The 144179-nt window shown below is 40.6% G+C and overlaps 1 protein-coding gene and 1 long non-coding RNA gene across 4 annotated transcripts; one reads left to right on the top strand and one right to left on the bottom strand.

Annotated features, from left to right (window-relative positions):
* Window positions 1–38455: 38455 nt before the first annotated feature.
* Window positions 38456–39960, bottom strand: LOC122495408. The gene is made up of 2 exons (XR_006300438.1): window positions 39511–39960; window positions 38456–39219 (listed from the first exon to the last, which is right to left on the bottom strand). It is a non-coding gene; the product is annotated as an uncharacterized LOC122495408 (long non-coding RNA).
* A 40-nt stretch (window positions 39961–40000) lies between these two features.
* Window positions 40001–133871, top strand: RB1CC1 (RB1 inducible coiled-coil 1). 3 transcript variants are annotated; one of them, XM_043601067.1, is made up of 24 exons: window positions 40001–40418; window positions 64477–64591; window positions 65512–65633; window positions 66867–66993; window positions 67168–67338; window positions 73406–73608; window positions 74982–75408; window positions 80225–80395; window positions 90124–90308; window positions 90479–90665; window positions 90750–90831; window positions 91098–91159; window positions 93005–93108; window positions 93558–93684; window positions 93775–95675; window positions 112890–113055; window positions 116026–116134; window positions 116237–116477; window positions 123407–123461; window positions 124592–124639; window positions 126936–126994; window positions 129117–129244; window positions 131609–131679; window positions 132475–133871. In XM_043601067.1, the coding sequence occupies exons 3-24, from the start codon at window positions 65563–65565 to the stop codon at window positions 132550–132552; spliced, it is 4773 nt and encodes a 1590-aa protein (XP_043457002.1). In that variant the 5' UTR covers window positions 40001–40418; window positions 64477–64591; window positions 65512–65562; the 3' UTR covers window positions 132553–133871. The 3 variants fall into 3 exon arrangements, with proteins under 3 accessions (XP_043457002.1, XP_043457001.1, XP_043457003.1); XM_043601066.1 differs by having other exon boundaries at window positions 129117–129253; XM_043601068.1 differs by lacking the exons at window positions 112890–113055; window positions 116026–116134; window positions 116237–116477; ... (4 more) ...; window positions 131609–131679; window positions 132475–133871 and adding an exon at window positions 102940–103807.
* Window positions 133872–144179: the final 10308 nt, after the last annotated feature.

Raw genomic sequence — 144179 nt, 5'->3', positions numbered from 1 at the left:
ACAAAGAAATCGAGGTATATCACTAAAAAAAGCCATCAAACCACAAGAGAGCAAGAAAAGAAAGGAACAGAGAAGAACTACAAAAGCAACCACAAAATAAGCAACAAAATGACAATAAGTACATACTTAAAAATAATTCCTTTGAATGTAAATGGTATAAAAACTCCAATCAAAAGACAAAGGATAATGAAATGGATAAAAAAAAAAAGACTCACCTATAGGCTGCCTATAAGAGACTCATTTCAGACCTGAAGACACATGCAGATTGAGAATGAAGGGATGGGAAAAAATTAATCACAAAAATGGCAATGAAAGAAAACCGGGGTAGCAATGCTTACTGGACATAACAGGCTTGAAAACAAAAAGTGTAACAAGAGACAAAGAAGGACACTATATAATCACAAAGAGAACAATCTAACAAGAATACATAACTATTTTAAATATTTATGCACCCAACATGAGGCACCCAAATACATAAAAGCAGCTATTAACTAATATAAAGGAAATAATCAAGAGTAATATAATATAATATTCTACTATTATTAGTAGAGTACTTTTACACCCCACTTCCATCAATCATAGATCATCCAAACAGAAAATCAACAAAACAGTGACTTTGAGTGACACAGGGGACAACATGGATTTAACAGATGTATTCAGAACATTCCACCCTAAAACAGGGGAATACACATTCTTTTCAGGTGTACATGAAACATTCTCCAGAATAGATCACACATTAGGCCACAAAACAGGTCTCAACATATTCAAAACGATTAAAGTCGTATCATGCACCTTTTCTAACCATAATGCCATGACACTAGAAATCAACCATGAGGAAAACTATGGATAGAACATGGATAGGACAAATACCTAGATGTTAAATAACACACTATTAAACAATGAATCAGTCAACCAAGAAATCAAAAAGGAAGTAAAAAAATACAGGAAGAAAAATGAAAATGACAACACAATGCTCTCAAATTTTAGGGATACGGCAAAACCTGTTTTAGGGGGGAGATTTATATCAATACAGGCTTATCTCCAGAAGCAAAAAAAAAAAAAATCTCAAATATATAACCTAACCTTGCACCTAAAAGAGTTAGAAAAAGAAGAACAAAACCCCAAACCAGTAGAAAGGAAGAGATAATAAAGATTGGAGCAGAAATAAGTAAAATAGAAACTAAAACAAAACAAAACAATAGAATAGGTCAATGAAACCAGGATCTGGTTCTTTGAAAAGATTAACAAAATTAGTAAACCTTTAGCCAGATTTATCAAAAAACAATTAAAGAGAGAGAGAGAGAGGACTCAAAATCAGAAATGAAAGAGGAGAAATAACTGACAGCACAGAAACACAAAGGATTATAAAAGAAAATTACGAAAATTATATGCCAACAAATTAGACAACCTAGAAGAAATGGATACATTCTTAGAAACATATAACCTCCTAAAACTGAATCAGGAAGAAATAGAAAATTTGAATAGACCGATGACCAGTAAAAAAAATCAAATCAGTAACCAAAAAAGCTCACAGCAAACAAAAGTCCAGGATTGGACAGCTTCACAAGTGAATTCTACCAAGCATTTAAAGAAAAGATAGTACCTATTCTTCCGAAACTATTCCAAAGGATAGAAGAGGAAGGGAAGCTTCCAAATTCGTTCTAGGAGTTCGGCATTACCCTGATGCCAAACCCAAAGACACTTCCAAAAAGGAGACCTATAGGCCAGTATCTCTGATCAACCTAGATGCAAAAATCTTCAACAAAATACTAGCAAACCAAATCCAACAACACATTTTAAAAGAATCATTCACCACGATCCCGTGGGATTTCTTCCTGGGAGGCAAGAGTGGATCAGTATTTGCAAATCCATCAACAAGATACATGACATCGACAAGAGAAAAGATAAAAACCATATGATCATTTCAACAGACGCAAAAAAGCTTTTCACAAAGTACAACATCCGTCCACGTTAAAAACCCTCAACACAGTAGGTTTACAGGGAACATACCTCAGCATAATAAATACCATATATGAAAAACCCACAGGAAACACTATCCTCAATAGTGAAAAACTGAGGGCTTTTCCCCTAATATCAGAAACAAGGCAAGGATGTTCACTCTCACCACTTTTATTCAACACAGGACTGGAAGTTCTGACCACAGCAGTCAGACCACAAAAATAAGTAGAAGGCATCCAAATTGGTAAGGGTGAAGCAAAACTATTACTATTTGCTGGTGACATGATACTATACTTAGTATGTATACATGTATGTATATAGAAAGTCCTAAAGACTCCACCAAAAAACTACCAGAACTGATAAACGAATCCAGCGAAATTACAGGGTACAAAATAAATCTATAGAAATATTTTGCATTTCTATACACTAATAACAAAGTAGCAGAGAGAGAAATTAAGAAAACAATCCCATTTACAATTGCATCAAAAATAATAAAATACCTCGGAATGCACTTAACCAAGAAGGTGAAAGACCTGTACTCTGAAAACTATAAAACACCGATGAAAAACACTGAGATGACATACACCAAGCTCCCGGATTGGAAGAACAAACATTGTTGACATGTCCATGCTACCCAAAGCAACGTACACATTTGACGCAATCCCTATCCAAACACCAACCGCGTTTTTCACAGAACTAGAACAATCCAAAAATGTGTATGAAACCACAGAAGGCCCTGAGAGCCAAAGCAATCTTGAAGAAAGAAGAGTAGAGCTAGAGATACCAGAATTCCAGATTTCAAGTCACTACAAAGCTGCAGTGATCAAAATAATAGGGTGCTGGCACAAAAATAGACACACCGATCGATAAACCAGGATAGAAAGCCCAGAAACATACTTGTAATATTTGACAAAGGAGACAAGACTATGCGATGGGAAAAAGTCTCTTCAACAGATGGTGTTGGGAAGACTGGACAGCTACGTGCAAAAGAATGAAAGTGGACCACTTTCTTAACACCAGACACAGAAATCAACTCACAATGGACGAAGACCAGAGGGCGGAGTTAAGGTGGTGGAGAAGTAGGGGGACCGGGATTTTCCTTGTATCTCGTTCACAGCTGAACTGAGGTCAGATCCTTGGAACACCTCGATTCCAAGGAATCAATCTGTGGAGAGGCAGAAGGATCTCCATAGCTGGAGGGAGACAGCTTGGTGGGATCCAGTGCATGTATGTGAACTGGGGGAGATAGAAGGGGCATGGAGGGGAGGGAACCTCTTCTGTGCAGAGACCAAAGGGAGAGAGAGAGGGCTTTCTAATCGCGTTAGCACAAGAGGAAGACGTCTCTAGACCGGGAACCGGGGAAGAAGAAATACGCAGAGCGCCAGTTGCCATTTCGTGAACAGCCTTAGGTGATGAAACTTGGAGATGCAGAAGTGCGGGACTTTCTCAGGAGCAAGGCGGGAGCCGTAGGCACGCCCCTGGGAGGAAGGAGCCGGTCGGGGCGCTGGAGGGATCTCAGGGGCGCACGGGGAGAAAACAGTCCCCTTCCTCGAGTACTTCGGGAAGAGGGTTCATTGCCTCTCCGAGGGCAAAAGACCCTGCAGGTTTGAGCCAAAGGCCTCTTACCGGCAGGGCAGAGTGGCGCTACGCCAGAACAGGGTCTGCGCGCTGCAGGATCCTTTAGGACATTGGGTTTTGAACCCCAGCCCAACCGATCGCCTAGGAGGCCCCGGAGGCCGTGTGGCACGACACGCTCACCGCCCTCTCGATTCCGTGAGGGCGGCCTGAACAGCCGGTAGGAGGCATCCGGTCCTGGGGAGGAGAGTGGGGTGTCGCCCTTTTTCTCCCCGTCAACAACACGCGGGGCTTCGGAGAGCAGCACGGCGACCCCCAGTGGAGGCGGGACTTACACCAAACCCCGCCCCTCCGTGCCTGGCAACTGCTTCTGTACCCGGATGGGACTGACACTGACCCAACCAGAGGGGCCCTCCTCCAGACCAGCACAGCCACCTGTCCCAGGCACCAGCAGACAAACGTTTTGGGTTTTGTTTTTGTTTGCTTTCTTTTCTTTCCTTCTCTGTTCTTTTCTTTTTCTTTCTACCCTCATTTTCTTTTGGAATCAGGCTCATAGTTTCTGATTTGTTTTTGGTCAATTCTAAGTGTATATATCTTAGTGTGTGTGTGTGTGTATATATATATATATATACACATATATATGTGTATATATGGTCAATTCTAAGTGTATATATCTTAGTGTGTGTGTGTGTGTATATATATATACACACACACACACATATATATATACATATATATCTTAGTGTATATATACATGCATATACACTAATATATACTAATTAATTATATACGTAATATATAGAATAATTAATATATAATTAATTTATATATATACATAGTTTGATCAGGCATTTTTACTCTTCTTTTTCCACCTTTTCTCTCTCTTCTTCTTTATTTTCCTTTCTCTTTCTCTGGATTTAGCCTTATGGTTTTTTATTTTTTGGGTTTTTTTTTTTGATTCTCTGTTTGGTCTTCTTTTCACCCCTTTCATTTTTCTCTTTTTATGGGATCGGGTTCCCCCCCCCCCAGATTCCAATGCCGCCCTTTTTCTTTTTTTTCCCCCAGGTTCATTTCAACAAACAAATTAAAGCACACCCGTTTGAAGGTCCAAACAGTCTCCACTACAAGCGAGGAGGAGCTCTGCAGAGGACTAACCTGTGGGATAGAGCAGCCAAAACGCAACAACAGGGTGCATGCAGCCTGCACCAAAAACACTTGCTGAAGGGCCAGGCCCTGGGCCCTGTATGACCCCTTTTTAATATAGTAGTACTCGCAGGTGCAGGACACCTATCAAAACGGATTAAGACCCAGGAGGCATCTGGGTGGCTCAGTTGGTGGAGCATCCAACTCTTGATTTTGGCTCAGGTCACAATCTCACAGTTTGTGAGATTGAGCCCTGCGTTGGGCTCTGCGTTCACAGCTCAGAGCCTGCTTGGGATTTTCTCTCTCTCCCTCTCTTTGCCCCTCCCCAGCATGCATTCTCCAATCTCTCTCTCTCTCTCTCAAAATAAATAAGTAAATAAACTTAAAAAATAATTAAAAATATATATATACCACATAGTGAGAAATACATAATAAATATAACATAGTATATAAGTAAATTTAACCAGAAATAATATGAGGGGTCTGAGACCAAAAATATGTCATAGGGAAAAAAAAAAAAAACAATGAACTTAATTCAATTATTAAAAATTAAAAAAAATTTAGGTTGGTTCATAAAACAAGCCTCAATTAGCAAGATGAAAACAAAAAGAAATATTAAATCTGAATCAGGAATGTCGATGTATACAATAGGATGATGGCACTGTATCGATGTTTGTAGAGTCCTTCTAAAAAGTCTTTGTTTTTAGATATATTAAATGACGTTCAATTGACTCTCAAATGGGTTAGGAAAAACTGGAAAGAAAAGAAGGAAGGAAAGATGGAAAGAGAAAGAAAGAAAAGAAGAAAGAGAGAAGAGAGAGAGAGAAGGAAAGGGAGAAAGGAGTAAAGAAGGAAAGAAAAATAAGAAAAATGTGTGACATGGTAACTATTGGGGAATCTGGATAAAAGATATTTTTGTCTTTTATGTTTTGTATTCTTGTAAAAGATAAAAGATCTTTTCATCCTTGCCACTTTTTTATGTTTTAAACTATTTTTAATATATATAAATAAATATATATTAATATATAAACAGAAAATATTTATAAAATATAATATATAATATAAAATATAAATATATAATATTTATAAATTATAAAATATATCTTTAATATATATAAATAAATAATGCAGAAGAAGTAGATGGAGAGAAATAAATGAATTTGAAATTCATTCTTTAAAAGCATGCAAATGCCAAATATTAGTATAATGGGTTAAAAAATGTAGATATTTTCATCCCTTTTTTATAGATGGGAAATTTAACTTGGAAAGGCTAATCACTTACACAAAGTTAAGGCATGGGGAATATGGGATTCGGATCTTAACCCCACACTCCTTCTACGAAAACTCACTGCTTTCCATAACAGGTACATTCATCGAGTGGCTACTGTAAATATGGAATTATCCAGGTAATGATCCTAAGTCAGGGTTTAGTGGTAGAAACATGAATTGGGCAGCAATAACAACAACAACAACAACAAAACTACAATAAAACATTGGTAGATTTTATGAAGTGGCTGTTAAACACACAAGGATTGTCTGGATATGTAAAAATTCAGTTTTCCCCAATACTGGGCAGCCCTGCTGGGTGCTAGGTATCTTCAAGTCCTCTGTGTTTGTCTGCTGTTAAGAAGAAAACCACAGGTCCAAAATGGAGTCACTTATGCTTGGCCAAGTCACCAAATCAGGGCTTAATACCTTACTTTATTGTGGTTTCAACCTCTCCCAGAAATGTAGTCCTAAGTGGTCAGTCCAGAATTTTCTGGTCAGCACCAATAATAAGGTGCCGACCTGGGCACATGGGTCCTCTCCATCCCCCAAAGGAAGATGATGTAATCCACCTAATAAGGCCCTTTTCTCCCCCAAAGAAAGGTTACTTCATCTGAAATAATTTTTTTTTCTGTTTATGACTTTTTCGTCCTTCCTTTAAAACTTTGCCATTGTGTAGCCCTTTGAAATTCCCTTCTACTTGTTAGATGGGGTGCTGCCTGATTTATGCATCAATCAATGCCAATTTCTTTAAAATATACTCGGCTGAAATTTTGTTATTTAACACTACAAATCTTCAGACCAGCTCCTTGTAACTCTGTGCTTCCTTTTCCCAAATTTGAATGTCTCCCTTTTCTCACCTTCCCAAGCTTGTCCACTCTGTGTCTGAACCTATCCCTCTGGCAATTTTACATTTTGGTGAACCAGCTCTTGTCCACAACTGGGTTTTCAAAGTCCCTTCTAACAAAACAGATGAACATAGGGAAAGGGGGAAAAAGAGAGGGAAGCAAACCATAGGAGACTTTAACTACAGAGAACAAACTGAGGGTTGATGGAGGAGAGGTGGGGGGGGGGGATGGGTTACGTGGGTGACAGGTTAAGGAGGGCACTTGTGTTGAACACTGGGTGTTACATGTAAGTGATGAATCACTAAATTCTACTCCTGAAACCAATATTACACTATATGTTAATGAACTAGAATTTAAATTAAAATTTGAAAACAAAAAACCCACAAAGTCCTTTCTATACCTTTGCCTCTCTTCTGAGGATACCACCTCCCCCCGGCCCTCTCATCATTTCGTATCAGTGATGTCACTCCCATAAACTGCTTCCAGATCATTAACTGCTCTCGTGCTCAAGAAACACTCTTAAATCTCTAGCCACCCCATACTCCCAGTTACGACTGCCAACTATATATCTCCTGATTACTTCTCACCATCTATGGTATGTTTGGGAATTAGATAATACAATCTATATGAGATTCTTAGGATTGTGGCAGGCACATATTAATGACTTGATACTTACTAGCTATTGTTATTATTAATTTTAAACTTGGACTCAGTGTCTTTCTTTCCTAAGTCTTGCCATCGTTCTAAGTGGCTTTATTATAAAATGGACAATTCACCCATTTGCACGTTAGTCTTTGACACTCTGGCGGTGAACCATTCCATGGCCTTTATGTCCTCTCTATTGACCATATGTACACATGGCCTCACCTTGGAATTCTTGCACGTTGTAAATACTCCGTGTTCTGGCACCTTTCTAATCCAAGCCGATCGGAGATAGGGTTGGGGCATCATCTCCCTTATAGCATCAATCTCATTATGTCATCAACCAGTTAAAAGACCTTCAACAGCTCCCTTCATCAAATTCAGTGCCTTCAGTTTGTCGTAAGCTAACTTTACAATCCTGACTCAATTTACATCTTCTCCCACCTGCCTTTTATACTACATCCTCTACTATCAAAACTCTCAACTCCAATGATACCTTGTCCTTTTTCCCTTTCTAGCCTGGGAGTGTTGTAAATACTGACCCTCAGCCTGGGGAGAGGAGAGAGGCCCTTCCTTCCCTCTGGGCCAGATTTTCCAGTTTTGTCTTTCAATTTGGTAGAGTATTCCCAAAGTATGCCTTTCCAACCCCCCTCTCGGACTCCCATCTTCCTACCCTTTGTTATACCTCAAAGTCAGCATCCCTCCTGCTAACCACACAACTACCCAGTGCGTTGGTGCACCGTAGCCCTTACCCTGCTGAACTATCATTGTGCCTGATAGTTCATTTATCATTCCTTTTTAGAAGACTCAATTAGTTGAGGACAAGACCTGGCCTGACTGGATTTTGTTTTTACATTTCTAGTGCCTACTAATTCCTGGAGCACAGTAAATATTCTGACCCAATAACTATTCATTGAGGCAACGTATAAATCTAAACTATTCTAGCACAACACTGGACACCCTTTGCACAGAGTTTTATAAGGTAAGGTTGCCTCTGGGGATAAATCTGTACTCCATCTCCTCAGAGGTATTAGTAACTCCTACCCAAAGACCAACAAGCTCTTTTGTCTTTTACATTTAAATCAAAAGGCAAGAGGCGGGGCTTATGGTTAAATACCCCAAAGAGAATGTGAAGAAGATTATTAATTTACACTAACACTTCTACAGCATTTGTTTTCTTCTGCCTGTTGACAATCTACCGGGAAAAGGTGAGTGAAATTAGATTTTGCAAATGTTACTGAGATATTTTTTTTTCCAATTGCTTTGTATCTAAAATACTAAACAAAAAGTACTGAATTTATTTCTTGCCAGGCCAAAAAAAAAAAAAAAAAAGAAAGAAAAAAAAAGTGGGGGGGTGGGGGGGAGGGAAATTTGGTTTCTTGAACATTTGGTTTGCTATTAAATCAAAGAAATTTCAAAAAATGTATATAAAATTATTAAAAACATTGTTGCAGTTTATTCTATCCAACTGTGAATTAGATAATTTTCAAACAAAACTCTTTTTTTTTTATAAGTACTTTTGTCTTTTTTTTTTTTTTTAATTTTTTTTTTTTTAACGTTTATTTTTATTTTTGGGGCAGAGAGAAACAGAGCATGAATGGGGGAGGGGCAGAGAGAGGGAGACACAGAATCCGAAGCGGGCTCCAGGCCCCGAGCTGTCAGCACAGAGCCCCGATGCGGGGCTCGAACTCACGGATCGTGAGATCGTGACCTGAGCTGAAGTCGGCCGCTCAACCAACTGAGCCACCCAGGCGCCCCACAAAACTCTTTTTTGAATGTGAAAGCTAACTGGGCTTTCCATCAAAGCTTCTTCAAACCAAAACTTTTTCAAAGTAAAATTAACTTCTGCATGGTCTTTGTACAAACTTGAGGTAGAGCAAAACGACATTTTTCTTCCTTAGAGAAGAACAGCATTTAGCGGAAATTGTACAAATTTTCACGACTGAAATACATTTCCTGCGATTGGAATACACACTTTAGAAAGATCTGAAATTTCTTCAGGTGGCTTGGGTTCTCCTGGGCTGTGGGATTTCTCAGTCTTTCAAGACGTCTGCACGTACAGCCATAAGCCTAAACAGAAATGTTTGGGCTAGAAACTTCTTTGCAAATCAACCCTTAGAAGAGTTCTACGGAGAGGGATGATTCTAGAATAATAAGCTATTATTATTGTCGATCAAATGTGTCAAAAGCAGTTACTCTTAGAATCATTCTTAGCTTACTAACCGTTCCCCAGAGGAGTCTTTTCTGGTTTTATCTGAGGAATGATATATTCAATTGATCCTGAAACCGTTGGCTCACTAGAGTGTGTTAAGAAAGGCAGCGTGTTTATCTTGAGTATTATTATCTTTTGAAGTGGAATACAAATGTCTTCCATCAAATGACTGTGAGCACTGTTAGAGAAGTGCCTTTCAGGGAAGTGTGCCCTGTGAGCAAAGGGGACAAGCATTTACTGCTTTTCTGTTACAGCATTCCACTCCTTGTATTTGCGTCTACTTCTTTCCAAAAATGTACTTAACGGTCATGATCTATTTGCAGTTCTCTGAATCACTCATGGGACCTGTTTCCCTTTTCTGTCCCTGCCCCAAGCCTTACTGACCACATTTACTCCCCTCTTCTGCCCAGGTTGGACAAATGTTAACCAACTCAACTCCATCCTGGCAAACAGACCAACTCCATCCTGGCAAACAGACTGTCTCAGCCTAAATATCTCACCAGTGCTTCAGAGCAAGCAGCGCTTATCAGAGATTTCAGGCTCCCACTTTGCCCTATTTTCCCCATCTTACTGCTTGGATCATAGCTTCTAGAATGTCCTCTCACTCTCACTTTGATCAGCTATAATTTACAAAAAATAAGACACACCAACCTTCAGTGTATAATTTGATGCTGACAGATGTATTCAGTTGTGTATTTACCACCCAAATTATGATATAAAATATTTCCTTCGCTCCAGAAAGTTCCACTGGGTCACTTTGAAGTCAGTCTCCTGCTTCCATCTCTGGAACCTGCTGATCTGCTTTCTGTCACTATAGTTTGTCCATTTCTAGAATTTCGTTTAGGCGGAACCCTACGCTATGTAATCTTTGGTGTAGGGCCAGGAGTAGTGTGAGGGGAGTACTTCAGTGTTGGACTTCTCTCACTTAACATAATGCTTTGGAGATTTTTCCGCATTGTTGCCTGAATCTCTAGTGTGGTCCTTTGATATTAACACATCTATTGAATGGCCATACTGTAACTTACTTATCCACTCACCAATTGAAGGATATTGGGGCTGTTTCTAGGGTTTGATTTTTGTGAGTAAAGCTGCTTTGTGGATTTGCTGTACTGGTGTCATGTGAACATAGGAATTTATTTCTCATGGCTAAATACAAAAGAGTGGGCTACTAAGTCGTATGGAAGCATTTAATTTTATAAAAGACTACCAAACTTTTTCCAAAGTGGGTGTGCCATTTTACATTCCCAGCAGAAAAGTGTGAGAGTTACAGTAGCTTTGCATCTTTGCCAACTTCTTATATTGGAAGTCTTTTTAATTTGAGCATTTAGTTGGTATGGAGTGGTTTCTCATTACGACTTTAATTTTCATTTCCCTCGTTAAAAAACAAAAATCAACTGGGTAAATTTGAAGATCAAATTGGCTTCATTTAACAATTCATGAATTGGACAATATCCTGTGTAGCAAATAGAAAGGCACTCCAAAGACTTGTACAAAATGGAAGGCTTTCCTAGGCAGAAAGGGAACAAGAGAAAGAAAGAAAGGAAAGGCAGGGCTTTATAAGGTCACTAGTCCTGACCAGGCCATTCCAGACTGGCTGGTTATTAGGTTACTTTCCTTGAAGAGACCTATAGTCAGGTTAGGTATTAAATCTGTTTGCTGACATGGGGCTGAGCACGAGTGACTCTATTTTGGATCTGTTAGTTCTTTTTATAAGACCCCAATGATTAATAATTACGAGCATTTTTTCATGTGCTAATTTGTCAACTACTTTTTAGTGTCCTGTGCCTGATTGGGTTTCTCTTCCTGTTTCTTTTACTTGGGGTTTGTTGAGTTTCAAATATTCAGCCATTATTTCTTCAAGCATTTTGTCTGAACCCCCACCTACACCTTTGTGAGACACTAGTTACCTGTCATGTATTTTAGGACACATTATGTTGCTCTATTCATTTTTTTGCTTATTCATTTTTGAGAGACAGAGAGAGACAGAGCATGAGCAGGGAAGGGGCAGAGAGAGAGGGAGACACAGAATCCGAAGCAGGCTCCGGGCTCTGAGCTGTCGGCACAGAGCCGGATGCAGGGCTCCAACGCACGAGCCATGAGATCATGACCTGAGCCGAAGTCAGATGCTCAACCGACTGAGCCACCCAGGCGCCCCTGCTCTATTCATTTTCTTAAAAATCATTTCCCCTGCATTTTGAGTTTCAGTTTGGATATTTTCAATTGCTTTGTCTTCAATTTCTCAAGTCCTTTCAAGGGGTGTATTGTGATGCCTTATCTGCTGTTAATCCCGTCTACAGTTTTTTCGTCTCAGATATTACATTTCTCACCTCTACAAGTGTAATTTGGGTCTTTTTACAATTTCCGTTGTTCTTCATCACACGCGTGTTTTTCTCTAACCTTCTTGAGATATGAAGTACGTTTTTAGCAATGTTTTAGTGTCTTGTCTGCTGATTGTATTAGCTGTGTCATTTCTGCATCTGTGTCTTAATTTCTTTTCCCCTTGGCGTCGGGACATGGTGTAGTATCTGTCTGTACACCCGGCAATCCTACGATTAGATGCCAACATTGTCAGTTTCATGTTATTGGATGTTGGCTTTTGGTGTTCCTTTCAATACTTGTAGGTTTCAGTTCTAAGATGCAGGTAACTTACTTGAAATCCACTGGATTGTGTCGGAGGCTCACTTTTAAACTCTGTTAGGGCGGGCCTGAGGGCAAATTCAATCCCGTTTATCCATCTTGGTCAAAATGGAAATCCAATCAGAGCCTCTTTGATGGTACTTCTCTCAGACCCTCTCTGGGTGAAGGCACATGATAACTTGTAACATGACTTCTTCGCAAGCCAGACCATTCCACAACAAGACCTAGCCCCAAAGAGACAATCCTGAATGGTAGCTAAGAGTTTCTGGAATGATTGAGACCTGGTTTAAATTTTATTTCTGTTTCAGTGCAACCTGAGCTAGTTAATCTTTTTAGGCTTTGATTCATTTATCTGTAAAATAAAAGTAACAGTACAGTTGACCCTTGAACAACATAAGTTCAAACTGCATGGAGTCCACTTATACACAGAGTTTTTTTTTCAATACATTACTATGTATGTATTTTTAATGTTTGTTTTTGAAAGAGAGAGAGAGAGAGGCAGACTGTGAACAGGGGAGGGGCAGAGAAAGAGGGAGACACAGAATCCGAAGCAGGCTCCAGGCTCCGAGCTGTCAGCACAGAGCCTGACGCGGGGCCCGAACCCATGAATCATGAGATCATGATCTGAGCCAAAGTCGGATGCTTAACCGACTGAGCCACCCAGGGCCCCAACTTCCTTACGATTTTCTTAATGACGTTTTTTCTCTAGCCTACTTTATTGCAAGAATACAATATATAATATATATAATATACAAAATATGTGCTAATTGATGTTTTATGTTATCAGTAGGGCTTCCAGTCAACGGTAGGCTATTAGTAGTTAAGTTTTGAGGGAGTCAAAAGTTATATATGGATTTTCAACAGCACAGGGCACCCTGTGTTGTTCAAGGGTCAACTATAGTATCTTTCAGTGGTTGGGTAGATTAAGTAAAATAAGGAATACAGCATATTTGGGGTCATTATCATAATTTAAAGCCCCGGATTCCTTAAATATGTCAGGTATCAGGCAGGCTGTATTTCAGAGAAACTTAAAAGCAAACATGTAACTGTTACTAAGTATGCTAACTGTATAATGGATACTGATTAAACATCAAAAGATAAAGTACTCTGTCATAACACCCAATCTCACGGTTTAGATGGTGAACCAATGATTTGGAAATGGACTATGCACTGAAAATCTACGAAAAATAATGTGTAATTTGGGCTTTAATCTGCTAATTTATCTCCACTCTAGTGGTTTAGAAACATAAGTCACGCCATGTCGTAACAAGAAAGGATCTCAGAAAATATTTACAAACCATATATTCAACAAAGGACTAGAAGATATAAAGAACTTTCAAACCCTAAAATAAACAGAAAATCCAATTTGAAAATGACAAAAGACATAAAGAGACATTTCACCAGAGAGGATATACAGGTAGCAAATAGATACCTGAAAAGATGTTCAGCTCCATTAGCCACTAGAGAAATGCAAGTTGAAACCAAAACAAGATATTAGTTCACATCTATCAGGTTAAAAAAAATTTTTTTTTTTAAGGATGATGAAGATTTGGAGAAACCGGATAGGGCTATAACAATGGCAGCATCACTCTGAAAAACATTTTGGCAGTTTTTAAGAATCTGAACATGTAACGATCATGTGACCAAAAAGTGCACTCTGGGGCATTTATCCCAGAGAGATGAAAATGTATGTTTACACAAAAACTTGCTCATGAGTTTTTATAGCAATTTTATTGGCAATAGCCAAAAATTAGGATCAACCCAGATAACCTTCAATGGGTGAATGGCTAACTAAATGTATGCATGGAACATGCATACAATGAATGTTACCCAGCAACAGACAGGAATGATACTATTGATCTATGCAACAACCTAGGTGGATTGCTAGAGAATTGTGCCAGTGAAAGAAACCTACCCCAAAATATTATGTATTGCATGATTCCATTTATATAACACTCTTCAAATGACAACATTATAGAAACAAAGAACAGATTAGTGGTTGTCAGGAGTTAAGGAGAGGCTTTGAGTGAGAGGTAAGTGGGATGTCTACAAAAGGGCCGGAGGAAGGATCTTTGTGGTGACAGAAATGTTTTATATCTTGACTATGTGAACATTAGTATCCTGGTCGTGATTTTGTAAGGAAACACAAACAAACAAACAAAGTAAAAGTTAGAAAACACCAATGGGGAAATAAACACTCATACTTGCAGTAAAAGTCCAAATTCCATTTTGGAGGGCGTTTTGGTAACATCCTCTAAAAATAAAGATGATTATACTTTTCGCACAGTCATTCTAGCTCCGTGGCTGTACATGTGAAGTGACTGTGCCCAAGATTGTTGACTGTGAAATTGTTACTGGAAGCAATCCAAGTGTCTGTCAATGGGAGCCCGGTTGGATAAATTATCGGATATCTGCTCAGGGAATACTAGATAGTTCTAAAACAGAGAAACGGAAGGGGTCCATTTACTGACACAAAAAGATCTCCAAGCCATGAGGTGAAAAAAAAGAAAAAAAAAAAAAAAAAGCAACAGGCTTAAAAATGTTTTCAATATTCTTCTTTTTGTATAAAAAGGGGAATTTAAGACTATCAGGATTTATAGGAATATGCTAAAGAAACTCTGCCCACATCCACCAAAAATAGTAACACTGGGTAGGTGGTCACCTAAGTGTGTGTTTTAGAAGGTTGTTGGGAAGCAGATGGAGAGAAAACAGGCCTGGGAAAGATACTTTCACTGAATACTTTGTATCTCCTGATTTTTTCCAAATGTGCTGTATTACCTCTTCAGAAATGAAATTAAGATGAATACATCAACTTTATCTTGACCTGGTAGATTATTTGATGGATGTATTAAATTGCTAACATGAATAGACACGTATTGCATATCAAACATCCAATACAATTCCGTTAACATGTTTAGCACAAAGATCATTTAGAAACGCTCTTTCAAATATAGTAATCTTTTTAAAAACTAGAGTCATGCAGAAAATGTCTGTGATCATGTCTGGCCTGCGGGCATTATTTAACACATTTTCAGCAAGGTGATTTTTTTTTTCTAAACATGTATTTTTTTTTAAGTTTATTTATTTTGAAAGAGAGAGAGAGAGCATGCACACGAGTGAGGGAGAGGCGGAGAGAGAGGGAGAGAGAGAATCCCAAGCAGGCTTTGCACCATCAGCATGGAGGCCAATGCGGGGCTCAGTCTCACGAACCTGTGAGATCAAGACCTGAGCCGAAATCAAGAGTCAGATGCTTATCCAACGGAGCCACCCAGGCTCTCCCAGCAATGTGATTTTTATCACTGAAGTGCGTATGATTTTTATGACTGAAGAGAACACACATGAAGCCATATCATCACGTAATGTGCATTTTACGGATATTTTACTTTCCTTCACAGTCACGAGGTCCTCCTCTGACCCTTTTGGAGGAAACTCCAAGGTCCCTGCAAAGATCCATAGACAAGCAAATCAATGAGCCGTAAGTGGAAAATCTCAATAGTGTACAACCAAAACAAGGAGTTGTTTGAATTCAGCCCTTCTTGGTGTTCTAAGCATAATCATGAAAATCAAATTATAAGACATATGCTCTATATTCTAAGAGAAGCCCCAACACTTGAAGGTCTATACCCTCAAACATGCGGCTAACATTTAGTTCAAGGATGCCCAAAACCATAGGAAAAATATGTAACATGTATGAGCTCCTCCAAAAATGACTCTAGGTCAGCACCCTTCAGTAGGAAGGTAATGTTAACCACATTTGTAATTACGAGTTGTCCAGCAGCCGCATGAAAAAGCTAAAGTTAATTTTAATATATTTTAACACAATATATTCAAAATATTATTTCAATGTGTAGTTAATACGAAATAGTTTTGTCCAGATATGTTATAATCGTTCATGCCAACCTTTGAAAATCCACTGTTTTACCCTTGAAGTGCATCTCAATTCAGACCCTAGATTTTATTCAAATATCCGATCTATATCTAGATTTCAAAAATTTACAGTTGAAATAGTAAACTTGTATATCCAAGTTGTTCTACACAAACGTAGGGGCGCCTGGGTGGCTCAGTCGTTTAAGCATCCAACTCTTGGTTTCGGCTCAAGTCGTGATCTCGTGGTTTGTCAGTTTTTTGTCTCTCTCTCAAAATAAATAAATAAACTTAAAAATTGAAAAAAAAACTTAATAATTTTTCCATAACCTCATCTTCAAGCTAAAAATTTGTACCCTTTTACCAACCTCTCTTTATTTCCTCCCCCCACCCCAGTCACTGGCAACCCCTTTTCTATTCTGTCCCTATGAGTTTGAGTTTGACTATTTTATTTTATTTTATTTTATTTTATTTTATTTTATATTCCACAAAAAAGTGGTACCGTGCGGTATTTGTTTTTTCTCTGTCTTTTTATCTCACTTAGCATAATGCCCTCAAGATGCACCTATGTCGTCACAAATGACAGGATTTCCTTCTTTTTTATGGCTGAATAATATTCCGTTATATATGTACGACATTTTCTTTATCCACTCATTTGTCGATGGACACTTAGGTTGTTTCTTTGTCTTGGCAATTGTAAATAATGCTGCTATGGCCACGGTGGGGCATATCTTTTCTTCACTATGGAATTACCAAAGTAGATGGGATCTCAACATATCCTACATCCCTTTGCCTTTAGTAAGATTCATTTGTATATCTGTGTTGCACGAGAAGGGGAACTGGGGGGAGAGCAATCTTGTAGGACTGAACCTTTAACCCGTGGGATCTAACGCCCTTCTAGGCAGATAGTGTATAATTAATTGCGTTATACTGTAAGACCCCCCACTGCTGTCGCAGAATTTCTTGATGTGTAGACGACCATCGCACCTGGTGTGTGAGTGAAGCCGTGTTGCAGTAGGATGTCAAATGGACGAGACCCAGGAGTGGGTTTCCCTTCACACTTATCTTCTACTACGACTATGGTTCTGACGCTTACACTTGAACCTTTAATCCTGCTGTCAACCGTCTGGGGAGAGTGGGAGATGAGCATCGTCGTGAATGCCCGAGGGTTTCAACACGAGATACAAACGAGTGTCTCCACACCTTTTCTCTACTACATTCCCAACGACAGCAATTTGTCTCTGGAATTACCAATAGGGGTTGCAACACCATCATGTCAGGAAGGTAGGCCTTGCAGCGGAAGCTCCATACTGGAGCGCGACGGATAAACAAGCTCTGGCTTTGTTTCAAGAAAGAGAGGGTGAGGTCTCATAAAACTGCTCGAGGCGAAGCACCATAAAATCACCGGGACAGCAGTTGCCACTCAGTAAAGACTACTTTTTGGAAGGAGGAAGCAGAAAAGCAACCGTTTCTCGAGCTGGAATGAAACCAGCTTTAGGCGTGTCTCTGATTTGTGGACTCCCCATCATTAAACCTAGATACTCGTAAAGAATATTTGTGAATCTTCAATAACTCCACCCCCACCCCCCATTTTTGAACTAGATAAGACTAAGAAGAATTCTCTTGTTGTTAGGATCGATAATGATTCTCTTCCATTTATTGTTAAACACGTATAGAGACTAATGTGTGGCTAGGCATCGCCTTTGTATTCACTTAGAGGGTCCTGATGCGTGTGAAAAACTGAGAAGTGTTTGGGGTTTTTGTGAGATCTAATCCCGAAGAAGTATGTAACCAGATTTAAGTGAAACCAAGGTAAATCAGATGTGGCCAAAAGCACGAAATTCTGCCGTTAATATAATTCATAATCCATAACGCTATCAAGAAATCCTGAGAGGTCAAAATAAACAATTATTCTGTCCACCAGATTTACTTTGAAAGTCGTTCACTGCCAGGACATTGATTGAGGGTCTGCGCTATAGTATGTGACTCGGCCACTTGTCATGCAGGTTTAAAATTTTACTGCAGATGCAAAGAATCCCTGTGTATAATAACTAGATTAATGTGCATGAAGTGAAGTGAGGGTGCTAAGGTGGCTGGCAGACAATAGCTCAGTGACACTAATTTCTGTGAAAGTTCACTAAGCACATGAATTCGTGCTTTGGGGCTAAGTAATAAAGGAGGAGCAAAAACCGTTGAGGGAATGCGTGTTAGCAGGGAAATGAAAAGTGATTTATCAACTTATGGAAGGCGACGGTCCTTTGGAAGAAGACTGGCGTAAGCAAAGACAGTTGGAGAAGCTGGAAGACATGGCCGGAAAAACAAAAAAAACAAAAAAAAAAACCAAAAAAACCCTGAGGAAGTCCTCTAAAACTCTGGGTTCAAGACCTTGACGTAAAGAAACGTTTCATTGGCTTCATCCATTGGCTTGGGTGTGTCCAGGGGGGTTGTTGGGGAATAGAGGGTAAGCACAGCTGGATGGAGAGGGAGTTATATTGTATTTAATGGACATGGAAGTGTGTGTGAACATCTGACCTGAAGGAAAGCGTTAGAGTCAAGCTTTGTGGAGGCTTAGCTCCTTTCAAGGGAAGATTTTAGGCTTGTCCTCTCTGGTCATGAATCCTAGAACTGTCTCTTTTTTGGACTTACCTCTCTAAAAGAGCCCTAGGTTTAGTTCAGTTTTCCCCAACCCCGTCCCAAAGCAAAATGGCCCTCTGTGAACTTGAGGAAAGTTCTGTGACCTTCTATATGATATTAGAATACTGAAAGCAGGGGCGCCTGGGCGGCTCAGTGGGTTAAGCAACCAACTTCAGTTGAGGTTATCATCTCATAGTTCATGAGTTTGAGCCCCACGTCGAGCTCTCTGCTGTCAGTGCAAACAGAGCCTGCTTTGGATCCTCTGTCTCCTTCCGTCTCTGCCCCTGCCCGACTTGCGCACACACTCTTTCTCTCAAAAATAAAAATATACATTTAAAAAAAAATACTGAAAGCAATAGACTTCAAGTTTAATTGTGTTATCACAACCAGTTGGATAGGATTTTAGAAATCCTCTAACTTAGTCTCTCCCTACCAAATGGAAATTTAGGCAAAAAGGTTATGCTACATGCAGCAAAGGTAAGATTTGGAAATGAAAGATGTAAAATTCGTCTTTCTTGATTTTAAATCTGACTTTGTCTACTGAACTATGTTATCATACCTAATTTTGATGGAAGAAAAGGGATTCCCGGCTTTCTTGGAAGTGTAACACTTAGTTATTACTGATCTTATCGTGGCTGTGCTTCTAAAAAGTCCAAAGGGAGAGGTTTTTCTCTGTTGAATTAAAATTGGACAATTTAAAGGTGATTAAAGGTAATATGGGCTGTTATGAAACCAGGGATGAACTGTGATCTCATCAATTAGCAAGTATTCAGATAAAAATTTTGTGATTAACATGTCTGAACATGTTTGAAGGTTTCTAGCCCACAGCGACCCCTGGTGTTATTTTGAAAAATATGCAGTATGGTATACTCTCTCCTCTTTAAGACCATGTATTGCAATAATTCTTTGCATGAGTGGGCAAACTCTATAAAACAGTTCGTTCCCAGTAGTCGATGGAGTAAAGAGCAAATTTCTCCCTTGGAAATTAGATTCTGTGCGCTAAAAATACAAAAAAGCAACCTTATATTAGGTAATATCTGTACACATTATTTGAAAAATCTACAAGAAAACCTCTTGGGAATGAAATTCATTTTATCAAATCTCAACTAGCAAAGCAATTAATTGGAAAAACAAAAGTGATCATAGGAATTCAAACTTAACTATCCCTTAATGTAATAGAAGTCATTATCCAAAAAGATAAAAGATAAAAGATATCGTTCAAGCGTCTTAAAATCCATTATCACGCAGAATTAGGTGTTCTCCCAAGAATGGCAAATTTAAGAAATCGGTTGTCTAAATAATGAGAGAGAAATCTAGGTAACTCGTACCGTGCGCCATAACATTTACTTCTGACTTTGCTATTGGTAATGAGAACAAAGTTTTCACATCGCGTCTTCTTGGAACATGGCAGGATGAAAAAGGAGAGAAGGACAAAGAGAGAAAAAAGATAAGATGAAAGGAGGGAGAAAGAGAGAAGAAAGGAGGCAGGAAGGAAGAGGAGAGAAAACAATATATGTGAAGTGGACAGTTGCCTCCTGTGAGTTTGGGCTTAATGACCACTGAGTTCACTGGGCCTCTTGCAACGCCTAACATGCATTAGGTTGAACAGATGAAAGGTGTTGAAAGAAAACAAAATTATTCAATGACACTTGTTAGAGGACGGTAAATCAGACTTTATTCAGGGGGACTACTATGGTGGGCTTTGCAATAGGAGAGAGAGATCGGCCTCAACTCTGGATAGCAAAGGGGCAGGGTGGGGGTCAGCAGGTAAAAAATTACTAAGAAGAAACCTCAGGGATAGTGGGAGAGCCTAGCCAACCTGACCTGGCGGTATGCTTGCTGAAGGCAGGCCAGGGCAATCAGAGATCACTTGGGGCTGCTAGAGAATAAGGACCCCAGTCAGATAGGGAGGATGGTCAGATATTGAGGACGGGGACACTGGCTAAACCGATTCAGCAGGATTCTTGCTAAAACAGGACAACACAGAGACAAACATGGAAGCCTGAAAGTCGAGGTGTATTAAGGAAAAGGATTCAGAGGAGTCTGATTTAAGTTCGGTCAAGGAGAGAGACCCTTGGTCAAAGGGTCATCAGATATTGGCAATTTCATTAATCTATCGAAAGTTAACTGAGTAAAACTCTGCAGAATGTATAATGTAACATGTATAATGTCATCTCGCTCCATCAGCTAGCCCTGTAGGGAGACCATATACGTGGGAATTGTAACATTGTGTATTGCCAGAAAGTAGTATTCCACCCTGGAGGTAGTTCACGGAGCCCATGGAGAGATACAGCAGTTGTAAGGTGATGTGCGAGGCTTACGGCATAGCTATAAGGTCAAACATGCAAACAGGTCTATGGGTTTTTAAATTCGGATTGTAAGAACACTCCAGACCCCAAGAGGTTTCCCCTGGTTACTCAGATGATTGCTGAAACTCCGTATTAGAACACAGGGTTCTTACAAAAGTATAAGAGACGATATAAAATGCGAACATTTTTACTAACGTCTATGATTACCTTTTTCTTAAGAGCCTGAAATTGAAGGATGGGAGAGAGGAAAGAGGTGGTTAAGAAAAAAAATGGAAACAAAAGCTGGGGGCAATAAACACTAACTTTCTGGCAACCAATTTTCCTAAAAGCCAGGGTTATGAAAAAATATTACACCAAAAGCAAGCAAAAGGAGAGAACTGTCACTGGGTTAGACAGACCAAAGGGGCAAGTGAAGGGAGACAAAGTGTGGCCAAACCAACACGCCCAAAGGAGAAAGAGCAAAAAAAGCACTCACGTGTTCTAAATAGTATTTCCAGAAGATGGGTGATTCCTCAGAGATAGAAATCACAGCAATGTTTCTTCACTCCCTAGACCTTGGGCTATATGGAGCAACCTTATGATTGTGCGTACTTTATTCGTGACTTAATGTGGAATAAAGGGAAGGAAAGGGAAAAAAACACATTTCCACATAATAATCGTATGATTGTAAACTGTAGGGACAGATGGATATAGAAATATTCCATATGATGCAATACTACAAAGCATGTCCAGTATTTTCGCTGTAAGCATCTTTGCCCCAAGCACTTTTTCCACAGCCATTTTCGCCACACAACTAGCTGACCATGAGGCAATTTTGCTGTAGGACGTAAAATCACACAGAAAAGGACATTCGTTCAAAAGGACGTGGTGCAACGTGACAGATGAGTGACATTTAAAGAGACTGTCAAAAAATTGAAAACAGCATCTGAATACATCTAAAGTGTGTGTAGCTTCATGGAGTACTGTGCAAATCCCTGATTCATTTTGTGGATTGTATCTAAGCACTTGTCTCCAAAGCCTTTTGTTCGTGGTAGTGCCAACCTAAAACTGTCCGTGAGCGATAGTTAAGCAAGAGCGTTTATTTAGGATCAAAGAGTTGCGATTTGGGCACACAGATTTCGGTGGCAGTCCAAATAGTGTCCCACTAGGGAACAGAAGTCATGGGTTTTTAAAGCAAAAGGGAACACATATGTGTGTTATTTACAGAAGAATTTCTGATTGGTGTCGACAGCAGAAAAGTAATCTTGACTGAATATAACTGCTGGCTAAGGCTGTTACGAAGCAAAATGTCTTACTGTAGCAGGTTGCAGGTGTCCAGGCTGAATCCTTGGAATATTTGTGGTTTGGCCCAGTCCAAAATTTCATGGTGGCCCTGCCGGGGACGTACATCAGGCCCCTGTCCTTAATGTCCTGCCAGCTCCATTTTAAAACTCTTGTCATGCATGAGCCCATTTCATTTCTCACAGTATTAAACATTTTTTTCTTTTTTTTGCTTATCAATTCATCCCCTCATTCAGCATCACACTTTGTTCTTTTTTCACTAAAATCTCTTCCTTTATTAAGAGAGGTAGCCGTTTCCAAATACTAGGATGTGGGTTTGTAACTGAGCTCAGCCTTGCATTGTGAAAGCCTCCTACACTGTCATTTGTTCTTGGCATTTTGTCCCAGTCCATTGATAGATGTTCCCAAGTTCAGTGGGAAATGGGGGTTCAAAACTCTGCACCACTGTGAAGACATATATAAAAACGGGAGCACTGCGTCAATGGAGAAATGAAACCAAACTGTCAACCAGTTATCTTTTATCTTTTATAGAAAATTTGCCTTTTAGCCAATTATGCAGCAAAAATGTTCTTGGCAAAAACGAAAGAAAAAATGTTTGTGGGAAAGATGTCTATGGCAAAGAGGCTTACAGAGAAAGTACACGGAACATAAAGTTCATAAAGGTATTGAAAGAAATTCAATAAAATCTGTCTAGTGATGTATGTGTGTATGCATGCATATATATACTTCGAAAAACATCTGTAAGGAGATCGATATATATGTGACCTCTACCATCCCCCAGGTGATGTCTGATCACCCTGGCCTGCCTTCAGCAAGAATTCTGCTAGATCATTGTCAGTGTGTGCGTTTGTGTGTGTTTATAGATCTATAAAGTGGGAAAGGAGGCAAGTTCCCAGATAAGTTCAGAAAGGCAGAGTAAAAAGCACCCTAGAAGGTTTGTAGTTCCATGAAGTTTCGGAGGACAAAGAAATGACATTCAGTTGGGCAGACCCAGAAAAAAGAATTTTGAAAAACTGGTAGCCTGTTGACAGGTGGCCAGAGAAAATTCCAGGAAAAGCGGTGGCCTGAGCAAAGGCATAAACTAAAACAGGAAAGATTATATCTAGGGTGAATAACAGACAGAATTAATTGAGCACTTACCACAGGGTAGGTATCATCTCCAACTCTTTATAAGTGTTCTTTACACTATCCTGACAAAGTAGTGCTATGGTTTTCATTTTGCACAATCTTTTTTTAAAAAATTTTTTTTAACGTTTATTTATTTTTGAGAGACAGAGAGAGACAGAGCATGAGCGGGGAAGGGGCAGAGAGAGAGGGAGACACAGAATCGGAAGCAGGCTCCAGGCTGAGCTGTCAGCACAGGGCCACTCACGGACCACAAGATCAAGACCTGAGCCAAAGTTGGATGCTCAACCGACTGAGCCACCCAGGTGTCCCCTTTTTTTTTTTTTTTAAGAGAGAGCGTGCATGAGTCTGGGAGCCAGGGAGAGGGGCACAGAGAGAGAGAGAGAGAGAGAGAGAGAGAGAGAGAGAGAGAATCTTAAGCAGACGCCATGCTCAGCACAGAGCCTATCACGGGGCTGCGTCCCACGACCCTGGGATCATGATACAGTTTTCATTTTAGATTTGAAGAAACAGAGTCACAGAGACATAAGGTACTTGCTCAAGATCATCCAGCCAGTAGGAAGCATTTGTAGGCTCCAAAGCCAGCTTGAGTCCTTAGTCCGCCCACAATTCTCCCTCATGTAGGTCAGGATCTTCATTGGAAGGACCTAAAAGGCCACCTAAGGACACTTTAAAATAGAGTAGGCAGTAAGGCATTACTTGGGCCAGATGAGAAATCATGAGATTAAAAGGGAAAGGCCAGTTTCCTCATCTGCTGTCCAGTGCTGCGAGGTGAAGTTCATATAAAGTTCATATAAAGTTCGGCACTGTAGGAAGTTACAACTCTTCATGCCTCTCCCCACCACAGACAAGGCAAGCTAAACTCCAGGTGAGGGGAGGTGGGGGAGGGGGGGTGAGGTGACGTACCCTGCTCTCCTATCCACTGGGTAGCCTGTTGAATAATATTCTTATGCCTCCTAATCAGGATTAAATCTCTAAAAGGGAGGAACTGTCTCTTCCTTATTTTTATGATCCCTGGTAATGCCAACAAATAAACATTCAATATGAATATATGTGAACACATATTCATATGTCCTGGAGACCTGATCACAGCTTTCCTTTTAAAAATAGGAACTATCTCAAGCAAACACAGAAGTATAGATACCAAGGTAATGAATACCCAAGCTATCCATTACCCACCTCTAACACATCTTAACCTATGACTGTACGTCTTTCAGATTTTTTTTTATGTTTATTTATTTTGAGAGAGAGAAAGCATGCACAGCGTGTGTGCAAGCGGGGGAGGGGCAGAGAGAAAGAGAGAGAGAGAGAGAGAGAGAGAGAGAGAGAATTCCAAGCAGGCTCCATACTGTCAGCGCAGAGCCCCACTCGGGGCTGGATCTCATGACTGTGAGATCATGACCTGAGACAGTATCAAGACTCTCACCCTTAACTGACTGAGCCACCTGGGAATCCCGCATTTCAGAATTTTTAAAAAAGAAATAGTACATATATAACTAAAGCTCCCCGGGTCACCCTATCTTATTTCAATTCTCTCCTTGCCCTCCTGATTGTGGTATATTTCATTCCAGTGTGTGTGTCTGGATTTTGATTACCTGCATATTATTTTTTGTTTTACCTTTTGCCCCCACTCAACATTACCTTTAAAAACTTTCTTTTTTATCTTTTATTTTTTTGAAAAAAATTTAAATGTTTATTTTTGAGAGAGAGCATGAGGAGGGGAGGGGCAGCGAGAGAGAGAGGGAGACCCAGAATCCGAAGCAGGCTCCAGGCTCTGAGCCATCAGCACAGAGCCCGATGCGGGGCTGGAACTCACGAACCTTGAGATCATGACCTGAGCCGAAGTCAGACGCTCAACCGACAGAGCCAGCCAGGTGTCCCTATCTTTAAAAACTTTCAATCTTCCTTTCCTTTTATGAATAGATATCGTTCAAAAGGAGTATACAGTGAAAAGTGTCTTTCCCACAAAGTGCTGGAACATCCAGTTCCATTTCCTAGAAGCAACCAGCGTTTCCTGTTTCCTCTGTATTCTCTCAGAGATGTTCTATGCATATTAAGCAAATATATATATATATATATATGTCCCCCCCTTTTTTTACGTAAGTGCTAGCACACCGTTAAGCACCTGTTTTTTTTTTCATGCAGCATTGCATGTTACAAATAATTACATAAAATGTATAGAGATTCCTCACTGTTTTGTCCCAGATGCACTGGATGTATAAACCATCATTTACTTACCCTGTCCTCTGTTAATGAATAATCCATTTTTTACTACAGCAACTAATATTGTAGTGACTATTCTTGTTCACATGTCAGTTCCCACACACGAAGTAGGTCTATGGAATAGAGCTGACACTTCCATGGTGATGTTAATCATAATGGGTTGTCATTATTCTTCCTTAAAGAAGAAATAAGTGCCCATTTTCTCACACCCTTTCCAATACTGCATATTATCAAATGTCTTTATTTTTTACTTAAATACTACGTTTTTGAGGTATCACAGCGGAACACATGGCCACGGTTCATGCCATTGTATCTACTGAGTAGTATGCAGTTGTATAGATTGAATATACTGCAAGTTACACGTCCACACACCCACTGATGGACAATTACATTCTTCCCATGCACTTCCCATTTTTCACTTCATCCTTGTTAGAGTGCCTGGTTCACGATATTGCTTGAGTGAATGAACGAACTAATAAATCCATGAATAATGAGAAACCGATTGCAAAGCATACTAAACAAGTTGGTATGAACTGAGGGACTATAGCTTATATTCCCCACTATGAATCACAATGAAGGGAAGACGTAGACAAAGGTGAATACCCAGGAAAATCCAGACCCGGTCCTCTTGTCATTTTAAGACCTTGGAGGTAAATGAGAGGGGTTGGGGAAGAATAGCCTTCTACTGCTTTTAAACTCTGGACTTTTTCAGTTTTCATAATTGGCATTAATAGCCTCAGTCCCTGGTTAGTCAAGGAAACAACACACAGCGATGATCATTTTTCTAGCTTTCAATGTAAACAGTACGTCATTAGTCATCTTTTGAATTGCAGAGATACACCCAGCTGGTTAAGGGCCACCACACCCTGTCTATATTTACTGAGTCAAGAATAAATCTGGCTAGGTTGCTTTGTTAAAAGGACAAACCAATTATTTAAAGCTCAAGTCCATACATTCTGATTCCCCAGCTGATTTTCATATCACAACAAGGGCAGCTTCTGTGTGAGAACTTTATAACACTGATTAACTACAGATGGCAAGTTTCGGCATAGGACATTATTTAATATTTGGATATGTTGCATTTTGTGGCTGGGGCAAAGGAATACTTACTGTGCTTAATTTTACTGAGGCCACGCTAGGAAATTTGTGAGCCCAAGGCAAAAATGCCACACATACTTCCTCCTCATATTTAGCTTTCTGCCGTAGGGACAGAATTCACTTAAAAGAGGCCAGTCTAGGGGCGCCTGCGGGGCTCAGTCGGTTGAGCGTCTGACTTGGGCTCAGGTCATGATCTCATGATTTGTGAGTTCGAGCCCCATGTCGGGCCCTGTGCTGACAGCTCAGACCCTGGAACCTGCTGCGGACTCTGTGTCTCCCTCTCACTCTGCCCCTCCCCTGCTCGTGCTCTGTCTCTCAAAAATAAATAAACATTTTTTAAAAGTTACTAATTATATTATACAAGTGGTACGCCATTATATCGTTTGGTTTTGGGAGAGCAATAACCAGACCAAGACTGAGACTGTAGAAAAATCTGCCAATACACGTTTAAATAGAATTTGAGAAAAAGTTAAGCCTGAGCTTCAATTTCCTGCTATGTAAATGGCAGTTTTGTTGTGTCAGACTAAATAAGGTATATAGAAAGCACCTAGCCATGACACCTCACACATACTCTCTCAATTTCCTTTGCTACTTTCTCTTTCTCCTAAATCAACGGTGTATTTAGCACATTTGACACCTGGTATACATCATTCTTAGCACCTTCTTCCTCTGAATGAGAAAATTACTTTTATTAATCGCAAAATGAAAGATAATATGGGCCAGGTAAAAATGTAGACATTGAAAAATATGCCATTAAATTTTTTTTTTAATTTTTTTTTTCAACATTTATTTATTTTTGGGACAGAGAGAGACAGAGCATAGACGGGGGAGGGGCAGAGAGAGAGGGAGACACAGAATCGGAAACAGGCTCCAGGCTCCGAGCCATCAGCCCAGAGCCTGACGCGGGGCTCGAACTCATGGACCGCGAGATCGTGACCTGGCTGAAGTCGGACGCTTAACCGACTGTGCCACCCAGGCGCCCCCCATTAAATTTTTTTAAATGAAGGGCTGGTTGGTTCAGTCGGTTGAGCGTCCGACTCTTGATTTTGGCTCAGGTCATGATCTCGTGATTCGTGAGAACGAGCTCCACACTGGGCTGTGCTCAGAGTGTGGAGCTGGCTTGGGATTCTCTCTGCCTCTCTCTGCCCCTCCCCAACTTGTGCATGCTCTTTCTCTCTCTCTCTCTCTCTCTCAAATAAACTTAAAAAAATTTTAAATGAAATGTTAAAAGAAATTAGGATACAGAAAAGGAAAAAATGTAATACATTAATACTTTTCCTTATAAATTTTTTTATAAAGGAAAAAGATACAGAAATGCTTCAAAAAAAGTTTTTCAAGGTTTTAAGAATGATCTGCACACAGAATGACAGAATTTAAGTTACTCAACTTGTGTTTAGGCATCTTTACAGTCATGGTGCTATCATTGTATATTTTGAGTCTACTGTTTATAGGTAGGGTTTATATAGTACCATAGGAGTTGGAGACATGAATTAACTTCCCCACAGAATATCGTGTTTATTAAAAGGTAAGTAATAGGGGTACCTCGGTGGCTCAGTTGGTTAAGCAACCAACTCTTGATTTTGGCTCAGGTCATGATCTTGCGGTTCATGAGTTCGAGCCCTGTGTTGGGCTCTGTGCTGACCACTCAGAACCTGAGCCTGCTTCATATTCTGTGTATCCTTCTCTCTCTGCCCCTCCCCAGCTCTCACTCTGACTTTCTCTGCCTCAAAATAAATAAACATCAAAAAAAAAAAAAGATAAGTAATAAAATGTACTTACTTTTGAGGCTTACATATGTGGGTTATTAAATGTTAATAGAAACCACAGCATTTATTTAGAATTTACATTAGTGGTTCTCTGTCTTGGTGATTTTGTCTCTTGGGACATTTGGCAATGACCGGAGGCACTCTGGGTTATTACAACTGTGGGTAGGAGACTACTAACTGAAATCAGGTGGGTAGACACCAGGGATGCAGCTAAACATGGTAAGATGAACAGGACAGCCGTTTGGCCCCAAATGACAACAGACCGGGAAACCCTGACTTGGAGTAACAGTAGTTTTTAGAGAGCATTTTTTCACTGGCACCGTTAAGATTAATGGTACCTGGTGATGATAAAAGCAGACTGAATTGTTTGTTTGACGATTGTAGACAATGCACCACCTTATCACTGCCTGCACCCAGGGCTATCGATTACATTTCCATTAGATTTTCCTTCTAAAGGACTGCCACCTCAAGTGAGGGTTAAATCAGACTTCCAATTTTAAAGTAACTTTAGGGCACCTGGGTGGCTCAGTGGGTTAAGCATCTGACTTCTGCTCAGGTCATGATCTCAAGGTTCGGGAGTTCAAGCCATGCTTCGGGTGAACCCCATTTCTCTCTACCCTCGGTCACTTGTGCCCTCTATAAATACATACATACATACATACATACATACATACATACATAAAGTACTTTTAAATCACTTCAATGATGGTTAAATGAACCAAGCTTAGCAATAGGTGATTTATGGGGCTATTCTCTCTCTGCTATTTATCTCATTATATTTTTTTAAATATCATTTTAAAATGTTAAGAAACAGTTACACTGAAATATAATTCACATACCAAAGATTGACCATTTTAAAGTGTGCAATGTGGTGGCTTTCAGTATATTCATGTGATTGTATAACCACCACTATGTGATTTCAGAATATTTTCAACATTCCCAAAAGAAGCCTCATGCCCACCGGCAGCCATACCCTCTTCATCCCTTTCCGGGGCCCCTGACAACCACTCACGTACTTTCTGTCTAGGAACTGCCTATTCTGAACATTTTGTACAAGCAGAATCAGAGTACGTGGCTTTTTCTGACTAGATCCTTTGCTTAGTGTATTTCCACGGCTCACCCGTGTTGTACCACGATTCAGTGCTTCTTTCCTTTTGTTGCCAGATAATACTCCACTGCATGCATGGGCCATTTGGTGTATCCATTCATCAGTGGATATTTGGGATGCTTACATTCTTTTTTGGCCTTCAAGACTGCTGCTGTGAACATTTGTGACATTTTACTGGGAAAACAGGTTTTCAGCCGTCTTGGGTATATACCAAGGAGCAGAAATACTGGGTCATATGGTGATTCTATTTACTCTAAGGAATTGAAACTCTTCCATCATATATATTCTATCATATGAACACGCCTTTTGGTTATCCATCGATCAGTTGATAGACATTAGAGTGGTTTCCAACTGTTGTTATGAGTAATGTTTGAACATTTATGTGCAAGTTTCTGTGGAGACATATTTTTATTCCCCTAAGAGTGGAATTGGTGGGCTATCTAGTGCTCTGTTAACTCTTTTGAGGGACCATTAATCTGTTTTCAAAAGTGACTGCACTATTTTAGAATCCCACCAGTAATATATTAGTTCCAATTTCTCCACATCCTTGTTATTATGTCTTTGATTTCAGCCATCCTGAGGATGTGAAGTGGTATCTCATTGCGATTTTAATTTGCATTTCCATAATGACCGAGATTGAGCATCTTGCCATGTGCTTATTGGCTATTTGTATATCTTTAGAGATGCCTGTTCAGATCTTAAGCCCATTTGAAAAAAATGGGTCTTCTTATTGAGTTGTGAGAGTTCATTATATATTCCGGATACTTGTTCTTTATGTGATAGATAATTCACAAACACTTTCTTGCATTCTGTATCGTCTTTTCACTTTTTGGATGGTGTCCTTTGACGCACAAGTTTTTAAAACTTTCAGAAGTCCAATTTATCTAACATGCATGGGCATGTATCGACTGTGTTTTTGGTGTCATATCTAAGAAACTATTACCAAATCCAAGTTCACAAACATTTACTCCTATTGCTTTCTACTAAGAGTTTTATAGTTTTAGCTATTACATAGGTTTTCCGTCCAGTTTAATTTTTGTGCATGGTATGAAATGGGGGCCCCACTTTATTTTTTTTTACATGTGGGTATCCGGTTGCCCCGACGCCATTTGTTGAGAAAGCTATTCTTCCTCCATTGAAATGTCTTGGTACTCTCTTTGGAAACCAATTAACTTTAAATTTATAGCGGTTGATTTCTCGTGTTGAATCTGTGTATCAGTTGGAAAAGTATCACCATCTCCGTAAGTCTTGTGATTCACAAACATGGGATGTTTAATTTCTTTCAACATTTCAAAAAATGTTTTGCGATTTTCAGTGTACACGTCTTGAATTTCTTTGGCTAAATTCATTCCTACTATATTTTTAAAAGGATGCTATTTAAATGAAATTTTCTCAGGGCACCTGGGTGGCTCAGTGAGTTAAGCATTCGACTTTGGCTCGCGTCACGATCTCACAGCTTGTGAGTTCGAGCCCCGCGTCAGGCTCTGTGCTCACAGCTCAGAGCCTGGAGCCTGTTTCGGATTCTGTGTCTCCCTCTCTTTCTCTGCCCCTCCCCCGCTCGGTGCTTGGTCTCTGTCTCTGTCTCTCTCAAAAATAAGCATTAACAAATTAAAAAATAAATAAATGAAAACTTCTCAGTTTCATGTTTTCAAATGTTTATTGCCAGTACACAGAAATATAATAAAAATGTTTTCATGTGAAGAGTTAATACTACTGAGTTTCATGAAATAGGAAAACAACGTATGCCTTTAATCACTTAATACAGATTTTTTGCTTCTTTTGAATCTGTACTATCCACTGTGTTGAAGACATCCATACCGTAACTTCTTTTCAAAGGCTGGATGCTCAGCTTATTGTTTGGCGGTGTTGGATATTTTCAACCTTCTTGAAACAGGAACGTCAAGTAGTTCCCTGGAGCCTTAAATACGGACAGGAAAAGATAGGCATTTAACATAACCAACTCTCTTTCATCAGCTTCCAGTACCTCGGGGGTACAAGGCACGAAAGGGAGAAGGAAAGGAGACAAAAAACCTACAATATGAACGTAAATAACAAGCAAGGTATAAAATTAAGAAATATTTTGAAGTCATTCTTTTATTGTTAAATATAACTAGATGTTTGTACGAAAATGCACGAAAACACTTCATTAGTTTTAAGAACTGATGGGGTTGTAGTTTTCAAAAGGTGTGAACAGCCACTGTTAGCATTATTCTGCGACTGTACAAAATGTCCAAAGTGCAGTAAATTTTACATGCAGTTTTCATTCTAACCTGTAGAGTAGTGTGGGGAAGCTAAAACAGGTATTGTGAACACGGGGGAAATTGAAATCATGTGTATTAAGTGATCTTCTAAACCCAAATAAGATCTCAGGCTTTCCAATTTCTAAATGCAAACAAGCTTATGCTTCAGTTGTATAGGAACAATGTGCACAATTCCAAAACAAATTAAGGAACATTTAAGAATGACAAGTTCAAATCAATCCCTTGATAAGGGTACAAAGACTCAGAAAGTGTTGTGAATAGATTAGGATGTTTCTGATGAATTCATTGTCAGAGAGGGTGGTACAATGGATTTAAAGCAGGAGGAAGACTTAGTAGGATCAAAGGGATCTTTACAGATTTACTCTTCTGTTTCCCAAGGCTAAGTTTGCGTTAGAATTCCCTCTAGAGCTTAGTGAAAAAAGTAAGTCCTGGGCCTTGTCACTGTATAGTGTATTTGACACTTAGAGTGGATAATTTATTTTTAACACTCTACTCTTCTATGCAATAAAATTAGTTTCAGTAACAGTAATAATGGCCAGAAGAGACAGTTACAGTTTTTATTGAAATTTCATATGAATTCTATACCTGAAACTAATATTACACTGTATGTTAACTAGCTGGGATTTAAATATAAACTTGGGTAGAAAAAGAGATTTCATATGATCAAGGCAGTCAAACATTAAAAGTTAAAAAAATAGAGGACGCTGGTTGGTTCAGTCGGTTGAGAGTCTGACTCTTGATTTCAGCACAAATCATGATCCTGGGATGGAGACCCGTGTTGGGCTCTGCACTGATAGTGTGGAGCCTGCTTGGGATTCTCTCTCTCTCCCACAATAAATAAAAAGGGAAATGTAAGTAAAATAAACTTATTTTTTCCATAGAATTCATCTTTTCACCAGTGAAAGCACTGGCAACAGGTGTTTCCTGAAAATCCATCATGGAGTCAAGTCAAGTCTCCCATGCTGGCTTTGTAATTCTTAGAGCAGGCTTTGGATTGCTTTTTGGTATGCTGTCCACCACGTCTGATTCATTATGTCTCCCATCCCCTCTCCACAAACTTTTGACACCTTGTGTTCAAAAGAATGTTTCATCATTGTCTTTAGGAGTTTTTTTTCTAAGCTAGTGTTTTTGATATCTTGCGTAAACAGGTAACGAAGGGCAGTTGGGTAACAATGATGTGGTTTTGGAGCGGTGGTATGGGTCCAGAGCTGACAGCCAAGAATGAATTCTTGATACGTCTTTGGTGCAAAAATGTGATTTTATTAAAGCACGGGGGACAGGACCTATGGGCAAAAAGAGCTACACTGGGGTTGTCACAGGTGACTGGTTATAGACCTTCAGGTTGGGAAAGGGTTAGGGATAGCATAAGTCTCTAAGGAATTTTGGAAGAAAGGTTTCCAGGACCTTGAGGGGGGTATTGTTTAGGAAAAGGTCACTTATTACTGTCCAGTAAAACCTCAGTCATGGGACCCTTCAGATGTCTATTATCAGTGGGCCATAAGCTTGGAGTATGATTGCCAACATAGAGCTCGTGGGGGTAGAGATAAAAGAAGTTTCCAAAGGAATTTTTATATGTTCAAGTAGACTTATAGGATCCTGGGGGATGAGATAATGTTAAGCTAAGACTGCCTTTTGCCCTTAGCAAAGTCATGACTGAGGCAGCTGAGTCCCCACAGAAAGGTCACTCTGCCTGTTTTGAGGACTTGTCAATGGGCTGTAGGCAGTAAGGAAACTTCTCATTTGCCTTGGTTTCCGGTATCAAGAAGCTTGCAGGACCCTGTTCATTGTTAAATGCATCCAGATTTCAGAGATGTGAACATACCAAAAGGAGTGCACCTTGAAAAACAGTACAGTAGTTCTGTATTTTAACTTATTTTCCTTTGTCATTAAATATTTCCCTAAAATATAAAGCCTGCAATGCATTTCATTGTATGGATGTACCATGCTTTAGTCTGTGGTTCTGGGAAGAAAGTGATTTGGTCACTCTGGGAACATTACAAACATCCAGAGACATTTTTGGTTGGCATAACTGGGGGTGCCACTGGCATCTAGTGGGTAGAAGTTAAGAATGTTGTTAAATATCCTAAAATGTAGAAGACAGCCCTCTTATAACAAAAAATTACCTGGCCCAAAATGTGAATAGTGCTGAGATTCTGTGGCCTACTGCTAGACTTAAAATTTTAATTTTTCCCCCCTCTAGGAATGCAGGAAATTAAGGGACAGCATAATGTGGTGCTTAAGGCTACAGCCCGTCAAATTGGCGGGGCTCCTATACTGGCCGTAATAGTTTCTAGCTGAAGGACATTACCTAGAAGGAATTAGTTACTTAACCCCTCATTTCCCCATCTGTAAAAATGGAGAAAATGAATAGAAACTGGATAAGGCTATTAAGACAAATAGGTCTGCAACTAAAGCCCACATTTGTCATCTAAGATACACTCACTAGTGTTGCACCAACTTCAGTTAGGTTATTTATTTTTTTTGTAATAAACATAACCACAAACTTTACTATCCAGGGGTGTAGTCTACATAGGAAGTGCTGATGGAAAAATCAGGGGCAAAATATCTCAAGGTTTGAGGCCTGATGCCAACTCTAAGATCTTCCAAGCCATTGAAGGGTGGTAAAATCAATTTAGTGGGTCAAGATTAGCATTGGAACAAAAATAGAATAGAAAATATTGGAGTGAGTCGCAAGTATTATTTTCATAAAACATGGTTTCAGTGACAGAGGCCTGCATGTATGCACCAAGTCACAATGTTAAAATGTATTTCTTTAGGTTTATTTTGAAAAAGAAAGAGAGAGAGAGAGAGAGGGAGAGAGAGGGAGAATCCCAAGCAGGTCCTGCACTGTCAGCACAGAGCCTACCACAGGGCTCGAACTCAAGAACCCGTGAGATCATGACCTGAGCAGAAATCAAGAGTTGGATGCCCAACCAACTGAGCCATCCAGGCACCCGTATAATGTTTTAATTTTTTAAATTTGATTTTATTTCTTATTTTTTAAAATTTACATCCAAATTAGCAGATAGTGCCACAATGATTTCAGGAGTAGATTCCTTAATGCCCCTTACCCATTTAGCCCATCCCCCCTGCCACAACCCCTCCAGTAACCCTCAGTTCATTCTCCACATTTATGAGTCTCTTCTGTTTTGTCCCCCTCCGTTTCTGTATTATTTTTTTTCCCCTTCCCTTGTGTTCATCTGTTCTGTCTCTTAAAGTCCTCGTATGAGTGAAGTCATATGATTTTTGTATTTCTCTAATTTCACTTAGCATGATACCCTCTGGTTCCACCCACGTAGTTGCAAATGGCAAGATTTTTCTTTTTGATTGCCGAGTAATACTCCATTGTGTATATGTACCACATCTTCTTTATCTGTTCATCCATTGATGGACATTTGGGCTCTTTCCATACTTTGGCTATTGTTGATAGTGCAGCTATAAACATGGGGGGGGCATGTGTCCCTTCGAAACAGCACACCTGTATCCCGTGGATAAATGCCTAGCAGTGCAATTGCTGGGTCGTAGGGTAGTTCTGTTTTTAGTTTTTTGAGGAACCTTCATACTGTTTTCCAGAGTGACTGCACCAGCTTGCATTCCCATCTTTAAACATTTTTTTAATGTTTATTTATTTTTGAGAGAGACACAGAGTGTGAGCAGAGGTGGGGTAGAGAGAGAGGGAGACACAGAATCTGAAGCAGGCTCCAGGCTCTGAGCTGTCAGCCCAGAGCTCGACATGGGGCTCGAACTCACGAACTGCGAGATCATGACCTGAGCCGAAGTCGGACGTTGAATGGACAGGGCCACCCAGCCACCCCTAAAGACGTAATTTTTAATGTGAGTCATAATAAAGAAGTTTGAAAGGCACCACCTGAAGTCCAACTACCACTTGATGTTTGTGTCTCTCTGTCTCTGTATCTGTAGGACTGATAAGCTTCTGCTTTAGGACATTTCAGCTGTGTATTTGGACACTTGGTTGAAAAACTCTTCAAAATAATGAAAGACAAGAACTTAATGTGAAAAATGACTACAAATAGTTTGTGCCAATCTATTGGCTTAAATCTGTTGGGGGGCGCCTGGGTGGTTCAGTCGGTTAAGCGGCCGACGTCGGCTCAGGTCATGATCTCGCGGTCCGTGAGTTCGAGCCCCACGTCGGGCTCTGTGCTGACCGTTCAGAGCCTGGAGCCTGTTTCCGATTCTGTGTCTCCCTCTCTCTGACCCTCCCCCGTTCATGCTCTGTCTCTCTCTGTCTCAAAAAAAAAAAATAAATAAATAAACGTTAAAAAAAAAATTTAAATCTGTTGGGCAAGGAAGCAGGCTGGAAGTGTTGTATGTGTTGCAGCATTAGACACAGTGTTGTTCACTGGCCCATTACACTCATCACTAGCTTTGAAGACACACACTCATAAGTTAACTAGCATCATTATCATTAATAATACGTGAGGACCAACAAACCAGCTGAGTAGGGCAGCTTCCACATCTGTAAACACTACTAAGAATATTAACTTGACAATCACAGTGCCAGAGCCTCTAAGTAGTGCGTGACCGCGTTCTATACATCGTTAGCTATGATCTTAAAAACGAAAGCCAAAAACTTTTTTAAAAGGAGCTAAACTTTAAAAATGGTTAGCTCTAACCCATTCTTTGAAAAAAGCCAAATTACGTTAATCGCGGTTGCTGGCTATTTGAACATAACCTAAGAGAAAATGAGGGCAGTTATGCCAGGTTGAGAATTTGTAATTCCTGCAGAATAAAATCCCCAATCAGGCAGAGTTAACAAAATTCAGCAGTAAACTGCAACCTCCCCAGTATCCTGATGTATTCTGGGTAAGGAAATAGTGTCATTTAAACTTGTGACCACAGTGATGTCTGAATGGTCCCCTGCACAGGCTTTTGAGATATTTGAGGGCAGCAATTTTTCACAGTAACTCCTTAGTCAACCTTCAAGTATTTTATTAATTGCTAATTACGTGCCAATCTTTCTAGAAAGTTCTGGCAACTTAAAAATTAATAATTCATAGTTCCTAAACCTCAGGGTTTCATAGACTCAGAGGGGAGACAAGAATTTGTAGTTGTGTGGTATGGAGCAGAGGCAGTAGACGGAGAAGACGGAGAAGACGGAGAAGTTAGTGTGCCCAGAAGTTTGAAGCGGGCTGGTGTCCAAGCTGTTTGAAAAAATGAGTGAGAAATGAACAAGGAGGGAGGAACATTTCCTGGATGAGGAAGCTCACATGGGTAAAGGGGAAAAGGGCCAGGGGGTAAGCTGGAGAGATGGGTTGCTACAAAATGAAGAGGCTCTGTTGCTGCCTTAAAAAGCTTAAATTGTATCCAATTTGCAAAACAAAACCAGAGAGGCCGGCTAGGAAAGACACCTGACCAACTTGGTCCCGGATGGAGTAAATAACAGAGACCAGTTGAGGGGTGAGTCTAAGTACAAACTGAAGGCCCGAAAAAAAGCATAGGGCACCATCAACAAATGTTTGTGTGTATACCACATATTGGGGAAATAGTTCCCTCTATTAAAAAAGAACTTACCTTTCAGCATGTTAGATAGTGAAAGAATAATCTAGAGGAACTGCAGACATGTTAGGGAAGGATTCCCTGAGAAAGTGACCCTGAAATGGAGACCTGGAGGAAAAACAGGATTTTAAAGATTCGAACTGATTTGAAGTACTTAACGGTGTTTCTCTATAGACTCTGTGTAACCCCTACATACTCCTAAAGACAACCACTCTCTTTTGCCCTCACTATAAATCTATTAAAAGCCCCAGATGTTTATTAAATTAAGAAATAATCATGCAATGAGGACAAGATTAAGCCTCTCACCTCTTTTCCCACTGGGAATATTTGCATCATTTACATCGTTTTATAATTACTTGATAATCTGGAAGAGGACCAAATGAAAGGACAGAGATTTAAGAGCGAAGGGGGAGACACTGCAAAAGGGAAGCAAATTAAAGAGTGAATAATTAAAAAGAAGCGAGCTCTTGAGAAAGCTCAAAGAAAAGTATCAGCACTGTCCATTTCACGCAATAATTTGGAGGCCCCTATTAATCTGTTTGCATTTCGGCGAGAAAAGAGCAGCAGGTGGAAATGAGGCTATAGAGTGTGGACTTCTTATCCGTCAAGCAGCTTGGTAGGAAAGTAATGCTGCATGAGGAAGTTTTGTTGTTTCAATTTACCAAGGAACGGAGAATACAGAGGGTTTTCAACGTCCTCCTCCGGAGGAAAGAAGATGTAACCTGTTGAAACTTACTACTGTGGACATAAGCATCGGTAATTTGTAAGAGTATTGACTCCAGATGCCTGCATATACATAACAAGGCTAATATTATGTATCACTAAGAAACACCACTAAACGCATATAAACTTTTAACCTTTATATTCTGGAGCGGATGTAAAACCTTTAAGGCATAAACCAATCACTTCTGGTCCTTTCTTCCAAACTAGGACTAGGAGAAGATGAGGACTGAATTGTTTGCTTTCCAAAGAAAGAAGTCAGACAAATAACATTTAAAAACACTTTATTATTTATTTAAGAGATTATCACTGGCATAGTTCAGTGATGTTTTCACATTCCGGGCTGTAGTGTGTGGTATTTGGAGTGACGAGTGTCAGTGACAGCCAAGAGAAGTTCAAGCACCGGTATATTCTTTAGAGGCCTAATGTGTTTTGCTTAACCAATTTTTGGCCAAATCTTCCTCACCACCTAGTTTCTGTGTGCCCGTTACTATGCGGTGACTAATAAAATCAGCGTCTTTCTTCGGTCCTGCCAGTTCGTACCTCCTCCCGAGGCATAAGAACAATTTAACCTCTTAATTTTCACTTCTCAGCTCTATCTTGCTGGGTGTATAAAAAAAAAAAAAAATCCAGCTTAAAAAAAAAAATAAAAAAGAAACCAATAAAATAATTTGCCAGACAAGATTCTCTCGGGAATGTACAGCAATGTAAACTAAAACACAAAGTGGTTAAAAAAAAAAAAAAGGTAAGAAAACAAAAGCTCTTCTCAAATAAAACTTTCAGATACCGGGTAAGTGTGATGGAAACTTAAAAATCCCTCCTGCTTGCCAGTCGTCCAGTCCAATGTTTTGTTTTGTTTCAAATCAGTTTCCACCGTGATAAACGAAGGGTTGCAAACTCTGCTTCCTAACAGTGTTTGCTCCGTTTCGGTGCTCCTGAAAACGGTGGTAATGCTCATTTTTACGTAAACCCAACTCAAGGGCGCTCCGACAGCGACAGCACCTCTCCGCTTTCACTTGTACCAGACATGCCTCGATAGAACAGGAATTTAAAGAGTGTTACATAATCATTCTACGAGTAACTTCTGCTCACCACATTTTAACACCCAAAGCCTCGTAGTTTCGAGCCCTTGCTTGTGGCCGATCTTCCGCACACACTCAGGATCCCCCGGAAATCGTGTCCCCTCGGGAACTCACGCTAACCCACCTGAGAACCAACTCCGTTTACAAAGCTGAAACCTGGGGGTCGTGCCGCTTACACCTTCACCCCAATCGACCAAGCCTTAACTCCTTCTGGTCTCTCGGACATTTTCTTTGGCTTACCTGGTCCGAGAAAAATCGTGCCGCCCCGCACTCGAAGTTACCCGAGCCACTTATCAGCTGTTTCAAGTCCCGGCGGTGGGGGTGCGCTGGTGGCAATCTAGCCTGGCCGGGCCACAGCCAGGTACGTCATCCTCTTACAGATCTTGCCCGGTATGCGGACGGGCGACGAGGGCACACAACCTCCGTGGGCCCCGCTCCTCCGCGACAGGTGGAAAGAGATAAGCTGTTTGACCTGGGGCTAATCCAAAATTCGGCGGGGTCCGCCTCAGGCCAACTCGCGGTGGCGAGAAAGGTCAAAATCACCTTGGGGCAGTCCGCGGCCGCACCGCGGCTCGCACCGCCAAAGGGCGCCCCAGCTGCGCCCCCGGGTCAGGAGAGGACAGCAAAGTCGCAGGCCGGCCGACAGCGACTGAGGGCGGAGCCGCCCCCCTTTTCCCGGCGGCCTGCCGACTTCCGGACCTGCGCGCGCCTCTCTGCGCCGCCCCGGCCGCCCGGCGCGCCCCACCCCCCGCCCACCGTTTCCCGGCGTGCTCCGCGGAGGAAGGGACGGAGTCGACAATAACAAACCCAACCGCGGCGGTGTCCGCGGCCCTGCAGAGCCCTCGGCGCTGCCTTGGGGGGGTCTCCGTATCGCCCCGGCCCCTCGGCTCTGACCGGCCGCGGCCCCCTGCCCCCCGGCCCCTGACCCAGAGCCGAGGGGCCTGACAGCGTCCCCTCTCCGCCCCGACCCCTCCCTCCCGCCCGGAGCTCGGGGCCGCGACCGGCACCTGGGACGCCGGCGGTTGTGTCGGTTGGCGGTGCCCGATGGGCGGTTGGTAGCCGCCGCCGCGGACGAGGCGGCGGCGGAAGATGGTGCCAGGGGCTGCCGGCTCTGCTGCTGCCGCCGGTGGAGGAGGAGGTGCTGCCAGGTAAGTGCTGTCGCCGCCCGGGTCCCCTTCCCCCATCTGGCACCGCGGCCGCGCGGCGAGCCCGGACACGGTGGGCCGGGGACGCCGGGGTCCCCGCCGGGTCGAGCGCCGCCCGCGCGCAGGTGTGTGCGCCCGCGGGCCCGGCGCATCCGGCCGCGGCAGGTGTTGCCCTGCGGCTGCCTCCCCGGCGCGACAGCCCCGGTGGAGACACGCGGTCTGAGTCGAAGCCCCGCTGGGCTGCGGGAGGTGTGGGGCCGACTCGCCCGGTGCGGGCCTGCGTGCGGCTTCCTCGGCCGGGGCCGCCCGGGTCCCTCCCTGTGAACGCGTCCCCGGCCGGCCGCGGGCCGAGTTTTCGGGAGTGGCGGAGGGCGAGCGACGCCGACCCCACCGGGAAGCATCCTCGCTTGTGGTCACGGCTGGACTTAGCCCTAAGGCTGTCTGTGACTTGAGAACCCGGGGAGAGGAATTGGGCCGAGGCCGAACGCAGCACACAGCGGGAGGAACGCAGAGATACCTTTGTCCCGACCCCGGAGTGCGAGATCGGTATAAAGTTACTCTTAGGAATGACTCAGCCTCCGCCCGCCCCACTGATAGATTTGGGATGGGGTGTGTTTGCGGATTTCACAACTTCCTTAGTCGAAGCTGGAGAACAACAGGAGAAATGGCAGCTTCTGGGGGGGGGGGGGGGGAATGAATAGTTTCTTCCACCGCCTGGTGGATGTACTATGTTTATTGTTTATGGTTTCGTAATCTAGTCTTTTCCATCAGGAACTCTTTAAAGTGCGGTCATACCACGAAGTGCTGTGTGCCTGGATGTCAAGGAAGACTAATGTGCTCACTGTTGATAGAGTCTTGTTACTACAAGTCATTAAGCTAGATAACAATGTTTGCCTCGAGTTCACTGTACGTAGAGCGGTGATTTGGGCCCTATGAAAATATGCCTATTATTTTATTGTATAGTTTCTAGGTTTTTGGGTGCTGATGCTGCTTGTTGATCTGTCCGATGGGTCAGACAGAAGGTAAGCAACTTAGGAGGAGACGATTTTTAATTTACATCAACAAATCCGCTTAATGAAGAGTCACAGAATTATATTTCGATATTTGATACGAATTGGGTCTTTACCATTCCGAGATGATATTACTATGGGAAGCAGAAGTACCTTGAGGATTTTATTTGGGTTTTTTTTTGCTTTGTAAACAGACAGTTGTTAGGGGTGGGAAGATGTTTTTGCTTTTTCTGTATTTAGTGTTTTGTAGCAGCAGAGTGTGGCCTTAATGAACACATTTTCTCAGTAACATTCCTGTCTTTTTTTTTTTTTAATTTTAGTGTTTACATTGTGTTTAAAATCTAGAGTTTTATGAAAGAGATGCTTTATGTTGGTGTTTATGTTGATAAATGTCTGTTGATGGACATTAGATATGGACTCAGACCACTTTTGGCGCATAATTTTCTTTAGTCCATTTTGAATGTTTCATGATAGTCAAATTTAGGATTAATAATTGGCCTAGTTCTGATGGTGTTGGATGACAGGGAAGGCAGTGGAGCAGTACTCTTGTCTCAGAAAATTTTTCTGGCCCTTGCTAACACATACAAATTCAGAATGCATGACACATGGACTTTTAGCAAGTCAGATTCATAAGGTCCTAAAGGGCAGAGGACACAAGACCTTTGTTTTTGAAAAGCCACACTTCTGAACCTAAGTTTTTATCATGGAAGATTAAGAGGAGCTTTTCTTTGGCTTCTGATTTTGAGACTGTCTTTAAATTTTCATGCCTTCAGCAAATGTTTGAGCACCTGCTATATGCTGTCCTTTGCAGATGTGTGTAACTTATAAGTGTTTTTTTAAAAGGGGTATCTAGTAAAATGTTCTTATTTGGATAATACTATTCTCTAACCCCAATTAAGCCTTTTCTTTTGTAGTACAGATAATAGTGGCTCAAGAAACTGAAGTGAAAATCTAGCAGTGCCTTTCTACACACATTCATTCATGCAGTTATTTACTTACTACAGGTAGACCATTGGACCAGTAATTACAAGGCATACAGGAATGTGTAAGAAATTGTTCTTGCCTTATAATAGAAAATTGGAGTCATGTATAAAACTGATTGTAATATTGTAGCATTATTGGAAATTTGAAAGAAAAGTACTGAAGGAGATTTGGGTTTTTATGGAGTGTATCGATATTTTTAGAATCATGATCTGACATGGATAAGTCACTTCCCTTTTCTTTAAAAAGATGTCCTATCCACCTCAACAAATTTTGGCTTGGGACTGATCATGTACCTACTGTGTGCCAGGCACACTGGTGTAAAAGTACTGGGGACTTGGCAGTGAACAAACCAAACCAAATCCTTGTACTCATTCAAGAAAAATAAGGAGTAAGAGACGCATGCTGGGAGGGAAAACAAACAGGAGGAGAGGAGTGTCAGGATTGAGGGGTTGAAACTTTGGGTAAAGTGGCCAAGGAAGTCCTCACTGATTGTTAACTTTGAAATGAAGACCCAGGAGAAGCAAGGAAGCTAGCTGTGTGACTATCTGATCTGAGGCAAGAGCATTCTTGGCAGAAGGAATAGTAAATGCAAAGGCTGTGAGTGAGATACTTGGCATACAAAGAAAAAGTGAAAAGGTTACTGAGGGTGGACTGATAGGAATGAGGGGAGGGTACTCATGACTAGGAGAATGATGGTAGAGAGGGCTCTGTAGATAGTCAGGTTTTTTGGGTAACAGTAAGGAAGCTGTAAAGTGCCGTAATCTTGCATGTGCAAAGGCACGGAGGTTTGTTCCAGTAAACTCAGCAAGGCTAGTACAAGGCAACTTGTACCTAAATTCATGTATGTTTTCAGGAAATGTTAAACCCCTGCAACACAGTCTTAGCTCCTGTAACATGAACAATGAATTAGAAGAACTTTATGTGTAAGCTTTGTGTATAAGATTATAGGAAATGGTGAACTTTGAGAGATGTTGAAGAAGATAAATTGCAAATGCAGCCTGCTTTAAGATGCTGGAATAGACATAATGCTAGAGAAACAGATTGTAGGGTGCTGCATTAAAGATGTACTTACTGTTGTTGATAAAAGTATGTGAATTTTAATTATCACGTTTCTGGTTTGCTTATTATTGTGGCCCTAATAAACCTAATTTGCCTGTAAGTGGACCTCTGTTGTCTGTCTCCTGAGAGGATGGCATTTCTTTCCATCCCTCAATAAAGATGAGGTCCTTTTAAATTACTTTTTCCGAGTAGAGTACTTGAGTACTTTCCTGCATTGGTCAGTTTCGTCTTCCACAGCTGTTTAGTGAGTACCCTGAGGATTATGGAGGACACCCCACCCTCCCAATCACCCCCATGACTTTGCCCTCTTTTGAATTCTCGTATTTTATTAGCTTGTAATCGTGTTAAAGGATGAAAATAATTATGACTCATTTCCATTTTGTTGTTGTTGTTACTGGTTCGGGACTAAACACATCATTTTTTCCTGCATACTCTACACGTAATAATTGATCAGTAACTATCCAGACTATCTGTTGAAATGTTACTCGAATCAGTACCGTACTGCTAATATATCTATTGTTTTTTTAGGTGCTATTTTGCAAATTCCAGATGTGCACATCCTTTTCTTGAGATTGCTGTGTTTTTACATAGGCTTCCTAGAACAAAGCTAATTCAGTATTTACTGTATATAATTTTGATTGCATTTTCAAACTAAGTATTCTAAAACGAAGCATAGAATTATAACACTTTTGCTATAGACACAATTCTGCGAATGTTAAGAGTTTAGAAAACCTGAATTCACATGTACAGGGAGGGTCCCCACTTGGTACTGCCAGCCCTCAGAAATTAGACCAGGCGCAGCCCTGGATGTCATGGCTCAGCTGGTGACACTAATGCAGAAGCAACGGATGTGGCTTCCGTTCTTGGTATGATTTGGAGGCAAGACGGCTATTTTCTAGTAAACTTGACTTAAATTCATTTTAACGGTTTTTTTGAATTCCTGTTAAGCAGAAGCTGTCAAATGACATAGTATGTATAAGAAAACATGTTCAAACACAATAATACAAAATGAATTTACTTTTTGTGAATAAGACTAATTCAAAATGACAAAACTAATGATATTTTCTATAGGGACTTTTTTAAGACTAATAAGGTTTTCAAATTCAGATTATCAGTAAATCATGCATTTTTACATAATTTTTTATGAGTGGCAGGAGAGCAACATGTTGAATACATTTATGTGTATTGAGGGAAAGATTCCCACATATATTATTCAGTTCAAATAAGTTGTATAGCATTATGAAACACATACATTTTTTTCTCAACACATAGAAAAATCTGAAGGAATATGCCAGACTATTAAAAGTAGTCCTGTTGTCTTCATTCTGTTGGAGCTGTCTGAATTTGAAGTTGCGTATTTACTTGTAGATAAGGCATTCATTTAGGAGGCCTTGAACTTTTATGGAAAAGGTTCTTTTGGGGGGAACATGAGGAAAATGGCTGACCTACTCTTCTTTTTCTCTTTTTCTTTTCCTCTTGGCAGAGAAAGGGTAGGATCAGATGGAAATAATCTGATTTGGAGGGTTTGAAGTCCAGCTTTCAGTCCCTGGGTAACCCAGACATTCCGTTTGTGGTGAACGTTATTTTCACTGATGCAGCACCTAGTGGTCCCTCCTTGAGGTCAAATTGCAACCTGCAGAATTACAAGTCCGACAAAATTATTTCCGATTCTTGTTCTTTCTCTATGAAACTTTTGGGCCAGTGTGTATAGTTCATCCAAATTTTGTGAATTCTACCAGACCTGAAAGCAGTTTGTGGGTACTTGTAATCCCAGCACCTGGCACAGTCTTGGCTTATGTTGAGTGTTCAACAAATGCAGTGTGAATAATGATTGAATGTGTTCAGTTTGGGATGTCAGAAATTGAGGTTTTTTTTCCCCCCTTTGTTTTCCCCATAAGGAAGCTAATCCTAAATTTTGAAAAGTTGACAATAAACTGTAATGACTGACCTAATCATTATCGGTACTCTCTCAAAAGAGGAAATTGTAAATTAATCTCCAGCCGATAAATTGGATAGGTGGTGGTTTTCACGGGTATTGGAGATGCTTTTTTTTTTTTTTTTTTCTTTCTTCTGGACTTGAGAGTCTAGTTGTAACTCCTATGTATCTGGGAGTGAATTGAATGGAAGCATTTTTTAAGAAAAAGAACTATATCTCAAAGCAAAAAAAAAAAGAAAAATATATCAGCCCTTTAAGTCCTCTCATTTATAGCTGACTGTATCCCAGAAGGATCCAGGAAGAACAAATGTCCTTTTGTGATATGAGATTTTTTTTTCTCCGGTATAATTCTACTACCTTACGTAGGTCTGTAAATTCAGAGAGAAAAGAGTTCTTGTGGACCACCTGTGATTAGGGAATACGTCCCAGAAGTGCTATTAGAACCGTGTTTTGGGACCATACTTGGATGAGTAAAATTCAGATGAGCAGAAATTGGGGGAGTTTTATCTGGCAGGGTTATATAAAGTGAGAGAATAGAAGTTTCTTGTCGAGGAGTAGTTAGAGATATTTCTAGAAAGGTAAACTAAGGGCTTAATTATGACGTCTGTGAATACTGGAGTTATAATCGCCACCGTTTTTGCACTGTAATGGAGTCTGAGATACACTCTGTAGAAGGTATCATTTCAGCCCACGGATGGTAAACTGATCATATGGATTATCTGAGCCTCATTGCGAGAGATGGGATTCACATAGAGGTAAATCTGGCTTCAAAGTCTGACAGTTTAATATTAATCTAGCTTTAAGCCAGAGGTGGCAAATTCACACCCTTAAAGGGGCAGACAGATAATGAAATTCAGTGAAACCATACTGGGGGTACTGTACTGTGGTCACAGGAGAGAGAGCTGCAAAGAAACAAGCTACAGAGTGAGGTATGCCATTGATCTGTGACCTGCTGTAGGCAGCTGTGAGGTTCTAGGGAAGGTACTTGAAGGTACAGGAGGCATGCAGCCTGATGGCAGTGGTTGTGACTGGTGGGAGTGCTCAGGGAGGCTTGGGGTGGGAAGGCAGTGGGAAGAGTTTCTAGGCTCTAAAATAAGGGGTGTGTCCTTGGAAAATGAAGGGTTGGATTCTGAAGGAAAAACGGATAGGATTTAGATAGAAATAACTGAAGTTCTGAGCAGCAGGGGAAATATAAGGGCTTTTTTTGACAAAAGAAGTTAGGGAGTAAATAGTTGTAAAGGAAAAGCACTGAAATGAAATGTGGGCATGTCGGGTTTGCAGCAAACAATATGATTGCTAACGGCTGATATTTAGCATCAGCTGAGGGTTAGTCCTGTGCCCCGAGGCAGAGGTCTGGGTTAACCGGTAACTGATGATGTGTGTATTGCACTCCAGTTTGCATAACTCTTCCGTTTATGTGTAGATTCTTTACATTTTCACAACAACCCTGTGAGATAGGGAGTTTTTTTGTAATCAAACTAATTTAAGTTTGGGGGTGCCTGGCTGGCCCAGTTGGTGGAGCATGTAACTCTTGATCTTCGTGTTATGAGTTCGAGCCTCATATTGGGGGTAGAGCTTACTTAACACTAGAAACTCGAAAAAAACCAGTTGGTTTGATGAGGTTAGTCAGGGTCACACACAGTCGATCGAGGGAATAAGACTTAAAAATAGGCTTCTGAGGGCCACCTGGGTGGCTCAGTCTGTTAAGTGTCCGACTTCGGCTCAGGTTCGTGATCTCGCGGTTTGTGGGTTCAAGCCCCGCATCGGGCTCTGTGCTGTCAGCTCAGAGCCTGGAGCCTGCTTTGGATTCTCTGTCTTCCTCTGTCTCTCTGCTCCTGTCCCACTTGTACTCTGTCTCTCTATCTCTCTCAAAAATAAATAATAAAAACATTTAAAAACTTTTAAAAATAGCTTTTCTGGTTCCAAATCTCATGTTCTTTTCACAGTTCTGTTCTCCCTCTTACACGGACGTAAAGATAGCAGTTGGAGAACTAAATATGAATGACCAATTAGGGAAGATTGTGGAGTGGAGAGGCATATCTACACTGGGATAGCAAATTGGGGGCTAGAATGGGGACAGCAGATGGGGGTCATTGACTTGCTCTTTCAGTTGGACCAGCTCTTCTAGTGCAGCATACTCAAGTTTTTTATTTCTTTGTGGTGCATAAAATGTTGTCTTTTTTTCTTTTTCAAAATGGAAGTGTTTTTACGCCTGGTTATAAATGTGATTTTTAAGGACACCAAAGAAAGTGAAAGGCCCGCATCCAGAAATAGCCATTGTAAAAAGATCGATGTTAAGTTGTTCCAGAGTTTGTTTGTTTTTTAAGTTTTTATTTTAATTTCAGTTAGCATACAGTGTTACTAGTTTTAGGGGTCCACTGTAGTGATTCAACACTTCATGTATCATCCAGTGTTCATTACCGCAAGTGCACCCCTTAATCCCCATTTGGGCCCCCCCCCCAACTCTCTCCCCTCTGGTAACCATCAGTTTATTCTCTAAAGTTGAGTCAGTTTCTTGGTTTGCTTCTTTTTTCCCCTTTGCTCATTGGTTTTGTTTCTTAAATTCCACATATGAGTGAAATCATACAGTATTTGTCTTTCTCTGACTTATTTTCTCAGCATTGTACTCTCTAGCTCCATCCATGTCATTGCAAATGGCAGGATTTCATTCTTTTTCACGGCTGAATAATATTCTTGTGTGTGTGTGTGTGTGTGTGTGTGTGTGTGTGTGTACACCACATCGTCTTTATCCATTCATCATTGGACATTGACTTATGCTGTTTCCATAATTTGCCTATTGTAAATAATGCTGCTGTAAACAGAGGGATGCTTGTGTCCCTTGTGTTTTTATATTTTGGGGATAAATACCCAGTAGTGCAATTGCTGAATCATAGGATAGTTCTATTTTTAACTTTTGAGGAACCGCTCTGCTCTTTTCCATTGTGGCCACACCAGTTTGCATCCCTACCGACAGTGCAAGAGTGCTCCTTTTTCCCCACATGCTTGTCCACATTTGTTGTTCCTGAGTTTAGCCATTCTGACAGGTGGGAGGTAGTATCTCATTGTAGTCTTGATTTGCATTTCCCTGATGGTAAGTGGTGATGAGTATCTTTTCGCGAGTCTCTTGGCCATCTATATGTCTTTGGAGAAATGTCTGTTCGTGTCTTCTGCCCACATTTTAATTGGTGTTGAATTTTATAGTTCTTTATGTATTTTGGATATTAACCCTTTATCAGATATGTCATTTGCAAATATCTTCTATTCCGTAGGTTGCCTTTTAGTTCTGTTGGTTGTTACCTTCACCGTGCAGAAGCTTTTTATTTTGATATAGCCCAATAGTTTATTTTTGGTTTGGTTTTCTTTGCTTCAGGAGACATATCTAGAAAAAAAGTTGCTATAGGCCACACTTTTTCAATGTTTGTGTATACACGTACTCCGTCAGCATTAGTTAATACGATAAAAATAAAATCTGCCTACTGACTCACATGATACGTACTGTAACTAACTTTTCTTATTGGATAATAAATATATCAGTAATCAATATGTATAGAGCTAACGTTTTTAAATATCTAAATGATGTCACATAATATAGCTGCACCGTAATTTATTTGATCAATCATGATTGATAGTTTTCTGAATTTTCATTGTTAAAGATTTCATTGGATATATACCTTTGTACACTTGTCTTTTTGCTTTCAATATATTTCCAGCGCTAGAATTGCTGGTTTGTACATCTTAATACATAATTTATATTTTCGTATTGCCAGATTAAATCTTATAAGTTGTACCCATTTTCATTCTTGTCAAAACTGCCAGTGTGCTTGTTATAACAAGAGTCCACACTCTTCATTTTAGTCATTAGAAGTAACCTGAAAGGTAAAAACTGGTGGCATTTCAGATAGACTTTATTTTTCGGTATGTGTGGATAGCCGTTTGTCATAGTACTGTTGCTTACACAATGTTTCCTTTCCCCCAATTTGAAATTATAATGTTTATCTCTGTGTATATGAAGATGCATTTGAATCTGTTCTGTTCCATATGTTATCTATTATATGGGCCAGGCTCCTGGTTTTAATTACTGTTAGAGTATGTTTGACATGTTTTGATAAATGCTCTTTCCTTCAGGGTCTCTCTCTCCCCTCACCCCCCCCCCCCAATATATATATGTGTATGTATGTAAGTATATATAATAGGCACTTAGTAGTTATTTTCTCAATGGACAGAAACTAAAGACGTTGTTTAGGGAAAAGACCACATAATAACTTTAAGAAAATCTTGTGTCAATTACTGAGTTACTAACCTGTTGCTTTTAGTTTAACATTGCTTTGGGTTAGCTTTTGTCATACAAAGTATGACTTCATTTTATAAAAATTAAGTTTATACAGAAAACGAGCATTGTGCCAAATTTTAGAAAATCTTGACTATTTGGTGAAAAGTAGTACTGTGTTATGTACTGGGCTTAAATTTTATGTCATATAAAGTTAATTTCCTTTTTTTTAAAGTTTATTTTGAGAGAGAGAGCACGATGTGCACGTGAGCGCACACAGGGGAGGGGCAAAGAGAGGGAGAGAGAGAATCCCACGCAGGCTCCTCACTGTCAGTGCAGAGCCTGACATGGGGCTCGAACCCACAAATTGTGACATCGTGACCGGAACCTAAGTCAGGAGTCAGATGCTTAACCAACTGAGCCCCTCAGGTGCCCGCTCCTAAAGTAAAATTCTGTTTCAGCGACAGTTGACTTATATACTGGCACTTTACCATTGCTTGTAAGAGTTTAGTTCTGGATCGTTTAGATGTAATCCACTTAGAAATTTGGTAGATTTTATATGAGTTAAGGGACAATGTGCTTATGAGCAATCCCAACTTTGTAAGTTGATAAAAGGGTTAGATCTTTTTTATTTTAAATGTTTGTTTTTTATTTAGAGAATGAGCAAGGGAGGGGCAGAGAGAGAGAGAGGGAGAGAGAGAATCCCAAGCAGGCTCCTCTCTGTCAGCACAGAGCCTGATGCAGGGCTTGAGCTCATGAACCCATGAGATCATGACCTGAGCCGAAATGAAGAGTCAGTTACGACTGAGCCGTCCAGGCCACCCCAGCGTTAGCCGTTCTTAATGATTGATTTCTTCAAGGAAGTTAGTGAGTTGCTAAGCTTATCCTCTTTAACATTTTAGTAGATGTGGTCAAGGAGGCTAAATCATTGGTCAATTTCACATACCCTTTTTTGGGTATTTTTTGGAATGGCATCACCTTTATGTGGACTCTCGCCTATCTCATTCTTTTCTAGAACTTTTGCCTGCCTCTCTGTAGTGTTACATATTGCATTGCACTGTCACGTTCACTTTATGTAACTCAGCTCCTTGAAAGGAGAGCTGATGCTTCTTTTTTTTAATCTTTAGAGACTGGCTCACTAAGTAAGTTAGAAATGAGTTTAATGTACATTTGACTATCTGGCATTTTATAAAAACATGGAGGAATTAGCCAGTATACCCTTTTCAGTTTTTAGGTGAGGAAACAGATCTGGTGAAGGTTCTTAAGGTCACAGAAGGAAAAATGTGAATCTAGTATAAAACCCAGGTCTTTTTAACTTCTGTTCCAGTATTGTTTTAGGATGAATTCTGTTCATTTTCAAGATGACCAAAGATGTGCTTGATTACTAATGCCCCTTTTTGCTGAATGTGTTAACAATTACGTACCAAGGAGGAAATTCAGCTTTGGATATCTTATTTTGATTGCAAGAAAATAAGAATATGTACATTAGACACTCTTATAAATAAAATACTCCAGTGGATTCTCTTTGAGCCATTTTGTATTTCTGATTTCACGGTTTTGGTTCTTGCTCTAGTCCTTCTCCAGAGCCTTGGCCTCATTTATTGACTGTCCAGTGTCTAGTAGTTTAGGTAGTGAGTGTGTGGTTTTTTTTAAGTTTTTTATTTTTAAACATTTATTTATTTTCGAGAGCCACAGAGCACGAGTGGGGGAGGGGCAGAGAGAGGGAGACACAGAATCCAAAGCAGGCTCCAGGCTCTGAGCTGTCAGCACAGAGCCCGACGTGGGGCTCAAACTCATGAACTGCGATATCATGACCTGAGCCGAAGTCGGCTGCTTAACCGACTGAGCCACCCAGGTGCCCCTGAGTGTGTTATCTTGAAGAGCGATTTAAGGCATGGCCAACTTTTCTCTAGCCATTTACAATACGGTTTTGGGAATGTAAGACATTTGGCACGTGGGGAAAAATGTAGAGCAAGATGTTTATTTATGTTCTGGATACCAACACTATTATTCGATTAGTTAAAATTTCAAGTGTGGGTCTGGGGCGCCTGGGTGGCTCAGTCGGTTGAGTGTGCGACTTCGGCTCAGGTCATGATCTCGTGGTTTGTGAGTTCGAGCCCCATATCGGGCTCTGTGCTGACAGCTCGGAGCCTGGAGCCTGCTTTGGATTCTGTGTCCCACCCCCCACCCCACCCCCGCCACCCCTCCCCTCCTCGCACTTTCTCTCTCTCTCCCTGCCTCTCAAAAATAAATAAACGTTAAAAAAATTTCAAGTGTGGGTTTTAAGTGCCTAAGGAAGATTGTTGGCAGCCAGTAGATTGGTGGAGAATTTGTGACACAGGATGTTTATGACTTCATGGTTACAAAATGGATGCAGTGAGATGACATGAAGGACCAAGGCTTATTCATCTCTCATCAGGAGATGGGTTTCCGTGGTGTGGAGCTTCATGTCATGAGGCACAGAAAGGCAGTCTTGGGTTGTTTACTCCAAGGAGTGTAGAGAGTTGAGTAGATGTTAGGAAGCATTTTTAGTTGGGGAGAAGTAAAGTGACATTAAACTAAGACCTAAGATTATTTAGTTGGTTGTGTCCTCCAGGATGGATTTGAGATGAAATCTACCGGTTAGAAGGAGCTCAGTTAGGTTATTGTCAGAGCTCGGGCACGTAGGAGGAAGCACTGGATGGGAATAAGGGGAAGAAGGAAGTGCACAGACCAAGCAGTCTGGTCACACAGATGGCATCTTAATTATCTCGTGAACCCAAAGAGGTCAGTAGGAGCGACACTTCAGTAGAGGAAGTTCTGTTTAAGGTAGGGTTGATTATTATTATATTGTGTTTGGTTTTTAATTAAAGAGCCTTGGGATACCTTGGCTCTGAGGAAACGACCAAAAGCTAGTTGGTTGAGGTCTTTCTCAGTTAACTGTTTGATCTCTGTTCTGTTGGGTACTTCCTGCAAGGGGTATGCTAAGGGTACTTTTCCTCACGAGAGCTTATTCACTCAGTAGATGCCCTTGAGTACTCTCTGTTGTGTTTCAAGAGTGACTTCCTGTTCCTAGGTAACACTTTGGAGTATGTAATGTGCACTTGGCATTGTGCTAAATATTAAGCTCATTGCGTAGATAATTTACTTGTTTTCCACAAAGCTTTACGAGACAGGTATTGTTAACATTCCCATTTTACACATTAGCAGATGGAAATCCAGCTGTGTGGTGACAGGGGGCCCCTGGGTGGCTCAGTCGGTTAAGCGTCTGACTCTTGGTTTCAGCTCAGGCCACGGTCTGTGGTTTGTGGGATCGAGTTCTGTGTCAGGCTCTGTGCTGACAGTGCAGAGCCTGCTTGAGAGTCTCTCTCCTCCCCCTCCCCCCCCCCCCCCCGCCCCCCTTTGCTCCTCCCCTGCACTCGCATGGACACGTGCTCTCTCTCTCAAAATAAACATAAAAAAAAGAGAGAGAGATTCAATTTTGTCTGGTTCTCTAAATAGATAGTTTCAACCCTGTACATAAACTGTATCTTACAGACTCTTGCATAGGTGGGCACCTTGGGTATCATCAAGGTCAGATTTTTTTCTCATTGCAATGTTAGGTCCAGGGAAACTGTTAACTCAAAAGTAAATTTTATTTTTCATGTCTGTGGTGATTTTTGCTGAAGAATTAAGGCTGAGAGTAAGAAAGCTCTGCATATCCTTTATATTGTATATTGATTAGATGTTGATATAAAACAGAAGTTTGATTTTTATATTTCTGTATATACATGCTTACTTATAGGAAGTTGTGATTTTCATTGACTGAAATTATTGTTCACAAAGTCCATACATGTATACACGATTTGCATATCCTCATGTTCATGCACTAGCTGCAAATACGATCTGCTGAGATTTGATATGCTGGGTCCAGACTTATTTAACAAGTTGACAAGTCTCTTTGAGAAATTATGGGAAAGAAAATTTCTCAGCTCTGTTTTACCACAGTGAAAAGCTGCTTTTAGAAAGTGTTTCAACAACTCACTATCAACATGAGAAAATATGACCAATAGATGTGGGGGGGAGTTAAATTTTTGTCCAGCATGGATGGTGGGAAGTGTAGGACACAGAGTTTCTCACATGCACGTAGCCCTTTGTTAGGCACTGTTAGGGGTGAGGTTTCAGAGCAGACAAGGTTCTTTACAGCAGCCTTTTATAGGATGTGCTTGCTTTAGTGAATAAGTCCTAGCATTGCTCAAAAAAGCAAAAATGAAGCCATCCAACCAAAATACAGAAAAAACAGATTATTGAGCCACACTTTTAGCTGTATCATGTTTCTTCTTTTGTGGGGATGAGGAACATCTGAACTGCTCTGTAAATTTTATTCTTGTATGTTTACATTTACTTATTACAGAAATTAACACAAAAAGGCAGAGTATTGAGCCACACGTAAACATCATTTTGCGTCCATCATTTTGTGTCTGTAGTTATCTCATGGCCAGTCTTGTTTCAGTTACGGGCCACGCAGGCCCTCCCCTCTCCCCGCCATTTCCCCTTCTCTTACAATTTTAGTCTTATTAATTTTGAAGAACAGATATGCCCACAATAGCCCAGCAAGGAAAATGTTTTCTGTCCTTTTGAGATGAGAAAACTGAATCTTAGGGCGTGTACGTTACTTAACTCGCTCAGCTTGTAAATGGCAGAGTAAGAATTTAAATCAGGTGCGTTAAACTCTTCCTACATAAAAGTCCATTATTTTTCCCTCACTTTAGGTCACATGATAACCGGGAAGGTGAGGTATTCTGGCAGCAGCTAATTGTTTAACTAGATTTTTACTCATTCCAATACAGAGGTACTTATTTTTACTGTCTTGGTGTATTTTCTCTGTCATCATTTTTCCTTTATTCTTTTTGCGCATTGTAATTCTGTTGCATGTACTGTATTCGTTCAACATCGTAACCTTGTTAAATATTATTGTATATCCTATTTTACCATGTGAATAGTTGAGTAGGCAAGTATTTTTAAAAGTATTCACAAGTAATGAAGTGTTTTGTATATACTTCAACTATACCTCAGATTATTTCTGTAAGATGATTTTTACGATACAATTACTAGGTGAAGAGAAATGTGTGTTTATAAGACTTACCTACCTACTCCATGAACACCAATTGCTTTTCCAGCGAGATCATAATTATAGTAGATTCCCACCTGTAATGTGAACGTTGAATATGATTGTCAAAATGCTTGTGGTATTTTTTGTACTGTCTTATGGAAATCTGCAAACATATACAAAAGTAGCGAGAATATATGTTTGTTAAGTTTTTATTTTAATTCCAGTTGGCTACCGTACAGTCTTAGTGTGCAATATAGTGATCCAACACGTCCATCCGTCACCGGGCGCTGGTCATCACAGGTGCACTCCTTCATCCCCATCACCTATTTCACCCATCCCCCCACCTCTTCCCCTCTGGTAACCATCTGTTTGTTCTACGTAGAGAGAATATTATAGGGAATTTCTGAACTGTCCCATCTCATTTGCTTTAATAGTTACCGGCATTTTGCTGATCTTATCTGTCCTTCTGCCCAACTGACTTTTCCCTCTCTCTCCCGCTTCCTGACTTTGTTTTTGCTAGACTGTTTTAAAACATCTCAAATACTATTTTACATATTAAGTTTTCAGAATTCGTTATTTCATAACTGAAATGCCATTATCATCCTGCAAAGGAATGGGAATTCTTCAATATGATCTATACCTAATCCATCTTTAGATTTCTACACTTCAAAAATGTTTTTTTTTTTTGGGGCGCCTGGGTGGCGCAGTCGGTTGAGCGTCCGACTTCAGCCAGGTCACGATCTTGCGGTCCGTGAGTTCGAGCCCCACGTCAGGCTCTGGGCTGATGGCTCGGAGCCTGGAGCCTGTTTCCAATTCTGTGTCTCCCTCTCTCTCTGCCCCTCCCCCGTTCATGCTCTGTCTCTCTCTGTCCCTAAAATAAAGACGTTGAAAAAAAAAAAATTTAATAAAAAAAAAAAATGTTTTTTTGATAATAGTTTGATTCAGAATCCAAACACATCCACATGTTACATTTGATTATTATGCCTTTTACTTCTCTTTTAATAAGTAGTATTCTTCCTCTCTTTTTGAAGCCATTTGTTAATCTAGCTCATTGTTCTGTAGAATGTTTATTTCTCCGAATTTAGCTGATTGTTTTTCTTACAGTATTTTTCTTTTCTCTCTGTCCCCCATGTTACCTGTAAATTGGTAACCGTAGGTAGAGGTAGAGTCTAATAAATCTGGATTTGTGTTTTTCGGGGGAGGTGGGTGAGAATATTTTCTAGGTATACTTCCGGTTGAAACACCTAGAGACACGAGTCTAGCGTTGTGACAAGCGATGGGTGTGTTCGTGTTTGTCGGCTTAGTTTATCTGCCAGATTTCTTCTCCTTATTTTAGCGTGTCTTGATGTCTAGATCCATCATTTCATTGTCAAATTGTTATTTTCCATACTCTGTCTGTAGTAATAGCTTTTCTATAAAAGGTGTTTCTTTATCATTGGTCACCCTGAAGTATGATTTATGTAGGAAAGAGAGGATAAATGCTTAAATCCTTTCCATTTTTAGTTTCAGAATGAGTTGCTACTGTAAGTCACTGAGGATTTGTCCTTCCTTTTCTGTATCATTGTGAACGTGAACATTTATGGGCTTTATGCTAAGTGTTTATTCTTTTGATGCGCAAACTGCCCCATCTTAGTCATGGAAGCCCCTTCAGGCTGATTTCTTTGCCCTTTTGACATGGTCTTTCTTATTAGTATTTGATAGCTTCTTTGCTGTATGAACATGTCTGTGTTCTAGGCTTAGGTGTTAGTACATTTTCTACTTTAGACCTTTGGACTTCGCCAAAGGTTCCTTTTAGAAACTACAACATGGGCGTACGATGATTCTAGTCGACTCTAGAGTTAGAAGGTCCACCTCCACAAGACTGCTCTCACTTTGGATACTGGCCACCTGTTGGGTGGTGTCCAGGCCCGCCCTCACTTCAGGTCAGCTGACTACAAATTCGGGTCCCCACAACCACCTTCTGGCTCGAGAATTCCCCTAGAGTGGATCACAGACTTTGGGGAAAATGCTATACTATTTATGGTTTCATGTAGTGAAAGGATACAAATTAAAATGAAAAGCAGGCAAGGGAAGAGTACATAGAGCAGCGTGTGGAAGAGAGCGGAGCTCTGGTTGCCCTCCCCCATGGTCGGGGACAGCATTCCTTTCTCTTAGCCAGAGGGGGTGACACTACCTAGAGTAATGCTCACCCCGAGAGCTTACCTGGGCCTTTGGTGTCCAGAGTTTTTATTGGGCCCTATCACCTTTACAAGGCGGCTGACTTCACTCTCTGGCTCTTCCTGGAGGCCCAGCTAATGTCCTTTGGTCTCCATTTTTTCTGGAGACGGGAGCCGATACCGTGTGTCCTACCAGCCCTGTCGTAAATCCCGTCGTTAGACTCTTCTAAAACCTGCGGACAAAGACACTCCTATCAAGCAGGACATTCCAGAGACCTGCAGTTCCCCTCCTTGTAGCCAGGGTTCAAGGCCACACCTCTCTTTGGACAAGATTGATTCTTTACTACACAAGACAGTGTGGGCACTTCGTGCTCTAGGGTTGTCACTGCCTCTATTTCAGGGGGCTGTGCAGTGTGTGTTTTGTGCAAAGAGACATTTTTGGGTCGAACGTTTCTAAAGTCCTTTCTTTTTGTATTGTATTTCTTCCCTTAGATTAAAAATCTAGGGATCTTAGGCTGGAACTCTTGTTTGTTTGGTGGGTGAAGATCTCTTTTTGAGATTTGTATTTCTTTGATTACTGAAGAGGTTTCATGTATTTTTCTCACTGGTTAACTGTTTCAGTAACTTTCTCTTGCACTATTTATTGTGGATTTTTGCGGTTTTCTTACTAATTAATAGGAACTCCTTTAAAAAAAAACAACAAAGCCATTAACCCTTAAGCACTCGTTGTAACACTGTCCCACGCGCCAGTTTTGAGGAGAAAGATCACGTCCTTTGATACTCAAATGGTGAAGCAGGTAACGGAAAGATTCATCCTTTTTTTTGGACTTCACGCTTCCCCAAAGTCAGAAAATGAATGATCACTGTGACCTGCCCAGAGTCCTGTCATCTGTTAGAAAGCAAGCCAGGAAATTGGGCCTGTCTCCTGGAGGGCTTCCTGTTTGCTCCTGCTGCTGTCATTTCCATGCGGTGTTACCGTTGCACCCAGCGTGTCTCCCGAGAGGCTTCAGCTCTTGGCTGTTTGGTGCCTGGTGATAAGCCGGGGTGTGCAAGCTCTCGCTGAGCTGGCCGCGGTTGCTCAAGGCTTAGAGCAGAAGCCGCCAAACTTTTTCTGTAAAGGATCAGATAAGTATTTAGGCCTTGCTGGTGAAGAGGCAAGATCAAGGCTATTAAGTAGGTGTTTACATCACGAGAGAAAAAACTCCTGCCTTGCCCTGTCCCGTGTGTCCAGAATGGGCCATCCAGGGTGCTGGGCACGCTTTGTGTTCAGTTGCCATCGGTTGAAGCTTTTTTTTCTGGACACACGGGGGCCACCTGAGGGATAGGGGCCTGGCAGGCTGGGGGTAGAGGCCAGTCGGTAAGTTTTACTCTCTGTCCAGAGGCTCCCAGATCCTGAGGTGCCCTTCTTCCTGAAGGTGCGGCAGGAGGCCAGGTGACCTGGGGCTCCCGTTCCAGGACTGGTTTCACTCCTTGCCGCCAGCGGAAGCTGCAGAGTCCCTGACGTGGCGGTGGCCCCAGTGTGTACCCTGAGTAGCGAACACAGCACTGGGAGTGGAGGTGGGTCTTTGCAACTCCACCTGTCCCTTGGAACGGTGCCCCCACAGCCTGTGTGGGCTGCAGAGCAAAGGAGGTCACTGGCAGCATTTTCACTCGCCCGTGTTCTTCTTGGCTACCATGGACAGGTTCTTCTGTGTACATCCCTTTATCTGTGAAGTTTTCGGAGAAGCCCACCGTGCAAAGATGACCCACAGTATGGAAGAATTTCCAGTCTTTGCGGCGTGCAGGGAACCGTGTTATCTGTGTACCCAAGGGAATCTTGTTCTCCCATAACCTGGGTGCACACCAGTTCTTGGATGGTGACTTTTCATTTGAAAACGTTACCGTGTTAAATTTTGAAGTGTTCTGCCATCCCACCCCCCTTACTTAATTTTAGAATCTTTTTCTATTATCTTTAGGAAAATGAAGACTTTTTTTTAATGTTTATTTATTTTTGAGAGAGAGAGAATGTGAGCAGGGGGAGAGGCAGAGAGAGAGGGAGACACAGAATCCGAAGCAGGCTCCTGGCTCTGAGCTGTCCGCACAGAGCCCGACGTGGGCCTCAAACCCACTGACTGAGATCATGACCTGAGCCGAAGTCGGACGCATAACCTCCTGAGCCACCCAGGCACCCTTAGGAAAATGAAGACTTAAAACTGGTTGTAGAAAGTGATAGAATTGTTGAGTGTGTGAGGGGGGATGAGTATTGGGATTTGTAAAGGAACAATAAAATAGCAAGTCATGGGATGTGCTTCCTAGATGTTTTAGCAGCACGTTCATGTTCTCCTTTCCTTCAATCCATCCATCAATCGATGATCCCGCCATCGATTTGAACTCTGGTTGTTTTTGTTACGTGACTTTGAGAGATGAGTTAACTTTTTTTAGAATCCACAGTTTTGTTATTGAGTTGATGGGGATAACACCAACCCTTCTCACAGTAGAAATTGTGAGGATATGTAGCTGGTATAGGTCTTCAGTTCATGTTTCCAATCAGCGGTAGTTATTGCTAAGTCAACAATATCCGTATCATTAAAGAATAAAACATAGAAGAGTGCAAGCATATGTTTTGGAATTGTTTTTAAATATAAATAATTGCATTTTTGTAGCTATTCTTTTTGAAAGTAGATGGAGTTTGTGTAGATATAAAATTTTCATGTTGCCCAGTAGGATGTAGGCTTCATGAGAGTAGGCGATTTTATCGTATTGTTTGCTCTTTAACATCTGAAGCGAAGAAAATGCCTCGGGTATACTATATTCTCAGGTGAAATTTTTATTGAATTAATGTTGTAAACTGAGGTGGGTTCAGACTCTTGGATCTCATATTTATTAAGTTTCTACCTTTAGGCAAGTCGAGTAATCTCTGAATCTGTTTCCTCACCTTCAAAAGAAAACAGTAATAATATGGATATCTTCTGTTACGAAAACTAAGGGAAACGTTGCATATAAAACTACTGAGCATAATGGCTGGCATTTAACGAACCACTCAGTGTTAGTGATGCTTATTTTATGTGCCGTGTACTTAGGACGTATGAAGTGAATAAGGAAGATTTTGTGGTCATGGAAGCTGTTAGCCTGGGTTGTTTTGTTTTGCTGTTCCCTTTTTTATTTTATGTTTCTGGTTTTGTTTTCTTTTTAATTTCAATTTTAGTTTACTTGACACAGAGTGTTTTATTAGTTTCAGGTGTATCATGTAGTAATTCAACAATTCTACACATTACTCAGTGCTCATCATAAGGGAGCTCTTAATCCTTTACCTGTTTATTTCACCCGTCCCTCCGCCCTCTTCCCCTCTGGTAACCATCAGTTTCTTCTCATAAAAAGTCTGTTTTTTTGTTTGTTTATTTTTTTCCTTGTTCGCTTGTTTTGTTTCTTACATTCTATATATGAGCGAGATCATATGGTATTTGTCTTTCTCTGAATGACTTATTTCACTTATAAAGATACCCTCTAGAGCTATCTGTGTTGTTGCCTAGATCTATCTGTGTTGTTGCAAATGGCAGGATTTCACTCTTTTGTGACTGTGTGTGTGTGTGTGTGTGTGTACATCATCTTTATCCATTCATCTATGAGTGGGCACTCAGGCTGCTTTCATAACTTGGCTATTGTAAATAATGCTGCAGTAAACATAGGGGTGCACATATCTTTTCCAATTAGTCTTTTTATATTCTTTGGGTAAATACCCAGTAGTGGAATTACTGGATCATATGGTAGTTCTATTTTTACTTTTTTGAGGAGCCTCCATGCTGTTTTCCACAGTGGCTGTGCTAGTTTGCATTCCCACTAACTGCAGGAGGATTCCTTTTTCTCCACATCCTCGCCAGCACTTGTTGTTTCTTGTGTTGTTGATTTTAGCCATTCTGACAGGTATGAGGTAATATCTCATTGCGGTTTTGATTTGTGTTTCCCTGATGATGAGTGATGTGGAGCATCTTTTCATGTATCTGTTGGCCATCTTGTAGGTCTGGAGAAATACATGTTCATGTCTTTTTTTTTTTTTTTTTAATTGGATCATTTGGGGTTTTTTGGTGTTGAGTTATAGAAGTTCTTTATGTATTTTGGATATTTACCACTTGTCACACATGTCATTCACAAATATCTTCCCCTGTTCAGTAGCTCGTCTTAGTTTTCTTGACTATTTCTGTTGCCGTGCAGACACTGTTTATTTTGATGTAGTCCCAATAGTTTATTTTTGCTTTTGTTTCCCTTGCCTCAGGAGACATACCTAGAAATAAGTTGCTATAGTTGATGTCAGACAAATGGGTACCTGTGCTCTCTTCTAGGATTTTTAAGGTTTCAGGTCTCACATTTAGGTCTTAATCCAGTTTGAGTTTATTTTTGCGTATGGTGTGAAGAAAGTGGTCCAAGTTTCATTGTTTTGCATGTAGCTGTCCAGTTTCCCCAACACCGTTTGTTGAAGAGACTGTCTTTCCCACTGCATATTCTTGCCTCCTTTGTTGAAGATTAATTGATCATATAATTGTGGGTTTATTTCTGAGCTCTCTGTTTGGTTCTCTTGATCTGCGTGTCTCTTTTTGTGCCAGGACCATACTGTTTAGGTTACTGTAGCTTTGTAGCATATCTTGAAATCTGGGATTGTGATCCCTCCGGTTTTGTTCTTTTTTTCAGGGTTGCTTTGGCTATTTGGGGTCTTTTGTGGTTCCATACAAATTGCAGGATTGCCAGTAGGCTGACTTACCACTGGGGTGGTAAGACCATGGAGCAGTTATGATTCATTTTACTACTTAGATTTTTCTCTTATGCTTTCTAGCCTACATCCTGGGTGGTAGTTGGCAATAAATGAGGATTTAGAGAGTGAAGCCTCAGAAGGAGGCCTCTCGTCAAAGTCGCCAGTTCAAGGGCTTTAAATAATACGTAATGGAGGAAGACATTGGGTGTTCTATCAGGTAGGTCCGGAGGTGCTTCTCAAATGATTGTCATTGCCATCACTTAGGACTGTTAGAAATGAGCTAAATGACAAAAGACAAGTAGTGTTATCCAGTCTGCCTGTACAGTGGAGCAAAAGCATAGCCCAGGTCTGGGGCCACAGCAATCAAAACTCTCCTTGAAATCCTTGAAATCGTCTTACGTTATTCATGAATTATGCATATAGACTGATTCTCACATACGCTTTGTGTAGCTGTTTTTGTAAGCATTGTTAACGATTGTGCTTTTTAGGTTGAGCTGTTACTCAGGGTGAGCACCAGGTGAAGAGATTGGTGTTCCTTCAAAGGCACATAGTAGCTGCTGTATTTATCAGAGTTTCCCTTATTTACTGTAAGGATGACGGAATAGGAGAATGGCACTAGGACATCTTTACAGTAATTTCTAAAGCCTCTGATGAACTATGGGCAGTATTATACCTAGATCATGAAAAGAAAAAGATGGATGAAGTATTCCAGATTGAAGGAGATTAAATAGATTTAACGATTAAATACAGCATATTATCCCGAATTGGATCCTAGATTGAGGGGGAAGACTGGTATCATTGGGGCAATAATTTGAGTATGGACTGTGGATTAGATAAGAATATGGCATCTATGTTAAATTTCATGATTTGATGAGTGAACTCTGGTCATGTATGAGAAAATTCTTGCTGTTAGGATGTATGCATCCTGAAATATCTATGAAGAATGAGCCACTCTGTCTGCAGGTTACTCTTAGATAGTTCAGAAAAATACGTCTTGTGCGTATGTATTTATGTGTATATGTTTATTTGTATAAATACATGTGTATCTAGAGAGAGAGGTGGGGGAGGGAGGGAGGGGGGCAGGCATGGAGCATTAAGTGGCCCAAATGATAAAGCAAATGGAGCACAATGTACCGAGTTGGTAACATTGGGTAAAGGGTGCAAGGGAGTTTCTTGTACTATTTCTGTAACTTTTCACTGAGTGTGAAGTTATACCAAAACAAAAAAGGTAAACAATATTTAAAAGGAAACAACAGTAAAAACTTCGAATACTGTAGTGATTATGACAAACATTTTATATTTAGGCTCACAAATGTTGTGTCTTGTACTGTTTCACTCCACCTTCGCAGGACAGTCTTAATCTCATCCCCATGACCCTGTTTAAATGTAACCTACATAGAGCTCTACTTTGATTATCCACATCCAAAGTAGGTCCTTCTTGGTACCCACGCTCCTCTTTCGTTGCATTTATTGCAACTTATGTTTGCTTTCTTTGCGTTTAATTTCTTTTTCTCCTTCAAGATTGTGATCACCACCAGGGGAAAGATCTTGTCTGTTTTGTTCACAGAATACATAAACTCAGTAAGTGTTTGTTCTGTGTAGATGAATTAATGAATTAATGAATCATCTCTGGTACCGATATTCCTTCCATTTTAGTCACCGTACTTTTAGCTACCGAATCCTTCAGAAAACAAGAGAACTTCGTTTAACCTGTAAGATAAAGTGTACTCTTGGATTTGGGCGGGGGGGGGGGGGGGGAGGGTGGTGAGGTCCCACCCAAACCCTGGAGAGTTGGCAGAGGAGAAGGAGCCCAAGCAGGGGTACTAGGGTTGTTCATTGAATTCTTACTCCCCGCCGAGTGCTGTGCTAATATGTACTTTTTTCTCCCTTAATTCTCATAATATCCCTGTGATGTGGGGTGCTGTGTTTATTATCTTTTGCTGAGTATAAGAAACGTTTCAGTCCACACTTTCCGGGCATAAGTCAGCTGGGTCCTGTGTATGGAGGTCTGTCAGAAGATCGCAGTGAACGCGTCTGCCGGGGCCGGGGTCTCGTCTGAGGCTCAGCCAGCGAGGGATCCCGCTTCCAGGCTCAGTGGTGGTTGTCAGGGTCAGCTCCTCGCAGCCCGTCAGACCCAGAGCCTCAGCCTCTTCCCGAGGCTGACTTCAGTTTCTTGCCACACGGGCCCCTCCGTGGCAGCTCATTGCTTATCGGAGCTGGCAAGGGAGGGAGTCAGCGGGCACCGGGCAAGTTACAATCTTGAACAGCAGTCGTGTGACATCTCGTTAACCTTGCCGTATTTCATCGGCTGGACACAGACCATGGGCCCTGCCCACGCCTCGTAGAAGTGGGGTGTCACCAGGGTGTGGATTCCCCGGGGGTGTCACTGGGGTGTGGATTCCCGGGGGTGTCACCGGGGTGTGGATACCTGGGGGCGGAGGGGTGATTTTAGAGGCTGCCTGCCACAGGTCCCACTTTTCTTCATTTTATGAAACAATAAGTCCAGACCGCTTAAAAAAGTTGCCCAAGATCCTATACGAGTAACGGGGCCAAAATCACACCCCGAGGCGGTCAGGCTCCACAGCTGGGCTCTTTTTTACCATTATATTTTAAGAACTAAGAAATGGCTATAGAATTTGACAGTTTGGGAGAGTTCTTTAGAGACTTGTGTTTTAGGTCTTTTAATGGAGGGCTATGGGTCAAAATTACACTCTTGTGGTTTCAGTGAACGTGCAGGTAGGAAGGCAGACAGACTGAGTTTCAGGAGGGAATTTTTAAAGGAAGAGAACAATAACCATACGTTGTCATATACTGAATTATTTCTCTGTGATAATCCAGAAATTCTTCTTTTCCAGTTCACTGAGTTTAACCAGTAATGCCATTCAGTTGCCAATATCAAGCAAAGCAAACATAAGCCAGTTTTAATCTGCTTTTTAAGAAAAGTGGTAGTCCTTTTCATAGTGCCTGACGGTAAGTCACCGTTCCTAAATTCATAACTGTTTTTTATCTAGCGCATGTAAAATAATGATTTTACAAACGTTATTTTAAGGCTGGCTTCGTTTTTTCCTTCTTCCCTGATGATTTTCCTCCAAAAGAGCATAAAGAAAGATATATTCTGGCATCTAGGACTTGATTATCTTTCATCACTTTCATTAATTAGGTGGAATTTTACTCTACTTGTTAAAATGAAATGCTAGATCTTGAAATCTGTCCCTTCTAATAAATGAGGAAGTTTATTTTTTATGTGAGGTTTTGACTTGGACAGCTAGTTAGTGGCAGAGTTGTTTTGAATGTTCTCTTCTCCAGACCTGTGCACTTGCCACTGTTCAAGGAGATGATATAACTGTTAGGGTCACGGTTTCTCGTGGAGCATTTCTAACTCAGTGTGGAGGTGGAATTTAGATTAAGAGACAGCTGGTGGAAGGAGTTGGAACTAACTCATTTCCCCTAACTTGCAAGTAGTGGCTACTCTTACTTGCCTTTAGTGAGTTTAACCTTAAGACAGCTTTTTATTGTTCTAAGGAGCCAGCTGGGGAGGAACTTTCTGAGTTAGGAAGATCTTTGATCAAATGTTTAATTTTAATTCTTAATACAGAAAGGTACATGAGAACAGTGTGAAATGTACACATAATTTTTGTTCTAATTGCTGACCTCTTCCTTAAAGCTAATTTTTAAAATGTAGAACAGTTATGCATTTTATTAGTCTCACTACTGTTGATTTTTTGTAGCAGTGGGTTTGCCGAATTGTCTGGTTAACCATCTTAGATCTCAAAAACTTTGTTGTCGTCGTCGTCGTTGTGTGGTACAACTACACCATGTGTTATGGGAGGATATTTGTATTTGTTGTTGTGTTTGTAAAACTGACCGTTCTTCTTATCTGTTTCTGTTAGTAACCAGATCAGAGTGTGAGGTATAAGCTCACAGAATCCAGAGAAATCATCATGAAGTTATATGTATTTCTGGTTAACACTGGAACTACCCTGACATTTGACACTGAACTTACAGTGCAAACGTAAGCTGTATTTCATTCATTGTCATCAGTTTCGCATTTTGTATATGCAAAAAGTTAAAGTATTGATTTGGAGAAAACTTTTTTTGTTAAATAAGGGTAGCGATATCTGAAACCTTCGGTCTCCGCATATTACGTGTATAATTGCCATCCTTCCTCAAATGCTGAAGTTAAATTCATAAAATTATGCTTTGTTGCATTTGTGTGAATATATTATTCATGATAAACAGACTTACCCACAAACGAACCGATTTCTATCAAATAGAAGTTTTCATAGTTGATTGCTCGTCTTAAGTTTCCCAGGACACCACTAAGGAAATTACTGCTAGCTACATAAAGCAATATTGTCGGTCCCATGTATTTTGGTGGTTGATTTTTATTCCTTTGTATGAATAAAGTCAGTGGTATTTGTTTTGTTTGTTGTTGCGAGAATAAAATCAGTTTAATATTTTTAACCAATTTAGGAAGACTCCTACATCTTAATAACTCTCCAACTTTACGGGGAATTCAAATATTTGACTAATGAATGCCCTCCTATATTTGTGAAAGGTGGGGAGAGGTGTCGGGGGCAGCGAGGCTACGTTTTGGGGCCAAACAGCAAGAGAGGAAATAGTAACAACTATTCCTGCTTATATTTTGGCCCTAACAGCAAAGACTGGATAGCAGTACAGAATAAATAAATCTGACACGGAAGATATTATGAATAATTTGTGGAATTAATATTCTTAGTTTTAAAAGTGGAATTTGAATTTATTTTCTTTCTTAAAGTCCTAGTTTTTATAAAATACAATTTTACCTGTAAAGCAATGATTTTCTGAAAGATAGGGAAAGGAAGCAGTTTCTTGATTTATACTTCATGTAGTTTGTGTAATGTGATGTGGGGATTTTAACAGACATCTGTGTTCTGAGAATTTTAACAGACCTGATGCTAATTTGAGCATATTCCTTTGCTATGTTATATAAAGAGCACAGAAATAAATATGTCTACTGCCTGTATTTTATAGACTTACTTTTAGATGTACCACATGGTTGATTTATTCACCTAAGAGATCAGCCAGCTTATGGAGTCTAATTCCAGAAACAAGGTTATATTTTCTACTACTGTTTTGGGGAAAGTTTTGAGAGTGAAATTAATTCGTATCTATCAGGTATTTTCACACAGTGCCACTTCGATACTGAGGACTTTGTCCCTGGGAAATGTAAATAACTAGTATTTTTTGTGCCTCCCCCCGAAAGTGTGGCAGACCTCAAGCATGCCATTCACAGCAAATACAAGATTGCTATTCAGCATCAGGTGCTGGTGGTCAACGGAGGAGAATGCATGGCTGCGGACCGAAGAGTGTGCACCTACAGTGCTGGGACGGTACGTGTCGCGAGCCCTTGCACACAGACGCACGCGCTCCGGCTCCCCGCCCAGGGAGCTGGGAACTCGGCGTCCGGGAGTAAGGGGTGTCTGCCTCCTGTGTTGAGGGCAGTGCGCGCGGTCGGTATTTCACAGCGTTTCACCGGAGTTTCTTTGGCTGTCTTATTGCCACAGGACACAAATCCGATTTTTCTTTTTAACAAAGAGATGATCTTATGTGATCGTCCACCCGCTATTCCGAAAACGACCTTTTCGACAGAAAATGACATGGAAATAAAAGTTGAAGAATCTCTTATGATGCCTGCAGTTTTTCACACCGTTGCGTCAAGGACACAACTTGCGGTGGTAAGATAAAAATCATCATAGTTATTTTTTGTGATTATTGTCCTTCTTTACATCTAGTGTGGTTTAAGGTTAAAAGTGGGTTACTTAACAAAACGATGTCTTATTCGAATACTTGGTAATATTTTCACGAGGTTTCAGCTTATTTTAGGCATCGATGAATGTTCTAACAAATGGATAGTTCCTAAAAGCATTCCAATCTAAACAACACAGAGAACAAATGGGTGGTTGCCAGCGGGGACGGGTGTTGGGGGATGGGTGAGGAAGCCGGGGAGATGCAGCTTCCAGTTATGGAATGAATTAGTGGGAATATAAGGTACAGCATAAGGAACATGGTGATATTACCGTAGAAGTGGATGGTGACAGATGGTGGCTGTGCTTGCGGGGAGCACAGCCCAACGCGGAGAGTTGTACACCTGAAAGGAATGGAACCTCGTGTGTCAGCTATCCTCGCGTAGCTAGCAAAAACGCATTGTTAGACAAAACACAAAAATAACAACGTGAGGAGATGTTTTGCTGGTCGATATGTCTGGTTTTCAGATTCCTACATTGCTAGTCATTCGACATTTGCAAACAGTTACAAGATTTTAGAGTGGAAGAGCTGTTTTAACCATGATTTCTTCACTTCTTTCCTAAATGATGGTATGCAGGTGATGGTTTCTGAACACTGCTGTGATGAGTAAAGTTACCTGTGTTAGAGTAGACAGAAGCAAAGGGAGAGCTTACACAATTCTTTTTTTTTTTTTTTTTTAACGTTTATTTATTTTTGAGACAGAGAGAGACAGAGCATGAACAGGGGAGGGGCAGAGAGAGAGGGAGACACAGAATCCAAAACGGGCTCCAGGCTCTGAGCTGTCAGCACAGAGCCCGACGCGGGGCTCGAACTCACGGATCGTGAGATCGTGACCTGAGCTGAAGTCGGCCGCTCAACCGACTGAGCCACCCAGGCGCCCCAACACAATTCTTAAAAATGTGATTCTTTCTTCCATATCCGCATTTAGGTCCTGGAGGAGAACAAAGTCTCTTTACAATACATGCCTCTTACGTTGCTTCTGTAATTTCCGTGGGTCGTTGCACAGGCCTCTTTCGTTTTCCTTTTTGAATTGCCAGTACTTCGCTGTGATCCTGGCCCTAAACTGTCATCAGCAAGACACGTTTACTTTACTTTCCGACACGGAAAAATGTTATCTTTAGAACCACACAAGAGGATTTATCATTTATAAAAATAAACAGATTAACAAAATATCAAGTCTTAAACGTTTGCTTTTGTAAGTAAATCTCGGCCGTTTGTTTTAGTGTAGCATATACATTTGTGAAAACTACCCCATTTTTCACATAGGATACAACATAAAAAGAGAATAACTTCCTATTTCTGGGACATACTTGATAAGCATCAGTCTAGAAATGTTTTTGAGAAGGCAAAGTTGCTTTAAAAGAACAAATTGTGTAAACTGAATTTCTGTAAGAGTCCTTTAGATTTGTTCTATGATTAACTCAAAAGAGCAAGAATATTGGTATACAAATAAACTAATAAAACTTTAGCCTACACATTTAAAAAGTAACGTTTTTTGATTTGGATGAAAAATATAATACTAAGAAAAATGTACAAAAATCAAAGGATCATCAAAGAGGACATGTAGCTTTTAAGTGAGAGACAAGTCAAAAAGAATAAGTAAAACTAGATTGAATGAAGGCATGATATTAAAATGCATTATATTAAAACAATTTAAATAAATAGAAGATGAAGTGCGGATTGATCTAGAAATAAACAGTCCTAGCAGTATCTAGTGATGCAAGTTGACATGTTAAAAACTACTGAAGGTTCTTCCAGGCAAGGATCAACACAGAAATAGGAGGGGGGGGGCATAAAGAGTAGCAGTGATTGAATAATAACTTCATTAATCTAGCAAAAATCTAGAAACGATGTAATACAAGCAATACTAAGCATAAAGTAATGAGAGTAATACAATCCAGTATACCGCTTGTTAATTAATTTAGCCAACTTTCTTTTTGTAGAAAGATACATGTACAAGAAAATTTTAATGGCAGTATTTATATATGACAAAGTGGATATCAAAACATTAAACAGAAAAAAGTGAAATTTATAATAAATTATGAGAGGGGCGTCTGGGTGGCTCAGTCAGCTAAACCTGACTTCGCTCAGGTCATGATCTCGTGGTTTGTGAGTTTGAGCCCCGTGTTGGGCTCTGTGCTGACAGCTCGGAGCCTGGAGCCTGCTTCGGATTCTGTGTCTCCTTCTCTCTGTCTGCCCCACCCCCGCTCATGCTCGCGTGCGCGCTCGCTCGCTCTCTCTCTCTCTCTCTCTCTCTCAAAAATAAAGCAACATTAAAAAAAATTTTTTTTTTAATTTATGAGACAGGTAAGTCAGATCTGTCTTGGCCTGTCAACACGGCTAAATGCTAATAATTTCAGGAAAACTTAATAAAATATAATGATGTATAAAATGTAATGACATGTTCATACTAGAATTATTTCCTATAGCCAAATGGTAGAAACAACCCAACTGTCCACCAGTGGATGAAGAAACAGAATGTGGTATATCCATACAATGGGATATTATTTAGCTTTGTCTGGAAGGAAATTCTGATATTAACCATAATACGGAGGAACCTCGAGGGATAGATATGCTAAGTGAAATAAGCCAAACTCAAAGGACAGATATTTATACCATCCCAATTACACAAGGTACCTAGAAGCGTCAGATTCATAGAGACAGAAAATAGAATAGTTACCCAAGGCTGGGGGGTGAGGGAGGGTTGAGTTAATTGTTCATTGGCTGCAGTTTCATTCTGGGATGATGAAAAACTTCTGGAGATGGATAGTGGTCATGGTTGCGTGGCAGTGTGAATGACTTAATGCTACTGAATCATTCACTTAAAAATGTGTTAAAACAGTAAGCTTCATGTGTGTTTATAATAATTAAACAGTAAATTAAATATTTTAATGTCGCTCTCAAAATCAGAAAGCTCTTATGGGCTACATTTAGTTTTTGTATCCCAAAAATCCGGAATGTATTTATTTTTTCTTACAGATAAAACCAGAAGAGTATCAAAAGAATAATACATTTTAGTAGCAAAGAGGATATATTATTGCGATGCACGGGTGGTTCAGTATTTGGAAATTTATTAATTAATTGCCTCAGTCATTAATACAGGAGAAAGCAGAGAGTTGTGTTAAATTGTCCAGATGAGACATGTTAAAATTCAGCAGCTATTCCTTTTTTTTTTTTTTTTTTTAATTAAGTAAGCTCCACACCCAATGTAAGGCTTGAACTTATGATCCTGAGATCAAGTTACACGCTCTGCTGACTGAGCCAGCCAGGCACCCCCAGCAGCTATTCCTAACAAGTAAACTAGCTCTAGAAGGAAACAAAATAAATAAAATACAGAATTGGCCAAATATAGAAAATAATCCGCTTTCAAATCAGCAGAACATTAGAGCCATTTTTGCATAAATCGCCATCCGTCTATTCAGTATTCTTTTGGAACTGAGAAATGTACTGAAATAAGAAAATGAAAATGAAGTGGTAAAATTAATGGAAGAAAGTGAAAAACATCCATTTTAGTTGATGATACGGTTGTATATTTGGAATGTTCGAGAGGATTTAATAAAACTCTATCAAGAATTTTGATAAGGTGGCTTGGATATGTGATAAATATATAAACATTCACATTTCTCGGTACTGGGCCCTGCTTTGGAATAGAAATGGAAAATACATTGTAGTCTCAGTAGCAAGAAAAAATACATAACATGCTATTTAAGAACATAAAGTATAAATCAATGAAAAGACATACTGTTCCTAATATTTCCAATCATAACGTTAATATATTCATGCACTTAATGAATTGCACTCAGAGTTGCCACGATGAAGCATTTTTGCTTTGGAGAGTGAGGAGGAGCTCTTGAGTTTTTTTGTTCAGTTTGTTTTAAATAAAGTGGCCTTTAAGTTTATGGGGAAGGTTCAGTGTCCAGGAATATCTAGGAAAGTTAAGAGAAATAGGCAGGTAGAGGAAATAACGTCTTTCTCAGATTTTAAAACACACTTCAGAGCTACCGTAACCCAAACCATGAATATGTCCGTGCATTTTAAAAGGAAGTAGAGGTGCTACAACCATGACAGGAGTGTGATCTTTTAGATTCACCTTGCCAGAGTTGAAATTTGGTCACCCCAATTGTGGTGTGACCTTGGACTCAGATACCTTCATTAGTAAAATTAATAATAGGTTTTTGTTTACTGAGTTATGTACATATTAGAAAATGCACAAATTATGGGGCGGCTGGCTGGCCCAGTCGGCTAAGTGTCCAACTTCAGCTCAGGTCATGATCTCGCGGTCTGTGGGTTCGAGCCCCGCGTCAGGCTCTGTGCTGACAGCTCAGAGCCTAGAGCCTGCTTCCGATTCTGTGTCTCCCTCGCTCGCTCTCTGCCCCTCCCCCGCTCATGCTCTGTCTCACTCTCAAAAATAAACATTAAAAATTAAAAAAAAAAGTACAAATTATCGCACATTCATTTTTAGCACATTTTCACAAAGTGAAATTTTAAAATATGGTGTCACCCCAAGAAGTCCTCCTCCATGCTTTCTCCCAGTCATTATCGCTTTTCCATAAAATCAACCAATATCCTGACTTTAAAACCATAGATTGCTTTGCTTCTTTTAGAACCTTAAATAAATGGAATTATAGTTTGTTTTCTATTGTGTCTGGCCTCCTTCATTCATCTTATGTTCCTGATGAGATTCGTTCACGTAATTGCATGCGTTAATGGTTTGTATTCATTGCTGAGCAGTTTTCCATTGTTCAGATATGCCACGGCTTATTTATCTATAGATACTGTTTCAGGTTTTAGACTGTTGGGGCTCAGGCTGCTGTGAATATCTTTGCACGTTGTTTGCTAACGTGCTGCTAGCGTTTGAAGTGATTGTACCCACCATCGAATGTTCTGCTTGCTCAACAAACTCACTATACTTGGTTTTCTCGGTGCTTTTAATTTTAGTCGTTCTGATGGGTGGGAGGCCATTGTAATTTAATTTGTATTTGTTTGATAATTAATAAGGATGAGCAGGTTTCCATATGTTTATGAGACTCTTCATACCCGTTTTGTGAAGTTATTCTTCTAATTTCTTACTCGTTATTGGGTTGCTAATTTTTATGTAATTAATTTAGAGTGGACTTTATATCATCTTTATGTAAGCTGTGTATTTAAATGCTGAAAATATCTTCTGCCACTCTGTTGCTTGCCTTTTGCCTTTTCATTCAACTAATGGCGTGTCGTGATGAATTAAAATTCTTTGTTTAATGTCCACTTTGTCAATACTTTTGCTCTTGGGTCTTATTTAAGGAACATGTGCTTATCTCAGAGATACGAAGGCAGCAGCCAGGGTAGAGGTGCTGGTGTGTGTCTGCTATGCTGTCTTCCACGAGCGCTCCTTTTTAGAAAAACGTCTGTTACATTTGGATCTGTAGTCACCCATAATTGATTTTGATATTGTAGTAAAAATGGAAAATTCACTTTATGAATCAAGCACTGTACCTTTTAAATTTTAATAATGTGTATTGATCTCCTCATACCTTTATGAGATGTAAAGAAACTACTATTCACACCTATATGAGTATATAAAGATACTTCATCTTATTGAATGCTAAATGGATTGCGTTGTATAGACGCACATAATTTCTTGGTAGATAGACAGTGAGGTGGGTTCTATTTCATTTGATAGTTGAAATAAAGAACCTTTTAGTGTTTTTTTGTTCATTTCTTTAAGCTTTTATAGGGTAAGTTTCTACAAGATGAATCACTGCCTGACGATAGATGCCATTTTACTTTTAATAGTTATCTTTGAATTGTCCTCTGCAGATGCTCCACCAACATATAGTCCCAGCGGCGTTTCTTCCTCCTTTCTGTCGCAACAACAAACCGTAGTAATAAGATAAACTAAAACATTGCCTTGTCATGCTTTGTTTAAAATATATTTACACTGCATACATGCATACAGGTAAACATACATATGCAAACATTACCTTCTTTTACTGTGTTTCTTCCTTTTCGATACAGGAAATGTATGAAGTTGCCAAGAAACTTTGCTCTTTCTGTGAGGGTCTGGTCCATGATGAACACCTTCAACACCAAGGCTGGGCTGCAATCATGGCCAATCTGGAGGACTGTTCAAATTCTTACCAAAAGCTACTTTTCAAGTTTGAAAGTATTTATTCAAATTATCTGCAATCCATAGAAGACATCAAGTTAAAACTTACTCAGTATGTTTGCCATTAAAATGGATAAAACGTTTGGTTAAAGTACCTTCTCAGTTGTTTTAGTAACTGATTTCATTTCTGATAATTGCTTGTATAATAATTGTTCATTTTTTGAGACTTTTCTGATGACTTTTACGGATTCTGAAATTTTAAAATTATGGTCAATTTTATTCACCACCTGTTTTATGGATCTCCCACATTTCTTTTTCTTACCTTGTTTTCTTTATGTAAAGGGCTTAAGATACTTTGGAAATCATTTACAAACCCAAGAATCTTTGCCTCCTCCTTGCCCTGCTACCAACTTTACACTAAAGGCAAAATGTAAACCTAACACATCTAATGGAAACGGAAAAGTTTTCAAACATTTGGCAATCAAGGAAAATTTTGTTTTCGTCTTTAAATACTGCCATATGATGTAGGCTTGCTGAGATGGAAAGAAGCCATTGTGTTCTAGCTGGCGTTTAGGTGGTTTTCTGGTTCTTTGCATATAAGCACATCTGATAGCTAGTGGTTGTTTTGGAAAAGGGCTATAATGAATATAAAAACATAGCAATAATTCAGCATGAGTGTAGCCTCTATGTTGTGTGTGTTTGCTTTCAATTTTCTACATTCATTTTTTCATTTGTTTTTACATTTTTTGTTAACTTTGAATTGAATTGGAGAGAAGTAACATCTTCCTAATTCAAATGAACCTTATTAATTCAGATTTTTTATTTTGAGGTATGAATTAGATTTTGGCTTTGCCAATAGGACAGATCTCGGGAAGGAAGGGAGTGATTACTTAAGACTAGAAAGTCTTTAAGAGTTTGTTTATATGACAGCCTTTTCAACCGACTGTTGTTTGGAAAGTTCTCTTAGATACATTAGTTTCATGTAAGAGCTTAAAGCATTTCGCAGATGTTTTTACAGCAATCAATTCATCATCACTTCATCTTTCCCATAGCTTTCGACAGCATACATCTACCTGTCTATAGGGTGTAATGAACGTGAGAGTTACCTTAGTCTTTTTTAGGACTGTTAATTTTATCCTGTGCTTTCAGCTCATCAAAAAATACTTGATTGCCTGAAGGGACTGTTGTGGTAAATCATTTTTGTAAATTTGATTTTTTTTTATGTCTCAAGGTTTGATGAACACCAACTGTTCACTTGTTAAGTATAAGCTGGCCACCTTTACTCGAGAGTGGTATTTTAATGTGTTCGTGTGTTAGTTAACCTCTAAGTAGGTTTCTTTTAAAGAACATAGACTATGTATTTATAATGTAAAAAATAGATGGTAGTATTTATGTGTGTAACAATTAAATGCTATTTCTTTGGAAATGCTAGTCTCTGACTGGAGCAGTCCCATTATTTTACTGACAGATCTTTTGTATTTTAAGTTTAGGAACTGCGGTTTCAGTCATGGCCAAGATTCCGCTGTTGGAGTGCCTAACCAGACATAGTTACAGGGAATGTTTGGGAAGACTGGATTCTTTGCCTGAACATGAAGGCTCAGAAAAGGCTGAAATGAAAACCTCCACTGAACTGGTGCTCTCTCCTGATATGCCTAGAACAACTAACCCGTCTTTGTTAACCTCATTTCCCAAGTCAGTGGAACACGTAGCCCCAGATACCGCAGATGCTGAAAGTGGAAAAGAAATGAGGGAATCTTGTCAAAGTACTGTCCCGCAGGATGAAACCTCAGTAGATGCTAAAGACGGTGATCTGCCTTTTTTTAATGTTTCTTTGTTAGACTGGATAAATGTTCAAGATAGACCTAATGATGTGGAATCATTGGTCAGGAAATGCTTTGATTCCATGAGCAGAGTAAGTCATGTTAATTTGATATTTCTTGTGTCATTTCAACTATTTGAAGTTACATTATTTATACTAAATATTTTATATGATGGGCCAATGGTATTATAAGTAGAAATAATGAGCCTTGGCGTGAGACTTCAAGGATTCACCCTTGGATAAATCAAGGATAAATCAAGTCTTTTCACTTGTAACCTTATTTATGAATGTACAGTAGATTTGTGATGACTATTCGAGGTCAGAGATGTAAAATCTGTCCTGAAGTTCAGAGCCTTGAAGTGTCTACTCAAATGGTGAAGGTTTCGGTGGTAACAAGTTTGCAATATTTTTTTTCTGACCTTGTAATATTACTTAGATGTTTTAATATCTCCTATTCTTTCATTTGTTCCTACAGCTGGGCTCTTACTTCTGCTAGGTAAAACTTGAACAGTCTTAATGTCTTCATTCTTATGCCTTAAGTACTGAGCTCTCTGTAAATATAAGTAGATAGGTAAATGGTAATATTTGGCCACCTCTAGCCTATCGTATTTCTTAATTTAATAATGGATCAGATATTCACATTTATAAATGCTATAGAACTTTCAAGGTTTTTTTGGAAAATGTGAAAGATACAATATTTGATTTTTATAGTTAAACTTTTTTTAGGAGGGAGAATGATTTACATTCAGTGAAATATGCAAATTCTTGAGTGGTTAGGCCACAGAGTAATACCACCCCAAAGAAGACACTGAACGTTTTCATCTCCCTGAAAACCTTGTGTATGTCTTTCCAATCACCATCCCCCCTTGAGGGAGGTCTTTCTGACTTCTAAAAGAAACTTTAAATACTATATCTGCCTGAAATATTTTGAAATTCAAAATTTAGACGTTGTGTTCTTGGTTGTATTTCATAATTATAATGAGCTTGTATTTTGGATTAAGTCCTCCCCCAAATATACTTACAAAGACTCTGCAGCATGGGGAATAAATATCTTTTAAAATGTGATCCATAAGCTGATGGAAAATCTTTGAAGTCAGAAAGGAAGTTGATGGGGCACGTGTTTCAGTAATACAGAAATAATGAAATACTATTTTGAAGTCCGCTATTGTCTAAAGATAACGAGCACAGTAGTTAACCATGTTTACAAGGGAGCTCCATTGGAAAAGAGATTTGATCTTTGAACATTGAGAAAGGCAGTGCCTCGTCTGGGTTGCCTGGAAAATAGCACATTTCCTTTCAAAATGGAAAACCTAAAAAAAAATAAATTCTAGGTTTCTTCTTAATTCTTTAACTGTCTACTTCCTTGATGACATCTTTTAAAGGAGGGATTTATTTTTGGCCATTTATTATTTGTTAACAAAGAAAGCTTCAATTAAGACATTTGCCAGGGCATGGGAATATATAATATATGATGTAAAGATTATTGACTAAAAGGAGTGAAAACTAGGGTTCCTGTTTAAAATGTTGACATTTTAGTAGTCTGAAAATTCCAATCTATGATTGTGGAAAGGCAAGCACATGATTGTAATTAGGTGATTGAGATATCTATATATTCAAAAGGATTTGAAATTGGCTTTGTGTTTGCGTGGTTAAATGAAGTCCAGCACAGCCATGTAAGTTTTACTCATGTTACAAAACAAGGGGAAATAAACAACGATCCTTTCCTGGCTTAATGAAAATCCACAAGAGTTTATAGCTACCGAAACCAGAAGTTAGCTAGAGTAATATCACTGGGGTGTCACATTATTGACCTGAATTAATGTTTACTTTCATAGTACATACCAACAATATCTGAAGTCTTTGTGGTACTTAACATGGCCATTATATTGTAAAAACAGAGTATAAATTTTTATCTGTTTATAGTTACTTGTTATGAAACGAGTTAACATAGCTTAAAATACTGCCTGTAATACAGCACTCTTTTAGTTGAGCATGCCCATTAGATTTAAAAAAATTTCTTCAAAAGCAGTGAAAACCTATTTTGAAGAATTTGTTTATATATATCTGCCTGTATTTTACACAGTGTGGGATGTTGTATTGGGATATACTGCATAATAAATTGCACTTGCCATGGTGTTTTTTATAAGGTTAATATTTTTCGTGGTAGTTTTGTGTATTTATTCTTAATACTACTAGTGGGATTCTAAAGACATATTGAACGGAGTGTAGGACTTCTCTCGAGTCACAGGGTGCCTTCCTTTGATCTCACATTTGTTACGTAGTTGCCCAAAACAGCTAACTAACCTGTTTGATTCTGATAGTAGTACTTTTTGCCAGTGAACTTTAAAATGTGCCAAGATTTGATGTTCCTCTTCTCAAAGCAAGTTCTGTTCGAAGCCTTCCTTTCTACATACCGATCCCAGTTTCAGCAGCATTTGTAACATGTATCTCCAACTGGCAAAATCAAGTGTCTTCTTTCAGGAAACAAGTCAAGATGTAGGCGTCACGGAACTAGCCTAAGATTGGACATCAGAAGGGTTTAAATCCTGGCACTGCCTTTATGGATTGCCCCTGCCCATCTATATGGCATTGGAATCCTGTTTTATAATACTTGGGGGATTCTCACAACCTACCTTTTCCCCTCACGTACCAAGAAAAATTTCGAGTCGTTTCTGCGTTTTTGTGTACTCGCATATTTTCTTAGGTCGTAGTGTGTTCATACTAGAACGAATCTTGGATATTCTAGTTCAGGTTATACCACAAAAGGCAAACGTTCATACACCTGATGATGAATAGTTGGAAACATGCACATTTAGCTCATTTCTAAGCTGTTCAGAATAATACCAGTGTAATTTGTTGACTTTTGGTTGAGTGTTTCATTCATGATTCTTGTGATCTTATTGGAATATTGTTTATGCAATGGGCATGCATTTAGAGGTGGGATGGAAAGAATGGTGAGGATGAGAAAATTTTATTTTCTTCTCTTCTAAGACAACAATAATGTTAGTCTTTGTAGATGTCGGTGGAAGAGTCCGAGAGGGACAAATAGTGTAAGACTGTGTTCGGTTGCTGAAAATTTGCTAAATAATTATTAGTGGGATTCTGTGGTTTAAGATACTATTTTAAAAAATTGCTCCAGAGACTCTATTTGGAGTTTTTATTTTTTATTACGTGTGGAAAAATGGAATAAACCATTAAGTAGAGTAAGATTTTAGGAAGTCAGGTTACATAGCCTGTGCTCACGTGATTCACAAAATGCTCTTCCATATTAATATTGTCAGTGTAGTTGCATCGTACTTTCAATGAATTAGGAAATACAGAACTATCAGAATCAGGAGCTCTGGTTTGGGGGTTGTTTTTTCTTCTTTAAATCATCGCTGTCTGAAGTCTGTGTAGTTGCAATTTTGTACAGGCTAAAAATTTGAATCTATTTTAATCCTTTCTTTAGCTCTTTATCGTCTTAATGATTTGTAGCTAGTCTTTGGTTTGTACAATATCTTGGGTCAGAAACGAATACAGATTAGACTCAGTTACCATGAAATTAAGAAAAGCGAGAAAATGTTAATGTACGCACAAGTTTTCATTAATAGGCAGATGGCTGCCTGTATTTAAGTAGTGCCTCTGTTAACTTTTTTGTAGTGTTACAAATGCAGCCTCTTATAAATTACACTGGATTATTGATAATAACAATAAAATAGCTGAGTTTTAACTGCTTTTGTATGTCCTCTCTGTACCAAACACTGTACGTTAAATAATTTATGGTCCCTTTGATTGTAGAGATTAGGGAAGGCATCATGAAGGAGGCAATATTTGACTAGGACAGAGATGGGCTTTTCAACAGCTAGGCAGGATAATCAGTATGAACAGAGATCAGAGCTAGAGAAACACAGGGCTTGTCTGGATGTAATGAGCAATTCAGTTTGAAAAGAGGATAGGCCTGGAAGGATTTACTCATACCCGGCCAATCACTGAAGCCTTCATTGTGTGCTATGTTTTTTGGATGTCATCGTGGGCAGAGGGAAGCCATTTGGGTATTTCAACAGGAGACAACTATAATTAGAAATAGAAGATACTGTGGTTGATACTCACACGGAGATATTATTAGGAAGGTGTCAGAAACAGGCTGAAAATGTATGAGAACGATCAGGCGTTACAAAAGGGTTGGGAGCTTCATAGAAATTATGCTTCATTCTGAAATCACACAAGACAGAGTAAAAATGGGCTAAGTACGAAGTCCTGGATCATCTGTGTTTATGGAATGAGAAAACAGGAGCCAGAGAAGGGAACCGTGGAAGAACCAGTGAGGTGATGCCCGAAAGCTTCCGGAGTTCCGGAGACGACATGTGAAAACCACTGCCAGTGTATTCTTTCAAGGGAAGGGGAAGGACGTAGAGAGAAATTTGTTAGGTTTCATGAATTCCAGAAAATTTGTGGAAGAGTAAGAAAGTTGGGTTGATCAAGCAGATTTCTTTAGGAGATAGAGGCTGAAAATAAAGATATCTGTAGGAGGGAATTAAGTTTGAAGATGTTGATACATTTTGAGGGAAATCGTGTTTTTAACTCTGCTTTATCTTACAAGACCATGAAAATAACATTTACGGTGTGACACTGAGGACTGATGACATCGAGGCATTGATTGGAAGGTAGAATGCCAGGAATTCTGCCTTCCAATTCCAATTTCCAGTATACTTCCTGGAATTCCTAATTGTGTATTCCAGTATAATCAGTAATTTTTTATTAACATAATTATCTTGCTCTCAGTTTTGTGAAAGTATAACTTAGATTCCCGTGCATTTTCTTTTCTGTATTTTTCAATTTTTTTTCCTCTGAAGCTGTGTATCAGAATAGTGAGAAATGTATTTTAAAGTATTTGCTGGAAACTTCACTCATGTCTTTTGTTGTTGTTCAGCTTGATCCAAGGATTATTCGACCATTTATAGCAGAATGCCGTCAAACTATTGCCAAACTTGATAATCAGAATATGAAAGCCATTAAAGGACTTGAAGACCGGCTCTATGCCCTGGACCAGATGATCGCTAGCTGCAGCCGACTGGTGAATGAACAGAAGGAACTCGCTCAGGTGCCCATTCCAAACTTCTCTCGGGAAAAGCTCTTTGTAGTTTCTCTACCAGTATTTTATGTGCGATATCAGTTTGCTGTGCACCGTCATTTCACCTCATCCTTCACTGTTAAGGAAGATGGCGTGTTCTTAATGTTCAGGTTTGATAAAATAAAGCAAGCCGAGACCACTTCAGGTAGTAACTGAAAGATAAACCGTGAAGATGTTGTGTACGGCTGGGGAAAAAGCGTATGTGGAAGGAACATGATAAAACAGCCCTTGTACTAAACATCTGAGTACTTCCTGCTCCCCCTCAAAAGACTACAAAAGAATAAATGAGATTTCTTTCCTTTTTCTTTTCTCTTTTTTTAATGTTTGTTTATTTTTGAGAGAGAGCAAAAGACAGAGTGCGAGCAGGGGAGGGGCAGAGAGAGGGAGACACAGAATCCGAAGAAGGCTCCAGGCTCTGAGCTGTCAGTGCAGAGCCCTGTGTGGGGCTCGAACCCACCAGCCGTGAGATCACGACCTGAGTTGAAGTTGGACACTTAACTGACTGAGCCACCAAGATGCCCCAGAATAAATGAGATTTGTAAAGGTACAGGAGGAAAATATGACATCTTGCAGGTTACGAATACTTAGGTTTTTAGGTCAAATTTAATGCAGTGTTCTAAGAATTCTGTTGTCAAGTTAGGTTAAAGTGATGGAATTGAAAGAGTGGTTAGCCTAGACATATCCTGCCACTCTAGTGACCCACCCTCGAAAGTACTCTGACAAAAGAGTTGACTTGTATAATCTTGATTCTAACACACACTTTTCTAGTTTAACTTTCCTCTGCCAATATTTTCCCTCCAAATGTGTTCTTACATTAGAACATACAAATCATTTTAAGTGGGTACTGATGTTTTTTGCTTCACCTGCATGGCATTATACGCAGTATGTTGTAGGTAGATAAAACATGTATATCCTTGCTTTATTCTTTTTAAATAAAGTTTAAAATACTTACTTGCATTTTTATAGTTTCTTAATTGAATTCATCTGTAATTCACAGACTCTCCTTTTTTTGTTTGATTGTGTATCCAGCCACCGTGTGAACTGGATCCCTTTATGTTGTGCATTTACACTGATTGAATCCTAGTACGCTGCTGAGTAGAATGTGATAATGGTGTCCTTGTTTAATTTCTGATCTACAGGAAGGGTTATTTCACAATTATAATGTTTCTAGTAGTTTATTTTTTCTCTTTGTCCTAATAGAAACCTTTTATCCAATTAAGAAAGTTAATAGCTTCTAATCTTGAACCATCCTTGGATTCTTGGAATAAACTCAACATGGTCATAATATGTTGTCTTTTTTAACATTTTGGTAAACTGAATTATATTTGTGTGTGTGTGTGTGTGTGTGTGTGTGTGTGTGTGTGTGTGTATTTATAGACAGAGCGAGAATGTGCACAAAGGAGGGGCAGAGAGAGGAGTGGGGAGAGAATCCCAAGTAGGCTCCGTGCTATCTTTGCTGACTTGGGGCACGATCTCAGGAACCTTGAGATCATGACCTGAGCCAAAATCAAGTCAGACACTTAACTGATTGAGTCACCCAGGCTCCCCTGTATGTATTTTTCATTTGGTATGTATTTGTCAAGTTTGGGCATCAAGGTTTTGATGGCCTCCAAATAAGTTGAGAAATTTCTTAATTGGAACATTTAGTCCATTTATTTATTTATTTATTTTTAAACAGTTCTTAAATTTTTTTCATGTTTATTTTGAGAAAGAGAACACAGTCAGGGGAAGGGCAGACATGGAGGGAGAGAGAAAACCCCAGGGAAGCTCCACACTGTCAGCGCAGAGCCCGAGGCAGGGCTTGATCCCATGAACTGTGAGATCGTGACCTGTGCCAAAATCAAGAGTTGGACGCTTAACTGAGCCACCCAGGTGCTCCTAGTTCATTTATTTAATGAAATTACTGAATATTTGTTTTTAAATCTACCATTTCCAGGGGCGCCTGGGTGGCGCAGTCGGTTAAGCGTCCGACTTCAGCCAGGTCACGATCTCGCGGTCCGGGAGTTCGAGCCCCGCGTCGGGCTCTGGGCTGATGGCTCAGAGCCTGGAGGCTGCTTCCGATTCTGTGTCTCCCTCTCTCTCTGCCCCTCCCCCGTTCATGCTCTGTCTCTCTCTGTCCCAAAAATAAATAAAAAACGTTGAAAAAAAATTTTTTTTTAAATAAAAAAAAAATAAATCTACCATTTCCAATTTTTCTTCTTTTTTTTCCTTCAATTATGTCTTTGTGCTTTTGCCCTTTGGATTATTTTTATCATTTAAAAGTTTTTGTTTTTAAGTATTTAGTATTCTGTCTTCCAGATTAGCTTTTTTCCTTTTAAGTAACACACGCATCCTTGTAAGTTTCATATGCATTAGAATATCCTGTAGTATCCTTTATTAGCATATTTAGTTTTTGTCATTTGAAAATCTCGTTAAATCACCTTTATTTCTGAAAGGTGTTTTCTCCTGATACGGAGTCTAGGCTGTCGACAATTTGTTTTTCGCACATTGCCTTTGGTTTGGTTGTTAACAGTTTTACAATAATATGACAGGATGTGGTTTTCTTTGTATTTCTGCTGCTTTGGGTTGGGCATATAGTACTACGGGAAGCTGTGGCTTACTGACATGTCTTTTGGTAAAATTCCCAATCAGTTTCTCTTCAAATTTTGCCTTTGCCTCACTCTTTCCCTTTTCCTTCATTGGTTCCAGTTACACACGAATTAGACCTTTCATCTCATTCTTTGCATTTATTCTTATTTCCTGTATTTCCCATTTGTTATATCTATCTGTGCTTTATTCTGGATGTTTCCTTTTGACCTAACAATTGGGATTAATTTTTTTCCCCACTGAATAGCTGTTATTACGTCCATTTATTGATTTTTAGTTTTTGTTTGTTTTTTAGCTCTGCAATTTCAGTTTGGTTCTTTTGTTTATATAGTTTCAAATTATCTACCAAGATATTCTGTCTCATCCATCATCTCTTTGATCAAATTAACCATATAGTAATTTAAAAGTCTGTATCTGAGCTCCATGCTTGTGCCTATGTTTCTGTGGATGTTTTTGTTGTTTCTTGTAATTAATGTGGTCTTGCCTTTGCATGTGCCATTAGGCATTATTTTTGATAAGAAAAGCCAAGGAAGCATGAAGCTTCTTCTAGAGAGAATTTGTGTGCGTGTTGAAAGGGCAGTTACAATCTTAGATCATCTTAATCCAGTTTCAGGGATTTAGGTGATAGAAGTTGGTCTTCCAGTCCTTGTGTTAGCCAGTCTGCTTTTGTAGACTCGAATTCCATAGGATATAGCTTTGGGGGTACTAGGACAAAGTGTGTTCCATCATCCTTTTTGTTGGCTGGCACTGATCTCCAGTTTTTTATTTCATAGCTCCGTGAGAATGTCAGAAGGATTGCTTGTCTTTAAAAAAAATTTTTTTTAATGTTTATTCATTTTTGAGACACAGAGACAGAGCACGAGCAGGGAAGGGGCAGAGAGAGGGAGACACAGAATCTTAAGCAGGCTCCAGGCCTTGAGCTGTCAGCATAGAGCCCGACGTGGGGCTTGAATTCATGACCTGAACCGAAGTTGGAAGCTCAACCGACTGAGCCACCCAGGCGCCCCAGGATTGCTTGTCTTTTTATTCTTAGTTTTGGACTCTCTTCAGGAATCAACACTTGTCTCTAGGCAAAGCATTCCTTAGTTGCCTAACTGGCCTCTCTCGGTTTCCTCCTCCTCCTTAGATCCTGGCCCTTCTCCTTCACTGCTTTCTTAGGTCTCTAGTAACTAATGCCACAGGAAGCTTGGTCTGCATTACCATTAAATTACAATTTATCACTACTTGAGACAGCTCTGAATTCCTGAAATTTTGCTGTTTCTCCGATGTCATTCTTTTTCACTTTAACCCTTGATAGAGTGAATCAAACAATTTAGTTAACCAACCAGACTTCTCTTGATGATTCTTCAGGTTCTTTCCAGTTTTTCAGGTTACAAACACTGTTTTAATATCCTAGCACTTCTCTGTCTTAACATGCATGTTCTAGTATTTCTTTAGAGACAGCCTCCAGTAATGGAATTGTTGGACTAGGGTGTTTGTGCATTTTAAATATTAATTAGTAATGTTATACTCTCCATAAAGGAAAAATCAATCAACACTCCCAGTAATTAATGAGAAGAGCTGTTTCCCTTATATCAGTGTTTCCCATCTATTTCCTCAATTTGGTTGGTTGCCAGTTTTTTATCCTAATGTTTTTCTGTAAGAATTTATTATATATGTAGTCTGGGTAATTCTTTGTCTATTGTAAATAATACAGATAACTGTCTTTCTCTTTGTTGATAGTGTTATAAAAATTGTTACACAGAAATTTTAAATTCCGCTGTAGTCAGATGTATTAGTCATTTTTCATATTTAATTTTATGAACTCATCATTCCTTTAATGAGCCACCTTTGGGGGTGCCTGGGTGGCCCAGTTGGTTAAATATCTGACTTTGGCTCAGGTCATGGTCTCACAGTTCATGAGTTCTGTCAGCACAGTGCCCACTTTGCATCCTCTGTCCTTCTCCCTGTCTCCCTGTCTCAAAAATAAATAAACATTTAAAAAAAAGTTTGAATCTCCACATTTCTTTATAGCTATTTCCCTAATTGAATAAACCAGGGCTTCCAGTTTTCTTAGATTATCTATTTCCTCTCTTTGCTTCCTTCAAATCTCTTGGTGTGTGTAGGGGTGTGTGTGTGTGTGTGTGTGTGTGTGTGTGTGTGTGTGTGTAATACTGTTTCTACAATCAGGCAGCTACAAGGAATGGTTTTACATATGGTTGTGTTTTTTTTTTTTTTTAAATCTTGCTGATGTTATTCTCAGATCTGCATTGGATTCAGCAAATGGACTTGTGTCATACAAGGATATGTCATTTTTCTGGAAGTGTAGTTGCCGTGATGAAAGGCTAATGGTACTTTTTTATTTTCTTTAAAAAATGGAAGAAGGAGGGGAGCCTAGGTGGCTCAGTTGGTTGGGCATTGTTGGACTTCTGTGCAGGTCGTGATCTCACAGCTCGTGAGTTCGAGCCAGTTCAGAGCCTGGAGCCTGCTTCGGATTCTGTGTCTCCCTCTCTCTCTGTCCCTCCCCCACTCACACTCTGTCTCCCTCTGTCTCTCAAAAATAAACATTAAAAAAACATTTTTTTTTAATGGAAGAAGGATTTCCTTTAGATTTGATCCTTTTTTGTTTGCTTTCCAGACCTGACCCTTAAACTTTCTTGAACCCAGACTGAAATAAAATTTAGTGGACATGTCCTATACTGTTCCTGTGAAAATTTGAAAATTAATTTTTGATGTCCTGTGGTGATAGAAGTACCCTGTCCAACCATCTTCTTTCCCCCTCATGTATCTGCAGCTTTTGCTAATATTTTAAGCTGTAGTAGCTTATAGAATTTAGCTTTTAGAACATTTTATCCTAACTAGCGATAATATTCCTACTTTAAAAAAATGTTTTTCTTTGATTTTGATACCTGAAACATTTTAGTCCTTTTTTGACATTGAGGGGCAATTAAATTCTCATTTAATTATTCCTCAGTGAAATTTTTTGATGTTCCTACATACTTTTTAACATTAAGTGTGTTACATACATATTCAGAACAAAACTGTAAAATAGATGCAAATCAAGTCCCTAAGATTGATGGATGTCAGCTGGGCTTGCCTGAGTGAAGCCCTGAGAGAAATTGACTTTAATAAGATAATTCTCAGTGCACTCATGAGAGACGGGAGATAACCTGTGGAGGTTGGGTGATATGTGCGCATTGGAGCAACTTTTCACTCCTCTATTTTTATGTATTTGACTGTCACGGGATTCAGAGTCAAGGGTTTTAACTGAGACATCACTTCCACAGGCCAGCTTTCTCTGATTTTGCAGTCTTGATCCGATTTATTTTCTCTTCGCATGTTGTTCTTAGCCTATGTCATAATCATATTTAAGTGATGGTGTGTGTTTTTTAAAAAGCACTTTCTTCTTGAAGAATATAAGCTCCACACCAGCAGGACTGTAGTCTGTCTTTCTCATTGCCCTGTTCACAGTGCCTTGTCACTGTTCCTGACCCATAGTAGGTGGGTGATCAATACTTCTAGAATCAGAATTTGGGTTAGCATAGTCTTAAGTTTGTGAAATGTTAGAATTCTCTTTAATCTGGTCTGGGATCTTTCACATTTTATTTATAGATGTCTCATCTGTCAGTTTTGTTACAGCTAATATATTTTTTTCCCATTGCACCTATTTTCTTTGCTTATCAGTATTTTGTTGAGAATGTGGTTGGTGAAAGTAGATACATTCAGATTAATTGATTTGAGGAATTGATTTTAAATCTTGTGGAAACACCATTTTGTGTAGCTCATTTTATCTACATAGCAGTTCAATCTTCTAAGCACTCTTGAAGAGAAAGGAAAAGAAATGATAGAAGGAGATTTATTGTCTACATATCTTATACGAAAAAGATCAGTTCAGGAAGCTTTAAGCAAGTAATTTTTTTAAAACCACAACACTTCCGGTGATGTTTATGGACCCTTCTATCTGGTCTGACAGAGAAACTTCACCAGGTCTGTGAACACTGGAGCCCTGAAAATTTATTCAGTATGTATTATTTCTTTAGCCATCTTCTTATCCTTAAGATTATCAGCAAACTAAGAAACTAACAGGGGCGGCACCCGGGCAGCTCAGTGGGTTAAGCACCTGACTCTTGATTTCGGTCAGGTCGTGATCTCATTATTTTGTGAGTTCAAGTCCTGCGTCAGGCTCTACATGCTGACAGCAGGGAGCCTGCTTGGGACTCTCTGTCTCCCTGTCTCTCTGCCCCTTCCCTGCTCACACTCTGTCTGTCTGTCTGTCTGTCTGTCTGTCTGTCTCTCTCTCTCTCTCTCAAAAATAAATAAATAACAAGGAATCGTCTTCCTAAATGAAAAGTTCACAGAATACATCTTGAGGGCAGTCGTAAATACTGTAGTAAACTAGCAAGTAGTTATATTTCTTTAGAACGTTGTCATGATTATTTAATTCTTATTAGATAATCTAGTGAAATTCAGAATTATGATATAGTTTAAGTTCTGCTTTCTATCTTCGCTCAGTCACCTATGTAATTTTCTTTTAAACATATATGCGTCATGTAGCTATCAATCCTTATTTACACACAAAAAATTAATACTACATGGCATCAGAGATTATTCTGGTTTTTTTATTTACTTTTTTTAAATTTAAGCATAGTTGACATGCAATACTCTATTAGTTTTAGGTCTACAATGTAGTGACTGAACACTTCTGTACATTACTTAGTGCTTACCGTCATTAAGTGTAATCACCATCTGTCACCATACGACATTACGACAGTATTGTTGACTCTCTTCCCTATGCTGTACTTTTCGTTCCTGTGACTTATTTTAAGAAGCTTGTACCTCGTAAGGATTTTTCTACTTAGTCTATTATACTAAGGATGGTGTAACAAATTTATTTTATTGAAAACGGATTTACATTTTTTCTTGCAACATTTGCATATATGTGCTCCCGCTGTCAGGAAGTTCTTTATTGATAGTCTAGAATTTAGTTTGGGGGATGGATGATGTAATTTACTTGGGTTCAGTAAAGAGTAGTTGAAAACTTACTAAGATTTTAACACAGTTGATGAAAGCGCAGTAAGTTATTTTTAAATTCGGAAAAATATAGTCACAGTTGAGCATATAGCATATTGCAACGGAAGTAAGATACACAATTACTGTTGAAATTGTCTTATTTTCAGATATTAAACCATTTTGACTTTATTTTAACGCACATCATTTAAATTCAAATGTGTTCTTGAAATTTAGAAAGACATGAAACAGAAAGGAGAGTGAGAACTACCAAAAGTTGGAAGACATACTGTCGCCAGCCATATTGTTCCTAGAAGGATAATTATTTACAGCAGCAAGGATGGGAGTAGGATGGATGTGCAAATCCCGAAACTTGTATAGCACCTTAATTATTTAGAGAAGGAAAAAGAACCTACAGATACAATAAAGATACTTAGTAATAACATCATCAAGATGTCTTTGGACCTTTTTTAAGTGTTTGCTGTTAGGTTTTGGTTAAAGTTTTGTACACACAACTACCTTTTTTTTTTTTTTTTTTAAACATTTTTTTGTTGTTTTTTGAGAGAGAGAGAGAGAGGGATAGAGAGAGGGAGACAGAGGATCCAAAGAAGGCTCGGCACTCGAGCCCACGAACCATGAGATTATGACCTGACCCGAGCTGAAATCAAGAGTCAGACTCTTAACCTACTGAGTTACCCAGGCACCCCACAACTACCTTGTTTTAAATATGGCATATCTGTCTGAATTAATTTGTAGCCTAAACACAACCCCTACTTAACAAAATGATGCATATACCTATGAAAACAACTGAGTAAGGATAGCCAAGAAAAAGTACGGGAGTTATTTTTCTTACCAAATAATAAATCGCATTGTAAAATTACACACTTAAGGGGCTCCTGGGTGGCTCAGTTGGTTAAGCGTCCAACTTCAGCTCAGGTCATGATGTCGTGGTTTGTGAGTTCGAGCTCCGTGTTGGGCTCTGTGCTGACAGCTTGGAGCCTGGAGCCTGCTCTGGATTCTGTCTCTCCCTCTCTCTCCGCCCCTCCCCTGCTCGGGCTCTGTCTCTCTGTCTATCAATAATAAATAAACATTAAAAAACTTTGTTTAATTACACATTTAAGTTATTGTTCTAACAATATTTGCACTCATCTATCTACCTGTCTATGTATCTATATATCTATCTGTATAGTAGAACAAAATATAGTCCAGAAATACTGGAGAGAGGAATGACTTTTCAATAAAAAGTGCAGTCAATTGATTGTTACTCATTTGGGGAAATGTACAAAATACTATTGAGTATCATAGAGGTTAGATTAAGTCAGTTATTTCATGGCTTAAAATCAGTGCCCATGTTTTATGTAATGTCATGCTCTGACTGACCCATGATGGCGTAGGAGTCTAGACACATAAGTTCCAGTTGTAATTTGACTGTGTCCTTGGACAAATCACTCTTCCCAGTGGGTTTTTGTTGTTGTTTTTTTTAATCCCCTAGCGTGAAAATGGAGTAGAATTAGATGAGCAGAGAGTTCTTAAAAACAATCTCTTTTTATGAACACACCTACATTCAGTAAGGTAGATTTTTAAAATCTTGTTTAAGGGTTGGCTGAGCTCCAACTCTTGATTTCGGGTCAGGTCATGATCTCCTGTTTGTAAGTCCGTGCTGTCAGCACAGAGCCTGCTTGGGATTTCCTCGCTCGCTCTCTGCCCCTCCCATGTGGGTGCGTGCTCGCTCTCGCTGTCTCTCTCCCTCCTTCAGAATAAATGAACTTTAAAATTTTTTTTTTTCAACGTTTATTTATTTTTGGGACAGAGAGAGACAGAGCATGAACGGGGGAGGGGCAGAGAGAGAGGGAGACACAGAATCGGAAACAGGCTCCAGGCTCTGAGCCATCAGCCCAGAGCCCGACGCGGGGCTCGAACTCCCGGACCGCGAGATCGTGACCTGGCTGAAGTCGGACGCTTAACCGACCGCGCCACCCAGGCGCCCCCAGAATAAATGAACTTTAAAAAAAAAATCATGTTTGAAAGTAGAACAGTTCATGTTTAACAAAGATTTTCCTCTTAAATGAATGTTGATGTCTTTCATGAAAGAAAGTTAATATCCTTTTCAATATTTTCTCTCAAAGGGATTTTTAGCTAATCAGATGAGAGCTGAAAACTTGAAGGATGCATCTGTATTACCTGATTTGTGCCTGAGTCACGCAAATCAGTTGATGATTATGTTGCAAAATCATAGAAAACTGTTGGATATTAAACAGAAGTGTACCACTGCCAAACAGGAGCTAGCAAATAACCTACATGTCAGACTGAAGTAAGTGACTCTGTTCCATCGAATCTAGGGTGGCTAGCGTTGATTTTTAAAATTTCTACCACATAATGGAGTCATTGTCTCTTAGCATTACATTGAAATATTTGCTTGGTTGATAAACTTGGGATTAGATCATTTTTATAGAGTTTGTGTGTCTCAATTTCATTCTATAGGTGGTGTTGCTTTGTGATGCTTCATGCTGATCAAGACGGAGAGAAATTGCAAGCTTTGCTCCGCCTCGTAATAGAACTGTTAGAAAGAGTCAAAATTGTTGAAGCTCTTAGTACAGTTCCTCAGATGTACTGCTTAGCTGTTGTTGAGGTTGTAAGGAGAAAAATGTTCATTAAACACTACAGGGAGGTACGCAAGTTGAATTCTGTTCTCGTTGTGTATGAGCCTTAACGAATTGGTGCGTGATACTAACATCAGCTTTCCTCCTCTTAGTGGGCTGGTGCTTTGGTCAAAGATGGAAAGCGATTATACGAAGCTGAAAAGTCAAAAAGGGAATCCTTTGGGAAATTATTTAGTAAGTGTTCTTCACTAATAGATTTATTTGTGATGAAAAATGCTGTTTCTGTTTTGTAGATATGAATGTATTATTATGTAGCATGTATGTGATATTAATTACAGTCAGATCTGGGGGAACATTGCTTTTAAGGTCTGTAGAGTTGAATCCATTGTTAAAATTTAAATATGAAGAATTGTCCATTTGTTTTTTTAAAAACCAGAGGGTTTTTTTCCCCCCAAAATAGAAAGTTATAAAATAACCATGTTGTTCCTTTCTTTACACAGGGAAGTCCTTTTTAAGAAATCGTCTGTTTAAGGGATTGGACTCCTGGCCCCCGTCCTTTTGTGTATGTATTTTCTTTTTTCTTTTTCTTTTTAATTTATTTTTTAATGTTTGTTTATTTTTGAGAGAGAGAGAGTGAGCTCGAGTGTGAGCGGGGATGAGGCAGAGAGAGAGGGAGACACAGAATCCCAAGCAGGCTCCAGGCTCTGAGCTGTCAGCACAGAGCCCGACGCGGGGCTCAAACTCACGAACCATGAGGTCATGCATGACCTGAGCTGAAGTCGGACGCTTAACTGACAGAGCCACCCAGGCACCCGTTGTGTGTATATTTTCTAACCGTGACTATATTTTGTATGTGTTCAAACCTTTATTTCAGAAGGAGGGAGATTTTCAGAAACATGTAGAATTCTTTTTTATCAACGTAAAAACAGTTTTGGTTTTAAAAGCCAGTTGTCGTTTAACTCTAAGATACATTCATAGTTTTCAGTCAAGGGTTTTCATAACACAGGAGGATAAGCCATACTATACTGTTAAGCTGCTGATTGGTAGGAACAGACTTGCTTGTTATTTTGCCCGTGTCCTTCCCCCTCCTCTTTCTCTCTCCCCTCCTTTTTCTCCCCTTCCCGGCCCCTTCTTGTCCTTCTGTCCTCTCCCCTTTTCATTCTCTTCACCACCACTGCTAACCACCACCACCTCCATCCTATTTTATTCATGTGTTTACAGATCAGAAGAGGGTAGCTAGCTCTTGAGGTGGTCTTCATTGAACCCATGAGAAATACATTTGTGTTGTGAAACCAGGATTACCGGGGATCGATCATTTTATTTCATGAAAAAAATGATTCCGCAGGTCAAAGAAGTTCGGGAAATGCTGTAGGTTTTTTTGTTGGTCTTCAGATACACTGCTTAGCTGTTAACCATGTTTGCATACTGCAGGATTTCTTAGGGCTTTAACTATGTAATTTCGAATATCTAAGAATAAGCGATGTAATGGGGTTCTTTTATGAAGAACTCTTTAATGAAGAACATCTTGACATTTCTAAATCTGGTTAGGTAATGAATCCAACAGTTGGAGTTACTTTAACAGTTGTATTTCTCGGGGGAGCCTGGGGGGCCCGGTCGGCTAAGCATCGGACTCTCTGTTCCATTCAGGTTGTGATCTCACCGTTCCGTGAGTTCCAGCCCCACACCTGGCTCCACACTGACAGTATGGAGCCTCTTGGGATTCTCTGTCTCCTTCTCTCTCTCTGCCCCTCCCCCACACACGCTGCCTGCCTCTCTCTCTCTCTCTCTCTCTCTCTCTCTCTCTCTCTAAGTATTTCTTGCCAACATCATAAAGAAATGATGTTATAAATCTAATTTGTTTTTAAAGAAGCTGAAATCGGCTAAGAGTTTATATTTGAAAATGTAATGGAAAAAAGATCCAGTGAAAGGCAAGCAAGGCAGTGTTACTTAGGAGAAAACTTTTCACAGCACAGCAACAAGGCATGCTAGTAAGTGATAGGCATAGAAATGGGGCCAGGGCTAGAGAGATCTTCATGGTGAGGCTGTAAGTCAAAGAAAACTTCGGGAACAGCCTATGTGCTAGTGACGCAGATGTGTTCCTTTAATGTTGACAGGCTGCTACCCCATTTTTAAAAAGCTGACGACAGAAAGGAACTGTCCCGACAGTTAATCACCAACAGCTTATGGTTCCCAGTTATTTGAGACTCAGAAAATAGTATACCGTGTTGTCATTGAATAGTCCCTTGTTTTTATTTTGTTTTATTCTATTCCTTAAATGTTAGTAGGGGCTTTGTAGCACGTTTGCTTCTTCGTCATATTGGAATTAATGACAGTAAAAAAGCATTTGTGAATTTGTCCTCTTATGTCTTTTGGTCATTTTTGAGTTGATTTGTTTTGTTTTGTGTAGACACAGAAGCCTCGAAAGTTTGACTGTGAACTTCCAGATATTTCATTAAAAGATCTACAGTTTCTGCAATCATTTTGTCCTTCAGAAGTTCAGCCATTCCTCAGGTAAATGTCATTAGTGTTTTTGACTTGGGTTATCCCCTTACAATGTTTTCCTTATTTTGGAGCTGTGGAAAGTAGCACCAGTAGTCTTAGGAGATGCCCGAATATAGAAATGCGTTATGATAGACTGGCTTCCCTGTGCTGCTTTAGGAAATTTCTAGGGAATATGCAAATGATCAGAAAATGAAGATAAAGTGGAAGGAAATTAATGCCTTACATGCAATTAATTTTTTTTCTAGTAATTAATTACTCTGACTTTTTGTATACTGTGGGGGATTTCTAATTCATCACTGTAACGATTATGCCTCAGGCCCCTGCAGCTGTTGCTGGGATTGATTTGAAGAGGATGTTGACACTGTAGTTATTTTGGACATAGTTTGACATGTTTGCGTGTAGGTATCCATCTTGTCATTGCAGAATCAGAACTCTAATTTAATTGCATTCTGTTTCAGGGTTCCCTTACTTTGTGATTTTGAGCCTCTACACCAGCATGTACTTGCGCTACACAATTTGGTAAAAGCAGCACAAAGTTTGGATGAAATGTCACAGACCATTACAGATCTACTGAGTGAACAAAAGGCAAATTAAGTTCTTACAAGTGGTTTGCTTCACTGGTATTACGTGTTTTTGTTGCTGCAGCTCTGTAAAGCCTGTCCCTCTCTCTTCCAGGCATCCATGAGTCAGGTATCCCCACAGTCGGCTTCCTCACCAAGGATAGAAAGTACAGCAGGAATCGCAACTACTACCTCACCCAGAACTCCTCCTCCGCTCGCCGTTCAGGATCCCTTGTGTCCTGCGGTGTGTCCCTTAGAAGAACTATCTCCAGATAGCATCGATGCACATACCTTTGATTTTGAAACTATCCCTCATCCAAACATAGAACAGACTATTCATCAAGTTTCATTGGACTTAGATTCGTTGGCAGAGAGTCCTGAATCGGATTTTATGTCTGCTGTGAATGAGTTTGTAATAGAAGAAAATTTGTCATCTCCTAATCCTATAAGTGATCCACAGAGTCCAGAAATGATGGTGGAATCGCTTTATTCATCAGTCATCAATGCAATAGACAGTAGACGGATGCAGGATACAAACGTATGTGGGAAAGAGGATTTAGGAGATCATGCTTCTCTAAATGTCCAGTTGGAAAAGTGCCGACTTGTTGCCCAAGACTCACATTTCAGTATACAGACCATCAAGAAAGACCTTTGCCACTTCAGAACATTTGTCCAGAAAGGACAGTGTGACTTCTCAAATTCTTTAAAATGTACAGCATTAGAAATAAGAAACGTTATTGAAAAGGTAAGATATTCTCTGGAAATGACACTAAATGAAAAACATCAAAAAGAACTGCAGTCTTTAAAAAGTGAGTATGAAGACAGACTTGCTGCACTCAGAAAGGAGGGTGAGGAAAACGAAAACAAAATTAAAAAGCTGAAAGGAGACTTGGCGTGCCTCGAGGAGGTTTTACAAAACAAAGATAACGAATTTGCTCTGGTTAAACATGAAAAAGAAGCCGTCATCTGCCTGCAAAATGAGAAGGATCAGAAGTTGCTGGAGATGGAAAGTCTCATGCGCACGCAGAGCTGCGAGATCGACGAGCTGAAACACTCGCGGGAGACCGTTCTGGAAGACCTGCAGAAGCTCCACGTGGAAAACGATGAGAAGATTCAGTTGTTGCGGACGGAGCTCCAGGGCTTAGAGCAGCGTCACCTCAAGGAGCTCGAGGACGCTCTGCACGCCAGGCACATGCAGGAGGTCGAGAAGGCTAAGACCGACCACGGGGCGTCTTTGGAGAAATTGAAGAAGGAGAATCAGCACAGAATCGACCAGATCCAGGAGTCTCATGCCGCCGCTATCCAGGAGAAAGAACAACAGCTCCAGGAATTAAAACTCAAAGTTTCCGATCTGTCGGACGTGAGATGTAAATTAGAGGTTGAACTTGCATTGAAGGAAGCAGAAACCGATGAAATAAAAATTTTGCTGGAAGAAAGCAGAGCCCAGCAGAAGGAGACCTTAAAATCTCTCCTTGAACAAGAGACGGAAAATTTGAGAACAGAGATAAGTAAACTCAACCAAAAGATTCAGGATAATAACGAAAGCTACCAGGTGGGCTTGGCAGAACTAAGAACTTTAATGACCATTGAAAAAGATCAGTGCATTTCAGAGTTAATTAGTAGACACGAAGAAGAATCTGACCTGCTGAAAGCTGAATTAAACCAAGTAACATCCTTGCACCACCAAGCATTTGAAGTGGAAAAAAACCTGAAAGAAGAAATAGCTGAACTGCAGAGTAAACTGGATGCGGAATTGAGTGCTCTTGAAAAGCAAAAAGAGGAAAAACTCACCCAGCAGGAAGAGAAGTATGAAGCTATTATCCAGAAACTTGAGAAGGACAAAGAGAAATTTGTCATGAGCCAGGAACAAGACAGAGAACGGTTAATTCAGAAGCTTAATTGTGAGAAAGAAGAAGCTATTCAGACTGCCCTAAAGGAGTTTAAATTGGAGAGAGAAGCTGTTGAGAAAGAGTTATTAGAAAAAGTTAAACATCTTGAGAATCAAATAGCAAAAAGGTAAGAATTACTTTAGGCTGTAATTATAGAATGAAAATATTGGCGAGTCAAATTTTAATTGTGTGTGTAATCACAGTACCTTGATTTACTTACGTATCTTAGGTAAATAAAGTAACAGGTATTTTTATAAAATAAAAACTTTTGTAGTCAGTGTTTCTTAGAAACATTTAAAAAATAACACTACCTAAGTCCATTAGTGGCTTTTTAAAATGGATTAGTATCTTGATGAGGCCCCTGGGTGGATCAGTCGGTTAAGCATCCAACTCTTGATTTCGGCTCAAGTCCTGATCTTAGGATTTGTAGGGCTCCTTGCTCACAGTGTGGAGCCTGCTTGGGATTCTCGCTCGCTCACTCGCTCACTCTCTGTGCCCCTCCCCCATGAGCACGTGTGTGTGTGTGTGTGTGTGTGTGTGTGTGCACTCTCTCAAATTAAATAAACTTAAAAAAAATAGAAAAAAATAATAAAAATAAAATGGATTAGCACTTGGACTTCCAGAGGATGATTTTTTTTTTCAAATTTCAAGTGTTTTCAAGGACTTCCTTTTTAATTCATTAAATTCCCTTTGGTTTATGTGAAGTCTTTTTTTCTAATTTCTTCCAGTTGAAAATTACTGTTTTCTCTTCTTTTTAAATTGTGAATGTGTGGGGCACCTGGGTGGCTCAGTCAGTTAAGCATCCCAACTCTTGATTTCGGCTCAGGTTGTGATCTCATGGTTTGTGGGATCGAGCCCTGCATCAGGCTCTGCACTGGCAGTGCGGAACCTGCCTGGGATTCTCTCACCTCTCTCTTTGCCCCTTCCCCTGCTCGCTTGTGCTCTCTCGCTCTCTCTCAAAATAAATAAATAAAGTAAATAAACCATTTTAAGAAGTTGAGTATGTATGAAAGATAACACCTTCCTCTGAGCAGCGCTTAGTAAAGGCTAAATTCTAAATTGGGGCCAGTTTCATTGTTATTTTCTTGATATTAAAGTTCATACTAAAGTTCAGTTATTCCCTCTGCGGTTCAAAAGATAATGTTTTTAAATTCCAGGTTTTATACAGTGGGGGTTGTTTTTTGGGGGCTTTGGGTTTTTTGCATTTTTAATATTGTTCCTGTCTGATGTTACCGCCTTTTGACCAGAGAAAGTAGTCTTCAGTTATTTCTGCTCTTTAAATGCCACTGAGGGGTTTTATGGCCTAATAAAGAATTTCTGGAGCATTATCCACGAGCTCTATCACTAATTCTTCCAAGTGAATATATTTATAGGTTTGTATGCCTGATATGTTTTAACCTGTTTCTTGCCTAATCACTTTTACAGTCTCTTGTGATTGACTTTCTGCTGTGTAATATGCATATATTGACCTACAGCTCAACTTCCCCTTCTGTTTTGTTTTTTTTGTTTTTTTTTGTTTTTGTTTTTTTTTTTATTAAAAAAAATTTTTTTTTTTCAACGTTTATTTATTTTTGGGACAGAGAGAAACAGAGCATGAACGGGGGAGGGGCAGAGAGAGAGGGAGGCACAGAATCGGAAACAGGCTCCAGGCTCTGAGCCATCAGCCCAGAGCCCGACGCGGGGCTCGAACTCACGGACCGTGAGATCGTGACCTGGCTGAAGTCGGACGCTCAACCGACTGCGCCACCCAGGCGCCCCTCCCCTTCTGTTTTGAAAACAGAAACTCTTTATGTATTCTGGGGGGATTGGAGGGTTTAATCCAGGAATCAGGGCCTGCACGAACATTTACGGGGCTAGAGGAGCTAAGGTCAAGGGAATGGCTTCTAAAAACAAGGAAAGCTCTGGTGAAAGAAAACAGATGCTGAAATGCCCACCAAAGCTGATAGCTCTTCGGGGCTCACTGGAAAGCTGCCGTGGCGACCCGGAATCTCTTCCAAGCTCCAGTGATGCAGCTCAGTCTGTAGCGCAAAATGGGCCGCTCTCACTCACTTGCCAGGAAGCTCCTGTGGAATTTCATCTTGGGTACACCCACCTCTGGAGAGTAAGCCTGGACTGCCTTTCTCCTTTGCAGATCTTGTGCGTGTGCACTCTCTCTCAAAATAAATAAACTTCTTTAAAAAATAGGAAAAAATAATAATAGAATGGATTAGCATCTTGGATTTCCAGAGAAGGATTGTTTTGCAAATTTCAAGTGTTTTCAAGGACTTCTTCCTTTTTTAATTCATTGATTTCCTTCTTTTGGTTTATTTGAAGTTTTTTTCCTAACTTCTCTTCACTGGCAAACTTGCAGTCAGAAGGGGATTCTCGGAAGTGTAGCCTCTCTGCAGTACAGTGCGGATGAGGTTCTAGAAGAGGAGGGAGAGCAGTGGCAGAATGATGACAGTCCAGCACTGTATACGCCTCATCTCCAACTCAGGGGAGCCTTCCTGTCTCTACCCATGTTGATTCCAAATAAAGACACTTAAAATGTCAGGTTTCTGTGGGACATGATTCCGCTTATGTCCCTCACATCACCTCCGATAGCCTCACCCTCTTCAACACGTGAGACTCATTCTGTCATTTTAGCCGTCCTGGAGCTCTTCATGTTTCTCTCTGCACAGACCTAATCTCTCTTTGATATTCTGTAGGTTAAATACTGAAATACAGGGTTAACTACAATTGTCACAACATTTATTCCATACTAAAATAGTGAGAGAAGGGGAATAAAGATAAAAAAAAATTGATCCAATATGTAGAGGTTTAATTATGGTAGTCTTTATTTCTCTAATTAGTCTTGCGACTCTAGTAGGTATTTGTAGCTTCCTTCTGTTCCGCACTCCATTTTCTACCTCAGACGTTACCTCCACTGATTTCACTTCTTGGCCCGAAGAGACTGCCGTTGATGGTTCCTCCTGTAACGCGGTTCATGTAGGTGCTCGTTTGTTTCTCAATGGACACAGCAGTGCCAAGAGACACCCTAGGAAAGCTTCTGACTTTCAGGCATCTTCCTCTGCCCTTACAGTGTAGGAGCAGCTGTTTCCCGTTGATAAGTTCAGTCGTATCGATACATAACGCAGCTTCTTTCTTTGTGTGTTGATGCCGTGCTGCGATGAGCCCTAGGTGTCCGTGTGGTGGTTTAAGCTTCCAGTTCACGGGGGCCCCGGTTCTGTCTCTTGGCAAAGGAATTCTTTTGCAGGGCACTAAACCGGCATGGTCCAGAGTTGTAGGGAAGGGAAGCAAAATGTTTGCTCTTGGCTCATTGAAATACTAGTTATTCTAGTTTTCATCCCTGGTTGTCCAGCCTGTGTGTTCTGTGGGAGGATTCGTTTCACAAAGTAGTCTGTGGTTCAGGGCACGCACTGCATCCTTCAGCCTGGCCATTCAGAATGCCGCCCATCTGGTATCCTAACTGAGCTTTCAGTGCAGTGATCCACAGTTGTATCAACCCAGCTGTTTTAAGGGTTGGCCTATGTGGTAAGATAAGTGACTTCCATGGGCTACAGGCCATGGCTACATATGTTTCGCTGTAAAATGAAATTCCTTGTTCAGAAGCAATTCTGGTAGAATATCATGGCAGTGAATAAGTCCTTTTGTCTGTTCCAGAATGGTGGGTATGTTCCGAGATACTGCGGGCATGGAAGGTCATTCCATTTGGAGAGTAATAAACTGTCCTTGTGAAGACAGATTACTGTCCTTTTTCTGACGGAAACAGTCCCGTGTGATCAGCCCGCCACCAGGTAGCTGGCTGGTCTCCCAAATGAGCACTGCCATATCGGGGGCTTGCCGCTGCTTACTAGACACACAGAAATCCGTGTTACTGAGCCCATATGTAACCTCACTTCCTGCCTCTGTGGATAGTTGTCCGTGAACCTTTTGAATAGGACTGATTGATAACTCACAGAATGCTCACCTTGCCCGTCTGAGAATTAAGAGGTTCCTCACAGCGGGACATAATATACTCAGAACCTAATCTCCTCATACTTACATATCCTGCACATTTAAGAGAGTGTGATCCGTATTTCTTTTCCAGAAATCTTCCCACCAGCTTTCAGTCTAGTTTCTCCCGAGTCCCTCACTATCCAGCCGAGCCTTTGACCAGTCTCCACGAAGCAGCGTAAATCTGTACCCCTGGCCATGTCTCCTCCCAACTGACTTCGGGTACACTGTTTGACATGTTGCCGCTGGGAACTTTCCCTTCTCTCCTCTTCTTCGGAGCCACTCCTCAGTGGGGCTCTGTACCTCAACCGGACCTTTGAATCGTGGCAGCGCATTTTGCAGAACCCTGATGAAGCCAGGCCTGCCAGAGCGGTGAGGGGGAGAGAGGCAGTGTAGCGGGAGAAGGCACCTTGGGAACCTGAGCCTCTTACTTGTGCACGCCACACCTGTCTTCTGAAAGAAGACTGCTGTGTATACCCAGCCTGTGGTTTCAAGTATTCGCTTCACGACGGTCAGCTCGGGTCACCCAGTAGCTTGGGGGACCGTGGCCAGTCTGTCAATCTGTACGGCCCCAGTAGCAAGCCGCAGTCACTTTACAACAGGGAGCCGGTCGTGCGCTTCACAGTTCTAAGGGTCTCAGCTGTGATTTCTCCCGTCGGCCTCGCCAAAAGCTCTATGCGGTGTTCATCTCTGCTGCCGACACGTGAGGCGTCTCCTGGCCAATGTGGCCCGAGGGGCCGAGCGACTTGCTCGTCGCTCTGGGCCTTCTACCGACCAGGGAGCCTCACAGGTTCTCCCGTACATGAGTCGGAGCGGCACACCCAGGTGCACCGTAGCGTCTTGCCTGCAGGATTCCGAGATGCTCACCTGGCAGCACCTTGGCCCTTCACCTCAGAGGGGGTGGCTCACGTGATCAGACCACCGGGCGCTTAGAAGTTTCGCCGTGCCAACAAGCAGCTGAATTCTCACCTGCTGCTCTATCGCTCATCTTCTGGCACACGTGTGCCTTGCCCTGGTCGCCCAGGTGGTTGCCGCTTTTGCCTGCTTGGCCCAAGGAGCATAAATGCCACAACTGTGTCGGATTGGTGTGATCTGTTTTTTTTTTTTCTTCTTTTTCCCCACCTCTCAGATTAGTGTGATATCTTGAGGAATCGCCAGAAGACCAATATCCCTGCCAGCGTGGTTTTAACAGAGGACTAGAGAATTGGTATAACCCAGACACGATAAGACATTGGAAGCGTTATTGCTGTTGCTGTAGGTGAAATCTGACGGACCCTTGCGGTCTATGCTAGGGATTGACAGACTGGCCTGTGGGAATCCAGCTTACCTCTTGTTTTTGTAAACGCAGCTGTATCGGAATACACAGATACCCGTTCCTTGACCTGTTTGTTGCCTGTGGTTGCTTTTGGCGTAGTTGAGTAGGTGTGACGGGTCATCCGGCGAAAATGTTCACCCGTCCCTTTAAAGGAGTTTGTCAGCCCCGGTGTCTACTTAGAGCTACGAAGAGGGAAGAAATCACTAAGTCAGTAGCTCCGTGTCAGGTAGTGGTAGCCTTGCTGATTTGCCACAGCAGAGAGGGCACGTGTGGAATAACTGTTTTCTTGGAGCCGCTGCCTGATCAAATTGACGAGAATCCATTGTTTTTGTGTGTTTTCTACAGGACACGTACTTAAGTTGAATAAGAATGTGGTAGAAATCTCCCTTATATCATGGGAAGCGAGAGGCGGTTTTAGGGATTTGACTTGGCTTTTCACCATGATACGTCTCCATTCCGTAAATAAGGGAACCAACAGGGTATCTCCAACAGTTGCTTTTGTGTCTGTTCCCCTATAAATTGTGGATGTAAGGGACCCAGTGGGTCCAAGCTCCGTGTATCACCTGGCTGTCCGGAATCTCCTGGTGGACCGCAGTGACATTCGAGCCCCTTCAGAGCCAGCATTCATTAGTCCCTCCAGAGTTGGTTAATTACTTACCCAGAGTACACAGTCAGCCTGACAAGTGGGCACAGGTCCCTATGCTAAAGACTATAAAAGAGACCATATTATCAAACTTTGGCATTGTAGTTGGTGACTGACTCAGGTCTCGGGATTGGGTGAGGGGTAGTGCTTCTCTGTATTTTAATTAGCTCTGAGCAGCAGATACTGAGTTGTAAAAAAACAAAACCAAACAAAACAGGCTTTTGAAGTTTTAATCCTTGATCATCCCATTCTGTCTTAGCCCTGCGGACAGCCAGCACCAGAGTCTTTCTGGGCCAGACCTTCTAATTGCTGCTCCAGCACTGCTGTCTGTAACAGCCCCACATCGTGTGTCTGGTTAAGTGCCGCTGATCGGCCTCCACCCCTCCAGAGTCTTGTCATTCCCGTTAAGGTCATTGATTTTCAGCGATTTCGCCTCACTCTGCTCTCCCTGTCCTGCGGAGTACCGCTACAGAGCCTTTTGAAGTCGAATTTCCCAAAGCTTTGGCGAAGGGTGTATTCTCTGGACCTTCCCGGGGTACAAATAATAAATCTCTTCCACGGTGCCTGTCACCATCATTCTTTGGGTGTCCTCCTCAAGACGAAATTTGTTCTTTAAAAACCATTTTCTAAGATGAAAATCAGTGAGAAGAGTGCCATTGTGTTTATACGTTTGTAGATCTCCTTAATGTTTGGCTTAATGGAGTCTCCTGTTTCTGCGTCCAATCTGTTGCGGTGTCTTTTGATTAATGGGTGATAAAAATTCAACCTTTCACTTACATGTAACTGGGAAAGAGGTATATTTCAAGAGCTTGTTCAGATGCTTGTGAATATTTCTTTGATACTAAATAAAAATCCAACAAATGATGATTTCTTAAACATTGGTTTCAGTATGGAATATTAAACTGTCAAGTGGATTTTTTTCCTACTGTTACTTGCTAATATCTGTTGAACGATCTGTCTTGCACTTGGAGTGGATGTTTTACTCGTGCATGATTTTGTAGCACAACGAATTGGTCATTTGAAAACCACTGGTTCCCGGAGTTAAACGGATCTTGTAAATACTGACATGTTTTATTGACAGAAAAATCAGATGTTAATATACCTACCAATTTTATGAAAAAGATCTTAGGTGCTAGGAAGCTCTCAAATTTACAGTGGCAGATATAAGTTTTCTAAGGTTTGGGGCACGGGGCGGGGGTGTTGTTTTACATTTTCTCTATGCCCAACATGGGGCTTGAACTCATGACCCCAAGATTAAGAGTTAACATCTGACGGAGCCAGCCAAGTGCCCCAAATCTTCTAAAATTTTAATTTATTCTTAAAGAGTGACATTTTACCACTGGTAAATTCTGTCAGGTGTTCATTGAAGTAACACACTCATGTGGGTCATTTTTGAAAAAAAAAAAGTCTGTTGGGAAACTCAAATTTAAATAACAAAGATTGTCATTTTTCAAATAGAAATCGTATAGGATGAAAACAGCCAAATTCACACAGCCAGAACAGTCATACAAGAACTGTTCCGTGAGACAGACACGCTTCTGGAAGCGGCAGAAGGGCTTTATATGTTCTCCTTTTGTCACACCTGACACTAAAAAGTGCATACTCAGTGGTCAGATTTCGATAGTGACAATTTTTACCACATTATGGATGTTCCAAAATCAACCTGCCTTTTTCTTTATCGCTTCGACTGCCTTGATGGAAAGGAAACAGTGACTAAAAGTACAGTTTGGCACTGTTGTCTTTAATTTATGCTAAGGGGTCAGCGATCTTATCTACAGATGACAGCAAAGTATAAGAGACATGTCATTTTAGTATTGTGAAAATAGCTGTGCTCTTACTGATCCCTTGAAAGTGTTCTGGTCACCTCAGGGTTCCGGGGATCACACTTTGAGAATCGTTGATAAAGGGACTGGTTGGCACCATTGTAACCCTTCGATAAGGTTTCTGTCCATGCTACTCACCTGGCAAGAGGCAAGTGAGACCATATAAATGACTGGGTGTGGCTGCGTTGCAGTAAAACTTGAGTTACACCAACAGGCAAAAGCCGCACCTGGCCTACCCGCCTTTGTGTGCCTGCCTGTAGTCTAGAATATCTCCTCTCCGCATCGCATTCTCTTGTAGTGTTGGCCATTAGGTCCAGGTGTCAGGCAGGCAGTGAAGTAAACTGTTAACATTGAATGTAGAGTCTCTGATTATTGTAGCCGTACAGATAACTGTGGCCTCAGTTATCCCTATGTTTGCCTTTCCCCTTCAGACTCCTATCGGATGTATTCCCATACATGTTCCCTATGTTGCTACCAAAATAAATGGAAACTTTGCAGTTGGACTTCCTCCTTGGTTAGATTTTCAACTCGCCTGGGATCTGGAGATTTGAAAGTAGAGATGGGTCTGGAAGTAATTAAATAGTAGGGGAGCCGGTTGAGAGGGGTCAGCCTGTTGAGATGGGACCCTGGGGCAAGGGGACACTAATCTTTAGATGAGGGAACAGAGGCTGCTGCTGCTGGCCAAAACGCCTGGGTGGGGTTCGGTGGGGACAGCTATGGCGTCTCTAAAACCTTTAGCCACCTGAGCCAGACAGCTATAGGTGTCAGCTGTTAGGCCCTGGAATGCCCTATTCTCCCAGAGTTCGTGTCCCGCTGGCAGTGAGGTCACGACTGCCTGCAGATCAGAGCATCAATTCCAGATTCCTGTCTTTATGCTCTTTTCCCCCAAGGATCATATTTGTGTCTGTTAGGGTTGAGTCTAGAAAACAGAATCTCTTAAATACTCCAGGATTAAAGGGTTATATATTAAAATGAGAACTTCTGTGAATTTGGGGAGACCTAAGGGAGGGACGGGGTAAGGGAGGTGCTGCTGAAGACCTGGAAATCTGGATTCAAAGCCATCAGAAGCACCAAAAATGGGTGGCTCGTCAGGAAATGGCTACAGGGTCACCTGGGTGGCTCAGCCGACTAAGCATCTGACTGTTGATCTCAGCTCCGGGATCGAGCCCCACATCGGGCTCTGCACTGACAGCACAGAGACTGTTAGGTCCTCTCTTCCCGCCCCACCCCCACCCCTCCCCTTGCTTGCTCTTTCTCTCAAAAATAAATAAACATTAAAAAAAAAAAAAAAAGGAAATGGCTACAGTTCCTTGGAGACTTCCACACCAGTTGCCTAGTGGGGCACCAGTGCAGGCATTTCACTTGGAAAACCCTTTGGAATCTTACGTAGCACCCATATCTAGCCATAGCCACCTCTGGAGAGTGACAGACTCTTTCTCGTCTATCATTGGCAAACTTGAACTCAGAACTTAACTGGGAAGGAGTTTCTGGACGGTGCAGTTCTAGGCTTCTCTGTCACGCAGAAAAAACATTTGAAAAAAAAATAAGTAGGGGCGACTCAGTCGGTTAAAGCCCCCGACCCTCAGTGTGGGCTCAGGTCATGATCTCACGGTTTGTGAGATTGATCCCGGCGTCGGGCTCCGTGCTGACAGCGCAGTGCCTGCTCAGGATTCTCCCTCTGCCTCTCCCCTACTCACACACTCTCTCGCTCGCTCTCGCTCTCTCCGCCCACCGCCCCTGTCTCTGACCCCCCCCCCCCAATGAATAAACTTTTAAAAGAAAGGAAATCGGTGAGAAGAAATGATGCTGAGGCGATGACCTAGCCCAGCACACCTCCTTGCTTTCCACCACTAGGTTGGTTGCACATGTGCCAGAGGCATCGTGGAGGGACCGTGGGAAGCAGCAGCAAGACACAAGGATATTGGTTGTATCCGTAATGTAACTCCCACAAGTCAGTAAGGAAAAGGCAAGCCGTTAGGCAAATGGGCAGAGGATAAAAACAGCCAGATCAGTGAAGAAATACAAATGGCTCACATGCGAATAGCTTTTCAGTCTACATGGGATTAAGGAAATGCAAAATTAAAATAAGATGCATTCCTTCCTGTGTAACTGGGGAAAATTAATAGTATACCTTATTTGTAAGGGGAAAGGGCTTTCTCATACACCTGTGTACACAGGAAGTGCAAAGAGTGTGTGTGTGTGTGTGTGTGTGTGTGTGTGTGTGTGTGGCGTTTGCATATGTTGGCATATGCATGTGTTGACATATGTTTGCATGTTTTTGTGCCAGGACCATAGTGTCTTGATGACTACAGCTTTGTGATATAGCTTGAAATCCAGAATTGTGATGCCTCCAGTTTTATTTTTCTTTTTCAGGATTGCTTTGGCTATGTAGGGTCTTTTGTGGTTTCATACAAACTTTAGGATTGTTTGATCTAGCTCTGTGAAGAATGCTGGTGGTATTTTGATGGGGATTGCATGAAATGTATAGATTGTTTTGGGTAACATTTTAACAATATTAATACGTGTTCTGTAGTTTTCAGACTACACATCTTTAACCTCTTTAGTTTATTCCTAGGTATCTTAACTGTTTTTGGTGCAGTTGTAAATGGGATTGATTCCTTGATTTCCTTTTCTACTGCTCTTTCTTTTTCTACTATTATTGGTGCATAGAAATGCAACAGATTTCTGCACATTGATTTTTGTACCCTGCAACTTCGCTGAGTTCATGTATTCTAGCAATTGTTTGGTGGAGCCTTTCAGGTTTTCTACGTAGAATATCACGCAGCTTCAAATAGTGGAAGTTGGACTTCCTCCTCGCTGATTTGTCTTCCCTTTATTTCTTCTTGAGGTCTGATTGCTGTGGCTAAGAATCCCATCCTGTGTTAAATAGTAATGGTGAGAGTGGGCATCCTTGTCTTGTTCCTGACCGTAGGGGAAAAGCTCTCAGTTTTTCCCCACTGAGGATGGTATTAGCTGTGGGTCTTTGATATATGGCCTTTATGATGTTGAGGTGTATTCCTTCTGTTCCTGCTTTGTTGAGGTTTCTGTCAAGAATGGATACTGTGTTTTGTCCAGTGCTCTTCATCTGTTGGTGGGATCATATGGCTCTTATCCTTTCCTCTATTAACGTGGTATATCACATTGAGTTGCGAATATTGAACCAGACCTGTGGCCCAGAAAGGAATCCCACTTGATCATGGCGAATAATTCTTTTAATTTGCTGTTGAATTCAGTTTCTGCTATCTTGTTGAGAATTTTTGCATCCGGGTTCATCACGAATATTGGCCTGTAATTCTGCTTGTCAGTGGGGTTTTTGTCTGGTTTTGAAATCAAGGCAATGCTGGCTTCATAGAATGAGTGTGGAAGCTTTTTTTGGAAGAGTTTGAGAATAAGTATTAACTCTTCTTTAAATGTGTGGTAGAATTCCTCTGGGAAGCCATCTGGCCTAGGACTCTTGTTTGTTGGGAGATTTTTGATGACCGATTCAATTTCTTCGCTGGTTATGGGTCTGTTCAAATTTTCTGTTTCTTCCTGTTTGAGTTTTGGAAATGTGTGAGTGCTTAGGAATGTGTCCATTTCTTCCGGGTTGTCCAGTTTGTTGGCATATAATTTTCCATAGTATTCTCTTATAATTGTTGGTATTTCTGTGGTGTTTGTGATCTCTCCTCTTTCACTTGTGATTTTATCTGTTTGGGTCATTCTCTTTTTTGGTAGGTCTTGCTAAGATTTCATCAGAGAACCAGGTCTTAGTTTTGTTGATCTGTTCTACTGGTTTTTTTTTGTTTGTTCCTGTAGCCTTTATTTCTGCTCTAATCATTATTTCCCTTCTGCTGGCTTTAGGTTTTGTTTGCTATTCCTTTTCTAGCTCCTTTGGTTAATTTGTATATCCTGCTTCATGAGCTAGGCCTGAATTGCAATACACTTTCACCTTACGACTGCTTTAGCTGTATCCCAAAGGGTTTGGACTGTTGTGTTTTCATATTCGTTTGCTTCTATGTCTTTTTTATTTCTTCTTTAATTTCCTGGTTAACCCATTCATTCTTTAGTAGGATGTTCTTTAACCTCCATGTATTTGAGGGCTTTCCAAACTTTTTTTTTTTTTTAATTTTTTTTTTCAACGTTTATTTATTTTTGGGACAGAGAGAGACAGAGCATGAACAGGGGAGGGCCAGAGAGAGAGGGAGACCCAGAATCGGAAACAGGCTCCAGGCTCTGAGCCATCAGCCCAGAGCCCGACGCGGGGCTCGAACTCCCGGACCGCGAGATCGTGACCTGGCTGAAGTCGGACGCTTAACCGACTGCGCCACCCAGGCGCCCCTTTCCAAACTTTTTCTTGTGGTTGACCTCAAGTTTCATCATGTTATGGTCTGAAAATATGTATGGTATGATCTCAATTTTTTGTACCTGTCAGGGGCTGATTTGTGACCCAGTATGTGATCTGTTCGGGAGAATGTTCCATGTGCACTCAAGAAGAATGTGTATTTTGCTGCTTTAGGATGAAATGTTCTGAGGGGTACCTGGGTGGCTCTGTCAGTTAAGGGTCTAACTTCAGCTCAGGTCATGATCTCGTGGTTCGTGAGTTCAAGCCCCGCCTCAGGCCCCATGCTGGCAGTGCAGAGCCTGCTTGGGATTCTCTCTCCTTCTGTCTCTCTTCCCCTCTCCCACTTGCATGTGTTCTCTCTCTCTCTCTCAAAATAAATAAATAAACTTTAAAAAAAAAAGGATGAAATGTTCTGAATATATGTGTTAAGTCCATCCAGCCCAGTGTGTCATTCAAAGCCACTGTTTCTTTCTTGACATTCTACCTAAATGATCTGTCAGTTGCTGTAAGTGGATTGTTAACGTCCCCTACTATTGTTGTATTATTACCATTGACTTTATGTTTGTTATTAATTGATTTATGTATTTGGGTGCTTTCGAGTTGGGAGCATAAATATTTACAGTTAGATCTTCCTGATGGACAGACCCCTTAATTATGATATAATGCCCTTCTTCATCGCTTGTTGCTGGCTCTGTTTTAAAATATAGTGTGTTTGGGGCTCCTGGGTGGTTCAGTCGGTTGAGCGTCCGACTTCAGCTCAGGTCATGATCTCACAGTCTGTGAGTTCGAGCCCCGCATCGAGCTCTGTGCTGACAGCTCAGAACCTGGAGCCTGCTTCGGATTCTGTGTCTCCCTCTCTCTCTGCCCCTCCCCGGCTCATGCTCTGTCTCTCTCTCTGTCAAAAATAAATAAACATTAAAATATAGTGTGTTTGATAGGAGTATAGCTACTTAGACTTTCTTTTGACATCTGTTAGCATGATAGATGGTTCTCCACCCCCTCACTTTGAATCTGCAGATATCTTTAGGTCTAAAATGAGTCTCTTGTCGGCAGCATGTAGTTGGGTCTTGGGGTTTTTTTTAATCCATTCTGATACCCTGTGTCTTTTGATTGGAACATTTAGTTCATTTGCATTCAGAGTGATTATTGAAAGCTGTGAATTTAGTGCCATTGTGTTACCTGTAGAGTTGATATTTCTGGTGATGTTCTCTGGTCCTGTCTAGTCCTTGTTACTTTTGGTCTTTTTGTTTTGTTCTATTTTTTTCTCCTCTCAAGGAGTCCCCCTTAAAATTTCTTGCAGGGCTAGTTTAGTGGTCATGTACTCCTTCAGTTTTTGTCTGGGAAATTCTTTAACTCTCCCTCTATTCTGAATGACAGCCTTGCTGGCTAAAGAATTCTTGGCTGCATGTTTTCTGCATTCAGCACGTTGACAGTTTCCTGACGCTCCCTTCTGACCTGCCAAGTTTCACTGGACAGGTCTGCTGCTAACCTCATGGATCTACCCTTGTAAGTAAGTGAAGGGCCTTTTGTTCAGAAATCTTCTTTATTTCTGTATCTTGCACATTTCACTACAATATGTCATGGTGGTGACCTGTGTTTGTTGATTTTGAGGGGAGTTCTCTGTGCCTCTTCGACTTGAATGCCTATTTCCTTCCCCATGTTAGGGAATTTTCAGCTAAAACTTTGTTCAAATAAACCTTCTGCCCCTTTTTCCCACTCTTCTTCTGGGACTCCTATGATACAGATAATCTTTGTTTTATGGAGTCACTCAGTTCTCTAAATCTCCCCTCATGATCTAGTAGGGTTTTTTCCTTCATTATTTCCCATGATTTTATCTTCTATGTTACCTATTCTTTCCTCTGCTTCTTCAGTCCTCATTGTGACTGACCAGTCAGTTTTGTATCTCAGTGATAGCATTTTTTTATTTCAGCCTGACTAGTTAGGTCTTTGATCTCTGCAGCAAGGTTTTCTTGGGTGTCTTCTATACTTTTTTCAAGCCCAGCTGGTAGTCTTATGACTGCTATTTTAAATTCTTGTTCAGATATATCGCTTATATCTGTTATGAGCACGTCTCTGGTTTTGATTTCTTCTTGACCTTTCTTTTAGGGAGAATTCCTCCATCTTGTCATTTGGGCTGCATGTCTGTCTTCTGTGTGTTTCAAAAGCTTGTCATGTTTTCTGCACCTGAGCGTAATGCCGTATTAAAAAGGGGGAATGCACTGTCCCCAGCCTGGCACTTGAGGAAGAGTTTCTGGCGTATGCCGTGTGCACTCTGCTGTTGAGTTTTGGCTGCTCATTCCCACTGGTCAGTCCTGTGCAGAGCTCCTCCTTGCTTGTCCTGGGGCGGGTTTGGACTTTTAAATAGGTATGCTTTGATTTGTTTGTTAAAATAAGCCTGGGAAAAAAAAATGAAAAAAAAGTAACCCAACAAACAAAAAACCATGAGCCTGATTCCAAAAGAACAAAAGAAGAAACAAACAAAACACAACCCAGTAAGCCTGGTCCTGTTTCCCCCAGAACTGCAGGTGTTGTTTCCAAGCGCTGGATTTTCGGAACACTTTGTGCGCGCGGAGTGCTCTCTGTGCTGGTCTTCTGCAGGAGAGGCCCTGTGCCCTGGCTCCGAGTCAGTCCTGCCCAAGTAAACACGCGGCTGCCAGGCACAGGGGGGCAGGGTTTGGTGTAAGTGGCCCGTCCTCCATTATGGGCCACCGGGCTGCTCTCTGAAGTCCTGCAGTGTTGTCGTTGTGGGGGGGGGGGGGGGGGGGGGGGGGGGAACAGCACCGCCACAGTCTCTCGTCCCAGACGGGGCAATCTCACACCCCTTGCTGTTGAGGGCAGGGAGCTGGGATTCAAGACTCAAATCTTCAAGGACCTGACACCACACTGCCCCGCCCCCCATCCTCCAGAGTAGAGCCTCTCCACGCTGTGTCTGATGCCCTTCGTCGCAGAAAAACAGTCCCACTGCCTGCGCAGTGCACAGAATCTGTGGTGTGGCACCTCCAAAGGCAGCAGTAAAGCTATATGCCCTCTGGGTGCACCTCTGTCCCCCGCCAATGGAAGGCCTTTCGCTGGCACCTGTAGGGTCTCTGGTCCTTGGGGAGGCCATACACCGACTTCCGGAAGTACTTCCGCAAGGGGAACGTTCTCTCCCGGCGCGAGCGCCCTGGGGATCCCTGCACCGCTCCGGGCCGGCTCCCTCCTCCCTCCTCCCTCCTCCCTCCTCCCTCCTCCCTCCTCCCTCCTCCCTCCTCCCTCCTCCCTCCTCCCTCCTCCCTCCTCCCTCCTCCCTCCTCCCTCCTCCCTCCTCCCTCCTCCCTCCTCCCTCCTCCCTCCTCCCTCCTCCCTCCTCCCCAGGAGCCCATGCGAGCCAGAGCTCGGCTCTGGAGAGAGTCACACGGTTCCAGAATCCTTTCTCATGCTGAAACCTTCCCTCCTTTGTACTTTGTTACTGTGTTCCAGTGTTCTGACCGATATCCTCACAGCAGCCTTTTACAAACCTAAATCTGTATTTTATCATTTTCTCTCTAGATAAAATTTTTTAATGACTTTACATTGTACTTCTAATAAAATCCACAACGTTTGGGGCCGTTGGGTGTCCAACTTCAGCTCAGGTCGTGATCTCGAATTTCATGAGTTCGAGACCCCCGTGGGGCTCTGTGCTGCCGGCTCAGAGCCTGGAGCTGCTTCGGATTCTGTGTCTGCCTCTCTCTCTGCCCCTCCCCAGCTCGTGCTCTTTTTCTCTCTCTCAAAAAAAAAAAAAAAAAATTAAAAAAGTAAAACGACATTTTATTAGACAAGCACTGTTGAAGACAAGCTAATATGTAAACTCTGCATATACCTAATTTTAATCCTTAACACTTGGTATGTTGAGTCCACATTTATATTGTTTTCCCCGTAATCCTTTGTTTTACATAGCCTGTCAGGTTTCTTTCTGTGCTACAGTTTTTACCTTCCGTACCCCTTTGTCGTCTAGCCCTAAAGGAAAACTTTGAAAACAAATCTTTTACCTTATCCCTTTTTACTGTATTACGGATTAAGTGTTTCCCCAGTTGAAGCCTTTCTGTAAACTAAGGAGTGTCAGACTTTGTTAGAAATATTATGTCTCTAACTTCATACTTCATGTTTGCTCATTTAAAACCGTCTCTTAGGAGAAAATGGGGACCAAGTTCATATGAATTACTAGATTTTATCAGTAAATTTGGAAGTATGACTAAAAGAATCACAGTGAACAGTTTTTTGTGTGATTAGCAACTGCTGTAGTATTAATTGTATAACAATTTTATAGATTATTAAATTACATCAGGAATAAGTAAGAGCCAACAATTTCAATATCCACATTGGTTGTAAAATGCCTTCTCATTCCAGAAACATTAAAGTGTCATTTGAAACTGTGTAAATGTACATTTAAAGCAATGAGTTGATTTGGTCACTAAAATAGTGTGGGAATATTTGCTAAGACGGCAGCCTTTTTCCTGGGGTTTAACATATTTGTAACTCCTTAGGTGGGATTAATTACCTACTTCATGGGCAAAGTTTTTTGATGTACAAGATTATTAGGTTGAAGACAGACAAAATTCACTTCTGTATCAGAAGTTCCAGTGCTTACTAACTTGTGTTTGTGCTTTTTCTCTTTGCCTTTCCTCTTCTGTTCTCTCGGGTGCTTTGTCAGCAACCCTTCAGGGGTTAGCTAATTTCGAGGGAAATGAGTATGAATTATGAATACGTGGATTTACTGTGAACATTTAAGCTCGCCTTTAGTTTTGTGTTATTTATTCATTAGCTAACAAAATGAACCAAAGCCTGTTTTAAAAATTTAAGGTCTTTTCAACGGACGTGATCTTCACGTATGGGTTTCTTTTTTCTTTCTCTTTTTTTTTCTTTTTTTTTTTTTTTATCTCTGTGTCACGTACGTTACAGTTGTGGGAATAGCAGAACTGAAATTGGAAACGGAGTTGAGAGGCATATTGATGTTTATATTGAGAACATTCCCACTTACCGGTAGAGGCAGGTTATCCTGAATTTATCACATATGATTATCATAGTCGTTCAGCCATGTTGGTGTCAGCATCTGGCACTTTCCCCTCTTACTTGCTTCCAGTTGGTAGATTAAAAGGGCGGAGGGTTACCCAGAAATATCTCCTAATTATCGTTAGGTTTAAGGAAGATACGTAGCCTTTCTGATGTCAGCGAGTTGTGGCATTTGATATATTCATGATTATGTGTTATTTTGGGGAAAAAGTTTAATACTTCATTTAATTTTCAAGTCTCGCCACTGAATCTACCAGAGAAGATTCTTCAAGCCTAGTCGCTGAACTTCAAGAAAAACTTCAGGAAGAAAAAGCAAAGTTTCTAGAACAACTTGAAGAGCAAGAGAAAAGAAAGAATGAAGAAATGCAGAATGTTCGAACATCTCTGATTGCTGAACAACAGGTGTGTTCCCCAGCCCTCATTACATTTACTCTAGGTCTAAAGAAGCTAAATATAAATTAACGAATATAATTTTTTTGTGCAGCTGAGGGTGCCTCATATCTTAGATGTGATTTTTCCAGCTTTGACCTTGGTAATATTTCTTCAATATCCTCATGATAAAAGCATTTTCAATTCCGATTAGTTTTAAGTGCTTATACGACTTCATATAGAATGATTGAATTTTCCCCCTGAGCTCTAAAATTTTATTATTCTAAATTACATGCTAATCGGTACAGACTTCTTACACTTCCCTCATTCTTATCCACATGACAGGCCGGTGGTAGATAATGGCGGGCCGTTGAACTTTGACGATTCACTTGTTAGTACTGATGACTACTGAGAGTGTAAAGCTCGTGAAAGACGCAGGGGCCAGACCGCTAAGAAGTAGGGGGCCTGGTGAAGGAGCTTGTACTTCACCGCAGGCCTGGATGACGACGAGCAATTGGAGAGGAAATCAAGGGACCACAGTTTGATTTGTACTTAATAGGGATCGCCCGCTGGGGCAGGGAGAAAGAGGGGAGAACTGCCAGACACGGGCACCGGGGGGGGGGGGGCGGGCAGTGGGCATCTGCAGTGACAGCTCGGGCCGGCGAGAAGAGTGACCTGGTTTTCCTACCCCGAGGGATGCGTTTCTGAAACGGTGACACATGGTATGTAGTTGGTACCCACATTCGTTCGATATATGTGGGTCTTTTCCCTTTTCTGAGATGGTATGATTACCTTCATGTCTTTTTAGAATTCAAGAAAGTCCAGTAGTTCAGAACCTGTAGTCACTTTCCATTTTAAGTTTTAAGGCCTGGGGAAAGAAAGGAGAGAGCCTGAAAAGAAGGAAGGAGAGTAACTAGAAAAAGAAAGAGGGCGGCTTTATGGAAGCCAATGAAATTTTAAGTGTTCGCGAGGTAGCGACCAGTTTTAAGTAAGAATTACCAAGGAAGAGATCATGAATGATGTCTCTGTTTTTAAAAATCTGAGGTTGTACATTTCCTTGTATGATTCATTCGACATGAACTCTGACTCTCTTGCTGTCTTTCTCTGTGTGCTCCTTTATGAGCGACACATAATTTTAGATTGCCCGAATTAGGTAGGGGATGAATTAACTGACAGAAATGTGTGTGCTATTATAAATATTTGTTGATTCTTTTTACATAAATAACACATAGAGAGGTGGCTTAACAAAAGACATCATAAGTGTCCCTTTTGAGGCATCTTCACGTATGCTTTCTGGCTTAACTCAGTGTTTAATGAATTCACTAATTTTGATCTAAAAATGCCATATCCTTACTCTGTCTCCCAGTTTTTAGCGTTATTGGCAGTATGCATTAATCGGAGGATCCTGACTCTTAATTTTGGAATTGGAAATGCTGGGCAGATGGGAAGAGGCCTTTGCCGTCCATCTATGGCTCTTAAGTTTTTAATGTTTATTTGTTTTTGAGAGACAGAGACAGAGTGTGAGTGGGGGAGGCAGAGAGAGAGAGGAAGACACAGAATCTGAAGCAGGCTCCAGGCTCCGAGCTGTCAGCACAGAGCCCGATGCAGGGCTCAAACTCACAAGCCGTGAGATCATGACCTGAGCCGAAGTCGGACGCTCAACTGACTGAGCCACCAGGGTGCCCCTGTGGCTCTTAAGTTTAAAGAAGATCTTTTTTAAATTTTTTTTTTTCAACGTTTATTTATTTTTGGGAGAGAGAGAGACAGAGCATGAACGGGGGAGGGGGAGGGGCAGAGAGAGAGGGAGACACAGAATCGGAAACAGGCTCCAGGCTCTGAGCCATCAGGCCAGAGCCCGACGCGGGGCTCGAACTCACGGACCGTGAGATAGTGACCTGGCTGAAGTCGGACGCTTAACCGACTGCGCCACCCAGGCGCCCCTAAAGAAGATCTTAATGGAGATTTTGCAAATGAAATTGTCGACCATTTGGTCATCTTTATAAAAGAAACTACAGTGAGAATTGCCACAGGGACTTTCGCGATCTGTGCAGGCACTTCAGTACATGGGCTTCATAGTAGGAAGGGGTTTTGGTTTTTTTCTAGTTGTTTTTTTTGAAAGAGAGTAGGTGTGTGTGCCTGGGAGAGGGGCAAAGGGAGAAAGAATCTTAAGCAGACTTATTGCCCAGCTTGGAGCCTGATGTGGGGCTCGATCTCATGACTGTGAGATCATGACCTGAGCTGAAATCAAGAGTCAGACACTTAACCGACTGAATCACCCAGGCGCCCCGAAAAGTTTTTATAAAAGTCGAGGAGGAACAAGTCTAGTTATTATAAGCCAGATGTCCAGATAAAGAGATGGGATGATGTCATCTCTGTGAAACATTACTGTGGTAGTCAAGATTTAGCTAAAAAAAAAAGGAATATTCAAGAAGCAGGAAGATTATTAAAGAAGAAAAAGGGAGTGTATAACAACACTCGTTACCTCGTTTTCTTTCTTTCCCCCCAAATTTAAAATCATCTCTTCATGCTAAATTTCCTCTGACGATAAATAGGTAGACTGTCTGTAATGAGAAAACAGAATTCATTTTAAAGGTATTAAATTGGAACGTATCTTAATGTGGAACCAGGACAGTGCAGTGACACTGTATTTACGACAGTGTAGCATTCTTATTTAAAAATAAACATCATTTGTGGGGCGCCTGGGTGGCTCAGTTCGGTTAAGCATCTGATTCTTGGTTTCCGCTTAGGTCACGATCTCACGGATTTGTGGTTTGAGCCCCACATCAGGCTCTGCGCTGACAGTGCAGAGCCCGCTTGGGATTCTCTGTCTCCGACCCTTTCTGCCCCTCAAACAAACCAACAAACCAAACATACATCATTTGTGAGCTGCACCGTATCTTCTCCACATACAGATGCACCACGCAAAAATATTGGCTAGTTTATTCAGCCCTGGCTGCTGTGTACGTGCAGATAATTTAAGTAGTTGTCATTTTCTTGTTCCAGACCAACTTTAACACTGTTTTAACAAGAGAGAAAATGAGAAAAGAAAACATAATCAACGATCTTAATGATAAGCTGAAAAGTACAATGCAACAGCAAGAGCGAGATAAAGGTAAGTGACATTTTGTCGTGTATTTTCAACGCCTTTTAAGATTAAAACAGTCACATGAAATGTTTATAATGTGTGATTTCACCTTGGGGGGGGGCCCTCCAGATCTGATAGAGTCGCTGTCTGAAGATCGAGCTCGATTGCTTGAGGAAAAGAAAAAACTGGAGGAAGAAGTCAGCAAGCTGCGCGGCGGCAGTTTTGTTCCCTCGCCCTACGTAGCCGCGGCCCCGGAACTTTACGGAGCATGCGCACCGGAACTGCCCGGCGAGCCAGAGAGGTCAGGCCCGGAAACGCAAGACGAAGGCAAAGCGGACTCGGCGATGGAGACCAGCACGATGTCTGTACAGTAAGTCCGTCCGGCCTCAGCTGCCCCAAGTAGGACAGGCTCTCCAAGCACCGGTGCACTTCCGTGAGCCAAGCGCCGAGGACAGGAAATACGTGTGGCGCTGCTGTGCCTGAAAGTTGTGCCTTTTAGATCTTTGAGCCGCAAATCCGAGCAATACTTTAGTGTCGCTGACTGTGTGTGTATGTGAGTCGCTTTGGCCTCTTTTCCTAGTTTACGTGTGCCCCAGACTTGTCGTGGGCTGCCCGCTGAAGGCTCCCTGCAGGAGTGTGAAGCAGTTCCTGTTCGCAGGAAGTGTTTAAACTCTGAGGTCCACTACCTAGGAGGAAGGGGCGTTACCGTAGTAACGGATGTATTGATTTTGGTGAGTGTGTGTTGGGCGGGGGAAGGCAGAGGAGTTTCTAAAGGGACTATCGTAATTAGAAGGCGTAAGCGACAGAAGGAAGCCCGGACATGGGAACGGTTAACCGGCCGATCGCAGCAAAACCTCTCAAGAAAAAAAAGTATCCAACTGAACTCTACATATGAGAAGCACCTGAAGAAAAATAGTAAGGGGCAAAGTGTGTAAATCATTCAAAACAAAAGGGTTTTGTAAGTTACAGAAGAAGTTTCAGATTTAGAGAGGGCGCGGTTTTACCTTAAGCAGTTGGTTGGTAACTTGTAGTTGCTTAAAAATGTAACTTTGATCAATTGTGTATGAATAGAAAGTGGATTAAATCTAGAACGAGAACTTTGTAGAGCCACAGTTATGGGAGGCCTTTTTCCTCTCGTGACACAATGAAGTAAAAAGAAAGAAAGAAAGAAAGAAAGAAAGAAAGAAAGAAAGCAAGCAAGCAAGCAAGCAAGCAAGCAAGCAATAGAGAAACCGTTAAGGAAATTCACTACATACCAGATCACAAAACAAGTCTCAGAGTTCTAAATACTGAAGTAATTACAGCCACTAAGCATGAGCAGTTGAAAATTAGTAACGAAAGTAGTTTTATCCATTTGCTAATTTGAATACCTGTATATACAACATAGGTATTGATAAGAAAATGGAAATTGAGTTATTTAAGTCTAGACAAAAGTATCAAAAATGAGAGCTATAATCAAGGTGGTAACACTGGGACAATTATGTAATCTCAAGTATACATGTATGAGAAAATGAAATTAATAAAAGTATGTAAACTATGATAAATAAAATATCAAGTAAAAAGAAGGTACAAATACGTGGAATGAATAGAACCATAACCACACGTATGGATTTAAAAATTACAGAGACTAAGATACAGGTGTAAAAAATCCCAAGGACAGTTTTAACATTTCAGATGGAATGGAGTCAAAAACGATCGTCATGACTCATTGGAGTATTTCAGGAATGCGATAAGTAAATTAAACATCAGGGTGCCTGGGGGGCTCAGTCAGGTAAGCATCTTCTGACTCTTGGTTTCGGCTCAGGTGATGATATCACGGTTTGTGAGTTTGAGCCCCATATTGGGCTCTGCACTGACAGTGTGGCACCTGCTTGGGATTCAGTCATTCATATTCATATTCATTCTCTCTCTCTCTCTCTCTCTCTCTCTCTCTGTCTCTCTCTCTGTCTCTCTCTCTCTCTCTCTCTTCCTCTCTCTCTCCCTCTCTCCCCCCCCCCCCACTCACATGCACATGTGCATGCACTCTCTCAAAAATAAAAGTTTTTAAACTATTAAAAAAAAAAAAGAAAACCCACGAGAAGATCATATTCAGTGGTGAAACACTGAATGCTTTCCCCTACAAAATCAAGAGCAAGAAGGTGGTCCACTTTGGCTACTTGTATTCAGCATTGCACCTGAGGTTCTATAAAGGGCACTTAGGCAAGAAAAAGAAATTAAAGGCATCCAGATTAGAAAGGAAGAAATAAAACTATCTCTATTTGTATATATAATATGATCTTGTATATTGACAGTCCCCAGAATTTCACTACAAATTTAAATACTTAAGAATCAATTTAACAGAAGTTGTTCGAGACATGTACACTGAAGGTTACAAAATATTATTGAATGAACTTGAAGACCTAAAAAGACATCCCATGTTCATTGATTGGAAGACTTAATCTTGGGATGCCTGGCTGGCTCACTCAGTAGAGCATGCAACTCTTGATCTTGGGGTTGTGAGTTCAAGCCCCACATTGAATGTAGAGATTACTTAAAAACAAAATCTTAAAAAAGAAAAAAAAAAGACTTAATTTTGTTGGGGTAGCAATACTCTGTGATCTGCAGATTCAACACAGTTGTTGTTGAAATACACCTTTTTTGCAGAAGTGGACAGTGGGTCCTGAATTCATATGGAAATGCAACAAACTCAAAATAACCAAAACAGTCTTCAAAAAAAATGAAGTTGGAAACACACATGTCCTTATTTCAGAAATTAATACAAAGCTGCAGTAATAAGGATGATGCTAGCTGATATATATGTGGGTAGTTATATGTATGTAGACATATATATAAGCCATTGAAACAGAGTCTGGAAATAAGCCCTTCTATTTATAGTCTGTTGAACCTGAATCCTTGTATTATGGTGCCAGGACAATTCAATGGAGAAATGGTAGCTTTTTCAATAGATGGTGCTAGGACAGGACAGGTGAATATCCACAAACAAAGAATGAAATTGGATCTCCTATTTACAAGACAGGGGAATCACAGAGTTCAATGTAAAAGCTAAAATGAAATTAAATCTTCATGACCTTGTCTTAGGCATAGCCTCTTCCTACAAGAATTAACAGTAGGGGTGCCTTGGTGGCTTAGTCGGTTAAGTGTCCCAACTCTTGGTTTGGGCTCTGGTGGTAATCTCAGTGTCATGGGATCGAACCCCATGTGGGGCTCCATGCTGAGGATGGAGCCTGCTTAAGAATTCTACACCCTCTTTCTTGCTCTCCCTCTACCCCTGCCCCCCAGCTCATGTGTGCTCTCTCTCTCTCAAATAAAAAAAATTTAAACAAAAAAAAGAATTAACATTTAGAAGACACAATTCCTGCTTTAGTCAGTTGCTTAAAATGTAAATGGGGAATTAACACAGAATAATATAGAAGTCTACATTACTGCTAATACCAGACATAAAGAATTGTAAGAAACTACTATGTACAGTCATTTACAACAAATTGGGCAATCTAGAAGACATGGATCCACTCCTAGAAACATACAACCGTCCAAGACTGAGTCATGAAGAAATAGAAAATCTTAACAGGCCAGTTAAGTAAGGAGATTGAATCTGTAAGCAAAAACCTCCCAGCAAAGAAAAGTCTGGGACCAGATGGCTTCACTGGTGAATTCTATCAAACATTTTTTTTAAAGAAGAACTAATACCAACCTTCCTGAAACTCTTCTAAAACATAGAAGAGGAAAGAGCTCTACGGAACTCAATATATGAAGCCAGCATTACCCTGTTACCTGCATGACAGGGGAGCTACAAGAAAAATACAGGGCAGTATCCATAATGAACATAGATGCAGAAATGCTCAGCAATATAGTAATAAAGCAAGTTCAGCAATGTACGATAAAGGGAATGTACACCAGGATCAAGTGGGATTTATTCCAGGGATACAAGGGTGGTTCAACCTCAGCAAACTGGTGTGATCTACCCCATCAACAAAACAAAGAATGGCCATCGTTTAATCATTTCAGTAGATGAGGAAAAAGCACTTGACAGAATTTTCTTTTTTTTTTTTTTTTTAATTTTTTTTTTCAACGTTTATTTATTTTTGGGACAGAGAGAGACAGAGCATGAACCGGGGAGGGGCAGAGAGAGAGGGAGACACAGAATCGGAAACTGGCTCCAGGCTCCGAGCCATCAGCCCAGAGCCTGACGTGGGGCTCGAACTCACGGACCGCGAGATCGTGACCTGGCTGAAGTCGGACGCTTAACCGACTGTGCCACCCAGGCGCCCCAGAATTTTCAACATCAATCCTTTCATGATAAAAACTCTTCACAAAGTGGGTATAGAGTGAATGTACCCCAACATAATAAAGGCTGTATATGTGAAACACACAGTTAACATCATACTCGACAGCAGAAAGCTGAAAGTTTCTCTGTAAGATCTGGACAAAGCAAAGATACCTACTCTCGCCACTGCTTTTCACCATAGTGTGCTGGAAGTCCTAGCCAGAGCAAGTAGGCAAGAAAAGGAAATAAAAAATACCCAAACAGGTAAGGAAGAAGTGAAATTATCTCTTTGTAGATGACATGATAATATGTAGAAACCCCTAAAAGACTACCCAAAACTGTTAGAACTAATCAGAAGTTCAGGAAAGTTGCAGGACATGAGATCAGTAATGTTTTTATATGCTAACAATGAACTAACAAAGAGATTTGAGGAACTGTCCCATTTACAATTGCATCAAAAAGAGTAAAATACTTAGTAATAAATTTAACCAAGGAGGTGAAAGATTTGTACACTGAGAACTACAAGATGTTGGTGAAAGAAACTGAAGAAGACACAAATAAGTGGACAGAGATTTTGTGTTCATGGATTGGAAGAATTAAAATTATGAAAATGTCTTTACTAACCAAAGCAATCTGAAGATTCTTTGCAATCCCTGTCAAAACTCCAGTAACACTTCTCGCAGAAATGGAAAGGAGCAATCCCAAAATTCATACGTGTCAGAAACAAATTCCTGCATATTAGGCAACTAAAATTTGACAAGGGAGTTTAGGAATGCCCAGTAGGGAAAGGATAGTGTCTTCAATAAATGGTGCTGGGAAAACTGGACGGCCACATGCGAAAGAATGAAACCGGATCCCTATGTTAACACCATAGGGTGTTAACACAAAATCACCTCAAAATGGATTAAAACACACAAACGTGTAAAAACACACAAAAATCACCTCAAAATGGATTAAAGACTTATAAATATAAGACCCAAAACTGTAAAACTCAGAGAAGAAAGTATAGGAGAGAAGCTCCTTGACATTGGCTTGGCAGTGGTGTGGGGGGTTTTCACTGGAAGCAAAGACAGCAAAAATAAACAAGTAGGGCTACATCAAACTAAAAAAGTTCCGTACATCAACAAAATCAAAAGACAACTTATGGAGTGGAAGACAATATTTGCAAATTATATATCTAATACGTTGTTAATGCCTGAAATATATAAAGAACCCACACAACAGCAAAGAAACAACCCTAGTTAAAAAGTGGGCAAAAAATAGACCTTTTTCCAAAGAGGACGTACGGATGACCTACATGAAAACGTACTCAGTGTCACCAATCATAAGGGAAATAGAAATCAAAGCCACAAGATATCAGTCTCCTCGTGTCTCTTAGGATGTCTGTTATTAAAGAGGCAGTGGGTAACAAGTGCTGGTGAGAATGTGGAGAAAAGAGAACTCTCATGAACTGTTCGTGGGAATGTAAACTGGTACAGCCAGGATAGAAAACAATATGGTGGTTCCTCGAGGAATTAAAAGTAGAGCCGCCATATGATCCAGCTGTCTCTCAGCTCTGGGCACATCTGTGTGAAAGAAATGAAAACATCATCTCAAAAGAGATCTCTGTCCTCCCATGTTCACTGCAGCATTATTCACAGTAGCCGATACATGGGAACATCCTAAGTATCCCTTGATGGATGAATGGATTAAGAAAATGGCGAACAAAGATATTTCACGAATTATTCTTCAGCCATGAGAAAGAAGGAGATTCTGCCCTTTGCAGTAGCCTGGATGAACCTGGAGGCCAACATGCCAAATGAAATAAGCCAGCCAGAGAGAGACAAATAACGCATAGTATCCCTTATATGTAGACTCTTTAAAGAAAAAGTCAAATTCATAGAGTAGAAAAGTGGTTGCCAGGAGCTGGGGCTGGGAGGGGCAAGGTTGGATAAAGGTTGCAGTTTTTCAGTTACAAGTTAAAGATGAACAAGACCTAGGGATGTAACATGGTGACGGTAAATGATAACACTGTGTCGTATAGTTGAAATTTGATAAGAGACTAGAATTTCAGCATTCTCCCTGCCTTGCCAAAAAGGTAAGTGATGGAGGTGTTAGTTGACTCATTGAACTTACGTTTTCACAATGTGTATGTATATCACATCATCATATTTTACACTTTGAATGTCTCATAATTTATTTCCCAGTTGTGCCTCCATAAAGAATTGTAATAAAAATACGACGTTCAAGCCTGTACCCTATTAGACATTTTTTTCTTTTCTAACTTTTGAGTGTTCTAGTGCGATGGGCAGTTTTACACATGGCAGAGAGACGAGCACATTTCTAGCCACTTAGTAGTACCGCTGAAATCTTTATTGAGATCTGGTTTATTTTTTTGTGGAATAAAACTTTAAGTTCTGTCTGTAGCTTACTCGTAGATGTATTGTGTTTTGTTTCTAGTTTTAATGGTGAAGCCACCCAGGAAATACCGCTTTATTGGTACCACGCATTAACCCACACATAGGAAGAGGAGCGCTTCTTCCTCTCTGGGGCAAAACTTCAGATTCAAAAGACATGGCCCCTAGAAAAATGCATGCACAAAGTTTTGCTTATAATTTCAAAAGGTTTGTCGATCTGGGGTCAAGACCTCCAGTACAAAGAACACGTACCATTGAAATGTGTCCTAATTTAAACATTAAGGCTGCTTTTGAAAACGTAGTCCAGAGGTGCCTGGGTGGCTCGGTCAGTTGAGCATCCGACTTCAACTCAGGTCATGATCTCACGGTTCATGAGTTCGAGCCCAGCATCAGGCTCTATTCTGTCAGCTCAGAGCCTGGAGCCTGCTTCGGATTCTTTGTCTCCCTCGCTCTCTGCCCCTTCCCCGCTCGTACTCTGTCTCTCTCAAAAATAAATAAACATAAAAAAAAAAATTAAAAAAAAAAAAAGAAAATGCAGTCCAAATCTTTAATTTTTTAGTTAAATTTCCAAATCTTATTGAAGAATGTAAAGTCCAGAATTTTAAAAGACTTAAACTAAAATAAATCATTCTCTTTTAGAGAAAATATCCATATGCTCTCTGAAGAAAAACAGAGAATAATGCTGTTAGAACGAGTAAGTAAATTTCTTTCTTGAAATGCAGTTTTGACTGTGTTCGTGTTCATTTTGGATGCCGTTACAAAATGTTTATATTGAAAACATACCAAGTTGTGTTTATAAAGTTAGATCTTTTAAAAAGTGGTTACTTCTGTGATTAATGTTTTGAGAAATCCTGTCATTTTTTTTATTCAAGTGGCTAAATATTTGGTAATAGTATTCCAGGTCTGTTATTTGTCATTTCTTCCCAGTAAATGAAGTCTATATCCGAGAAGAAGATTGGTGGTCTTTATAAAATGAATATAGGGAATAATGGTTTTATTCAATAACAGTTCAGAATGCAACAAAAGATTATAAATAGGAACCCTCATGTATTTATTTCAAAAACAAGGTAAGTATTTTCTAGAAGTGGGCAAAAATAGAGTATGAATAATGAGGACAAGTTAGGAGTTTTGTTTTTTGGGTTTTTTTGAGATTAATTGAAATTTTAAAAAAATGGCAATGAGGGGTTTCCTCTCAATTGTACTATCAGGTTATATATAATTTTGATTCAGAGTTAACATATCCTTATTCATAGATCACTTTCATTCCTTGGGCTTTTAAGATTTTCAACATTTTCTCTTGCTCTTTTCAGGCTTAATCGTCCAGTAAGAATCCAAAGTCAGAATTCTATAACTTTGTGTTCTATCGTGCATTCTTTTCTTATTAAAGGGTTGTGTGATCACCTTTGTGAAATTCAGCTGGGGTGTATGTTATTAACTACAGAATCCTCCTCTTAGGCCAGACCTGTTCCTATCCCCGCCCCCCCGCCCCCCCCCCCCCAGTCTCCTGTCTATCCCCTAAGAGTCTTCGGGAATAGCTCCCAGCTATTTACTGCACATTTACAAGTTCCACAAGTAGTTCTAATGCATATTAAACTTTGAGAACCCTCAGCTTAGGTAAATGTACCTAAAATTGTTCTAATTCTCTCTCAAGCCTGTAAATAATTAAAACAGTTGGAAAGGATCCATAAAAAAGAATATCCTCACTAACTTTTCATACTAGATCAGAACATTAATGTGAAGATGAAGGAAATTTGACAGTTATGAAGTTTCAAGTAGAGAAGCTACAAGGGATAAACCACAGGTCCCTTTTTTTTCCTCCTGCAGACATTACAATTGAAAGAAGAAGAAAACAAGCGGTTAAATCAAAGACTGGTAAGTTATTTTTCTTGGCCAATAGATGTTAACATTTCAAAATGTTTTCCATTACATTTCATTATAAATACCGTCAGCAACATGTTTGGTTCGATGAATTTATTTCTAGTAGTTTCATTGGGCCGTGTGGGTCATTAATGACTTGATTCTCAGAGAGGTGACCGTAGGTCAGAGGTGCCCTCCGTGGTAGTAGAACAGACAAAGCTGACTACCTTACTAATGTCACGTTAATATCAGTCAGCAAATTCAAGACAGTGTTTCCGGTGATTGATAAGCTGTGATCACGTAGGATTCCGTAATTACATGTATTTGTAACATCAAGTTGGGATTCTTAAGTCAGTAACTCTTTATAGTTAGAAGTACTTTTATAGGCCTTTTGGAAATTAACATATTCACTCTTAAGGGTGCGTAATTAATACATTATGTCCGTTCACTTTTTTTTTTTTAACTGAACATGTTTGATCCTGACACTTTGCGTGATACCCTGTATAATCTTCTGAATTAATCTTGGCTTTACTCTAACCTGCAAACATTGACCAATTACTTGAAGAGTTATACAGTTGATCTTGCTTGTTTTAATAAGGCAGTTACTTCATTTTGCAAGTTCTAATAATTGTAAGTTATGAGGAAATAGGAATAATCTTAAGGCGTGTGTTCAGTACTTTTGAACAGTTTTGATACTGATTAGAATTGAGCTTTTTAAAAACAGTATCTTGTAGGGAAACATCTGCTTTTCTTTCCTATACCTTATTGAACAGTAAACATTACATCTAAATTCTGTAGTCATTAGTCATATGGTCAATTAGTCTACAGTCATTATAGTCAGTCATTAATTTATCACCAAGACAATCTTAAGTCTATTTGCTGTTTTTGTAAGTACAGCAAACCGTTGTTCAAAAAGACTGAGAAGAGTTGCCTGTCTCAGACATCATTCAGCATGCTGTTTGATGCAGTATTTCCAATAGATTTTAAGCTCTGTTTGGCAAGGGTTTTGTAGTCAGTTTTGTCTGTGTTCCTAGCACCTTCAGTAGTAACTGGTACACAGTTGATGCTTGGGAAGTGTTTATGAAAGAAGGAATTTTGCCCTTCAGATCCAGAGGACCCCACTCCCACCCAGAGAGGTGTCTCAATGTTAAGTATACTTTCATGTCCATTTACAACTGTTTCCACAGTGTTTTCTTAAATCTAAGACCTCGTTTATAATAAATGTATGAAAAACTTAAGCTTTTTAAAAAATCTGAATAAAATATGGTCCAGAAAATGGATGGTCAAACTTGCCTTCACTGGCAGTATGTAGACCATTTGGATGATTTTGATAATAGATTGCTGTACTTTTAGGCCTTTCTGTTCATTATTTGTTATTGTTCTTTTTATTTTGTTTCAAGCACTAATGAGACCCTTCGTTATTCCAGATAATGTTCAGAGAGCAATGGAAGAAATTCTGAGAATCAGAATTAGACTTAATAAGAGAAATCCACTTGTCTGTCCTTGATTTGTGCTACCCACTCTGCTTGGGAAGTGAAGGCATCTTTACCATCCTTTCTGGCCCTGAGACTGGGGGACACGTGCCCCGTGTGTCATGTGATGGTGTCAGAAATGGATTAAAGCCCGTTTGAAGAGCAAGCCGTCCCAGCTGGGCTAAGGCAACAGCGCGTCAGCTCGCGTGTCTCGTCCCATTTTGTTCATCATCAGGAGAGGAAATGGGTGACAGTCACACCTTTCCTCATTTAGCACTTGCTCAGAATTGTGGGTTTTTAAACTGAAGCTTCTCAGAAGTTGCCTTGGACGTCAGAGAGGGACTTTACCAACTCTCAGAACTTTGTTCTCCGACCCACATTTCAGCCAGAGTAGCATTGTGTTTATTTGTTTTTCCAAGTTAGTGAGTCTTTGAGTAAGATTTTCCTGCAGAGTTTTTTGGTTTGTTCTTTTACCAGTAGATTTGAAACTGATGTGTTAGAATTGGCAAACTCTTCTCCAAAAATTGTTAATCTCTTTCCCTGTGATATTTTTAATATTAGCTATGGAATTACAAATAAAATATTCTATACGTAGTCTTTAATGCAGCCAAATTTGATTAAGAAAATAACATAAGTAAGAGTGTAGGTGAATTTGTCCACTGAAAATTATTGTTGAAGGAAAGGAATTACATTAATGAACCTTATGCTTGGACTCTTAAAAGCTGAGGCACAGATCTGAATGTGTGTGACATCGAGAAAAATTTTTGCAGCAAGGACCTAATAAATATATGCGGTGCTTTAATTGTGTAAATAGCCTTATGAACTGTCCATTTTTTCAGATGTCTCAGAGCATGTCTTCGGTATCCTCAAGGCATTCGGAAAAGATAGCTATTAGAGAGTAAGTATTTTACTTATATTTTCTCAAAGTTTTTCCTGTGAAATAGAGTCACTGATTTAGATAGTATTGGATTGTTAACGGAAATATATTTCAGTGGCTGTAATCCTTCAGATTTCAGGTGCATTGAGCTTTGTACTCGTTGGTAGTAAAACATTTTCTATTAAAAGTAAAGGTTTTCTAAATTATTCTTGGAAACATTAGGATTACATTCAATTACAGCTTTAATTATCATTTGTACACAAATACTTCTGAAATCTTTTTGACTCCACTTTTCAGCTGATGCCACCTCTTTAAAAAAATTTTTTTTGCATTTATTTATTTTTGAGAGACAAAGACAGAGTACAAGTTGGGGAGGGGCAGGGAGAGAAGGAGACAGAATGTGAACCAGGCTCCAGGCCCCGAGCTGTCGGCACAGAGCCCGACGCGGGGCTCGAACTCACAAACCGCGAGATCGCGACCTGAGCCGAAGTCGGCCGCTCAACCGACTGAGGCCCCCAGGCACCCCCAATGCCACCGCTTCTAAATCCTGTTGATCACCTTAGTCTTTTTCATTTTAGATCGGAGAGTCATTTCAGATAGGAGATTTTTTAAGTTGCAGTGTTTCTGGTTTCTATTTTTCAGACTTCATTGTAATTGATACACTACAGATTCATAGTACACTATTAAATTTATCAGTTGAATAATTTCACAGACAGCCGTCCTGTTCCACGGGTTTTGACACGGGCTGTTGGAAAGGAGGGTCTCTGTAATAAGGTTTTTGAAAAGCATTGTTAACAGCTCACAAACACTGGTTAGTCTTCTGTATTTTGTCTGTAATAGGTCTGTCAATGAAATTTTTGGTTGTCAGACGTCTGTGGTTACTGACCCTCATTAGAATCTTCTCTTTTCTCAGTGATTTGAAAGGGCTAAATGGTGTCTGCTTTTATGTGTCAGCTGTATGTCAAGTCAGATCCAGGGTTGGGCCTTTCAAAGATTAGAATGGGATGAGCTTTATGAAAAAGAAAAAAACTGCCAGGGAGAGGCCCTATCTGCCTTTTTAAAGATGTTCTGGTGTTTAGCCAAAACAGTGCCTGCCACATCCTGTGAGGCGGGCATCGAGGGTTTGTAGGATAAGCAATTAATTAATAAAAAACTGTTCTCTTTTAAAAGCTTTCCCAGTGATTCTGATGATTTATCAGGTGCAAGACCTACAGAATTAAATGATCGTGGCAAGTGTGAAATCCAAAATTAACTTTCCTTGTTTTTTTTTTTTTATTAAATTTTTTAATTCGAATTCCTGTATAGGTAACGTACAGTGTTACCTTAGTTTCGGGTGTGCAACATAGTATTTCAGCAACTGTGTACGTTACTCAGTTACTCAGTGCTCAACATGATAAGTGTACTTACTCTTAATCCATCCCCCACCCCCCTCCCCTCCAGTAACCACTGCTTCTGTTCAGCATAGTACTGGAAGTCCCGGCCACAGCAGTCAGACAGCAAAACGAAATAAAAGGCATCCAGCTCTGCAAGGAAGACGTATTACTTCCGCTATTTGCAGATGAGATGATACTACATCAAGAAAACCCTAAACCCTCCACTAAAACACTGCTAGACTGAGAGAGAAATTCAGTGAGGCCGCAAGATTAGCCTTCAAGGCCTGTTCATATTTTGAACATTTTGAAAACTGATTCTGAAGAGAGCATCACTTAGAGCCTGTGGGCAGCTACACCCACTTCCTTCTTTCCTCGCTCCGTGTTTCAGGCCTCACCCTAAAGCAGTCATTTCCACCGACTTGTTTAAGCCTGATTAAGTACATGAACTGAACACTGCTGGGCTTTCTTTCAAACAGAAGAGCACTATACCCAGAGACAGAAATAGCAGGTAGCGCGTAGTGTGAGTGGAAGATAAAGGATGAACATCATCTTCCTGTGACTAGATGACTGGGGGGGGGGGGGGGGGGGGGGGGGGGGGGGGGGCGTGTTCTCCCCCCTCATCCAAACATTTGTTTTGTTTTGTTTTTCTAAACAATAGGTAGTGTTTGATACTTGAATATAGGGCTGAACACTGCAGAATATATGCTTGAAGTTTTCAGAGGAGTGTGGCAGTGACTCTTCAGGGTAATAAATTACATTCCTTTCTTCAGTTTTCAGGTGGGAGATTTGGTGCTCATCATCCTGGACGAGCGCCATGACAATTACGTGTTATTTACTGTTAGTCCAACCTTGTATTTCCTGCATTCGGAGTCTCTGCCTGCCCTGGATCTGAAACCAGGTGAGGGTGGTAAGTGTCACATCCGGAACCACAGTAGCGAAGCTGGAGCGCACGCAGTATGTCAGAGATTTTCCCCTCCTGTCTAATCATAACAGAATTACATCACTCAGACGGAACTCTGCTTAATACGTTTTTGTTTTTGTTTTGTTTTTGTTTTGTTTCGTTTTTTCGTTTTGTTTTTGTTGTTGTTGCTGTCGTATAAAATCTGCATTATCCGGATTATTTTCCAGGATTCTACTGACAGTTCGAAAATAGAGTGGATTTAATGAGATTGGATCAGATATACCCTAGCAGAGGCAGAATTATATTGTCAAAATTCTCATACACATGCAGCCTATTTTAGCTTAGTACACACTCATTTGTCTATAAAGGCAGTAAAGACCAGGTTTAGAAAAAAAGTTCTCCAGTTGTAAAATGCCTTTTCTATCCTACTTACCATCTTAAGTTCTTCCTTTTTTTTTTTCTTTCATTAAACTTTTCAATACTTACTGGGTTTTTTTGGCTTTTTTAAAAAAACTTTGTTAAAATATACTAAATTACAGTGTCTATTGTCTATTGCTTTGATCTTTAAAAGAGAATAGATACCTTGGGATACTTAGCTTAAATAGGATTATTAAAGTACAGGAATATATGCCCATTACAGTTGATGTGTCCGTGTGGAATGACTTACCGACATGGGCAAATACCAATTCTTGAATTAGGCCAGTGTCACATGATCACTCCATCATGGCTGTTGGTGATGGGTTATACAGAAATGTGCATAGACTTGTACAGTTTTCGTAGAACCTTGAAAAATGAGAAGATAAGCTTACAACGTACTGATTTTGTGCCTTGAAAACAATGAACGTTGTGTTTTTTTTCGATTTTCTGGCTTTTTTTTCATTTCTTTAAATTTTTTTATTTGAAAATGATTCTGAAATTTACCAAAAAGTTGCACAAGTACCAGTGTTTAAAAAAACAAGAAAAGACCTATAGACCTTTACAGATTCACCTGTTGTTAACATTTTGCCCCATTTGTTTTATTCTACATGTGTATGTCTAAATGTATAAATGCATAAATATCCACAAACGTGTGTATTTTTGTTTCCAGAACTATAAGGGGCTAAGTTATATCATGGATCTTTAAAAATTTCCGTGTGCCTTTCCCAAGAGTAGGAGAGTTAGTGTTTAAATCTAGGAAACACTTCTTGTGTACCCTTAGAGGTCACAGTGCACATGACCACGTGAAGGGCTATCACAAGTCTTGGAGAAAAGAATTTAACAGTCTTACTTTACCAAGGAACTCTACCCTCCTGACCCCCACCCCACCCCCACTTTTTTAAAGAAATACAAAATACTAGAGTGTTTTTATGCCCTTGACAGTGGGACCCATTACTCCTCAGACATAAAACATAAGCATTCAGTTTTAGATCATTCTTTTCAGAAATCACGCATTATCTGTGAAGTGCTAAATTACTCTGTAGAGCATTTTCCATTTCTGATAGTTCATTCATGATATCCTTCATTTATATCCTGCCAAACTATGTTTAGGGAATAAAAGTCAGATTTGTCTTCTCTTGGGAATCTCAGGCTTTAGCCTAAGCAGATCATTTATTGACTCAATACTTTGGAAATCATCTCTTTTATTAGCTTCTCTTTTAATGAATTTAAAAATGAAACGAGTACTCTCCCTTTCTTAGCTTGTCACACTTTGGCTCTTTGAGGATTAGCTTTTCATCCTGTCTCCTCCCTCATTTGCCGTCTCCCCCCGCATTTTCCATCTCCCCTTCACACAAGCACCGCCCTTCCGGGCTTTGCTTCTTAACCTGTTAGCCCTTAATCGTTACTTATTGTGCACCAACCATGTTACCGCTGCCGTGCCAGGCGTTGTGCGGGACAGATATGACACAGGCTCCTACCCTTGAGCACTGACGTTAAAAGCACCACCACTACCCCACCCCCCCACAAAGGCAGTGCTTCGCTTTGAACCTAGAAGATAAATTTTGTCCGTCTGCTTTCAGAAATAGAAATGGCCATCTTCATTAGCATTTCGGTAGATGGCACTGTTGAGCTAATTTAGAATTCCTAGATTTATTTGTTCATGATTTGTACTTAGATTATTTGTAGTTCTTGAACTTTTATTAGTTCTGTGATTTGGTTTACCATCTATATTTAGTGAGGAAAGTTAAAATCAATGGCTGAAAAGTAAAATGATTCCATTTCTATCTCAGAAAACATTTTGTTTTTTAAGGATTTCAGTTTTAAGAGTCTTACACCTTTTTTCACTTCTGAGAACTTTATCCGTCTGTTTTGATTCTGGCAGTTAATGTTTTCATGAGTAATTATAACTACTTTTAAAAAGAAACTCACACTTTCATTCACTAGCTTCAGGTGCATCTCGAAGACCCTGGGTACTTGGAAAAGTAATGGAAAAGGAATACTGTCAAGCCAAAAAGGTAAAAACTACATCAGATAATATAAACCTAGGAATCATAAGGAAGATTCAGATTCACATACTCCTTGACACAGAAATTGTTAATAGCGCAGTGGTTGGGTTTTAGCTCACTTGATCGAGTTAGGCCTGGTTAGGCCTTGAGTTTAAGGAGTGTGAGTACCAACCAGGAGTTTTACAAGGATTTGTTATTTCTCTTTAGAGAGTAGACATGGATAGATGATTACCAACAACTCATCAGCCTGTACATGAAAACTACTACGCTCTTCAGTGACTATCCAGTCATTAGTGTTTTCGTGTGCGAAGAAAGAACACGTAGCATAACTGATGATTGAGTGCATCTGTTTGTAGGCAGAGTTGTTCTCTTATTTTCATATGCTATCCCCCGGGAAGGAAGATAATGTGAACTGTCTGATGGCTGAACACGTCCCTGACTGTAGTGTCAGCACTGTCGACACCGTAGAGTCGGTGGAATCTACCGAACGGTTTGGGGCCTCTCTGCTCCAAAGCACTGATGGAACTTAAACTGTGTACTGACAGTTCTTCGGTACGAAATCGTGACCTGTGGCTCCGTTTGTACCGTATTGTTGAGCAACGATTACCAGCTCTTTCTTCCATCAATGTTAGTGGTTCCGTGTACTCTCAGCCTGGGGAGGGGCGGGGCTTGGGCACTTCGGTAAAGACTTCTGCTCGCCCGTGCTCCCCAGCCCCCAGTACTCTCGCACTGAGTAGTACAGTCGGACAGTGCTGTGTAGTTTGGTTTTAACCATTGAAGTCATTCCTCTTCTTTTCTTCTTAGGCACAAAACCGATTCAAGGTTCCTCTGGGGACAAAGTTTTACAGAGTGAAAGCTGTGTCATGGAATAAGAAAGTATAACTTAAGGAAGAGATCAAACGTCCCGTGACACCTTCCTGATCTGTCCTACAGTGCTTACTCATCACTCCAAGAACAGCAGGCCGTCTTTTTATACGGAGGTCGCCGTGACAATACACTTCACTGGTGTATATCACTTCCTTTTTAACTGGCTACGTTTTAGGAACAATAAATTCATCAAAAGCCTTGGCCGACTTAAAATGGTTTTGTTTTTGGTTTTTTTACCCAAATAACTAGAAATGCGGACCAAAGTAGTTCATTTTCTCAAAGGGCATACCCTGCATTGTGGCTTACGGTGAGCCATATTAATTGCCTGTTACATATACATTAGCTTGGACTTAGATAGTAAATGTTAGCTCTTATTACCAGCATTTGTCCTTTTGTGAAATCAATATCAGAAAACTTGCACTCTGAAACACATTCTTTATAAAATGTATAAATTCTTCAGAACTATTTAAAGAGGAGTGTTACTGCATGCAGATAATCATAACTTTGAGTTTGCGTCTGTAGATTACTAAAGCAAATTGTTTCATTTATTTTTTTAAATGCCCTTTGACGTTTCAAAATAAAAACCTGTCATTCGATCGACTGATGTTAAGGCCAGCCGTAATCAGCAGTCTTCAAAAGCACTTTGAACAGCGGCCACCTGGGTTCTACGGGGAAGCGTGTGTGCTCTTGACCGTTTCAAACGCGGCACTCAAAACCTTCCCGACCTCTTTTGATTTGGGTTGGAAATAATCCTGTTGATGAAATCGTAATCCATGGTTTGAGTTCAGAAAAAGCATATTCATTGTACATTAACCATTTAGAGGTCATTTAAATAACAAAATATTGTATTGTAAAAGACATGTAGAATTTTAAAACAATAAAGATTTGAACCTGTAAATGTGTGTGCCTTTTAAAGAAGGATGCATTTTTAATATATTCGAGTGATTGCTGGGAAGTGTGAAAAACTTGTTCTGTATCATATCGAAAGAGAAACATGTTTATTACAAAAATGTTCTTTAACTATATACTATGTAACAGGGTAAAACAGTGTTCTGTAGAATAGAATTGTGTAAACTCGATATTTAGACAAATTGCTACGGAGCAAAGGTATTTAAATGAGTTAGTTGAGTTGGATGAGGCTTGTTTCAGGTTTGTTGCTAGAGAACGATAATAAAATGATTCTTTTTCAGAAAATATTTAATTTCTTCTTAAAAATAAGTTAAATATTTTTTTAAATATGTATATCTAATAGTACAGAAAATGGAATAAACACCATAGTGTATAGAAAACTGAATTTGACAACATATTAATGAATAAATGAACAAATGATTTCACATGTTTCTATTCAGTCCTTCCATGACCTCTCAGGGCAAAGAATACCAAAGCGATAAACTGCCGTATCTCCAGAGCGGTTTTGTTAAGCAGATTTGGTTGGGTCTGAATGCATCTGCCAGGCGGACCATTTTGACTGACTGGGTGCCTCTCACACATAGAAATATGTGGTCGTTGTGCTGTGGAGCCGCCGTGGCCTGACACTGAACGTGGAAGCCATCTCATTGACGCTGCTCTTTCATGGATTTTGTCACTTAGCGTTTTTCTTCCATCCTGTTTTATAGCCATCCCATCGGTGTCCACATATCCCTTTATAAAGCACATGGAGAGAAAATGCAGTTTTCTTTGTTAAAAAGAGAAATGGAACCTGGCAAAACTCTTGGAGTTCTTGCCTTTGTATGCTTACGGTCAGTGTACTGAGCGTTTGGGCATCAGAACCCCTGAGTTCCATCTCGATCTAACCTTCACTTTGGGCGACGGGCATTAGCTTTGAACCTCAGTTTTCTCCCTAGATGGTATGGTAGGACCTACCTCGTAAGGTTATTTTGAAGGTTAAGTGATGAAGTTAATAAACCTATAAAGTGCTATGAACAATTTTAAAAACATTAAGTATTCAATAAACATTAGGTATTATAAAGATTTTTTGCATAATCAAAGCCTGTTAACATCCATTACCCAATCTCTCATAGAAACGTAGCTTGCTTTATTGCAAGAATCATGCTTAAATCATTTTATTGCAAGTAAAACTTAAGCACACATGGATTATGTGGATAATTTCACTGATTTTCGCAGATACCTCTGCATATGCTAAGAACAGAAGGAGCAAAAATTATGTAAACTTTCATTTTTATTTTTTAAATTATCGTGGTGTCAAACATGCCCATGCTGGGGCGCCTGGGTGGCGCAGTCGGTTAAGCGTCCGACTTCAGCCAGGTCACCATCTCGCGGTCCGGGAGTTCGAGCCCCGCGTCGGGCTCTGGGCTGATGGCTCAGAGCCTGGAGCCTGTTTCCGATTCTGTGTCTCCCTCTCTCTCTGCCCCTCCCCCGTTCATGCTCTGTCTCTCTCTGTCCCAAAAATAAATAAACGTTGGAAAAAAAAAAAATTTAAAAAAAAAAACAAACATGCCTATGCTTTCAAAACAGCGAACCCTCTCCCAAGCCCCTGTTCTGTTTCCCAGTTGTGTCACCTAGAGGTATACTTTTTAGCTTATAAGTGCCAAATAATACTATACTGCAATTATCTTGATAAATAATTTATCAATTTACTTTTTTTTTTTAATTGTTTTTCAACATTTATTTATTTTGGGGACAGAGAGAGACAGAGCATGAACGGGGGAGGGGCAGAGAGAGAGGGAGACACAGAATCGGAAACAGGCTCCAGGCTCTGAGCCATCAGCCCAGAGCCTGACGAGGGGCTCGGACGCTTAACCGACTGTGCCACCCAGGCGGCCCTCGATTTACTTTCTTATATGACATTTTAGCTATTTTGTAAGAACTTTCTCTGCTGCTTTTCCAGTAATTTACTATGTTACTTTCCAGCTGGTTCACGAGCATTTACGTTATCATGACTCTCTACTGTTTGCTGAGCAAAGTCGTGAGCTACGATTACGTTTCTTTTCATGTACAGCCCACAGCCTTTACTAAGAGCTTTTCGACTGGGTTTTGTTTTTGTTTTTTTTCTTCTTGTGCTATTGTGGTGTGATTGCCACAACTGATGTTTTCAAGTGCTTCTTCATATTTTATTTCGTCAAGTTGCGTTTCCCAGAGACGTGCGTTCTGGAACCATCTCTCCCCGTGCCTCGTTATACACGGCCAGAATGAACTAATTCTCACTTGGAGTGTTTCTTCGAAACTTTCAGCCAGAGGCACACATTTGTTTTGCCGCCGCAAAACTGGTCATCTTTCCAGCTCAGGAGCAGTTTCCCTACCTTCCCAGCCTTGGTGGTCGGTCCCGATCTCTGGGTCAAGTGCCCATTGTTGCGTCACTGTTCATTCCAGACCGGTACTCGCTCACGTGGCTGCGGGCATCTGTTGACTCCGCTCAGGCCGGACGCTCCGTGACGCCTTCACGCGAGTGTCTGAAGGCTAGTTAGGGCCGTCCTCGGGGATGCTTCGGCTCCCCTTGTGGCCTGTCCTAATGCCCTGGGGTTCTAAGCTCGGGCAACAGCATTCCTAAAAGAGAGGCAGCAAAAGGCAGACGCTTGGGAGTCCAATTAGGCCACTTGTCTTTTGGTCAAACTAACAGAACCCACTCAGATTGCAAGTGTGGGAGTGGTGGGGGGGAAATTGTCTTTTTTAAACGACCACAGTTCTTTCTGAAGTTGGGTGCAAAGCAGCCGTTGCCCTTTAATATTTAGAAAGAGTTATGGATCGCCTCGGATTTTTTTTTTTTTTTTTTTTAGAATGTGATTTAGTGATGTCTAAAGCCACAAAACTGTAGGTAATCCTTTAAAATAATTTCCATAAATATGTCTACTTACTAGCGAAACCTGGAAGCAGTTAAAACTTACTGTCCACCAATCAATAGCTTTTATTATTAGTCATACTCAGAATATAAACAAGCCGTCTTTGGCCAATTTTTGAACATACTTTTAGATGATTTATCATCTTTGTAAGGTGGAAATTCTTTCAAACAATTCTTAACATAGTGGTAATGAGACTCTGCAGTCAGCTGAAAGCTATTTGGTTTACATACTTCTTAGGTGTCTCACACTTGGAGGCCATTAGACTGAGCGCCACCTGTTCCGTTCCTGCCTTAAAATAAATAAGTCTTACTGGCAACACCAGTCCTCGTGTTAGTGGAAACAAGTGGCCAGCGTCACTGTGACAAAATGCAAGATCGGTTCCCTGTGTGCTCTCATCAAAGCAGTAACTGCCCCACGCGAAGATACCCGGTGATGCCTCTCGATTCGGTGTCTGTGCCCCCCGTGAAAACGCTGTGCTCCTAAGCCATTTTCATAGATGTCACCCTTTCCTTCTGCCTCAGAGCAGATGCTAGGCCGGCAAGACGGAAGAATCCCTCCGTGCTCACTCTCACTATAATCTGGGCAACTCGGGAGTTTCCGACACTCGCAGGGTGAGAAAAATCTTTACCACTTTTACCAGTGGCTTCCGAAAGGTCTCCAGCTTTGTGGACGCTCATAGCAAAGATGCGTCCGACGGTCTAATTCCCAATTGGTGGTGTAATACTCCTCTCTCGGACTGATTTGGAAATGCCACCCGCGAAGTCCTCCACCCGTCCGTGAATAGCTAATGCAGGTGTCACTTGTAATGTCTTTGGAATTCCGCTGTACCGGTGACTGTCTGCCTAACCAGTCCAAGCCTCTAAGGCGAACTGCTCAGTGTCTTGAAGAGTTCTTAACTCCCACGAGTGTCAAGCCGAATCTCACGAGCGTGTAAGATGCCTGAGTTCTCAGCAATTCTAGTTATAATCAGATACTACAAGTTTACCTCTTTATCCAACCTGTTTAGAATTATGAATTCTGGGGGCCCCCCGGGGGGCTCAGTCGGTTAAGCAGCCAACTCTTAATGTTGACTCAGGTTGTGATCTCACAGTTGGTGAGATGGAGCCCCACGTCAGGCTCTGGGCTGACAGCGTGGAGCCTGCTTGGGATTCTCTCTCTGCCGCCCCCCCCCCCCCCGTGCATTGTCTCTCTCTCTCTCTCTTTTCTCTTTTTTGTCTCTCTCAATAAACATTTTTTAAGAGGTGTCCCCATACATGTAGGTATCAACTTTGAAAACAGGTTAGACATGGGCTAGTAGAAATGTATGCTTTGGCCCTCCATTTCATGCCACCATAGACATAACTAAATCCTTGCAAATACCACATTTTCATGAATATTCCTCGAGGTTAGCCTGAGGCACTGAATACAAGAAACCATGAGTGAGCAACTTTTTCAACTGTGGCCATTTTGTACTCTGGAAATCTTGCCAGAAGATCTTTTTTTTTAAGTAGGCTCCATGCACAGGGTGGAGGCCAGTGCAGGGCTTGAACTCACAACCCTGAGGTCAAGACCTGAGCTGAGATCAAGAGTCAGCTCAGGCACTGAGCTACCCAGGCACCCCCAGAGGACTCTTTTTTTTTTTTTTTTAAATCTTTATTTATTTTTTGAGAGAGAGAGAGAGAGACAGCACGTGAGCAGGAGAGGAGCAGAGAGAGAAGGAGACACAGATCCCGAAGCAGGCTCCAGGCTCCGAGCTGTCAGCACAGAGCCCAATACGGGGCTCGAACCCACGAACTGCGAGATCATGACCTGAGTGGAAGTCGGACGCTCAACCGACTGAGCCACCCAGGCGCCCCATTTCCCAGAGGACTCTTAACAGCACTACAAGCAACTGTGCATAATTTAAAGTATTTTTAATTGCCTGGCGAATAACATCATCATTATATAATAGCTTTCAAAAATTCTGCGAGAATTTTGTCGTCGCTCGTCCTGACATGCGTGGGGATCGGGAGCGCCAGACAAGTCACGGTCCAACTTTGGTACCTGCTGTTTCCCAAGGCACCTTCACGTTGGTGAGGACTGTGAACAATTGTGTACTCCTTAAAACATCAGAGAGAGAGAGACTTTTCAAACAAGTTCCAATGTATTGAATCACTGGCTATTTACTATTATCTATAGAGTATTTCCAGTTAAGACAGTTGAAATCTCACACCACGAACTAAGCGATAATTACTAGTCACAACAGCATGAGACGGGTTCGGGTTGTGTAACTAGAACATCAAGAAGAAATCTCTCCGCTTTCACAGCACATCAAAGTTGTCCTCTTACTCCTTAAATTACTCATCGCCTCACAGGCAGGGGTATGTGGCTCCGTCTTCTAAATATCCTTCCCCAAACTGTTTCCCAATAAATAAATGAGTGCATCGACAGCACTAGCTTTTCCATGTCTTTGGATGAAGGCAGGCCATGGTCGTGGAGGTGTGATTCTGGTTTCCAACAACCCCATTGGCCTTTGTGGTAGTAATATAGTTAGTTGCCAAGGGAACGGAGTGCACTAACATGAATTCCTCGTCTCGTGGGACGCAGAATTACCAAAATGGAGCCCGGTGAGCCAGAAATTGGAGCACGTTTTGACCGTCGGGTAGCCATGGCGGTTCAGCCGTCGGCATGTAACGTTCTCGATGCTCCTCACCCCTGGCGCAGTCGTCCCCAGCTGCGTTTCCCAGCTTCCTCTTTCCATCCCCCTGCATAGTCGTGCTGCCTTTTTCAGTTGTTCAGGTGTTAGCTTTTTAAAAAGTGTAACCACGTTCTGGTCACGTTTCTGTGAGACTACAACGAAATCCACGTTGCCTTGACGGGACTTAATGTTTTAAAATCCCAGGGGCGCATGGGTGGCTCAGTCGGTTGAGCCTCCAACTCTGGATGTTGGCTCAGGTCATGATCTCACGGTCATGGGGCTCTGTGCTGAGTGTCGAGTCTGCCTGGGATTCTCTTTATCCCTCTGCGCATCTAGATTTCCTCCCCATATATGTTCTTTGTAGTGTTTATTAGAATAAGCTAATCTGGATGGAAATACCCAGAATTTTATACAAATCTTGAATATCCCAACAATTTAGGCATACTAAAATATCTCCCCAGTGCTCACCACCCTATTATTTCCAATTGTTTTAATTACACAGCTTGTCATTAAAAGGTTATGATTAGAATGACGTTCAGAACGTCTCCATTAAAGTTGACATCAAGATGATTCTGTGTATTCATGTAACAGTAAACTCCAGAAGTTTTATTTTGGTTAGAAGGACCAAAGCAGGGGCGCCTGGGTGGCGCAGTCGGTTAAGCATCCGACTTCAGCCAGGTCACGATCTCGCGGTCCGTGAGTTCGAGCCCCGCGTCAGGCTCTGGGCTGATGGCTCAGAGCCTGGAGCCTGTTTCCGATTCTGTGTCTCCCTCTCTCTCTGCCCCTCCCCCGTTCGTGCTCTGTCTCTCTCTGTCCTAAAAATAAATAAACGTTGAAAAAAAAAAATTAAAAAAGAAGGACCAAAGCAAAATGCCTCCTAATGCACTTGTGGCATTCTTTAAAGGGCTGCAATTGTGAATTGGGGGACGGCTAATATCAGTGAATTTAGTAAAGTCACTTTGCACAGCATTTGCTCACAAGTTCTTTGCAAAGTTCTTGGGGAGCCCATCTACTCAAGGTTACTATAATAACAAAATTGGATGTTGGCTGAAAGTGGTGAGTGGTCACTGTGGCCCTCTCCTGGAGGAAGTTCTAGAAATTACTGTAAGAGCACAAGCGTAGCTTAGAAGGATATAGTTCATTAGCGACAAGAAGCGTGTTGACCGTTGTGCAATAAGCCTCTTATATTAGTATGAACCTACTGGTCTACACGAAGTAGTCCACGTTTTCAAAGACCACGCTTAAGAAACCAAGAGTCTGCAGGGTTGACTTTTGTCACTCCATCTGAATTTAGCCTTTGTCCTTGAAACAACTACGCCTTTGCTCTAAGGAAAAATCCTGAACTTTATCCAATCGGGTCAACCAGTCACACTTAACCCATAGGCCACAAGGATGCGAGGCCGAATCAGATAACATACCAGTGACGCACGCTGAGGGCAACAGAAGCTGTCTGCAGTGCTTGTGGTCTAGTACCTTCTGTTCGTGGTGGAATTTCAGGGCTGCACTTTGCCCAAGTTTATCTTTAGTCCCACATCATCAATATCCACGGTTGAGCCTCAAAAATGCATGACTTGAACATAGCCCTCCTTATTCATGGGGTAAGTCTTTTCAATGTAAACATCTAGAGCTTGTTTCCTCTGGAAAATTCCAGTGTTTTATGCAGATCCTGCTGCTTACTTAGGCTTGTAGGTAGGACACCATGTGATATTCTGACAAGGGGCAGAAGGCTTCTAGTGTTTAAAACGGGGTTCAAATACGACCTCCGAAGTAAATTGCTGGCTAACCTGTGTAACTTCCTTTTTTAGCCTCAGATGTCCTGTAGGAATTCCTTTTATCTAAGAAATAAACCTTACAGTGTGTTGTGATCGTCACAATGGGAGAAAGTGAGTGAAAGTATTCTGCTTATTGAAGAGTGATGAACAAATATTTATACATGCCTAGAAAGACTTTTCAAAGATTCCATATACTTTTAGTTACTTTTTTTTTTAACACTTCTTATTTATTTTTGAGAGACAGAGAGCATGAGCAGGGGAGGGGCAGAGAGAGAGGGAGACACAGAATCCGAAGTAGGCTCCGGGCTCCGAGCTGTCAGCACAGAGCCTGGCATAGGGCTCGAACCCACAAACTGTGAGCTCATGACCTGAGCCAAAGTCGGACGCTTAACCGACTGAGCCCCCAGGCGTCCTGTCTGTGTACTTTTTAAACACTAATTAGAAGTGGCAGAGTGGTCTTCCTAGGCTTCTACGTCAATGCTATGGTTATTCACTGTACAAACAAGGGGCATATAAGCCCATCCTAACCCCCGCCCACCACCAACACCACACAAAAGTTAAACCACGGCACCTCAGAGAGCAGACGACAGCCATGATGTATTTAGGGATACAAAGAGGAACCCAAAACTCTGTGCTTTCCCTCTCTTTTTTCCCTGGGGTAAAGGTTTCAACACAAGAACTTACAAATAAAAATTGTGATTCCCATTCCGAAGTTAAGGTGTAGCCGTACTTGGGGTGCCTGCCTGGCTCAGTTGGAAGAGCATACGACTCTTGATTTCAGGGTTGTGAGTTTGAGCCCCATGCTGGGTGTAGAGACTACTTAAAATCTTTTTTTAAAAAAAGGTATAGCAGCACTGAAAGATTACTTAACATCCATATTTTGTATCGTAACATAATTTTAGGGGCACCCAGGTGGCTCAGTTGGTTAAGCCTCAGACTCCTGATTTCAGCTCAGGTCATGATCTCATGGTTTGCGAAATGGAGCCCCACATGGGGCTCTGGGCTGACAGCGCGGGGGGTGGGGGCTGCTTCGATTCTCTCTTTCTCTGCCCCTCCCCCGCTCAGGCATGTGCAGTCTGTCGAATGTTAAAACATAATAAAATAATTTTAGAATACATATTTTAGGGTATTTTTGAAAACATTAAACATTTTGATCCCTATTTTAGTTTGAATCATTCATTAGAGGCACCCCTGGGTGACTCAGTTTGTAAAGCCTCTGACTTAACTTCAGCCCAGGTCATGATCTCACAGTTCATGAGTTCAAGCCCTGAGTCAGGCTCTATGTGGACAGTGTGGAGCCTGCTTGGGATTCTCTCTCCCTCTCTCTCTGTTCCTCCCCAACTTGTGCTCTCTCTCTCTCTCTCTCTCTCTCTCAAAATAAATAAATGCACTTAAAAAAAGAATCATTAGATACAGCCATTTTTATTTTGACAATTCTGTTTTTCTCTAAATGAAGTATAATTTTCATGGAAACCATGACATATGGAAACTTGTTTTTGACAGGGAATTAAAGATGTTAGAGAACTAATCATATTACGCAGTAAACGGATGGAAGTACAGATCTAGAAATTTTTTTTTCATGTTTACTTATTTTGAGAGAGAGCGAGCCTGTAAGCAGGGGGAGGGGCAGAGAGAGCAGAGAGAGAATTCCGAGCAGGCTGTATGCTGTCAGTATGGAGCCTGACACGAGACTCGAACCCACAAACCGTGAGATCATGACCTGAGCCAGAATCCAGAGTCCTACATTTAACCGATCGACTGAGCCACCCAGGTGCCCTGATATTTATTTTTTTCATTTCCAAACAAGAGAAGTTCATTCACCACCTTGAGATTTAAATGGGCCCTCTTGCGGCTGATAGAAAAATGCCTTTTTAAATGTTTCTTACATCAGTTTACGCGCTTCAAAAATAACTGAACCGGTAACGTGATCAGCTATATCACTTCTTTCACACATGGATCCGCTAGCTCAGTTTGACTTCTCTTCACAGACTAAGGTCATCATAGAAGATCTCAGGTAACAACGTGCTCCCTTTGTGGTCCTTACGTTGTGTGTATTGTGAATGCCAACACACTACACAGTTTTCATGGTGCACATGAGCCAAAGTTGGATTCTGTGGGGCAGTGACGACTCATTCTAACTTTATTCACTTGGCAGAAACTTCCTTGCCTGAACGATTTAGGTAGCGGTCATTTATCAACAAGCTTTGGTGTTAGATGGGACTCCAGAAAACTCCCCTAACATTTTCAGGAAGCACGGGTGAATCTAGAGGGAGGAGAAAAGTGGAATTCTATAACTTCACAATTAAAGCTTTCACATATTGCCCAAACTATTTTTCTGGGAGCCTGGTGCTTTGAGAGATGAACTTAAGAGATTTTCACGTTAAGTGTTCAGTGACCAAGTAGTTGCGAAGAATTGAATCTGGTATACTAATTCCACCGGATGCATCGGAGAAACTGGGACCAACACTTACATCAGGAGATTTTTGTTTTCAGCTGTCAGTTTATAAAGAATAGATGGAATTTCATTGCACAAAAAATAGGACAGCCAAAGTATATAAAAATATTTCTTCTTGTACTTAATGTTTCCATTCACAAACAAGAACTAAAAATTTACCTATTTAAAAGGTAATTTAAAATATACATTGCAAATATGAAGATTGCATGAATATCTACACTAATTACTGTATTAAATGCCAAGATTAAAGATGAACCGGTGTAACATTCTCTTAACACCCCAAAAATAAGAGAAGTTAAAGTCTCAGAATATAGCACTGTTATTCTCCGAGATCTCAAAACATTTGTAGAATATTTTCAGTAGGCGTTCATATATCATCAGGAATCTAGAAAATGAACTCTGAATAATGCAAAATAAAGGCTCATGTAATTTTACTTTTTTCCTAAATATTGGGTTAAGGAACATGCTAATTTTTGTAGTAATTTTTTTCTATTAGAAAAAGTAAGCAGAGTAAAGTGTATAGTAAAAACTGTCTGGGGTCCCCATTACCAGCGCGTGTCTTTGAGCACCCTGCCACCTTTGTCCTTCTAAAGGGTTGGAAAGCACGTCAGGGAAAAGAATCAAAAGAACTATATCAAGGCGAAAGCATTCATGTCTCAACCTAAAAATAGCGGGCTGGGAAATTACTATCTATAGCCTCACAAATCCAGTCCTGGTTTCTGCTCACAGCATAAAATGGAAAAGAAAACAGTCCAGAAATACGCGCACATATATACAGTCACCTGATTTACCGCAAGGGTACCACTGCAGCCCGGTAGGGAAAGGATGGTCTTCTTAATAAAAGGTACCAGATGGAAAATAAAATGAACCTTGACCTTCCCTGCATACTAGGCACAAAACGTATTTGAAACACAGAAACCATATTTGAAATGGATCACGAAATTAAATGGGAAGGTATAATA

The sequence above is a fragment of the Prionailurus bengalensis genome, chromosome F2, assembly GCF_016509475.1.
Source record: "Prionailurus bengalensis isolate Pbe53 chromosome F2, Fcat_Pben_1.1_paternal_pri, whole genome shotgun sequence".
In the NCBI taxonomy this organism is placed as follows: domain Eukaryota; kingdom Metazoa; phylum Chordata; class Mammalia; order Carnivora; family Felidae; genus Prionailurus; species Prionailurus bengalensis.
This window is presented reverse-complemented; position numbering and strand designations above follow the sequence as displayed.

Coding starts and splice junctions, on each gene's coding strand:
- RB1CC1 (XM_043601066.1), top strand. CDS start 65,563: ATGAAGTTATATGTATTTCTGGTTAACACTGGAACTACCCTGACATTT. Junction 95,676..112,889: donor GAGAATCAAATAGCAAAAAG/GTAAGAATTACT, acceptor TTAATTTTCAAG/TCTCGCCACTGAATCTACCA. Junction 113,056..116,025: donor CTCTGATTGCTGAACAACAG/GTGTGTTCCCCA, acceptor TTCTTGTTCCAG/ACCAACTTTAACACTGTTTT.